Below are 131188 nucleotides of genomic sequence, written 5' to 3' on the forward strand. Positions count from 1 at the left end.
TAGTGCCCCCATTTTTGATTGCACCTCATCAACAGCCTTTTTGATTTCGACTTGGTTAGATTTTATTTCTTTTATTTCTCCAGAAAGGGTTTCTCTAATAACTTCCACGCTTTTTTCAAGCCCAGCTAGTATCTTTAAAGTCATGATTCTGAACTCTAGGTCCGACATCGTACTAATGTCCGTATTGAGTAGGTCCCTGGCAGATGGTACTACCTCTTGTTCTTTTTGCTGAGGTGATATTTTTCGTCTTGTCATTTTGTCCAGAGGAGAATAGATGAATGAAAGAACAAAATGCTAACAGGTTAACAACGTCCCCAGCAAATATACTGTATACATATCAGGAAAGACCTGAAACCAGGGGAAAAGAAAGGGAAAGAAAGAAAAAAGAAAGAGAAAAAAAAAGAAAAAAAGATAAAAACAAAAACAGAACAATACAAAAAAAGCAGAATATGATCAAATATGATCAGGCTGGTGCATAGATCAGTGCCACACACTAGATTTTGGGCGTATTTTGGTCTGTTAGAAAAAAGTGCCTCCTAAAATTTTAAAGGAAGAAAGACATATGTACAAAATAAGGGTCGATACAATGAAGGGATGCAAGATGACTGTAAAGATGAAAATTATAAAAGATTTTATAAAAGGAATTGATAAGTAAGTTGTTTGAAAAAAGAAAGAAGAAGATTTAAAAAAAAAAGAAAAAAGGGAGAGAATGTGATCAGGCAGGAGACTAGAACAAAGCCATACACTAGTGATTTAGGGTATATTTTGATCTGTTAGAAGCAACTGTATCTCAAAATTTTAAAGCGAGAACAACTTATATATATATGCCAAAAATAAGGGTAACTACTATGAAGGGATAAAATATTACTCTAAAAATGAAAAATAAAAAATGTTTTTTTTAAAAAAAGGGATTGATAAGCTGTTGGTTTAAAAAGGGAAAAAGAAAAATTAAAAAAAAACAGTTAAAAAAATTAACTTTGATGAACTAATGAATCATGGTAAAAAAAAAAGCCATGAATTCTATGTGCAGTATTCCCCTAGCGCTGGAGTTCTCCCATTCTCCTTGATCGGTAAACTTGGTCTTCGCTTGCTGGCTGTTCGTACTGATCTTCTGGGGGAGGGGCCTGTTGCCGTGGTTTCCAAATGTCTTTGCCGGAGGCTGAATTGCCCCGCCCTTGTCGGTCCGGGCTAAGCAAGCTGCTCAGGTTTGCTCTCAGGAGCTTTTGTTCCCTGCAAGCTCTCGGTACAGCTTTGGGGGACCAGGGTGAAAATGGTGGCCTCCCAATCTCCACCCGGAGGAGCTGAGAACTCGGGGCCCCGCTCCTCAGTGCGCGCCCCAGAGAAAAGCAGTCAGTCACTCCCGTCTCCCTGGTCTCCTGCCACACTCCGTGCTCACCCGGCCTGTGACCGAGCGTTTGTGTCTCTGGCACCCGACCCCGTGTGGAGTCTCCAAACCCAGCAGATCCTTGCGGTGCATTCCTGCGCGGCTCCTCCCAGGGGAGGAAGGGGAGTCTCCCCGCCTCTGCCGCTTGTTGGGTCCCTGCTGGAGGAGCAGTGGCCCGCCTGGGCCACGGATCACAGTTTATGGCAACCCCGAGCTGAGAGCCTGCGCCTCGGCTCCGTCTCTGCAGCCGGCTTCCCCGCTCCGATACCTGCGAGCTCTGCCGCACTCAGGCACCCCCGCACTTTCTGTGACCCCGAGGGTCCTGAGACCACACTGACCCGGGAAGATTCCACCCCCGCTTAGCCACTGGAGCGAGCGACGTCCCTCAGGGGAGCCGACTTCTAAAAGTTCCGATTTTGTGTTCCGCGGCTCTAGCACTTGCCAGAAGCAGCCGAAGAAGGCCCCCTCCCCCGCCGTCTATCCTCCCGTTTATCACCTCGGATTCACTTCTCTGCACGTCCTACCTTCCAGTAAGTGGTCGCTTCTCTGTTCAGAGAGTTGTTGCTACTCTCCTCTTCGATCTCCTGTTGAGTTCATAGGTGTTCAGAATGGTTTGATCCCTATTCAGCTGAATTCCTGAGACCAGATGAAATCTAGGTCTCCTACTCCTCCGCCATCTTGCTCTGCCCCCCACAAAAATACAGATTCAAAGGGGTACATGCACCCCAATATTTATAGCAGCATTGTCCACAATAGCCAAACTATGGAGAGAATCCCCAGTGTCCGTCGATGGATGAATGGATAAAGAAGATGTGGTATATAGATGCAATGGAATATTATTCAGCCATCAAAAAGAAAGAAATCTTGCCATTTGCAATGACATGGATGCAGCTAGAGTGTATTATACTAAGTCAGTCAGAGAAAGACAAATACCATATGATTTCACTCATATGTGGAATTTAAGACACAAAACAGACAAATATATGAAAAGGGGTTAAAAAAAAGAGAGAGAGAGGGAAACAAACAATAAGAGACTGTTAACGATAGAGAACAAACTGAAGGCTGATGGAGGGATGTGAGTGGGGGATGGGCCAGGTGGGTGGTGGCGATTAAGGAGGGCACTTGTTATGATGAGCACTGGGTGTTATGTGTAAGTGATGAACCACTGAATTGTACTCCTGAAACCAATATATTGCACTGTATTTGAACTAGAATTTAAATAAAAAATTTTTCCAAAAAGAAAATTTCTTGGAGTGGAGGGCTGGCATGTTTCAAGTGAACTGTGTTGTCTTGTGATTCCCTGCAGCATGCACTGAGATGTATATCTTATGAAACTTACAGTGATAGAGAGGAGAAAGGAAGGAAAGGGTCTTTCTTGATTTGCAAAATGCCCTCATGCTGCCCTTGTTATTCCTCTGACATCATTTATGGGCTCCTGTACCTTTTGATATTCCTCAGAGAAACTTACTTTCTCAGGGTCTGTTTCATTTCAAAGAGACCAGCTAATCCACGCCACTGAGTTACCCCTAATTCACAGACACTTTAACTGCAGCTAGGCCTTAATTCAAAGGAATGAGTCTAATGCTGGTATTTTAAGCCAAAATTGCCTCTGGGCTCCCAAGTGCCGTTCTTTGTCAGAGAACCCACCAGACTGCATTCACAGTCTTCAGAGAAAGACACTGTGTTTCATTTTTCTTTGCATTTCCAGCACCCAGAACAATTCTTGTCCTCTAGTGAGTACTCCCTAAATGCTGGTTGAATGAAAGTAGGAAAAAATGGATGAAACCAGCGAAGATCTTTTACGGCAGGTCCCAACTGTTGTTGAACAATATATTATAATACAGGTCAACTGAATGGGTCTAGTAGTAGACCTGTTTGTCTAAATGTTGGCTGTAGGTGAAGTTCTCTTTGCTATCAAGCAGGGGGCATTTTCCTTCTGTTTGAGACACTGTGGGGATGAGTGATTTGCTCTCTCTCTCCGTTTCCATCTCTGTCTCTCTCTGTCTCTGTCACGCACACACGTACACGTGTGCTTGGGCCCTCCAGCTCTCTGCCATCTCCCCCCACAGCCTTTGTGATAAATCAAGAGCTGCATAACTACCTGAGCTTCGCAGCTTTAAAAAGAGAAAGCTGTCTGAAATATGCGCAAATATTGTGGACTCCCTGGGATGAAAGCTTCTCTCCCAGGAGTCGGGAGGAGAGAGCGTGCTGAAAACTGAACCCCTTTGAACATCCCATCCTTTAGGTGAGGCTCCCATTTAAGAGCAGTCCCTGGGGGCTCCGTGCTTGTCATCTTCCCGACACTTTTTTGCACTGGGCTGTTTATTAGTGAGACGGCTAACACAAAGGATGGAGGGAGGCGGACGGGAGCACCGGCTTTGTTCGCAGACTGCATCTTCTGGATGGATGCAGCCCTGCAGTCACATTTCAGATTTGTCTGCAATTTCGGTTTTAATCCCTCCCTTGGCATAAATCTCTCTTAAAGGCAAATTGGTTGTGGTAGAAATCATGGCTTTAAAATCAGTCATACCCAGGTTCAAATTTTTGTTCCGCTACTTACATTGTGATTCGGGGCATATCACTTGGCCCTTTCACATCTGACTTTTCGCATCTGTGAAAGGGGGATGTTAACAGGGATTTTTGCAGAGCTGTATTGGTGGGCAGGGCTAAATGGGACCAGGCCGAGAAGTGGTCAGCTGCCTGTCTAAATGCAATTCCAAAAGAAGAGTGGGGGGGGTGTCTGTCTTTGGGGCCACCAGGGCCAGGAATAGGAACTGTCTTCCTGTTTGAGGGCTTGTTTGCATTGTCTTCTTGTTCCAGTAACTTTAATAAGGCGATGATCCATTTAAGCCAACTCTTCTTAAAGTCCTGCAAAGGGCAGTGAGTCATGCCTGCCATCTGCCCTTTTGCCTGCTGCAGGGGCCTTTGTTGTTCTGTGTTCCTCTGAGGAATGCCTACTTCTCCCACAACAGCTCTTAGCAGCCTCCTGTGAGTGAGGTCCAAGCAGGCTGGCTGTGGCTGGCCCAGAGCTGGGCTGGGACCTGTCATAACTCTGACGGCTTCTGGATTGGCTTTGCTTTCCCCTCCCTGCTCTCTGCACCAGCTTCCGCTCTGCCTCAGACAGTGTGGACACTGGTCAAGACTGGCCTCCTTTGGGGCGACTGCAGTGTCACTGTGACTTGGAGAGAAATGCTTTCTGCCGTCGGTGTCAGTGTCCGGCCTCGAGTATCTGGGACATTCTCTCTCCCATCACCCCCTGACTGTCTGGCTCACTCATCAGGGGGAGAAGAAAGGAAAGAGATCACTCTGACACTAAACAGAAACAGACTTCTTTGCATCCTAAAAATGATCCATGCTGAATCATTAAGTAACTAGCTGAGCAATAATTCTATGCTTTTAAGACAAGACTGCTTTAAAAACTTCCAATCCAGTAGTGGTTGTAAAAGATGCTTACTGAGCATTTATTATGGACCAGGCATTGCCCTAAGCACCTTACAGACATCACCTACTCTGTGCAGTGTGTAGTCTCTGAAATCAGATCTCAGTTTGCATTTTGGCTTCGACTTGGAATTGCCATATGGCCTCGGGTCGTTCATGGTTTCACCCCACTAAGCCCCAGTGTCTCCGTCAGTTTCTTCGAAGGGGATGTCTTTCCTCAGGGTCCTAACCGGGCTGACTCCTTCTCATTGTTTAGGTTTCAGCTCCTCAGAAAAATGTTCTCCTTATCACCCTATGGCCACCGCACTCCCTACCCACCATTGTTTCCACTGTGTTACTGGGCTGGTTTCTCTTCAGCCACAACACAAGGTTGTTAAGAAGACCTTTTATCCTAGGTTTGGCTTCTAGGTGTGGAGCTACATCAGTGAACTGCAGGCACCCCCATGGGACTTGCATTTTATTATTTTATTTTATTTTTTTAGTGAGCTCTATGTCCTACTGGGGCTCAAACCCACGACCCCAGGATCAAGAGTCCCATGCTCCATTGACTGAGCCAGCCAGGCACCCCAGGGCTTGCATTTTAGTAGGTAGAGACAGACAGATAGGCAGGTGGATGATAAATAAACAAATAATACTCTAAATGTTCAAAATTCTTTGTTTACCGCCTATCTCCCTTAATAAAATTATTAGCTCCTTGAGGGCAAGTTCTCATCTCTCTTTATTTCTCCTGAATCTCCAGTGCCTCTCACTGTGTTAAGCACACCATATGCTTCAAAAAATGAAGTAAAAAAGTAAAAGGTAAGATTTTGAAGAGAAGTAGATAATCCATGCTAAAGCTCTTAGCGTTGTGCCTGGAGCATGGTAAACACTTAATAAAGTGTTGGCTGTTTTTCCATTGGATTCCAAAGCTGTTTTTTTTTTAAAGATTTATTTATTTGAGAGAGCGAGAATGAGAGAGAGAGAGTACATGAGAGGGGAGAGGGTCAGAAGGAGAAGCAGGCTCCTCACTGAACAGGGAGCCCGATGCAGGACTCGATCCCGGGACTCCGGGATCATGACCTGAGCTGAAGGCAGTCGCTTAACCAACTGAGCCACCCAAAGCTGTATTTTTAAACACTTTACCACATTGTGTCTATAATAATTATAACAGTAATCACATTGTTATTATAGAATTACACGTAACAAGGTATAACTTACTAAATTCTGCGTATGCCATCACCTGTCTAGATATATTAAAATAGCATCTTATTTAATTATAACCCCACATTAATCCTAAAAGACATTCTTGTCCTTATGTACCAAATTCCTGTAATAAAAAGCAGACTGGGGTAAGCATCAAAGTCAAGTGCAAGCAAAACGCTGTGCGATTTCAGAGGAGGAAGAGACTCGTGTGGCCGGGGAAGCTGGAGGAGGGTTAGCAGCGGAGGAGAAACTTGGAGGGTGGTGGGGCCACAGCAGGGAGGGGGGAGCGCCTGATGGGGCGCCCGAGGCAGAGAGGACAGCCTAAGAAGGAGCGCGAGAAGAGGGTGTGGACCGGCGTGCTGCTCACACACGGCGGGAGGTGTGGCTCGCAAGGGGAGCAACGATAGGGCTGGACATGAAGGAGAAGGGGGCCCTCGAAGGCTAAGGGAAGGAATTTAAGCTTCATTCCATAGGCGGTAGGGATCACTGAAGTTTTTAAGCAGAGGAGTAGAAAGAACCAGAATTAGGAACCTTGGGAAGATTAGTTTGGTTCTAGACTGGATAGCAAAGAGGTGAGGCCAAAACTGGTTAGGAAGGCAGCTTGCGACGGCCAGGTGGTGGGCGGGGGGCCTGGTTTGGGGAGCCGTGAGGGGACTAGAACGAAGGGGGCAAATGTGATGGGCAGCCTTTCCTGGCCCAGCTACAGACAAGAGGGACTGGGAGGGGACACACGTGGCTGTGAGGTCTGAACCTTCCGTGAACGACGCTCTTCGGATGGATCTGGCACACTACTGAGCCTAGACGCCTCCTTTGTTGTTGGTTACTAATTCTCCCTAGCCACACCAGGTGTAAAGGTTTCAGAGAGTCCAGAGAAATGCATATACCTTTTCTGGTAACATTCCTAACACCAAAGGCAGAGTCTTCCTAACCCAGCATCAACAGTATGTCACAGTATAACTGGCGCACTGGCCCCAAATTTTGCCTTTGCTGTTACAGTCTTCCGTTGGCCCTTTCAACCCCACGCCCAGGCCTTCCTACCCTCCTCTGTGCTCATGAGGCTGATCAGGCGCACCGCATGCACCAACTCCCTGGCCTCTGGGTTTTGGTTTGTGGGGAGACGGGCAGGAGACTGGAGCCCGAAGTCCTCTGGCTCCTTCCCCGTGGGGTCCGACCAGGCTGGCTCCCTGGACCAAAGGCATCAGCTCTCGTGAGACAGCCTCCCCACACAGCCAGCCCTCTCTGTCTCTAGGGTTCTGGTAACAGCTCCGTGCGCTTGCCTCTTTGGCCCAGGGATGTGACCTCTGGCCCTGGGGTGCACACTATCCCTCTACACTCACCCACAGCTTTGTAAATGACTCCTTTATGGACCTCCCCTTCGAACTACCCTAATCTGGGTGTGCCCTCTCGTTCTGGTACGCTTCCCATATTCCTTGTTTCTTCACAGCCTCCAAGTTTTCATTTACCCTCCAGGGCCTCACCTTTGAGGCAAATTCTGTTCTCTCGTTCTCACCCCCCACCTCAGAGTTCTGTGCAGGATTTCCCCTCTTGTGGGGCCCCCTTCTGCACACTATTCTCCCCTTATTGTGGGGGTTTTCTCCTAGTGAGCTCTACACAACTCAGCACTAGACGAAGGACGCAGAGTCAGATCTGTCTTCTCTTTTTCTTTCCTGTAAAACAAAATTACTGGCTCTATTAGCTGGTTTTGTGTAGCTAAAACCCTGTTCCAATCATTAATTAATTCTTAAGAGTGGATCGACCTTATGGTCAGTGCATAGTGTTCTCAGTCATTTAGAACAACATTACTGGGGAGGCTCTAACAGACATGGCCTTACCATTTAAACGTAACCATCTCTGTGCTGGTTATTCTCTGCCCCTTCAGATCTGCTTTCTGCTCTTCTCCAGCACTCCAGGACTGTGAAGAAACCAGAGAGGGGCAGGGTCAAGCCCTGGAGAGAGGCCTTTGCTTGCTATGTCTCCAAGGAGAGCTCTTTCAGGATCCTGTATTCAGAGAGGTGTCTGTCCGAGAATTTGGGATTCTGAATTCAGCTTATTCCTGGAGTTCAGACATTATTTTGGGAAAGCACATCAATAGAAATTTTATGTGATTTTTGATGAGCTTGAAGGGATTTTAGAGTGTTAGGATCACAACTATGACTTCTGAATTGGACCAAATCTAGGATGATAGGTTGCACTCCAGCCTTCCAGACTCTGACATTCAAAGGTATGTGTTGTGTCTGTAAAGGTCCCAGTAGATGACATGCCCCAGTTGGAAACGGATGAGAGTTTAACGCAGGAACTGTGCGCAGAGGCATGGGCAGGGTTAAGGGAACAAGAAGGAAGAGTAAAGCGCCCAGATACTAGCAATGTGAGAAACTGATAGCACCCGAGGGCTAAAGGAACAACGTGAAGGAGCTGTTTGCAGAGCCTGGCAAGAGCCACAACTGTGGGCCAAGGGCCACTGACAACCTGGCACAGGAGTACAGGGGACAAATACCCCTGACCTCTCCCTCTTTCTAGATTGTGATCTCATGCTAGTAACTTTCATGCCAAACCTAACTGGAATCCAGCAAGAAGGGGAGCCCTGTACTGGAGTCTCACCCATGGTACCATCCTCCAAGGAATGAAAAGCAAGGGTGACGGCAAGCTTTCATAAAATCACATCTCCATCTCCTTGTATTGGGCTTCTTTTCTTCTCCCCTATTCCCCACCCCATAGTTTGCTTTTGTTTCTCTGCTGTTCGGGGACCTCCTCTCTGCCTACGTCTCACCACCCTCAGCACAATAAAACCTGATCTCCCTCTAATTCCCTGTTAACTCTCATGGGTCTTCCTCGGGTCTTCCCGCTACACTGTGTCATAGGCGAAATATTTGATCACTGTTTTAAGGTGATGACAGTGGTATTGTCTGGAGACATAGCATTTATGGAACAAGGTGAGGCTGACTCATGATCACCCATCTGTGTCTTTTAAGGTGGGTTCAAAGAGCTAAAAGTGACCAGAATGAAGGAGAAATGTTAGACAACATGCCATTTTAATGGAGATCCCAAACATTTAAAAAAACACCCAGAACTCAGCTTTGCCAGGAGAGGTGAGACTTGGCACAGGATAAATTTCCTGGGTCTCATAAAACCTCCACCAACAGAACCATGTCCTGCATTCCGTCTTCCTGGACGTGAGCTGGAATCTCTGACAAGCTAGAGTGGCATGGCGAGCTCACCTCTCCCGTCAGTGCCGAACGCTATTGGGTACAGAAGTGAAGAGTCAAAGCCTAAGAGGACATCGGGCAACAGAAAATGAGGTCAGTTGGCTTAGCATTCAGACCTCACCCTGACGGCTCTCCTGGAGGCTTTGCCCCTCATGATGATCCGCTCCACACCCCTGTGCCTTGATGGGCGGTGGCCAGGTGTGCCCCGAGCCCTGTGCTAAGCTGTGTGGCTTCTTCCCATGTTCTCGGTCTCTCCCAGGTCCGCCTTGCCCCAGCTCAATCCTCCCTCCTTCTCTGCAGCTTCGTCCTGGTCTCTTCCTGCTGGCGTCTCCAGGCCGAAATGATGGCTTCATCGTCCATCTCTTCCTCCTCCTCCCTGTCAGTGCTTCTCCGATACTGGGACCGCCGCCCTGAAGCAAACCTCCCTTCTTCCCGGTTTTCCATCCTCTCTCTTTCTCCCTCCTCCTCGGACCTCATGAAGCTCTGGGTGAACTTCCTCTTGGCTCCAAATTCAGAAAAGTCCGAGTTGGACGACTCTTCCACATCTTCCCAGTCCCTGGGCCTGGCCCAATTCGGCCGCCGCGACTCCGGGGACTCTTCCCCGTCGGAGGGCTCGGGGGTCCGGCGGAAGAAGTAGGGCTCTGGGCTCTCCTCTCGGGAGCTTGAGGTCTCACTGAACGTTGACCTGGAGAATCTGTGCACCGCTCTGCCCTCCCTGGTAGAGGAGGAAGAGACCCGCGAAGTGCTCCTTACAGAGTTGCCATTGGCCTCCTGGTAGGAGGAAGTGTCCTGTTCCTCCGACTGCGATTTGGAGAACCTGTAGCTGGAGGACTTGGACTCGGTCTCCCGGAGCAGGGAAGATCTGGTGTACTTCCCCCTGGCGCTTGCAGACCAATCACTTGGGGGAGGAGGCCTGTCCTCTGTCCCGAGGCCGCTGAGCCACTTGGTAATGCTGCCCTGCATCTCTCTGCCGGCCCTCTGGGAACTGGCGCAGCGATCAGACGCAGCCAGGGAGGAGGACGTGTCCGTTTCGGGCTTCTGGGAATTACCGCGGGAGGAATACCGGAAGCTCCCTATGGCACTGTCGGTGTCCTCATCCCTGTCACCCACGCCATCACCCTCCTCTTCCTTGACCTTCTTCTTCTTGAAAAGGGAGCTCCGCTTGTTGTCGGAGGCCAGCTTCTCCATCTTGTACTCGGACATCTTGTCCCTCAGGTCCATCTGCATCGCCCTCTCCTTCCGGCCGAGCTCCTTCAGGTCAACGCTGTCAGCGAAGAGGCTGTAGAGCGGCTTGCTGGTCCCCCCGCCCGGCGCGGGGCTGCCGCGTCCACTGAGCAGGGGGGCCCGGGCCGCCTCAGTGCTCGCAGCGGGCGGCGAGCGGGACAGCAGGAGCATTTCGTTTCGCTTCTGGGCGAGGGTTTCGCTGACCACGTTGGCGATCCAGTTCTGAATGCTGGCGACGGAGACCGTGTCCCCAGGCCCCACGGGCAGGTCAGGCAGAGCGGTGCCGGCGGTCGGGGCCCAGCACCCCCCTGCGTGGCTTCCAGCCTGAGACCGGCGGGAGCCGTGGCTCTGGGCGCTGAGGACCGAGGCCGCGTCCTCGGCGCTGACCGAGGGGGCTGCCGCCCAGACGGCGGACCGGGGGATGCTCGGGCTGGCGGCCGAGCCGTCTGCCTCCCAGCTTCCCACGGACTGGCTCTCCTCCAGCGTCTGCCTGCTCCTCTCCAGCAGCTCCAGCCTCCGCTGCCTCTTCTTGGCCGAGGCCGAGTCCTCTCCCTTGCCGAGCGCCGCCACCTCCTGCTTGCTGTCGCCGCCCACCTTCTTCTGGTGCCCCAGCTTCCAGGCCCGGTAGGCCGTCAGGTCCACGTCGGAGCCCTTGGGCTCCCTCTCCGCCTCCTCGGCGGCTCGCTCACTGCTGCTGTCCTCTGCCCCCAAGTCTTTCTTGTGAAACCCAAACTGGACTCGCTTGATCTTCCACCTCTCCAGGGCAGTGAGCTTGTCCTGGGTCCTGCTGCAGAAGTTACAGGAAGAGCAGGCCTCCGAAGACACGCTCTCCTCGTCCTCCGCTCGCACGCTGCTCGCCCCCTCCGAGCTTGTGGCCGCCACCTCCGTCGTGCTCCGAGAGCGGTAGCGACGGGAGGCTTCCTTCTCAATCTCCAGCAGCCTCTGGGTCCACATGTCCCACGTGCCGTCCGTGGACATTGAGTCGGAGCGGCCCGTCGCCCCGCCGCCCTGGCCGCTTGTCTCCAGCGGCGGCTGCGGGCCCCGGAGGTCGCGGCCGCTGACGCTCTCCGGGGGCCGGCTCTCGCTCAGCGTGTGCCGCGGGCTTCGCCTCCCGAACCAGCCGGCGTCGCCGGCCTCCCGCTCGGCCTCCGCCCCCTCCCACCTCCGAAGCCCTCCCGCCTGCAGCCGCTCGTTCCGGCTCTGCCACTCCTGGATCCTCCGGTCCACGGCCCGGTCCTCGGGCTCCTCCCTACCCTGGCCAGAGGCTGGCCGCCCGCCATTTCCCCCCGGGGGGCCCTTGCTTGGGGGGAGGCCCTGCCCCCTCCTCCACTCCTCATACAGCTTCTCCTCCTCGTCTTCGTCGATGAGGGTGAGGGACTTGGACGCCTGGCTGGCCTTCCCCCAGGAGGAGCCGCTCAGGAGGCTGGCGGTGTCGCTCTCCTCCTGCACGGTGAGGCCGTGCACTCTGGCCCCGTCGTTGCTCTCCATGTCCCCGCCTTCCTCAGCCTCATCTGTCCTCCCTTCTTGGCTGTAGGCTTCCTCTCTCTCCTCCATCAGCTTCTCGTTGAGCTCCCGGAGCTGCTTCAGGAAGCCGTCGTTGGGATAGATGGCCCGTTTCCTGCGCACAGTCATCAGGGCCTCCAGCACGGCCATGTCGTGGAAGATCATCAGGTAGGCCACCACCAGCACGGCCGACCGGCTGAGGCCCATTTCGCTGCTGACCAGGACCTTCCCTGAAAGAAAGCACAGGACAATAATGTATCCACAGTGGCTGCCTTATAAAAGTTCTTGTTAAAGTGCTGTTAAAAGGTACTGTTTAGATGTGCTGCATTTACTGTATTTGCCTCTGGAGTCCATCTGCGCTCAGGTCCCGTGAGGGACGAGCATCACTGCCCCCAGAGAGGGCGGACAGGTGCCCTGCCCTGCTGCAAGCATCCGCGTTGCCTGAACGCCGGCAGGGGGGAGGAGGGGGGGGGCGGGAAAGGGAGCCAACATGTGTCCCCACTTTTGAAACACTCGAGTGCATTTCTACTTTCTTCCTGCCAAACTGAATATCGGAGGGAGGAGAAATGAAAGAATGGGGGAAAGGGGGACAGAGAAGAAAAGAAGTGAGGCTAAGATGAATGAATCACGGGACTGTCGGTGTGGGAGAACACCACAGGCATGGTCAAAACTTGAGAATTCCCTTTACAACATCCTCGATGTGGATCATCCACCATCCAGGAGAGAGACTGGGTGCTTCCTGTGATGGGGAGCTCAGTATCACGCATGTGTCCCTGCGCGCGCGCGCACGCGCACACACCGCCCCCTTCACTCCATATTTAGATCAATCTACTCTTTTGAAACTTCCTTCACATATTAGAGCAAAGTATAACTCTCTGTAATGAGCATCCCGAGCTCCTCCTCTGACATTCTGACATTCTGGGGTCAATAACGAACATCTGTATGAACCAGGCCTTTTATACAAAAACATGTAAGAAGATCACTATCATGTTCTTCATTGATTTTTTTTCCCTTTTCCTGGCTATTCTGGGTCTCCCAATCATTATTCTGACGTCTTCTCACGTCGCATTCCTTTACTAGCCAAACTTGCAAATCAAACTTTATATTCTTTTTTTTTTTCCTTAGGAGTCTGTGTCAGGATGGAGCAAGTATATTTCAGGTTTGGACTGATCCACACAGAGGCCTCTCGCCACTCTCATTCTGGGCACGGAGCCTTCCCTGATGCCATTTAAGCTTGCAATGTGGATGGATATGTCCTAAAATGAACTCAGGTTATCTTTTATATCAACTGAAACCTGTAAAGGTTTTTCAAAAAACTGCTATTCAGTCATGCGTCACTTTTTTTTTTTTTTTTGGTAGCATTTTTAAAACATAAGGATAAGGTTACAAATTCCTATTAATGTTTTTGGTAAATATAACCTGTTCTTATAGCCTAATAGAAACTTTTACCAAGTCTTGACTCCAGCATTCAATAAATCGGTTATCCCCTGGCCTCATCTTCTGCTTTGAATCCTTCATAAACCTGACAAACAAGCCTTCTATGCCTTCATTCTGATGGCTGTTTACAACACAGCCCAGAACCACAGAGACGTCCTTCCAGGCTGCCATCAATCTATCTGCCAACAGTCTTTGGGGATGTTTGTTAAATCTTTTAAGAGTCCTAGCTAACAATATGGGATGGGCAGGGGGTGACTTTTATCAGTACCTCTTGCATCAGTGAAGACCATGTCTGTCACCCAGAAGGTCGGAGACCAAGGCAAGACTAGAAGGGACCTGAGGCCCAATAATGCTGATAGGCATTGCTGCCAACAGCCAGCAATCACTAGAGGGAGGTAAGCAGGCAGAATAAACCTGCTGCAGGTGCATATACAGATTTACTGTCTCATCTCCTCCCACCTCCAGTTCTGGGCTCAGCTGTCCCTCACCAAGGACCCCCCCCCTTTAACTGGCTGACCAGGCCACCACTTACTACTGTCAACATCAAAGTCTCCCTTCCTTCCCTTGGAGGTGGAGTTACCCGGCCAGCTCACTTCAGGACACGTCAGGCACAACTAGCCAAGCTACCTCGTGAGGACATGGCAGTAAATGCTCCTTAGACTCAATCTGGCAGACACAAGGTTGGGGGTGCCATGCTTTTCCCTGCTGTGTTCCCTGCACCCTGGGATTCCTCTGTGGAGCCTCAGGGGCGGCCTGAGGACAAGGGGGAGGCGGGGGGGGGGTCAGACCCTGGGTGACAGGACTGTCCTCTGTCAGGCACAAGGCCACACTGATACTCTGCAGATCGTGCTCTGCATGACTCTGGGGCGGGGGGCACCTTGCACATCCATGTCAGAGTAGATTTGTAGATTTGTTTGGTTATGATGAAAAATTTCCAGCAGTAAAATGGCTTGAGGAAGGCGGTCTTTTTCTAATTTGCCGTCACCATTTTGATTAGCAGCAAAGCTGATTGTGGGAGGGAGGGTCCCTCTAGATGTGGTCCCTCTGTTCTAAGAGCTTGAAGGGTATGGCTAGCGGAGAGAGCACTGGACTTGAGTAAGAAAGGTCTCTTTCCATTCTCAGTATGCCTCTACACGGCTGGCTTTGGGGTTGTATTCTCCCAATACATGATTCTCATTTTCTGCAGAGCATTCCCTCTTTCCATTTTCGAGAAAAACAAGAAGTACTTGCCTAGAAGCCACCCTCCCCACCTTGCCACCACGGATAGAATTCAGGGTAGACAAAGGACCAGAGTCTGCCAAGCAAATTTTCTCTCTTGGAGATTTGGAAATGGGACTGAGGCAGGGGCTTAACCAGTCTATGTTCAGGCCTGTGGAGGGCCACGCTATTTGAGGTAGAAAGAAAAAGAGAAGATGCAAACCAAGAGTCCAGAGATTGCATGGTCCTTGTTCAGATGATCCTGGAGCCACATTCCCGTCTTTGGACGTTTTCTTGTTTTGTTATAATTAATGCCTTGACATGGTTTCTACTTAGTAGCAACTAAGAGAACCTTGCTTATTACACAGTGGCAAAGTCAGGAAACCTTTCCTGGGTCTCGATTTTCCCAACTGTAAAATGTAAATAACACCCTCCATTGTGGTTATTGTGATTATTACATAACCCACCCCGCCGAGGTGTTAGTTTTGCCTTTCTGCTCCTTAAGAACTGAGTCCACAGCATCCTGGGGGTAGAGGAAATCACAGAAACTAAGGCTTTAGGGATGGTGACAACCCTCTGGCCTGCAGTAGGAACCACCCCAGGGGCAACCCCAGGAAGGAGAAGGTCCTTTCCCTGCCTGGCAGGGGTGCGGGGTGCGGGGAGGGAAGGCAGGCTGAATGCTACCAACCGCCAGCAGCCGGAGGAGAGAAGCAGGTGGGCGGGGCGCGAGGCCCTGCTGGTGATGGGGCTCCACCGGGGTCTCCCCCTTGCCTGCGCCAGGCAGCCCTGCGCACCGCTTCCGGCCACAGGGCAGCCCACCCGGGCCTCGCAGGAGTGTGACCTCCGTTCTCGAAGCCCCGAGGAGACCCTTCCCAGCCCCGGGGGCGCAGCTCGGGTTCGCGCAGCCCGTCGCCCCCGCCGCCTCCCTCCCCGCGCCGGGCAGCTTCTCCCGCCGCGTGGCCCTTGCTGTCGCCGCACTTCTGGGGACAGTCACCGTCCTGCGGGCCGGGTCCGCCCTCCCGGGGCCGCGTCTACACGGGCTCCACCGCGCCGCCTGCGCTGCAGAAGCAGCCCGAGAAATTCCCTCCCCGCGGGCGTTTGCAGACATGCTCAAGTCACGTTGGGTCAGAAGGAATATATTTTTTAAAGCAGAGTTTTTTTTTTTTTCCCGGCATAAAAATGTGTCAAACCATATGTATTGTTTTGTATTCAGTTTTGTTCACTTAATCCGTTATAAACATCCCCTCATAGTAGCAAATATAAGGCTCCATTTTCATTTTTAAGGATAGCCGAGTTTTCTAGACTATGCCCATATCAAAACTGACTTAACCAATCCACACTTCGTGTTTCTAATCATAGTTTACATAATCCCATGAGTAACAGCTTTGTAAGCACATCTTATGCATGTGTATCTCACCTCCTTAGGGTGAGTCACTAGTGGAACTGCCCCCTGAAATGTCAAGTACTTCTTTTCTTTTCTTTATTTATTTCAGAGAGAGAGACAGCAAGAGCAGGAGCACAAGCAGGGGGAGCAGGAGAGGGAGAAGCAGTCTCCCCGCTGAGCAGGGAGCCCGATGCGGGGCTCGATCCTAGGATCCTGGGATCATGACCTGAGCCGAAGGCAGACGCTTAACGACTGAGCCACCCAGGCGCCCCTGTCAAGTACTTCTTAAGGTTCTAAGGGCTGTTGTTTGTTTTAAGCATTGAAAAGGGGAGAAAACTATTTCATATATATACATACATATGTAATATATATACGTACATAAAATTTATAAATTTATAAATTTCATTTTAATAAAAATCTCTATAAAAACATTCTATGTATAGATATATGTACATATATTTATAAATATACATATATACATACACATATATATTTACCAGGTGCTGTGCTAAGTAAGCTTTTATATGCATTTTAAAATTTTAGTCCTCACAGCGAAGTTAGGAGGATCTCATCTCTTTAACTTTGTTGTATTTACAAGGAAACTGAGGTTCTCCTGGAGAAAGAAACAGCCTGAGGTCCCATGGAATAGAAAAAGCAAAGCAAAGCCCGGACTGAAGCCCGAGGTTTCTGACTGGCATCCTGAACTCCCAGCGCCCCCGGGGCATGCCTGGGCTGCCGCCTGTCCCTACTGAGGTGTCCCATCAACTCTGTAGCGGAGTCTCGGGTCATCTTGGGTCAACTTGGACGACAGCCACAGCCTCAGCCCTTCTCCCCTAGCTCCCACTCCCACTCCCCCACCAGAGCAGAGAGAGAGTTTTCTAAAGTGTAGATCAGATCAAGGCACTGTTCAGCTCCCTCACTTTGGCCTAAAATCTCCTGCATGAAGGGGCCCCTGCCACTCTAACCCTTACCCACCGTGCTGACCCGCACTAGGACCTGCATCGGGACCCCTGACCCTGAACAAGCCAAGCTTATTCTAATTTAGGAGTTTGTGCTCTCACTTTCCCTGGCCAGGAATGCTCTTCCTCCGATTTTTCCATGGCTGGTTCCTTCTTGTCACTCAGCTTAAATGTCCTCTTCTTAGAGAGGACCTGTCAACCGCCCTCCCCAAGGAGCTAGCCAGTCACTCCAACACATCATCCTCCTTAGTCTCTGCCTCACTCTTGTCACTATCTGACGTTTTTCTTTGTAATTTTCTCTGCCCTCACTCTAGTGTGACATTTGAAGGTCAAGGGCTTCTTCTGTGTCTTTCACCACAAGCACCTAGAACAGTGCCTGGCATGTGTTAGGCCCTCAGTAATTACTGATAAGATGAATGATCATCCTTTGCTTTCCCCTCCTCTTAGAATGAGACAACAACCTTCTTAAGACAGATAATCCGGAGGTTTTCATGACATCCCCCACGTTGCTTCTCCCCCTGTGAAATTCTAGCAGCCTAGGGCAGGCGGGACCCCCCACCCCCCGCCTCACCTCTATAGGTCAGCAGGGCTTCATCAAGGAATTCAGCAGCCTTCCGGAAATGCTGGGAGATGTCCACCTCGGGAAAGTCATCCACTTCCATACCCAAGTACTGAATCTCCAGGCCAGTGTAGAATTCAGGCCCAGTGTAGACACCAGTGCCATGAGCAGCATTCAGGATGTGAGTAATTCCCAGCCTCTTCAGCCTCCCCTTGTTCACAGCTACACTCCTGGGGGGAGAGAAGCAGAGACAATTTTTGCCAGAGTCCAAGCTAGAAAGGTGCATTACCCCTGAGACTGGGAGGCTGCTTCGGCTGGGTCAGGGAGGCCGGAGCTGGGTGAGTACCTCCTTCTCTGCTCTCTGGTGTCCGGGGCTCACTGCAAATGTGGTTCTAAAAAGGGGCCAGAACAAGTAGGGACAGGGAGCTGGACAGGGAAGGGTAGAATGAAGAGGAGAACAAGACTGATTTGTCAGGAAATCTTTGGTCTAGAGATCTCTGGTTTAAAATGCCTTGCCTTGGGAATGGACCTTCGTTAGGACACAAAAGTAGCAGACAATAATAATAATAAAATTAGGCGTGCTTCACATTGATATTGCCTGCCATATTTTCCAAAGTCCTTTTACATGCATTCTTTAACTTTATCCCTAATCATAAACTCAAGAGGTAGACAGGGCAACTATTTTTATTCCCATTCGAAGATTATAAAAATGAACCTGAGAGGTTTTATGACTTCCCAAGCCTGAAAGAAAAAAAAGACTGAACAAGGACAGGTGTTTTTGGTTTCTAGTTCAGAGCTCTTTTTGCTGCAGCAAAGTAAGAGGAGTTTCATTCAAAGAGGTCCTGAAGACCTTAGGTTACCAAAGACGGAGCAGAAGCTGGGGTATCTGCAGGTGTCTAGGGTCCCTGGTGAGCACGATGGGAATGTTTCTGGGTCTACAGAGCTTAGCTAGAGATCACTTAGGACTTGGTGCCCAGCTCCGAGAACCAGGTTCTGGGCAACTCATTACTCCTGGTGGAGTGGGAGCCCCACCATCCAAAGTGATCTTTCCAACTGCCTGCTGCCATGGGGGCCCCAAATTCCCTGCTTTGCTTCTGCATATATGAGTAATTACATAGGGAGAATATCTCATTAAGTCGCCCATGGAGCAGCAAAAATTAATTTCACAACTTAGCCTATTGGTGCCAATTATACATGGACAAGATCCTGAAAGAATAGGATGTGAGTGAATGGTTTCGTGTTTTGTTTTGAAAACCACTCACAGACTTTTTAAAAATAACATTTTTTTTCTGATTATGAAAACAATAAATGTTTACTCTAGGAAATCTGTACAGTTCAAAAGAAACCTAAAGAAGAAAATAAAAACATCACCTGTAGAACCATCTACTAGAGAATATCGTCACTGTTTTATCAGATTGTGTCTAATTATTGTCTATGCAGAAGTGCATACACACACATCAGTACATTGTTCAATTAGCATTATATTATATATATATATGTACATATAGTTTGTAACCTATTTACCCTCTTATTCTATTGTACAAGTTTTCATTGGTTGGTAATACATATAAAAATCAGTATCATCACTGGCTCCAAATGTCCCATCAGATAACCTCAATTTGCTGGATGGAGCTCTTGGGGACTTTGCTCAAAGTGGGGGGAGTTTCATCTCTCTCAGGCACCGAGAGGGTAGGACAGAGGGTCATGACCTGCCACAGTCAGACTCACTTCTCTGCTATGAAGACATTGGGCCAGACCTCATCCACCTCATTCCAGGGGGTCTCCTGGCGGTCTTGGACCAAGGCCCGCTGTAAATCCAGGACGCAGGGGGTATTGTATAGGCTGGTGTCATCCATCTTCTCCCTAACACGGTTGTACAGGTCCTCCACCAGCAGCTGCTCGGCCGACTCCAGTATGCCTGGACATTCTGCCTCTGCTCTGATCCCCCGTGTCTTGAATTCTAGAGAAGACAAGCAGCACTCCCATTAGAGAGTTAGAATACCACGGCCCTCCCTGTTCCTCAGAACAATTTAAGGCATTTGAGGTCAGATGCTGCTAGGACTCTGGGCATGGGCTGAAATACCAGGAAGGACTTAATGAAGGTCTGGGGGGCCCTGCCTTGGCCTGGATCCTTGAGGTCAGAACCAGCAGCCATATAGGTAGATAGGTGAAGGCACACGGGTTTCCCTTACTCCCTCCTGTATTTTCCTAAAGTTGGCTGATAATTTCTTAGACCAAGGTCCTTAAGTACCTGGCGTATGTCTGATTCACACCTACAGCTCCCACAGTGCTCCACATAAACTGGAAGCATTTATCAAATGAATCAATGGCATTCTTTCAAAACATAATTCACTTTATTAGTTTGACTCCTTTCATGTGGAATGCAGATAACTTGAGACAAGTAAAACTTTCAGAATTTTGCCAGATCACTTTCTCATACACATTTAATTTACTTGTTTATTTCATTTGTTGTCGGCTTCTCCCCACTGGAGTATGAGCACCTCTGAGTCTCAGCCCCTCCACTTTCTGGCAGGCGGCAAAGATTTGCCGTGAACTCCCCTGCTAGTCCCAAAACAGCATTCCGGGCCTTTCTGCCAACAGTTTAGAAAAGCTCAGATTCCAAATGAATTCAAGGGATGCCTGGGTGGCTCAGTCAGTTAAGCATCTGCCTTCCACTCAGGTCATGATCCCAAGGTCCTGGGATCGAGTCCAGCATCGGGCTCCTTGCTCAGCCAGGAGCCTGCTTCTCCCTCTGCCTGTCACTCCCCCTGCTTGGGCTCTCTCTCTGAAAAATAAATAAAATCTTAAAAAACAAAACCAAACCAAATGAATTCAAAATCTATTCACCCATATCTCCAGTGAAACTTTATCTCCTCCTAATATTTCTGTTCCCAATGTTCACATTTGGGGGAAAAGTAAGGTATTTCTTTCTCTGAGAAGGTATACAAGAATAGTGGCTCCTACCACTTAGGAGCCAAAAATACTGAATAGAGAGAAGGGAAAAAGTAAGCAAGGAGTATGGCCTGTGTTGGCCATAACCTTGCACGGGCACCATCTCTTTCCCTGATGGGTGGAAAGCACAGCCACATTTGGCAAATAGACTCGGCCCAGCTCTTCCCAGGACGAACAGGTGTCTGTGAGCCTGGCTTGCTGCTCAAGCTCTGCGGGTCCTGGGAGTTCTGGGTTCTACCCAGGACTGAGCACTCCGGTTTCCTGTTTCCCTACAGCTCTTCTCTCTCTTTCCCCTTTTCTGAACCACCTGATGGGCCCCCATATCCCTGCATCAGATCTCCGCCCTAAATGTTCTCTGATCTCCGTTTCAAAAGCAGAAAGAAGAAAAGCCCTGCAGTCCCAGAGCTCTATTTTGTTTAAAAATAGATGAAGCGTTCCTCTTCTCTCTACCACTCAGTCTTCTCCCCTGGCTCTCCTGGGATCTTACCTAGCAAATGCAAAAGCCCCTCTCCCTCCCTCTCTCCCCTAACTGAGACATCTCTCCTTTACTACATGTAAAAGATAAAATGCTCTGATGCCTCATTAAAATATACAGCACTGTCTTCCTCAGCGATTTATATGGCTGGTTGTTGTCTTGACTTTCCCCTTTCCAGTTTAAAAACAAATGTTCCAGCCCCTCATTTCTACTGGCAGCTCCTGTAGGAGATCTCTGGAGGTCTTGAGGTCTCTGGCCCACCCCTCAGCCTGTTTCAACTCTACCTCCCTCCCTGCATCAATTCCTCCCATTTATTTCTACTACCTAAGGTTTCTTCAGAAGAGAGCCAAGCCTATACATTTCTCCTCTAAGCTCTTTCAGATGTGTGGCATATGCAGACTTTCATAAAAATGAAGAGTTCTTCAACACACGTTTTTATCCCTCTGATCACTAGTGAGGAGAGCAATGTTTTGAAATATCACCTGATCCATCTTCCTTTCTCTGTCATATATTTTTTCTTCCCCCACCACCTGTCAGCCACTAAGACTAAGGAAACTTAGGCTTAATGCCTCAGACAAGGGGAGAGTAGATAAAAATCTAGGGGGGGGGAAAAAAAGGCATTGCTTAGCTTTAGATTTCAATCTACATGTGCAATGTCCTGTAGACATATCCATAGCATTCTATAGGCTTGAAAGTGAAGTTTTCAAAGAGAGGAAATGGCTTTCTCACAGCCCCTAAAGCTGGTTGTTCACTTATCAAGAACCCAAGCATGGAGAGAGGTCCAGAGAGTAAAGCACAGAGCAGGGATGTTGCAGGCTGCAAGGCGAGGGAAGTTCCCAAACACAGAGGAGGAGAAAAGAACGTCCAGAGCTAAGGTGGTGCTGGGATCAATTTAGAGAGATCTAGACTGGGTGAAGCCACTTAGGCCTGGCTTGGAGTGAGGGAAGAGAGACCCCAGGTAGGAAGGGAAAAGAAAATAGAAAAAAATTTGAGAGCTCCTTGAGAAGATGGGGCCTCCGAGGATGCACAAGCACCAGCAATGGAATTTCTGGCTCCTCATAAGGTGGACAGGAGATCTAGGTGTCTTCAGGGACCCTGTGGGAACCCAAACGGCCTGGCGACTGAGAAAGACCTGAGATTACATGGAGAAGGAGCAGCATGTGTGGTTCTCACAGCTAAAGGCCAGGGAAGGGGTCATGGCCACCAGCAGGGGATGCCACATGAAGCCCAAGGCCCAGCAGGTCCCTGTGTCATTAACAGTGCTGCTATATCCAACCCCACCCCACAGGAGTGACAGAGACACCCAGGGCAAAGGGAGGAGAAAAGAAATTTGCCCAAAATTGATTTAAAAAAAAAATCCATCCAATCACAATGAATATCCTTGAATGAAATACATAGTATGTTTTCTGCTCCAACACTTAACAGTGTGCATATTAACCTACCTCCCCATTCTACCTTTCCCTACCTCCTCCTCATACATAATTCAGATTGAAAACCATCTTCAAACACTAGTGGAAATGCAGATCTAAATCTAGATATCCCTTTGAACAGAACTCTCTGGGTGCTTCTGGTCATTTCTTGGGCTTTCAGGTCTGTGTCTCTAGTATAAGCCACCCCAGGATCGCTGAGATTAACTGAAAAACTGAATGGGAGGCCATAGGAGCAGATTGGAACTGCCTCTCCAGTGGTTGACTCAAGAGAATTATTCACACTGGTACATAATAATTTCAACCTCTGTCTCATGAAGGTTGATGATGAGTTGTGTTGGCAGAATTGCCTTCTTTGGATCTTCTCCTCTTAATGTGATGGGCAGCATCTGAGAAGCACGCTGACCTCTTCCGATGGGCCCTTTCCAAGGGTCCCCAGATGAGTTATGGACTCTCCCTGCTCCCCCCCACCTTCCAATGGCATTACCTTCATTGATGATCTGTTTAGCCGCAACAGCTGAAGAGAGGTGTATGGGCTCCATGAAAATGCTTTCTGTTTCTGCATCTGAGACCATCGAGTACCTAAGAGAAGAGAATATCTGTGTGAGAGGACTCTGGGCAGCATCTGAATGGGAGGCATCCTTTTTATACAAGAAACCTGGACCTGATTTTAGGCACAGTGGGCGACGAGAGATAAAGGGAATGCCTTCCTCAGTTTAGGGAACCTGAGAATGCCCAACACTGTGACTCATTTGCCACTTGTTTTCAGATCAGAGTTGACACTTATGGGAACTGATGTTTAATGACATGGTAGGCGAGGCTATGGAGGGAAAAGCATGTCTGTGGTTGGGGAGAACTCACCCTGATGTGATTTCACTTTCTCTATTGGGTTCCCACACTTGGATGTACTGCTGATCATTTTTTCCCTCTTGCCCCTGTTATCAATACTATAGGACGTCCCTAACTATGCTGTTCCTGAGGTTCTGCTGGATTGGTGAGCTGGGTAGGCTGCCACCATGCCCTCCATGCCCCGTATCTTTGCCCTGTTGGAAAGAGAATGGGCTCAGAATGATGGGCTGGCACAGGGACACGTGGAGGTGCTCAAATGCACAGTCCTGATTCTGAACACAAAAAATCAAGGTTCAGCCTGAGCCCAGGATGCAATCAAGTAACTTAGGTAAATTTCAAGGCAATTTTCCAGAAATAATTCAGCAGAGACGTCCAAAGGGATACGAGGGACATGGTGAATCAGGGTAGAAACAAGGGGTAGCACTACAGTATCACGGTGGGTGCCACCTCGCCCCGCCCCACCTAGTGGGTTCATCTCTTTTCCCTGTGTTGGGGTGAGTTTGGGTAGTTTTTTTTGCTTAGTCTTTCCTTTAGGTCTAAAGAAATTAAAGAAAAAGTGAGAGGACTTAATGGATACCATGTTTTTTCCCCATCACAAAAGTTCCCGTACGCTACCCCTTTATGGTCAACCCCTCCCTTAACCTCATCCCCTGCCAATCACTGATCTGTTTTCTGTCCCTACAGTGTGGCTTTTTCCAGAATGTCATACAAATTAAATCATATCACAGTCTTTTGGATCTGGCTTATTTCACTTAGCAAAATGCATCTACAGGTCATCTATTGTATTGCATCAATCAATAATTTGTTGCTGAATAATATTCCATTTTTTAGGCACTTCAGGCTGTTGTTGCCAGTGCTGTCACACTGCTTTGAGTCACAACTGGGTATTCCCGGGGAAAAAAGGATACTCACATTTCTGGTTTGGTTGTACTTTGAATTCTGTCTTCCTCAATCTGCCTGTTACTATTTACTTTTCAGAGTCTTCAAATAGTTGCTGTATCCTTCTGTTCAGGTTTTATAAAGGCAATCCATGGGAGAGTGATAGGTGTGTTTGCCATCTTACCCAGGACGAGAACCTCTGTTTTACTGTCTTTTTGCTTTTAAATGTCTGACGTCCATGTGTTTCCTGATCCTCGTAACTGACTTTTTTTATCTTTATGAAAACCCATAGGATCCTTTGGTTTGCCGTATTTAGAAACTTCCCAGTGATGTTCATTGGTTTATTTTCACCCATTGCATTTGGAATGGATACCATTTTTGAGTGCCTTCTATGAATTTAATCCTGACAAAATTCCACCAGGTATTATTATTCCTGCTTTAAGATAAGGAAACTGGCCCAGGTAAGCTACCGAAATTCCCCAAGGCAGGAAATGAGACAGAACTAGGATGCAAACATAGGGCAATCCTTTCCGAAGTCCAATCTTCTCTCCACCACAATACACCATTTAGATTAGACCGAGGAGGCTAGTCCATTGGTGGATCCCCCAGCCCAACATAGACTTCGACACAGAAAAGTACTTCAAAAATACTTGTTGAAAGCGCGGATGGATGAAGAGATGGATGGATGGACTGGGTTGAGTTGTGCTGAGTCCAGCTAACTGAACGGAGCTAACTTGAGCGAAGATAAGTTTAGTTGAATTGATTAGCAGAACAATTTTCTCATAGTAGAAATACACATGAGCGTCCTCCCTTGGGGGAATGGTGTGCTCAGGGCTAGCAAGGCTATGGAGAAAGAAATATCTTTGCCAAAAGGAAGGAGTAGCCTATGACTCTACCCAGGATGTGGCTAGACTTGCCAATGCAGCATAAGGGACAGCACAATGCAGATTTATTGTTGGTAGTTCCTGAGGGATTTCTAAGATCAGTTGTATTGGATTCCCATTCTAGCACCAAGTACTCCTCTAGTACTCTAAGTACTCAAGAAGATGCATTTTTAAGTAAGTATCACGGTGGGGGTGGAGGTGGATTAAGGGTGAAGTGTGCGGGATATTCATCCTTGCATGCCGGAACTGGAGAGGTCTCATTATTTGGTGAAAGTAGTAAAGAGTGGAACACCTGGTGGGGGTGGGCATGAGCTCTGTAAAGGCACACATTAGGTCATTTTATTTACCCCTATATCGCCAGCCCATGGAGGGTGATCAGGCAGATTGAGATCAGATGGACTGGATGGTGGGTGGACAGATGGGGAGGTGGATGAACAGACAGATGGATGGATAAATGGATGAAATTTGCCAGGTACTGGGCAAGGTGTCCACATACCACCTTGGGGAGCAAACCCAGTGGTCTCCAGGGCCCTGCCATCTCTGGCCTCTTTCTCCTCTCCAGCCTCAGCTTGCACTGGCTCCCCTCTGGCTCACTCCTTTCTAGGATGCTAAACTTCTTTTGGCTTCCCATCCTCACCAAGCTTCCTTCTGCCCTGGGACTTTGCAGAAGCCCGTTTCCCCTGCCTGGATGCTCAGTCTTTCCCACTGCATCTATCTTTCAGATCTCAGTTCAATCATCACTTCTCCCCGATCTCTGCCTCTCATTACCGTATGCCTTTCCTTTATGGTGCTTCTAGCAGATGCAATTTTCCTTTTATTTAGGAAATCATTTGATAAATACCCGTCTCCTGTACTAAACCATACCCTGTATGAGGCAGGGACCATGGCTGGTGCTTTGAAGACTTGAGTTCCCCAGGCGCCTGGGTGGCTCAGTTGTTAAGCATCTGCCTTCGGCTCAGGTCATGATCCCAGGGTCCTGGGATAAAGCCTCGCGTCGGGCTCCCTGCTCCGTGGGAAGCCTGCTTCTCCCTCTCCCTCTCCCCCTACTTGTGTTCCCTCTCTCGCTGTGTCTTTCTCTGTCAAATAAATAAATAAAATCTTAAAAAAAAAAAGACTGTTGTGTTCTCCGCACCGAGTACAATGTACAGAGTAAATGTTTAATAGGGATTTTCTGATTCACTGACTGACTGAACTGGTCCTCAGTATAGTACCATATTTAAGGTGATATAGCAGTTCCAACAATTAGCAACAGGTATTTATCAAGTATTTGCTACTTGCTCATCATTTTACTGGGATACCAGTAGCGAGCCCAGAAGCAAAACCAGGGTCCAAACTCTATTCTGTTCATGCTCACTCTCAGCCCTTGTGAGGCCAAGTTGGATACAATCTCGGAGGCCGGTGTTGGACCCTTAGCAATTTTTTCTTAGGGTAGATTAAAGGTGGCCCCGGATCTGTGATACTCCTCACATTTGCCTTGAAGCTGGCTGGTCTCTGTGACTGCTTTCACCAATGGAATATGGTAAAAGGGACACTGGGGCAGTCTGAGCCTCAGTCTGGCTCTCGTGGCTCTCTCTTTGGGAGCCCTGAGCTGTCCTGTAAGAAGTCCTAACTACCTCCGGGCGCCTGGGTGGCTCAGTCGTTAAGCGACTGTCTTTGGCTCAGGTCATGATCCCAGGGTCCTGGGATCGAGCCCCGCATCGGGCTCCCTGTTCTGCCGGAAACCTGCTTCTCCCTCTCCCACTCCCCCTGCTTGTGTTCCCTCTCTCGCTGTGTCTCTCTCTGTCAAAAAATAAATAAAAATCTTAAAAAAAAAAAAAAGTCCTACTACCTCAAGACCACGAAGCCGAAAAAGCCATCGGTCAACGGTTCCTGCCGAGCTCCCAGCCCATAGCCGGCCGCGTAGATGCGTCTCTTAGACGTGGTTCCTCCCCCTGTCAAACCACTCCAGCTGACACCACACAGACGAGCTGCCCAGTGGACTCCTGTCCAGACTCCTAACCCGCCACAAGGGGAGCAAACTAAAATCACTGCCTTAGGTCATTAGGTTTCCGGGTAAATTTGTTATGCAGCAACAGGTAACAGGCACTAAGGGCTAAGAAGTGAGATTTGAGCAAATGCTAAGGCACTCTTCTCCCTAATAGTGCTACAGAACCTAATAAATATCAGCGAATGACCCAGATTTGCTGCAGTCGGGAAGTAACAACAAAGTAACATCAGTGTGAGAGCAAACCCTACCACCATCAGACCCTGTGGGCACGTGGGCCCAGGTTTCAGGGCAGTCTCCATTTTAAACTAGCAACGTTTCACAAAACTAGAGTCAGAACCTCACATTTTATGTAAATGTGAGCGACATCCTCATAAATAAACTATTTATTAAGGGAGTTTTGTTCTTTTATTTATAAACAATATTACTTATACTATTATTTTTTATTTATACTATTATTAGTAAGATAATCATTTTCTTTATTAAGGGTCAGTATTATGTAAAATGAGGTTGGGCGGGGAGGGGGGAGTTCGAAGCAAAACCCTGATCAGGGAATTAACGGAGAACCCCTGCGGTCCGTGGGGCTGAGAGGGGCTTTCTTCAGGCACAGCCCCTCATGTCTCCCACAGGTCGGTTTTCTGTTTCTCTGCAGGCCTCCGCGGCTCTGCACTTGGAGGAGGCTTTCTCACATTTGTAGTCGGTATTCCAAACAATGGGCACGAACTGAAAAGGGACAGAGGAGGAGCCCTCACCTGGCAGGTGTGTGGAAAGGCTTGGGAGGAACTCACCTGCCCGTGTCACCTGGATCCCCACCTGGAAGGATCGGCGAGCCCATGATCAGACCATTTTCCCTCAACACATTGACTTCAGATGGTGTGGATTTGGTTTCACATGACAAATACAGGGAACGGAGAATCTGTCCTAAATATACCTGAACTCTGAGGCTGTGGGCTTGATAGGGGAGAATTTGAAATCTGAAGATAGAAATGACAGAGAAACATCCTCCCTTCTTGTGCGTGGTCAAGATTGAACTTCAGCTAATGAGTCAGTGAATAGGAGACTCCTGAAGACTCTACCCAGGACACTTTTCAGAAGCCGGTGCTTTTATGATTGAGAAAAGAGGGGTGTGAAGAACAGATTCTCTCCCCAGCCCCATGATGTATCTCTTCTTGGCTGCTGACGCAAGCATGTGAACAACAGTAAACTGAGCTCAGCATTACGGTGTTGAGTCTAGGATGTAAATTATGAATCAACTGCTAAGGGAAAAGGAGATGTAAACCTAACAGTCCTAAATTGTTTTGCCACAGATGCGGTTTACTAAGTCAAGTGTAGCGGTGGGACCCAAAAAGGACCCAGTGGAGAACAAAGTTTAGGCATCCAGAAGCGTTTCCTTTGTTTTCCAGGGAGAAGCAGGCCTGCAGGGAAAGAAAGGAGGAAGGAAGGCAAGGCCTGAACCACTGGCCCTGTTTATATTTGCAAGGTCAGTGAGACAGTGGCCCGAGAGGTTTTGATTTATGACCACGTCTGTGCCTCCACCCACAGACCTGAGACAGAGTGAAATGACACTCACACCCTGATTGGAAAGCAGCAAGGGCTGGTTGTTCAAAGAAACAGGCAGGGAAGGAGAGAATCTAGGATCGATATACACCTCATCACAGGATCACAAAGCAGCAGCTAAAAAGCCTTGAGGGTGATTTGAAAGAGAAACAATAAAGCAGAGTCTGATGGACTTCCTAACCAAGAGCAGGAGACTGGTGCCGTTTTCTTTAAAGCTGTGTTTTTCAAAATTGCAGACTGTGACCCATTAGTGTATCATAAAATCAATTCAATGGGCCCTGCCCAGCATCTGGAAAAGGAAGGGAGGAAGGAAGGAAGGGAGGAAGGAAGGAAGGAAGGAAGGAAGGAAGGAAGGAAGGAGGGAGGGAAGGGAAAGGGATGGGAGGGGAGGGGAAGGGAGGGAGGGAGAAAGAGAAAGAGAAAAAGAGAGTAGACTAGTACCATCCATTTTAAGATGAGTATAATTTTGTGAAACCTATTTTTTTAAATTTATACAGACCTGAATGTATGTTCTGAGTTGAGCTGTAAATGGCATGTCTACCCTAGATTACAGTCACCAAAGTTTGAAATCCACTGCTTTCAACCAATTGCCAGGTTGTCAAGGCACAGAACGGGTCCTTCAACCCAGACCCCCTGCCTGCCGATCACTTCATTTCAAGGAGTCCCTTGGAAATGAAGTGGAGGCAGCGCCCCAGGAGGGGCTGTCTATCTTGATTTGACTTTTGCAAAAAAAGGAACAGATTTCTGAGTTTCTTCTAAGCGTTCATTCACTTCAGAGAAAGTGACCACACAGGCAAAGTTCAGTTTCCAAAGAAGGAGAGAAGTCAGTAAACTAAAGCAAATTGATTTATAGCAAGCTGCTTCTGGCAGGCTTTGTGAAAGCTGGAAAAATCTTCATGGAAAAAGAAATATAAAAGAGAAAGGGTAGCTAGGAGCAGCCATTTCCCAAGGACACTCAGACCTGACACTGCATGACCCAGTCCCGCCTGCCACTGCCAGCCACGGAGACCTCCCTGTAGGAAAGGTTAAGCACAACATAGTTAAGGAGCTTCACTGAAGGTGGAGGGGAAAATGCTATCACGAGACCTGGCCTGAGCAGATAATCAAGGAGCTCTAGAAACTGCAGAGGCTTAATAGTTTCAGATCCAAAAAGCCAAAGCAAGAAATGAATTTTAACTTGGAAAGAGAAAAACATTCTCCAGATCAGAACAGGAGAAGGATAAAGAAGTCTGATCCTTCATTTGGAAAGGAAAAGAAAATTGGTCATAGCTAAGGAGGAAGCGGAGTGGCAGAGGTGGGCTCCAGATCACCTGCAGGAAAGGGCTTGGGGGGCTGTGGTCTCCTGGTAAGGGAGGGGAGGGCCTGCCTTGAGCTTGGTTCATGGCACAAGCACACTGATTTCTCAGACTGTTGCTCATTTGGGTAAGTGGGGAGGTCTGACGGAGATGATAGATACAGGCCCCACCAAGTTGCCCCGCTGGACAGGAGGTTTTAAATTTTAGTGTTAGCTCATGAATTACCTAGGGAAATTTGTCTCGCTGGGAGATGGATGAATCTCTAGCCGAAGGTTTTCTTCCAGAGAGAATGATTCACAGACACGGGTTTGAATTTAAGGCATTTGAGGTCAGTGCCTAAGTCACGCAAAAATGAAGATCTGACACCTCTATCCACTGTCTATTCCCCTTTCTCAGGTTCTTAATTCACCCCAGGATGCCATTTACTGATGAGGTTGGAAATGTTAAGACACCTGTCAGGCCAGCAAGCAGACTTCGTCCCTGAACTAGCTCTGGTTGATTGGCAGTGACTGTCTGCGGCCCGGGACAGACTTGGCAAGGTCCTATCTTGGTTGCACAGGAAAGAGTAGTTATGTCTGCCAGGAGCTGGATCTGGGGCTGTAGTGGGTTGAATGGTGGCACCCCAAAAAGGTGTGTCTCCCAGAACCTGTGAATGCAATTTTATTCGGAAAAAGGAATTTGGCAGATGTAATTACGTAAAGGATCTTGAGATGAGATCATCCTGTGTTAGGATGGGCCCGAAGACCAGTGGCAAATGTCCTTAAGAAGGACACACAGAGAAGAGAGACAAGAAAAGACATGTGAAGATGGAGGCAGAGTGTTGGAGGGACACAGCCCCAGCCAAGAAACTCCTGGAAGCCGCCAGAAGCTGGGAGAGGCAAGGAAGCTCTCCTGACGCCTTCAGAGGGAAGGTGTCCCTGCCAACACCTTGATTTCAGACTTTCAGCCTCTAAAACTGTGAGGGAATATATCTGTGTTGTGTTTAAGCAACTCCGTTTGTGGTCATTTCTTACAGTAGCCTTAGGAAACCGGGACTGACAGTGGCTAGTGGGGTATTTGCTGACTCAGTGTATATTTAATTTTTAAAATGCTCAAGCCTTTAACTAAAGAGATAAAAAGAGAAGGCTGGAATTTCAGGCACAGATTAAGTACAGAGGGAACTGTTCAGGCTGGAGACCAAGAGCAATGGTGATGATCAGTTGCTTAGAATACAACATTTGCTTAGAGCAGAATGAGAGAAACATGGCATTTTAACTAGAGTGGGTGGGTCTCTGGTTAAACAAAAATTTCTTGACATCCTGAGTTACCGTCAGATATCTTTCTCTGGAAGGAAAAGGAAAGAGAGCCACCATTTATCAATACCTAATATGCCTTTATATACATGTCATAACAATGTATGTTCTATATCATAGATCATATGCTATAAACAACATACGTTATATTTACATTATTTAATTTCTACCACTGGGTAAACTGGTGTTCCAATTTCATGATTAAGTAACGTAAGCAAGCTCTCATAGCTCATAAGTGGGAGAGCACACCTGATTTTGATCTTGGCCTCAATTATGCCATTTAAGTTCTTTCCGCAGCAAGACACTGCCTCCTAGAAGAATTTTATTTCCCCTTTGGTAGCTTTCAAAAAAGCACAGCTCTTTGAGGTATAATTGTTATACAAACGGCACATATTTGAAGTGTACAGAGCGGTTAACATTTGACTTACATATACAGCTGGGAAGCCATCACCACAGTCAAGGCTGCGAACCTACCTCTGATCCTCCAAAGTTTCCTCACGCCCCTTTGTAAGCCCCCCTTGACCCTCCCATAGCCCCGGACTCCCCCGGCAACCACGGGTCTGCCTTCTGTCACTGTTATACAAAGTCATTTGCGTCTTCTGGAATTTTATATAAATTGAATCATATGGTATGCACTCTTTTTTTGTCTGCTTTCATTTAGCATAGTTATGTTGAGATTTATCCATGTTGTTGTATGAATCAATAATTTATTCCTTTTTTTCCTGCTGACTAGTATTCCGGCGTATAAATTTACCACAGTGTATTTACCCATTCACTGGTTGATGGACATTTGGGTTGTTTCTAGGCTATTACGAATAAGGTTGCTCTGAACATTCATGTACAAGTCTTTGCATGGACGTAGGCTTTCATTTCTCCTGAGTAAACACCCTGGAGTAGAATGACTAGATCATACAGGTAGGTGTCCGTTTAAGCAGGTGTATGTTTAACTTTTTAAAGAAGTTTATAAAATGGTTGGGCCATTTTACATTTCCACCAGCTATGGGATTCCAGGTACTCCACATTCTCACCAATATTTGGTATGGTCAATCTTTTTTACTTTTAGATGTTCTAATAGGTAGGTAATCGTATCTCATGGTGGTTTTAATTCACATTCCCCTAATGACTAAAGGTTTTGAGGATCTTTTCATGTGCTTATTTGCCATCCACATACCTTCTCTGGTGAACTATCTGTTCAAGTCTTTTGTCCATTTTTAAATTGGGTTGCTCGTTTCTTTTTTATTGGGTTTTGAGAGGTTTTTAAAAATATATTCTGGATACAGTTTCTTTATCAGATATGTGATTTGCAAATTTTTCTTCTGGCCTGTGGGTTGCCTTTCACTTTTTTTTCAAAGATTTTTTTTTATTTATCAGAGAGAGAGAGAGCGTGCGCACACAAGTGAGGGGAGGGGCAGAGGGAGAGGGAGAAGCAGGCTCCGGGCTGAGCAAGGAGCCCCATGCAGGACTCGATTTCACAACTTTGAGATCATGACCTGAGCCAAAGGCAAGCACTTAACTGACGAAGCCACTCAGGTGCCCCTGCCTTTTCATTTTTAAAGATACTATAGGCTCATTCATCTGAGCTGGTTTAGGTCCAGTCTGTAATGCAGTGGGCCTGACTGAATGATAACTCAAAGCCGATGCAGCTCAAACAGTTTATGCTCCAGGTTTTAGGATGATCATTGTAGGAAGGGGCAACCCATCAAGTGTCACTGTGTGTTTGCCTCCCTTGAAAATTTCTGCAAAGGGCTAGCCAGCTGATTTGGGATCAAGTTCAAAAACCAATTGCTAACGAATGTACACAAACCAAGAAGAGCATCAAAACCAACAGGATTCAGCCGGAGTCCCTGAGAACCTGGAGGAAATTAGCTCTGTATGTGGGACTGTGGAAAAGCTCAGCGCATCATGTGGAACTGGGAAATCAGCAGAGTTGGCCTTCCCTGTCTCCTGCCTCTCCTTGCAGTGACCCACTTCTCACCTTCGCAACCAGTGCTCACGGTCTGCCTTCCCCAGCCAATAATCTGAGAAGCTCAATCACACCAATGTGATAAGCACTTAATAGAAATGTGTATTCCCTAGGGCAGCATTAAAAAAAAAAAAAAAATATATATATATATATATATACACCAGACTTCATTTATCCAGCCTACTGTTAACTGGACAGTTCATCATACTGTTTACACATTCTGTACCCTTAATGACTGTTAGCTACTGAAACATTCTAGGTCTTCTCTTCTGGTGCACAAATGTCCTTGTTTCTGTTAAGTATGTGTCGGGAGTGAGCCTGCTGGGTTACAGGACAGGCATGTGTTGAGCTTTAGTAGATACTATGAAAGATATTTCCAAGTGGTTGTACTAATTTATGCTCTTCCCAACTATGAATGGAGTTCCGATTATTTTACATCCTCATTTATAGATGCTACCATCAGTTTTTAATTTTAGATGGTCTGGTGAGTATGTAGTAGTATTGAATTGTGGTTTTAGTTAGAATTTCGATCATATATTTTTGCTTTTATTGATTTCTAGCTTCATTCCCCCAAGGTCAAAGAACATATTTTATATGATTTCAAGCATATCACAAATCTAAAAATTTGTTGACACATGTATAACCAGTATATGATCTATTTTGATAAATGTTCCATGTGCATAAGTGTGTATCCTGCACTTGTTGGGTACACGTTCTATAAATGCCAACTAGGTTAATATTGTTTTGTTCAAACTTCCAATCAGGAGTCAGGCACTTAACTGATTGAGCCACGCAGGCACCCCCTTCCTATATTCTTAATGATTTTTTTTTTTTTTGCCCCATACTATCAGTTGCTGAGGTTGTTTTTTTAAAAAATTTTATGTTTGACTAAGATTGTGGATTTTATTTTTTTCTTTAGTTCTGTCAATTTTTTGCTTTATACATTTTAAAGCCTACATTATTAGATCAGATAAGTTTTATTTATTTATTTTAAAAAGATTTATCATTTTAGAGAGAGCAAGCGAGCATGAGTGGGGGTAGGGGCAGAGGGAGAGGGAGAGAGAGACTCTCAAGCAGACTCCTTGCTGAGCATGAAGCTCAGTGTGGGGTTTGATCTCATGACCTGAACTGAAATCAAGAGTTGGAGGCTTAACTGAGCCACCCAGGCACCCCAGATCATAGAAATTTTAAATGATTACACCTTCCTGGTGAACCACACTTTTGATCATTGTGAAACATCCTTCTTTGTCCTTAAATTCTTCCTTGTCTGATGTCAGTAAATAGCTTTAGTTTGTGATTGTGGCAGTTGGTAGTTTCCAAAGATGGCCGCAATATTTCCCATCCCACTTGCTCTCTTTACAGGGTTACTGCGAAACTCCTGCAGTGCTGGCAGAGCCTATGTTGCCTGCCTTTTGAGCCTCTGTGGTCCTGCACATGACTTCTACGGCTAGATCATGAAAATCAATGCACGTCCATCTTGTTCTCTTTGATGCTAGCCCTTGGAATTTAGCTGCTAGGCTATGGGAAAGCCCAAACTGGCCCACATGGAGAGATCATAGGAAAAGACCATGTTAGGTGCTCTAGCCAACAGCCTGGCTCAAAATGAAGTGTCATATGTGTGAAGAAGCCTCTCTGCTACCAGCCCTCAGCTGGTGAGTCATCCTTAGCCTTAAGTCCTCCCAGAACCTACGTCTTCCCAGCTGAGGCACCAGACATCTTGGAGTAAAGACGAGACACACCACTGTACCTCGTGCAGTTTCCTGATTGTGAACATTAAAAAGTGGTTGTTTTATGCCACTAAGTTTTGAAGGTAGAGCAACTGTAACTGGGACAGAGTAGTCTAAGTTTTCTAGCCTTTGTTAACCTTTGTCTATCTCTATTTTGTTTTTTTTAATTTGAAGTAGGCTCCATGCCCAATGTGGGGCTGGAACTCAGACCCTGAGATCAAGAGTCGCCTGCTCCACTGACTGAGCCAGCCAGGTGCCCCTTGTATATCTCTATTTCTTCAGGTGTGTTTCTTATAAGCAGTATGTAGGCTTTTTAAAAAACTGAGTCTGACAGTATTTGCTTTTAGTTGGAGTATTTCATTTTTATTAGGTTTAAAGTAATCATTTCTACACTTGGGTTTAAATCTACCATCCTACTATTTTCTTATTATTTGTTATGCTTTCTCTATGTTCTTTTTCTCTTCTTTCTTGCCTTCTTTTGGGTTGATTACATTTTGGCTTTGCATTCTCCCCTCATTTGTTCATTAGTTAAACATTCTGTTGTAAAACTTTTAACAATTACACTACAAATGACAACAGGCGTCCTGGACTTCCCACTCTCATTTACAGTTTCAGATACCTTTTGAAGATAACAGTCTTAAGCTTACACAGTGACATATGCAGACAAGGAGGCAAAGAAATAAATCAAGATTGAAAATTATATCTAAGAAAGAACTTGGTGTGTGGTTTCTGATAGATGAGGTTGTCTGGTCTATACCCATCAGAAACCTATTGTGTTTTTAAAGAGATCCTATTTTCAAAGAAACCATGAGCCTTAAAAAGTCTTTGGCTGCTTTCAGCCTTAAACAGCCCTTGGGCCCCCAAATTTCCATAAGCAGGACTTAAGTCTGCCAAAGCTACACAGCCTTCAAGGAAAACACCCTCTCCAAGCTCAGCTTGGATGTGGCTCTGGAGGGTAACAGACAAGGAAAAAGGCCCAGAGGGTGGAGCTAGAGGCCGCGGAGGACAACAGACAAGGAAATGCTCCCTGAGGGCCAAATCAAGGTCAAATCTGGGAGATCTCTCTTCTCAGGCAGCCGTGCTCATTAACTATATGGACGGATGACTGCATACCTCCCACTCCTCCTTTTATCAAATGGGAGCCTGTTTTGTGGACCATAAGGTCAGACCATAAGGTGCTGCACTCTGACCTGGGCAAGAAGATGCACGCCCTCCAGAGAACCTAGCCTTTTTTTTTTTTTTAAAGATTTTATTTATTTATTTGACAGAGAGAGAGAGAGAGAACAAGTAGGCAGAGAGGCAGGCAGAGGGAGAGGGAGAAGCAGGCTCCCTGCTCAGCAGGGAGCCCGATGCGGGACTCGATCCTACGACCCTGGGATCATGACCTGAGCCGAAGACAGCCGCTTAACCCGCTGAGCCACCAGGCACCCCCTAGCCTTTTTTTTTTTTTTCCAAGTTTTTATTTAAATTCCAGTTAGTTAACATGTAGGCAGAGAACCTAGTCTTTGAACTGTATATAGCAGTTGGTAAACTGCTTTTGGGCTTATCTCCTTTGGGAGTTTCATCAGTGGGGAAAAAGGTAGCATGAATATTAGCTGTCTACAGAGGTATACTGTGGCTGAGACGGCTATGTATTAGCAAACCCATTTCCTCTTTCTCATGGACCTCAGGTCCCATCCCCCCTTATAAGAAAGCATGGCTTTGCTAAGTTCTAGCCAACGGAAAACGAGTGGAAGAGAAATGGCCATTTTCAGGCCTGGCCCATTAAAACCTCCTGAGAGATTTCTCATTCTCTTCCCATTTTGTCTTGATGCTGATGAGCCCAGTAATTTTAGCAGCCTGCCTTAAAATGGAAGATCTACAGGATAGAAGGAGCCTCAGTTCCTGAATCACTGCTCAGGTACCTGTTTTGGAATTTATTTGAGTGAGAAAAAAATACCCAATTGCTAAAGCGGCCAACATTACCCTAAGTACTACACAAAGCCGTCCATCACCTATCTCAAGCACACACAAAACTATCTCTGCCTTGTCTGGTACTGTAGAGAGGGGAGGGATACATTTTATTTATTTTTTTTAAAGATTTTATTTATTTATTTGAGAGAGAGAGAATGAGAGAGAGCACGAGAGGGAAGAGGGTCAGAGGGAGAAGCAGACTCCCTGCTGAGCAGGGAGTCCGATGTGGGACCCGATCCCGGGACTCCGGGATCATGACCTGAGCCAAAGGCAGTCGCTTAACCAACTGAGCCACCCAGGCGCCCGGGGAGGGATACATTTTAAAAACGCTATCCTGATAGCTTTTCTTAGTGGGAACATAATGCTGAATTTTAAAGGAAAAGTCCCCAACATCTGGACCAAGTGTCCTGACGCATGAGTGATGACTCTCATTCCAGGTTTTCAAGCTCTGAGAAGCAAAAGCCAGCAAGATCCCAGAACTGAGGGAAACTGACATCAAGCAGAATCAGACAGTTTGAGGTAAAATTACCATGAGATATCTTAGTTGGATCTTTTCTTCCTTTTTTTATAGATAAGGACACAGGCTCAAGAATTAAAGGGATTCTTAACATAAGTTTGGTAACAGAACTAAGATTACAAGTGAGGTCCTCCACTATGATTTATGGCAGAAGAAAATAAATAGGCACACACACCATTCTTCAGCAGGCGAGTAAGCATTTCTCTGATGTCTCACGGTCTTTCTTAAAATTTCATGCAAAATTTCCAATCTACATCATGATATAGCCTCAATAATTTTATGTAAAGAAAAATTTTAAATTATTTGTCATAAAATTAAGAGGACTCTCCAGGAAGACGCACCATGTTGATCTACCCCTGTGCACACTGCCACTTACCTTCAGGTATGCACATAGCCCAGTTTGAAAGACAAGGCTTGATCACAGATGCGAAATTATTTCAGTACTAGGGCCTGGTCTTATGCCCCTTCCTGTCCTGATGCCTTCTCTTACCGTCTTTGGTCTAGCATCCCGGGACATCCTCAGCCTCAGTCATAGTGAGTCAAGCATCACCCTCCAGGTGGGCCTGTCAGATTCCCACTCCTCCTTCGAGGTTCAGGTCCAGCATCATCTCCTCCAGGAAGCCTCCTATGACCCATCCAAGTCCAGCTGTTCTTTCCCTGGCCCACGATGCCCTAGACCCGAGGCATACTAATTCCAGCACTTTACCATGCCACATCAAAATGCGGTCTGTTTGCTTACTTGCCTCTTCCAGAAAGTGTGACACATAAAAAGTACCCAATAATACTTGTTAAATGAGTGAACTTGAGGTGGTAGCTATAGGCTCCCCGGGGCCCACATCTCATCATGCCCCCTCCCACCCACTCGTGTTGTGTGGCTGCATGGGCAGGGAGCATAGCAAGTGCACACTTACTGGCTGGGGGAGGGGCTCCGGAGATACTGGGCCTGCACAGCCCTCACATCGGCTTCATCCTCTTCACTTGGGACTACCTGCTCCTCCTCTGGGTCCCCACTGGTCGCCATGACAGCCTGCCGGTCCCTGTAAGTTTGGTGTGACAAACATGGTTAGGGAATCTGGAGGTTTAGTCGGGGTGGAGGGGGAAGGGGTATATCAGTGATGTCAGGGAGAAGGTCACCACATGCTACTTCTCTGGTGGGGAAAGGACCCATGCGGGGGAAACCCAGTCTGACTTGGCCCAGCTACCGTTAAACCAGGACACCAAGGCACACACACCCAAGCTGTGTAAACTGTCCACCTTGGAGTCACAATATTTAAGAAATGACACCTTGGCTCCTTCCTCAGTTTCCAGCAAGGAAGCAGTGAGGGGAACAGGGTCCTGGGTTTGCATTAATAGAGCTAACGCAGTTGGAAAGCAGTGAATTCCCTAGACCAGAAAGATCTTTCTATCGAAACCCCTGGGTGTGCCCCCTCATGCACGCATGGGCATACATGTACCAGCACATACCCTGCCTGTGCACACGTATACACCTTCGCCTCTACTGGGGGAGGTGCAGCTGGCCTTCCTCAGTGTCTCTAACCAAGACCACAGGAGTCGTTACCTTTGGCTAAGGCACCCTCCCACAGCCCATTACGGAACATGAAATCCCTCAGGGCTGGTCCCACACATGGCTGGGCCCTGACACTCAAGGCAGAGCTGCTGCCCCCTCTGCTTGTAAGTCTTGGGCTCACAGGACAAAATGAAGGGAAAAGCACACTCACCACAGGTTTGCCTGTATCTCCACACCAAAGGGCAGTCACACAAGGGCTGAGGGACCCAGATAAAATGGCCAAAAGTTCCGACCAGTGAGAGGGACCAAACTCTCTCCTCTCTCCAGTGCTTCTTCTCTGAGGGGCAGGACAGCTGTTAACAGGAAATCTTAGCTACCTTCTAAATTTAGCCTCTGGCCCCACAGCCTGGCAGATCTCTAGGAGGAAGGAATGCAGTCTCAGGACCCAGACCTGAAAGCAGGCCCCACTTAACTCTTTCCCTCCTGGCTGATTCTCTGGACACCGGACACTGACATTGAGGAGCAAAGTTAGGAGAAGGTCACACTTCACTGATGGAGAGGCCTGAAGAAAAGGGTTTTCGGGGGCTCTCTCTTCATATCCTCTTGCCTGGGGCTACCTATTCAAAGTCTTTTCAGAAGATGGTCTAACACCAAAAATCTCGAAGAATGAAACAAACTGTATCCAAGCCCCATGTCAGTCTGGAGGGCCCTGGGAAAAAATACCTGATATATAGAATGGGGAGGGGCCTTGGATCAATGTCGGGAAACCACCATGGTGCTACTAAAAGGTATGGTCATGGCTTTTGACCAGGGTTACATTTCTTTGAACAGCAATGACCCTGGAGAGTAAAGTGGGCGGTTGTGCTCACCCTCCATAATGCCTTCCCCACACTTATGCTCATGGTAATGGTCAAGTGGCAAACGTAGATGGTATAAAAATTCCATGAGCTTCAGGGCACATGGGTGGCTCACTTGGTTAAGTATCCAAATCTTGATTTCATCTCAGAGTTGTGAGATTGAGCCCCACATTGGATTCCATGTTAGGCGTGGAGCCTACTTAAGATTCTCTCTCTCCCTCTCCCTCTGCCCCTCCCCCCACCTTGCTCCTTCTCTCTAAAAAAAAAAAAAAATTTCCACAAGGTTCATACACTTCAAATGAGCTCATAACCCACTCTACTCCACTTTGTCACCTCTTATTATCACCGTGTCCAAAGCAAACCAAAAACCCAACAGTTCAGCCCCCTCATCCCACACATTCTATAATTACACCTTCATCCATCAATCCGTCCATCCATTTGTCTAGCCATTCACAAATTACCCACTATGCGTCGGGCACTATCCTTGACCAAAGTTAGTAAGACACATAATTACATGCTCAAAATTGTCCTTCTTCCTAGCTAAGTGGAATAATGCCCTGCACATAGTGTCATCAAAAATTGGCTGAATAAATGAATGAGCTCACAGTTTATTAGGAGGAATGAGACACAGGTCAAAAATAACTCAAGCATAAGGCAGAATGTTGGTTAAGCATCCTAAGAGAGATCCAGAGTGCTGTATGAGTTCAAAGAAGGGAAGAGACCTCCTGGCTGAAGAAGTCAGGAAAAGCTTCATAGAAAAAGTAATAATACTTTAAAAACAAAGTGGATTATAGTAGCAGATGTGATGGGGGGAAGGAATTCCAGAGGGGACTAGCATGAACAAAGTTTGGGGATGTCAGTGGTTAGAACTGAAAAGAAAGCACACAGGTTGTGTGACAGAGACTTGGCAGGGCCGGAGTGGGGGGCTCCTTTGGAAAGAGTCGCCAAGGAACACATCTCTGAGGAGGCACATGGCACCACCATTGACCAATCATCAAACCTCTATCCTGGGCGTCAAAATAGGGGCTCAGTAATTGGCTGCCTAAGAATGACCGCAATTGAGAAAACATGGGGGTTCATTTCAGGCCCACACACTTCAAGGTTCCATAAAGATGAAAGGTGGTTTGAGACAGAGGTGGGATGGGGGTGTGGGGGGAGGGTCAGGGAAGGACTGAAGGGCTGCATCAGTCAGGGTAAAGCTCAAGATGACAGGACACCAGTGCAGAGAACAAAAAGGTGGCAGGGAAGCGGGGGAGGGAAAGATGGAGAGCCAACACACCTAAGAGAGGCAACAGATAAGGAGGGACCACTCAGGAGGAAAACATGGCCTCTGTCTTCTATATACCCTCAGTTACCTGCAGAGCGGGACATCAGGCCACTGAAAGGGTGGACTAGAAATCAGAAAACCACTTACTAGCCGTGTAACCTCCGAGAACTCATTTCACTTCTCTGAGACTCAGATCCCATTTTGTAAAATAGAGATCCATAACACTCATCTCCCCATTTTGTGCTGACTATCCAGTCTAAAGTGGGGCGCCCTCCCCTGCCCCAAGCTCATTTCCTGTACCATGTCCAGGCTTTGTTCCCCCTAGCACCATCACCCTCTAAGTAGGGTGACCAACCATTCCCACTTCGCTTGGGACTAAGAGATTCCAGGGACAAGGAACTTTCTGCTTTAAAACCAGGACAGTTCCGTGGGGGAAAGACAGTCTCTTTAATACATGGTGCTGGGAAAACTGGACAGCTACATGCAAAAGAATGAAACTGGACCAGTTTCTGACACCATACACAAAAATAAACTCAAAATGGATTAAGGACCTAAGTGTGAGACATGAAACCATAAGACTCCTAGAAGAAAACATAGGCAGTAATTTCTTTAACATCAGCCACAGCAACATTTTTCTAGACAGGTCTCCTGAGGCAAGGGAAATAAAAGCAAAAATAAACTATTGGGACTACACCAAAATAAAAAGCTTTTGCACAGCAAAAAACACCATCAAAAAAATGAAAAGGCAACTTACTGATTGGGAGAAAGTATTTGCAAGGGATAAATCCTAAAAGGGGTTAATATCCAAAATATATAAAGAACTTATATAACTCAACACCAAAAAAAAAAAAAATGACCTGATTAAAAAATGCACAGAGGACCTGAATATCATTTTCCCAAAGAAGACATATGGATGGCCAACAGACATGAAAAGACGCTCAACATCACTCATTATCAGGGAAATGCAAATCAAAACCACAATGAGATATCATCTTACACATGCCAGCATGGCTAAAATTAAAAAAAAAAAAGACAACAAATTACAAGTGTTGGCAAAGATGTGGAGAAAAAAGAACCCTCTTGCACTGTTGGTACAGCCACTGTGGAAAACTGTATGGAGGCTCCTGAAAAAATTAAAAATAGAAATACCATATGATTCAGTAATTCCACTACTGAATATACACCCAAAGAAAATGAAAACACTAATCAGAAAAGATACATGCACCCCTATATTTATTGCAGCATTACTTATAGTAGTCTCAGCAAACTGAGACAAGTTGGTCTGGTTTTTTCCAGGATTGTCTTCTTTGTTTACTTGTGTAATCTCTATCTCCCCAACCAAATTATCAACTCTCTGAGCATAGAGACGTCCTGTCTTCTTTACGCATCTGTCTGTAGCATGGGTGGGGTGGGGGTTGTAGGAAAGGGAGGGAAATAGAAGAACAGATCCTACTGTGCGTGGGAGCCTTCCAGCAATTGTGGGCAACACCCTTTTTTTATTGGCTTCGAAAACTTGCCTCTGAGATCATGCCCTTTTTATGACGAGATGGTAATTTCCTGTTACCGAAGCCCACACCTTGGTGAGAAGCGCAGGACTTTGTACACCTGCTAAGTGGAGAAAAGGTGGGGAGGGACAGGTGAAGATGGGGAAGGTTCCTCTTGGGGCCTCTGGTGGAGTAGGCAGAGCACGAGTCTAGGCCCATAGGTGAGCTCACCTGCCAGTCCCACTGAGCAGTTGGTTGCGGGGGGCAGGCTGGACAAAGGTATACAGGAAAAGGGAAACCACGGGGACAGAGGGCTGGGCCAGGCCAGAGGCCACTGTGACTTTAACTAGCCAGCCCAGACCTGCCCATGGCCCCTCCCTGCCAGGCTGGGCTTGGGGCACAGAGGAAGCGAGACCATGGTGGGAAAGATGAAGCCTGTGCTGTGCACGCTCTGGGTCTGGGCCGGTGAGTAAGCCCCTCCCCTGTCCGGCGCCCGGGGGGGGCGGGTGGTGAGACAAGGGGACTCAGTGCTGACTGAGTGCAGACACCCCCCAGGGATGACCGCCAGTAAAACGGCTGCATTCCCTCTGGGCAGAACCACAGGTTCTGCTGTGCAGGCCAGTGCCCCGGCAGCAGAATGGTTTGTATATGCATATCAACCAATAAAATTCCAGCCCATTTCTGGAAGGAATAATTCACAAATTTTCAAGACCATTAATTCTGATCCCAAATCGAATCACAAGATCTGACACCAGATCTGACAATAGGGACAAAGTATTTGAAATCAAGGTTGTCCCGGAAAATCCAGGACGTGTGGCTCTAGATACGTTCACTACCTGGGATTTTAACCACTGCCTTAAAACTAGAGAAAAAGGCGGTGGTAAAAGTGGTAACTTCCCTATCACGTATGGGGAAACCAAGGCAGAAGAGCAACACAACTTAGTATCATTCCCAGAGCAAGAGAAGACACAAACCCTTCAAAAACTAGAAAGGCCCTTTCCAAAGGTCAAAGCTCTTCACCCCTTCTGATACTCTGGTCATTGAAAACCGGGAAGATGGGGAAGCGCCACAAAATAGAAATCAGACAATTTGTTGATATAATGCTTTTAAAAATAGCAAAGTGGTTGCGTGGGGCCCACGGAGTGTTCACGGGTTCAGATGGAGGCTTTGGCAGTAAGGGTACTGGGCACAGGGAAGAAGTAGAGTGGAGAATGGAAGTTGACAGGTTGGGGTTGGGGGAATTTGAGGAGTATCTATAATTCATTGTATTTGGCTATGCTGAGAAATCCCATCGGCCTGCGATTTAGAAACTGTTGCAAGCTTCAGGGATCTGGTAAGAATGGGGAGGAGGTAAAGAGTTTTACTGGGAAATTTAGGAGCCCCAAGGCCTGGGAAGTGGGATCAAGGAGGCTCTGATTCAGAGCTCACTTTTCAGCCCCTACAGCCAGCCCCAGGGCCAGCTGGCCTGCCTGCCCAGCAGACCCCACTCCTCCCAACGCTCAAAACCTGTCCTTTGAGACCTTAGGTGGAGGTGCTGGGGAAGGGCTGGGCCAAGGCTTAGAGGTAGACCTGGGAAAGATCCATCAGCTCAGTCTGGCTCAAGCCCCCCCTCCCCCCCCCCCGACACCCAAATGACTGGCGGCAGAGATGCCCTCCTGCTCAGGCTGGAGGGTCTGGTTGGTTCTTTCCCTCCTCCAAACCTCTTTACTGAGCACGTAGCTGGTGCAGGTGTCAGTCCGGGTACTTCAAGTCCCCAGGGAGGGAGGCTGCAAGGAAATGACCATCCTCCCCGGACAAGGCCAGGGACACTCTGATCCTCTTCTTCAGAGCTGCAAGTCTTGCCAGGGATGTCTCCCCCCACCCGCCACCCCCCCAGTCCACATCCTTGCATTTGCGGTCTGGCTGCAACCAGCGCATTTTGGGCCTGGGAAAAAACTCTATAAAACAAATGCTCCCCCAGCTCAGCTTAGAATGAAAAGTGGCCTTAACTCTGAATTGCCTGCACATTTTCCCTCTTCCTTTGAGAAGGCACGTGACCCTGGGGTGAACTTCTCCAATGGAACCAGTTTTTGGGCCTGTGTTCAGGCTCATGTGTGTTTTCTGCCCCCATCCCCATCCCTCCACCCTCCCAGACTGCCCAGTCCAGATTCACGCGCCCACCACCTTAGCCTCCATACCTTACACTAAGGGGAAGGGGCTGGAGCAGTGGGGCAGGGGGAGATTGGGTTGGTGGCCGGGTCAGTGGCCAGCTCGGGGCATGCAGACAATTTGCCAACTGGAAACACCTGGGGAGAGAATAGCCGTTAGCCATTGCTTTGTGCAAGTGAGCAATGAGGGTGTTCAAAGGTCACACCTAAGAGCAACGGGGTGGTCCTCCCCACAGCATCCCAGGAGAGCACACCAGAGGGAGGAGCAGGGAAATGAGGGAGGGCTTCCTGAAGGAGGTGGAGCTTGAGCTGGGTTCCAGAGGACCTATTGGCCTTTGCCTTTCTTCCTTTCTCCATCTGAACCTGCACAGTAATAACCGAGATTTTGCTGATGTCCTGGGCAGAGCAACACCCAGCTGATGAGCCAGTGGGCCCTAGGACTCAACAGACTTTGGGGAGGCAGAAGATATCACATACGGAAGGGACTCAAATAGAAGGCAGTACATTAGAAAATCTAAAAACAATCCTAAAACCAACTGAAAATCAGCCTGATAATTCTAAACACTGTCAGTGACAGAATACTTCACCCTTCTCGAGCAGGTGTCCCCACCCCCTCCTATCACCTCGCTCTACTGCCTCACAGGCATTGAGAGGGGCAGCCTTCTTCCTGCACTGACTTTAAACCCGGGGCAAATTAGTTAACCTTCAGAAACCTCAGTTTCCCACTCTGTGAAATGGAGAGGGTAATCCATAACGTGCAAAAATGCAGTGTGCCTCCCACAGGGTTGTTATGGATAGTAAATGAGTTTGTAAATGTAAAGATCTTGGAACAGTGCCTGGCACATAATAAGCATTCAATAAACACCGGTTATTATTATTGCTGTTGATATTATTAGTGTGGGCAAGTGTAAGTTACAGAGAATTCGTACACTTTGGTAATCCATAGCCTGAGTGCTGGGATCTGGTAGAAGGGTGCCAAGTCAGAGTCACTGTGGATGAGCCCTGAGTTATCAGCCCTCCCAAAGGCTGCTAGAGAAAACACCCCAACTTGCGCAGAGAACTAAGGCTCTTCCATTCCGGGAATTTTTCCAGCCACTAGACTCCATGAGACTTGATGTGATGGAAGTAGTTGCACAAAGTAGGAACCCACCAGAGGAATAAAAAGTCCATAAGCAACTCTGCCTGGAGTCACCAAAATCTTTGAAAACTTGATAAAAGACACAAACAAAAAAAGCCCCTCCTTCCTGGAACTAGAGGAAACCTTTCTGAAGGTTAAATTAGAAAAACTGAGGAAGGCACTGCTTTACACAGAGAAATAAAGGAATCTATCATCCCCAAATACACAAGATAGGAAAATATATTTTTCTCCCCCATCTAAAGATATTTCAATAAATCCATGGATGCTTGATCCATAGTGTGTGTGTGGGGGGGCCTTTGCTGGGATCTAGGTGTCCAAGTTCCTGAACTGAGGCGTTACCCAGGCGATTCTGATGTGCAGGCTACATTTCGAGTTAGATCTGGAAACTTGAGGGAAAGTAGGTGTAATCAGTCACCTCTGGCGCCCGGGCTGATCCTCCGCTGGTGACTCGATTCAGTTTTGCGCCATCTGGCGGCTTCCCTGAGTTACTGTCCAGCGCCTGATTTGGTGACTCAACTCAGGGACCCAAGTGTATGCGCAGACTGATTCCGTAGGGCAGGGCCCGAGAGTCTGCATTTCTAACAAGCTTCCAAGGGATGATGATGCTGATTTAGGGACTACTGTTTAAGAAACAAGGCTCCAGGGAGGAACTGGTTTGTGGACGCAGGTGTGAGCCTCATCTTGCCTTTGTCCCCCAGGCCCATCCCCAGGCTTCTGGGTAACCCAGCCATACTGCTTACTGTGATGTTGGTCCCTGGGAGGCCTGGAGGAAAGTGTGCCTGGCTCAGCCTGTTCTTGTATTCCTGGCAGCACTTTACCCTGGTAATCCCTCCCTCCTGAAACTTCTATCGGCTGGGTGATACACCCTCTCCTGGTTCTCCTCCTCCTCCTGAAAGCAGCTTCATTCTCCTCTGCCCACTAGGAAATGTTAGAGTTCCCCACACCAAGACCCACTTCTATTTTCACTCTAGATCCACATCCACATCTTTAGGTGACACCGGTTTCCAGTTGACTCACAATTTCCGTCTTCCAACCCAACCTCCCTCCTGAGCTACACACCCACAAACCCAACAGTCCAGCCCACATGACCTCTCAACCTTTTTTTTTAAAAGATTTTATTTATTTGTCAGAGAGAGAGATAGAGGCAGGCAGAGGGAGAAGCAGACCCCGATGAGCAAGGAGCCCAATACAGGGCTTATTCCCAGGACTCTGGGATCACGACCTGAGCTGAAGGTAGATGCTTAACCCACCGAGCCACCCAGGCATCCCATGACCTCTCAAGTTAAATGGCTCAGAAGCACTGCAAACTCACAAGCTGAAAAGCAAACTCATAATCTTTTTCCCCAACCTGGGCTTTTTCAGCGGTCTCTGCAGCATAAACGACTCCCATCCATCCCTCGAATGAAAGCCAGAAACCTAGCAGTCCTCTGTTACAGTGTTTCTACTGGTATGTAATAAACTACCCTGAAACTGAAAATGATAAAATAATTTATTTTGCTCACCAATCTACAATTTGTATGGGGCTTGACGGGGACAGTCCTTGCTCCGTGCAACATCACTTGGGGTGACTTGACTGGGGTTGGAAGACCCACTTCCAAGATGGTGCACTCCCTAGCTGGCAAGTTGGTGCTAACTCTGGGTCCTCTCCTTGTGGGCCTCTCCACAAGGAAGTTTGGGCATCTTCACAGCATGGCAGCTGGATTCTAAGAGCAAAGTTCTAAAGAGAAAGAAAATGGAAGCTGCCAGTACCTTAAGGTCTAGGCCCAGATACTGACCCAGCATCGCTTCCACCATGTTCTACTGGCCAGGGAGTCACAGAACCCAGACTCAAGGAAAGGGACATGAACTTCACCTCTTGATGAGAGGAGTTTCAAAGTATTTGGAGATCATACTTTAGGATCCCCATATCACCCGATACTTCCTTCTTCCTCAGCTACACCTTCAAGTCATCACCGTGCCCTGACAATTTTAGCTCTTACATCGTTTGAATCTGTTCCCTTTTCTCTGTCTCTCTGCTGCCTAGCTGACGTGACTGCCTCCCCTCAGCGGCTTCCATAGCCTCTCACTGGCCTTGCGTGACTGTTTTGCTCCTTCTCTCTGTTCTCCACGCTGGAGCCAGAACGATCTTTTAAAATAAAATTGTGACCACGTCACTCCCCCTACTTAAAGCTCTTCAGTGATTTCCCACTAGCACCAGAATAAAGACTCAAATCATGAGGACGGGTTCTCCTAAGTTATACTTAAGTTCTAGAAACCACTGAAGTGCTCCCCATACCCCAGTATTTCGGCACCCTGACTGATCTCCCAGACTGACTCCTATACGTTGGATAGTTCAAAAATTTTTGTCAGATCACATCTTTTACTCCTTGGTTTGGAAAAATATTATCAGCACCTCTACCTGGAGTATCCACACCTTCCTTGTTTCCTGTCTAATCTTCAAAGGCCATGAATCCCTTTCCCCCACGAAAGCCTTCCCAGGTCACTTGGGGCCCCACTGATTTCTTCCTAATAGGAATTTATAGTCTCAACCACTTCTTTGGCATCTGTTATATTGCCATTTAACCTTTCACCCACTTTGGGGCCTAGTGTTCCTAAACAACCTGGGGGTAAGAACTACTGCTACATAGTTTTCTTTTTCTTCTTCTTTTCTTTCTTTCTCTCTCTTTCTCTTTCTTTCAGGTATCACAGTTACGGAACAAAGGCTCACAATGTATATTTGGCTTTCCACAATCAACTTATAACTTCCTGGTCCTCTTTTCCTCTCCAACTCTTTTTATGAGCTCTCTCAACTCTGAGACTCCCTGTCGTCCGACTTGGGCGTCCATCCTGCCAAGTATCCTCAGATACCTCACTGACTTGTGAGATTCTACACCGCATGCTAAACAAAACAACTAGATCTCTGTCCCTGGTGATACAGGCTCTTCTGCCTGCTTATCTCCTTTATAATATTCCTCTTCTCTACCCTCAAAATCGAAATTACTCTTCTATGTGGACAGCTGCCACAAACAAGGCTTTTTCCCGACCAGCACTTGACCTCTCACTGTTTCCGTCGCCTCTTCGCGCCCATTTCCAGGTTCTCCTTCTCTTTCCTAATATGGCCGCCGCGGAGCGTGGGGAAGGGAGCGTGAGTCCCAGCCCGCAGCGATGCTGCCGCGCTGGGGGCCAGAGGACGACGGGCCCGAGGAGACGGGCGCCTTAGGAGGCGGAAGGGCCGGAGAGGGGGACCTGTGAGGCCGTTGGCCTAGATGCCAGCACCACCCGCCCCCTCCCCTCAGGCCAGAGCCCACCTGCCTGACACAGGAAGTGGGGCCTAATGGCCCAACATCAGGGGCCGGAAGTGAATATTGCTGGGGCCCGGCTGTGGTGTGAGGGCGTCTGTGTCTCCACGGAGCTCTCGGATGGGCAGAAGAAACTTACAAATCATGCTGATATGGCAAATAAATTGGCTACTTGTCCCTTTGATGCTCACCCCCGGGTTCCTTGGGCTGAAACCAGTCATCACATCTCAAGCTGTGATGACAAAAGTTGTATTGGGGGGATGTTGTCAACCAAACCAGGAACCTTGGACAGGAGACTGAGAGCACATGGTAGTGCTTTCCTTGCCATGAAGACTGAGATAAAGATTTGTAGGAACAGACCAACGCCCATTTGTCTGGGCAAGGGCAACTACTGTGGCAACAACAGCCCCACAAACAGCATAGTTATGGAACATAAGAGTGACCTGGCTTCAGGCATGCATGTTCCCAAGTTTCGCTTTATGTTCTGCCTTGGAAAAACAATGGAAATGCACAATAACTGAGTACCTCTCTAGTCTCATGCTAGACCCTAGAAGATGCTTTTTCCTGCTATCAGTGGGTTCTTCACTTTTCTCCTAATGTATTTATAGAAAGATAAACTGCCTTTCAAACTAATAAGTACCCTTTCTCCCCCACCTTGAGTCTTCATTCACTTGATGCAAGAAAGAACCCTCATATTTAGAACTGTTTCAAATAAACCATCAATGCAGATAGCAGGGGACACACACACACACACACACACACACACACACACAACCAAAACCCTCAAATTGTGTCATGGCCAATTAGAGTTGGACCCATCCCACATTTCTGGACCCACAGAATTCTGGAATTCCAGAATTGCATCGCAGAACAGCCTTGTTCTTGCTACAGACTGGCTTCTTTTACTTTCTGGAATGTGCCCCACCTTCTCCATGCCCTGACCTCTGCACAGTGCTTTCTCTCTCTACCCACCTCTTCTCCAATTTTCGCATGGTTCACTCCTGCTCATCTTCCAACGTCAGCTCAATAGGCCCTTTCTTAGGACAACTGCTTCCCATCTGCAAATCTTTTGTTATATCCTGTCATCATCGAATGTGTAACACTTGTGTCCATGGTGGTTTTACATTTTTTTTCTCTGGGATTATTCATTCCAGTTTGACTCAGCCAGAAGAACCGAATGCTATGAGAGCAGGGACTGGGTGTGTCTCTGCTTGTCATTTTCTCCCCAGAGTCCAGCTCCGTCCCTGCAACACAGGTGCCCAGCAGTCATTTGCTTTATGGGTGTTAATGAATGAGAACCTACCCTTTTGAACCTCACTAGGCAGCAAGCTGGTTTGCTTTTAGTGTCTCCTATCCTGCCTTTCTTCCTTTCCCTCTTTCTCTACGCAGTTCCAGCTTCTCTCCAAGCCTCAACTTCCTAATCTCAGATGCTTCTATCAAAAGTTACCCATTCTGAGTCCCTTTCTAGGGTTTGACGGATAAGAGGGACGAATTAGGGAAATGAGTTTGTCCTGCAAGGGAAAGGGAGTCACTCAGGTGTGCCTTCCCTCCCTCCCAGATAGCACTTGGATTTTAGCAGCAGCTTCAGTGGTGATTTCAGTACTGAGACGGTTGGTGGAGGACATGCTTGACTTGGAGGTCGGTAAAGAGAGTTGTCCCTTAAACTACTCCATGCTGGCAGAGCACAGGTTTTGTCCCCGTCTCCTCTCTGCCTGCCGAGCTTGTCTCTGTTCCCAGATCACCCTGTCCCTGGAGCAGCCCTCTCTGCCCGGAGCACCACCTGTCAGGCTCGGAACCTGCCTCTTTCCTCCCCTCTGCCAACCGGTGACCTCTGGGCTGCTTCCTCGTTTTGGCCTTGGTTGAGTCAGGGATGCCCTAAACACCTGGCATGGGCAGAACACAGTGACAGACAGATGCTCCCACTTAGGGACTTATCTCTCGGCACACATGGAAACAGGTTACACTTGCTGTGAGCAAAACTGGTCCTCCACTCTGCCCTGAACCCTCCCCCCACTTCCCTTCTCACCCAGGCTGGAGTCTTGCTCCATCTGGCTTCTCTTCTATTTTCAGTGTCTTCCTTTCTAGGAGCTCCTTCCCTATAATCTACAAACCTGCGTAAGTCTCCCCGTCTTCCAACCCAAAGGAGACTAAAGAAACTTTCTCAAGGCCCTCTCATTTCAGCTTCTTCTATTTATTTATTTATTTATTTATTTATTTATTTATTTGACAGAGAGAGACAGTGAAAGCAGGAACACAAGCAGGGGGGAGTGAGAGAGGGAGAAGCAGGCTTCCCGCTGAGCAGGACTCGATCCCAGGACCCCGGGATCATGACCTGAGCAGAAGGCAGATGCTTAACGACTAAGCCACCCAGGCACCCCTCATTTCAGCTTTTTCATTTCCCTGTGTTAAGTGAGCTCCTTGGCAAAATAGGCTGCCCTTCCTGTTTCTGCTTCCTCAAGTCCAGCTTGATTTATAAAACTGTAACATGGCTTTGTGATTACAAAAGTAACACATGTTTACTACAGAACATTTGGAAAATAAAAATATACAAACAAGAAATCCAAAATTTATCCATGATCCCAGAATCCAGAGGTAACTGTTATTAATACTGTGTTTTGGTATATTTTCTTCTAGAATTTGCTCTCTCTCTGTGATTATGTGGAAATGGGATGCTGTTGTATAGACAGTTGTGCATTCTGCTTTATTTTCTTACATATACAAGTTCAACGTAGTGAAGTGACTCCCTTGGGGGCAATTTCAAGTCCCACCTCCTTGGTAAGCCTTTCTTTTACAAGCCTTCTTCAGGTGGCACAGCCCACCCCCCCAACTTCTCCACTTTACTTCCTTAACCCTTGCCCTTAACACTTAATTAGGCTCCATTAGGCGGCTGACTGACAGTGACCTCTGCCTGCTTCCTGGGCAGGGCCTGTGCCCCAGGCCCCCGAATCCACAAGGTCTTATCAGCACCCAGCTCTCTAGAAACCTTGAGGTAGGAACTGTCAAAGAGTAGACACAAGAGAAACTCAAGACACAGACCCTGCTAGAAGGGGCATACTCTCCGCTGAGAGGAGGAGGCCCCCTTGCCCCAAACCCCAGCGACGTGAGAATTGTGTGCGCGTGCAGAGTGCCACCAGATGCAGCTCCGGAAAGCCTGCGAGCCTGCAAGCTGGGCTGGGATGGTCCCAGCGCTTTCTGGAAGAGGTGGCTCGTGAACATGCCTCTGATCACTTTCCCAGTGCCTTGCTAGAGGGGGCCTAGGACCACGACCTTATGAACAATGCATTGAATTGATTGGAATTTGCAGATTCCTAAACATCCATCCAGAACTGAGTTCCAGCCACGCAGCCCTGCACCGACCCCAGCGGAGGTAGGACGACCCAGCCCGCTTGTGTGAACTGGCCCTCCCCAGCCAGGGGCCCCCTACTTTCTCAGCGAAGAGCCCCGGCCTCGTCCTAGGGCAGGCTGGGACACCTCTGGCCTCCAGCCCTTCCTCCCTAAGAATGTGGTTTCTCTGAGCAAATGGATTTGCCTGAGTGGAGGCATTAACTGCCAGTTTCCCAAGGGTTCCCATAATGTGCTGTGTATGCCGCAAGCATTTCATTATCCTCCTTGGATGTATTACTTTCTGGTTAGCTCTCAAGAGATGGTTTATTATCTTCTTAACAAACCTTCGTTATTTACAACCAATCAGCAAGGCTTGGGGCCGGGCGTCCCCACACCACGCCCTCTTAGGGAGGTTAAATGACCTCTCTCGGGACGCCTGGGTGGCTCAGTCAGTTAAGCGTCTGCCTTCAGCCCAGGTCATGATCCCAGGGTCCTGGGATCAAGCCCCACATCGGGCTCCCTGCTCAGCGGGGAGCCGCTTCTCCCTGTTCTCCCCACTCATGCTCTTTCTCGCTATCTCTGTCTCTTACTCTCTCTCTCAAATAAATAAATAAAATCTTTTAAAAAAATGACCTATGTCGTTTCCTTCTGAGGCATCTTGCTCTGGGGGCTCTCTTGACCCTTTATTTGATTTTTTTTTTTTTTGGACATTTTCTAGCAATCTGTAAGACAGGTTCTCCAACAAGTTTCTCTGGTTGTGAGTCCTCCCCATCTTTTAAGCTTAAATTCTCTGTCACTCACGTATTTGCTGTCAAAGACCACTTACTTGAGCACCTCCTATGTCAGGCACTTTGTTGAGCCCTGGGGATGTGGAGATGAAGAAAACAGAGTCGCAGAGCAGAAAGACGTGACAGTAGAGAGTGCTGGTATGGTTCTGGCTTGCATGCCGGGCTAGATGATGTGCCCGCTAAATATGGTAAGTCATTCAACCCTCACAATATTGTTAGGTAATCTTGTTATCCTCGTTTTAGAGTTGAGAACACTGAGGCACAGAAAAGTTAATTAAGGTGGCCAAGGTCACACAGTTAGAAAAAGTTAAGAATGAGGATGGCAGCCCGGGCAGTTTGGTTCCTGCATTTGGCCACTCTGGTGTAACGTGTAATAAAGTTGCATGAGGCAGAAGTCCTAGGAGGCGAGTACTTGTGAGTACTGATTCTGCCGGGGAGAGTGGACATTTCCTCTGGGACAGTGAATGCGCTCTAAACTTCTTCCTCAGCAAACTACTCTGGTGCTGGGAGATTTTGACTTCTTCCTGGAGGTGAAAAGCACTCACTCTCCCAGTTTGTCTATCCTGAGGGAGGTTAACACAACCCTGAACTATTCGTTTGTAGCCCCTTGCGGGGGAATTAGCTGGGCATCAGGTGGATGTTCTTCATGAACAGGAGAAGGGCTCAGCCTGGAGGAAGAGAGCAGGGGGGTGGCGAGGGTGAGAAAGCATCTTTCTGGAGCACGGGGCACCCACAGCTTTCAGGCTGCAGCAGGATGGCAGAACCTACCCTTTTCTGAACCACTAGAAAGGAGATACCCAGTGTAGACCCACACAAGGAAGGAGGAAGGGAGGTAGGTGGTTGGAAGGTTCTCGAAATGAACTTCTCTGCTCCTACTTGTCTAATCGCAGATTAGGTGTCCCATCTGGTACTTTTGTCACACCCGCTGAGAGGCAAAGATCGCATAGAAGAGAAAAACATGAGGGCCGCAGGATCAAAAAAAATTTTTTTTAAATCATCAAACATATATTTTTAAAAGGCACAAACCTCTCTTGACCCCACAGACTCCTTTAACCCCCACGTCCCTTTGGCAAAGACTGCCCTCTTCTCAACCCACTTGCTCTTGAGCCCATCTTGCCAGGCTCCATCTCCACTCCATGGCATCTGCTCAGGCCAAGGTCCCCTCGTCCCTTCCACGTCACCACATCCAGCGGTCACCCCTCAGTTCCCAGTTCCCCGGCCCAACAGATCGGCAGCTTTGGCGTAGCTGACCCCCTTTGCTTTCACGAAACACTTTTCCTGCTTGGCCACTGGGAACCACTTTTCCTGGGCTCTCTTCCTAGCCCCCTGGCCAGTTCTCCTTCTCCCTCGCTGGTTTCTCCTCATTTTCTCCACCACCAAGCGCTGTAGTGCCCCAGGGCTCCATCCCCAAATACCTTCCCTGTCTTTGTGTGCTTCTCTGTCTTCTTCCCCATCTTCTGGCCTTCAGTGACCTCCTCAGGGAACTGTCTCCTCAACGCCTCTATTGAGTGTCTAATAAGCATCCCAAACTTCACATGTCCACAGACAAACTCCCGATCTTCCCCCTAAAACCTGCCCCTCTGGGTCTTCCTCATCTCCATAAATGACAATTCCATCCTTCCAGTTGTTTCAGCCAAACCCCTTATCCATCCTTGACTTCTCTTTTCCTCTAATATGTCAAATCTAATCTGCAGTCAAATCCCATTGGCTCTACTTTCTATATACATTCCAATTCGGATCACTTCTCCCCACCTCCACTCCCCTGACCTGTGCCCAAGCCACCATTAACCCTCACCCATACAACTGGAAGAGCTTCTTGTTTGCCTGCCCTGCTTCCACTCTGTTCCCCAATCTCCTCCTTCCTTGCACCTCACTTCAGCCAGGATGCGCCTTTAAAAATGTATGTCAAGTATATTACCTGAGCTTAAATCCCCCCAAGGGCTTCCCACCTCCTCCAAAGAAAAATAAGAAGTCCTAAGTATGGGCTATGAGGCCCAATGTGACCTGAGACTTCACCTCTCTGCCTCATCTCTCCTCCTCCCTCCCCTCCAACCACATGGTTTCCTTGCTGTTCCTCACATGGACCACCTTTACTCTGCCTAGAAAGTTCTCATGACAGGTATCTGCATGGCTTTCTGTTTCAACCATCTATTGCTACAAACCAGATCACCCCAAAACTTAGTGTCCTAAAACAATGCCAGTGTATATTTTGCTCATGAATCTTCTCTCTGGGCAGGCTCTGCAAGGACAGCTCAGCCCTGCTTTCCTAGACAGCTGAGCATGCTCATCCACACGCTGGGAATGGATGCTGGCTCTCCCAAGGGACCTCAGCTGGAGCTCTGTCCCAAATACTTGCATGTGGGCTTTCCATGTGGCTGCTTCACTTTCGCACAGAATGTTATTGGGTTCTCAAAGGGAGCATCTCAAGAGGACCAAGCAAATCTTATGGCCTCTTACAAGTTAGCATGAGAAGCCATATGGTGCCCCTCATGCTGTTAGTCCCAGCTTACTCATTTTCAAGAGGAGGGGACACAGATGAAGGAGTCACCATCATGTGGAAAGATGAATATACATGATGGGAGATACTGGTGTGGCCACACTGCTTTTCTCACCTTTTCCTGGTAAACTTATGTAGAATAAACTCACCTGGGAATACCCTCTATCTCTTTACCTTCATTTAATCTTATTTATAAAACTCCTTACCACATTTAAGTGCTCCATAAAAATTTGTTAAATGTAGGACTACATTATCATCACAACAAAAAAAGGCGGTGAGGATTATTTACCAAGAGCTTTCTATGAGACAGAGACTAAAAAAAAAAAAATGTATTTATAAATATTATCTCACTAAGTTCTCCCGACAACTCTGGGAAGTATTGGTGTTCTTATTTTATGGATGAGAAAAGTTCACACAGCTTGTAAGAGGTGGGACTGAGGTGCAAAGCTGGGCTTTTAGCTACCATACAATGCATTTAACTTCTTGGTGATGTTGCAGGATGGGTGTAGGGTGGACCAAGGCACACGACCGTCTTCACTTCAGTCTTGGAGAACAGAGGGTGTGCCATGGCCAAGATCACAGTTGTAGTGTGTCTAGTTGTGGTTGCAGGAGGAAAATGTCACTGGGCATTCCCTCAGAGGTCCTCTGGGCAATTAGTGGCTCTGCCATGTCATTTACTTCTTCCCATTTCCCACTTTCTTTCCAGTCTGGGCAACTGTCAATGCCATCTCTGTGGAAACCCCACAGGATGTTCTTCGGGCTGCCCGGGGAAAGAGCGTTACCCTTCCATGCACCTACCACACATCGGCCTCCGACCGAAATGGAATTATCCAATGGGACAAGCTTCTAAGGAGTCACTCGGTAAGGATCCTTAAAAAGCTGAGGGTATCATGGGAATGAATATTACCTGACCACGACCTCTTAGAGGGCAAGGACCACAAGTCTTTCAATAAATGTTAGAATAAACACCAGCACCCAAGCTGGACTGGGTGGGGAGAGAGTGGTGAGTGTCGGACCCAGCGAGGGGCATATTATGCCACCTTTATTTTGAAAAAGTGACCTTCCCTAAAATATCCTTCTGCTGGTCAGCCTCAAGTTACCTAAATTGTATCATTTGAGACAGTCATTCCCTTTGATTAGCACAGAGCTCTCCTTGAGGTCAGATTTTATTTAATAGTGTTTTGGGGTTTGTTTGTTTTTTTTCTGTCTAGGTTCTTTTGGGGAATATAGAAGACATTGTATTTTATTTTTTATTTTTATTTTGAAATAGGTAACACAGTCCCACGGGTCCAAAATTAAAACATCATCGAAAGCGAACATTGGGAAGTCTCATTCCCGTCCTCGCCCCTCCTGTCTACCCTGATCCTTCTATTCCTACCACCTCCGCCCCTCCCCCCTGCACTCTCCACCTGTAGGCAAGGCCGATTTTCACTGGTTCTGGTTGTTTGGGACCAGCCTCTATTCTGATTGGTTGGTTATGTATTTTGAATATTACTCTCAGCTAAGAACCAATTTAATTTCTTGTGTATCCTTCCATTGACTCTGTGCAAATTCAAGAAAATGTTAGCATGTCTTGTGTGCACGTATGTCTGTTCCTATTTCCCCCTCTTTTTACACAAAAGGTAGCACATTCCAGGCACTGTTCTGCCCCTTGCATTTTTCACTCCACATAGTTCCTGAAGAGCTTTCTCCATCAGTTAATAGAGAGCTCCCTCATTCTTTAAGAGCGTCATAGGAGTCCACTGTGAGGAGACACTGTTACTATTTAGCCAGCCCCATAATGATAGGCACTTTTTTATTCCCAATCTTCCAATTACCAAGAATAACCATTTACATATGTCATTTTGTGTGTGGACAGGTATACTGCTAGAATACACTCCCAGAAAGGGTAAATGCTCTGATAATTTCATAGAGACCACCAAATTGCCTCCATTCTGTGCTCCCCCCAGCAGAACCTGAGTGCTCATTTGTGTGTACGTGTGTGTCTTAAGTAACACATGCATATGACTAAAGATTAAGAAGTAATACTTGAAGTATGTCTACCCCATACCGTGAACTCCCAGTCTCCTGTTCCCCTCACCAAAGGGAACCACTCTTCCGAGTTTTGGGGTGGCCTTCAATACAAGCTGTACACATATACAAACATACATATATGAATATGCATGTTTACATAGACTACACACACACTGTTCTGCACTTGGCTTTTTTCTCTTAATACATGTCATGAAGCTCTTTCCATATGTCAGTACGTTTATTATATAAGCTCTTTTCATATGTCAATACATTCATACCTATCTCATTTTTTACCCTTGATCTTAGCCAACAGCCTAGAGGCAATCTGTCTCTTTTTTTAAATATTTGCACAGTGTTCCATTTTATGAATGGACTATATGTACCAATGATGCATATTTGATTTGTTTCCTGTATTTTGCTGCTACAAATAATGTTGCAGTAAATATCTCTATGTGAATGTCTATGGACATATATAACACACATATATGGCAGAAATGTGTATATAAAGTATATACATGGAGGATAAATTATTAAAAATAGAACTTGAGTCATAGGGTATGTGAATTTAAAATTTTGATAAATAAGATCAGATTGCTCTCATTAGATGTCATGCCAATCTCCACGTTCACCAACAATATGAGGGCACCTACTTCTCCAACATACAGTATTCCCAAACTGTTTGATATTTGCCGTTTTGGTAAGTGAAAAAAGTATCTCATTTTTTAAAATCACATTCGCATTTCTCTAATTATTAGAAATGGAGCATCTATTCATAAGCTTGAGTGAGGTCTACTTTATTTTTATTTATTTTATTTTTGGGGGTGGGAGGAAGAAGAACACATTCAAAATTTATTCTCCAACAGACAGCCAGCATCAGCAGGTAAAACTGCAGGAGTTTCTGCATAGATCATATATTCATGAGGCATTATTTGCTTAACAGTGAGAAAGGCTCTGGTATGTTCTCTGTAACAATATGTACTTCGCAGTGTGAAAAAGTGCGAGTCTTGTGTCCCACTTACAATTCCAGGAGGAAAGGCATGACTTGGCCAAAAAAAAATTTGGATCCTAAAGTCAGATACAATAACACAGAAGAACTTTTGAGAACAGTCTTGATCTACTTTTCCACACTGAAGGAGACTGACTTCTCCACCCAGAAATTAGGGTCTTTCATTCTCCTCCTTTGTTAAACCATTAGAGCAATGTTTCATCCTTTGCTTCATATTACATATACAAAAAGGGGAATAAAAAAAATCACAAAAAATATCTCGCATGGCCCCACCATACATAAATTCAGGTTTAAGAAAGGGTGTCAGGACACTTCAGCTGTCCTAAAATAGGAAAATAGAGACGTCAGCTACAAAGCTAAAAATTAAATGAGGTGGATAAATGAGAGCTTTCACACCCATGACTTGCCTATTCCAACTTCGTAACCTTCACATGATACTCAAGAACAGTTTTCATAATTACTTGGCATAAGCTGCACCAAGGACATTTTTATACAAATTAGTACGTGAACCTAGGGGTGCCTAGTCTGTTGAGTTGGTTTTGGCTCAGGTCATGATCTCAGGGTCATGAGATCGAATGAACCACTAGTCGAGCTCCACACTCACAGGGAATTGGGGGGGAGTCTGCTTAAGATTCTCTCTCTCCCTCTCCCTCTGCCCCCCCACCCCGTGTGCTCTCTCCTCTCTCAAATAAATAAATCTTTTAAAAAAATTAGTATGTGACCCTATAAGAAACATGCCCTTCCATGAGTCTCTTCAAGAATAAAAACCCAGCTCTTCCATTGAGTAGGCACTGGGGAACTAAATTAAGTCACCCGAGGTTCCCTGCTCAGGTGCCTACTCCTCATTTAAAAAAAATGAGACACTTATTTTAAAATACCGGCCACTCTTGGAGCTCTAGCTGAACTGTATTTAAATAAACAGCAACACACATTGACTCCCAAAGGACTAAAATCAGTTGAGGGCATCCTACTTAAGGTTCCAAGGTGGAAGGAATTTTGTAATTCTACAACCTTAGTTGTTGTTGTTGTTGTTGTTGTTTAAGTACAGAAAAAAAGAAAGGATGGGTGTAGGGTTGGGGGTCATACAAAACAGGTCCCTAAACAGATGCCAGATCTTGTTCATGTACCTGCATATGGTCATCAGGGAAGTATATAGCCCATTAGGCTAACAGTTGTCTTTTCCATGGTGTTTCAGTAAGTTCCAGAGTGAGGTCTACTTTTAAAAGGCAAATGTGGGGGCACCTGGGTGGCTCAGTCAGTTAAGCACCGGACTATTTATTTATTATTATTATTTTTTTATGTTATGTTAGTCACCATACAGAACATCATTAGTTTTTTTAATGTTATGTTAATCACCATATATCACATCATTAGTTTTTGATGTAGTGTTCCATGATTCATTGTTTGTGCATAACACCCAGTGCTCCATGCAGAACGTGCCCCCTTGAATACCCATCACCAGGCTAACCCATCCCCCCACACCTCCTCCCCTCTAGAACCCTCAGTTTGTTTTTCAGAGTCCATCGTCTCTCATGGTTCGTCTCCCCCTCTGACTTACTCTCCCTCATTCTTCCCCTCCTGCTATTTTCTTCTTTTTCTTTTTTCTTAATATATGTTGCAATATTTGTTGCAGAAGTACAGATCTGCGACTCAACAGTCTTGCACAATTCACAGCGCTCACCGTAGCACATACCCTCCCCAATGTCTATCACCCAGCCACCCCATCCCTCCCACCCCCCACCACTCCAACAACCCTCAGTTTGTTTCCTGAGATTAAGAATTCCTCATATCAGTGAGGTCATATGATACATGTCTTTCTCCAATTGACTTATTTCACTCAGCATAACACCCTCCAGTTCCATCCACGTCGTTGCAAATGGCAAGATCTCATTCCTTTTGATGGCTGCATAATATTCCATTGTGTATATATACCACCTCTTCTTTATCCATTCATCTGTCGATGGACATCTGGGCTCTTTCCACAGTTTGGCTACTGTGGACATTCCTGCTATAAACATTGGGGTTCACGTACCCCTTCGGATCCCTACATTTGTATCTTTGGGGTAAATACCCAGTAGTGCAATTGCTGGATCGTATGGTAGCTCTATTTTCAACTGTTTGAGGAACCTCCATTCTGTTTTCCAGAGGGGTTGCACCAGCTTGCATTCCCACCAACAGTGTAGGAGGGTTCCCCTTTCTCTACACCCCCGCCAAGATCTGTCGTTTCCTGACTTGTTAATTTTAGCCATTCTGACGGGTGTGAGGTGGTATCTCATTGAGGTTCTGATTTGGATTTCCCTGATGCTGACCGATGTGGAGCACTTTTTCATGTGTCTGTTGGCCATTTGGATGTCTTCTTTGGAAAAATGTCTGTTCATGTCTTCTGCCCATTTCTTGACTGGATCATTTGTTCTTTGGGTGTTGAGTTTGAGAAGTTCTTTATAGATTTTGGATACTAGCCCTTTATCTGATATGTCATTTGCAAATATTTTCTCCCATTCTGTCGGTTGTCTTTTGGTTTTGTGGACTGTTTCTTTTGCTGTGCAAAAGCTTTTTATCTTGATGAAATCCCAATAGTTCATTTTTGCCCTTGTTTCCCTTGCCTTTGGCGATGTTTCTAGGAAGAAGTTGCTGCGGCTGAGGTCGAAGAGGTTGCTACCTGTGTTCTCCTTTAGGATTTTGATGGACTCCTGTCTCACGTTTAGGTCTTTCAACCATTTGGGGTCTGTTTTTGTGTGTGGTGTAAGGAAATGGTCCAGTTTCATTCTTCTGCATGTGGCTGTCCAATTTTCCCAACACGATTCGTTGAAGACACTGTCTTTTTGCCATTGGACATTCTTTCCTGCTTTGTCAAAGATAAGTTGACCATAGAGTTGAGGGTCCATTTCTGGGCTCTCGATTCTGTTCCATTGATCGATGTGTCTGTTTTTGTGCCAGCGCCATACTGTCTTGATGATGACAGCTTTGTAATAGAGCTGGAAGTCCGGAATTGTGATGCCGCCAGCTTTGCTTTTCTTTTTCAAGATTCCTCTGACTATTCGGGGTTTCTTCTGGTTCCATACAAATTTTAGGATTATTTGTTCCATTTCTTTGAAAAAAGTGGATGGTATTTTGATGGGGATTGCCTTGAATGTGTAGATTGCTCTAGGTAGCATTGACATCTTCACAATGTTGCTTCTCCCAATCCATGAGCATGGAACGTTTTTCCATTTCTTTGTGTCTTCTTCAATTTCTTTCATGAGTATTTTATAGTTTTCTGAGTACAGATCCTTTGCCTCTTTGGTTAAATTTATTCCTAGGTATCTTATGGTTTTGGGTGCAATTGTAAATGGGATCGACTCCTTGATTTGTCTCTCTTCTGTCTTGTTGTTGGTGTATAGGAATGCCACTGATTTCTGTGCATTGATTTTATATCCTGCTACTTGACTGAATTCCTGTATGAGTTCTAGCAGTTTTGGGGTGGAGTCTTTTGGGTTTTCCACATACAGTATCATATCATCTGCAAAGAGTGAGAGTTTGACTTCCTCTTTGCCGATTTGGATGCCTTTGATTTCTTTTTGTTGTCTGATTGCTGTGGCTAGGACTTCTAATACTATGTTGAATAGCAGTGGTGAGAGTGGACATCCCTGCCGCGTTCCTGACCTCAGGGGAAAAGCTCTCAGCTTTTCCCCATTGAGAATGATATTCGCTGTAGGTTTTTCATAGATGGCTTTTATGATATTGAGGTATGTGCCCTCTATCCCTATACTCTGAAGAGTTTTGATCAAGAAAGGATGCTGTACTTTGTCAAATGCTTTTTCTGCATCTGTTGAGAGGATCATATGATTCTTGTTCTTTCTTTTGTGAATGCATTGTATCACGTTGATTGATTTGCGGATGTTGAACCAGCCTTGCAGCCCAGGGATAAATCCTACTTGGTCATGGTGAATAATCCTTTTAATGTACTGTTGGATCCTATTGGCTAGTATTTTGGTGAGAATTTTTGCATCCATGTTCATCAAGGATATTGGTCTGTAAGTCTCCTTTTTGATGGGGTCTTTGTCTGGTTTTGGGATCAAGGTAATGCTGGCCTCATAAAATGAGTTTGGAACTTTCCCTTCCATTTCTATTTTTTGGAGGAGTTTCAGGAGAATAGGTATTAATTCTTCTTGAAATGTCTGATAGAATTCCCCTGGGAAGCCATCTGGCCCTGGGCTTTTGTTTCTTGGGAGATTTTTGATGACTGCTTCAATTTCCTTAGTGGCTATATAGGTCTGTTCAGGTTTTCTATTTCTTCCTGGTTCAATTTTGGTAGTTGATACATCTCTAGGGATGCACCCATTTCTTCCAGGTTATCTAATTTGCTGGCATAGATTTGCTCATAATATGTTCTTGTAATTGTTTGTATTTCTTTGGTGTTGGTTGTGATCTCTCCTCTTTCATTCATGATTTTGTTGATTTGGGTCATTTCTCTTTTCTTTTTGATAAGTCTGGCCAGGGGTTTATCAATCTTGTGAATTCTTTCAAAGAACCAGCTCCTAGTTTCGTTGATCTGTTCTACTGTTCTTTTGGTTTCTAGTTCATTGATTTCTGCTCTGATCTTTATGATTTCTCTTCTCCTGCTGGGTTTAGGCTTTAGTTGCTGTTCTTTCTCCAGCTCCTTTAGGTGTAGGGTTAGGTTGTGTATTTGAGGCCTTTCTTGTTTCTTGAGAAAGACTTGGATTGCTATATACTTTCCTCTCAGGACTGCCTTTGCTGTATCCCAAAGATTTTGAAGAGTTGTTTTTTCATTTTCATTGGTTTCCATGAATTTTTTAAATTCTTCTTTAATTTCCTGGTTGACCCATTCATTCTTTAGTAGGATGCTCTTTAGCCTCCATGTATTTGAGTTCTTTCCAACTTTCCTCTTGTGACTGAGTTCTAGTTTCAAAGCATTGTGGTTTGAAAACATGCAGGGAATGATCCCCATCTTTAGGTACCGGTTGAGACCTGATTTGTGACCTAGGATGTGATCAATTCTGGAGAATGTTCCATGGGCACTAGAGAAGAATGTGTATTCCATTGCTTTGGGATGGAATGTTCTGAATGTCTGTGAAGTCCATTTGGTCCAGTGTGTCATTTAAAGTCTTTATTTCCTTGTTGATCTTTTGCTTAGATGATCTGTCCATTTCAGTCAGGGGGGTGTTAAAGTCCCCCACTATTATTGTATTGTTGTCAATGTGTTTCTTTGTTTTTGTTATTAAGTGCCTTATATAATTGGCTGCTCCCATGTTAGGGGCATAGATATTTATAATTGTTAGATCTTCTTGTTGGATAGACCCTTTAAGTAGGATATAGTGTCCTTCTTCATCTCTTATTACAGTCTTTGTTTTAAAATCTAATTTGTCTGATATAAGGGTTGCTACCCCAGCTTTCTTTTGGTGTCCATTAGCATGGTAAATGGTTTTCCACCCCCTCACTTTCAATGTGGGGGTGTCTTTGGGTCTAAAATGAGTCTCTTGCAGACAGCATATCGATGGGTCTTGTTTTTTAATCCAATCTGATAGCCTGTGTCTTTTGATTGCGGCATTGAGCCCATTTACATTCAGGGTAACTATTGAAAGGTATGAATTTAGTGCCATTGTATTGCCTGTAAGGTGACTGTAACTGTATATTGTCTGTGTTCCTTTCTGATCTCTGCTGCTTTTAGGCTCTCTTTTTGCTTAGAGGACCCCTTTCAATATTTCTTGGAGGGCTGGTTTCATGTTTGCAAATTCCTTTAGTTTTTGTTTGTCCTGGAAGTTTTTGATCTCTCCTTCTATTTTCAATGACAGCCTAGCTGGATATAGTATTCTTGGCTGCATATTTTTCTCGTTTAGTGCTCTGAAGATATCTTGCCAGTCCTTTCTGGCCTGCCAGGTCTCTGTGGATAGGTCTGTTGCCAGTCTAATGTTTCTACCATTGTAGGTTACATATCTCTTCTCCCGAGCTGCTTTCAGGATTTTCTCTTTGTCTCTGAGACTCGTAAGTTTTACTATTAGATGTCGGGGTGTTGACCTATTATTATTGATTTTGAGAGGCGTTCTCTGTGCCTCCTGGATTTTGATGCCTGTTTCCTTCCTCACATTAGGGAAGTTCTCTGCTATTATTTGCTCCAATATACCTTCTGCCCCTCTCTCTCTTTCTTCTTCTTCTGGGATCCCAATTATTCTAATGTTGTTTCGTCTTATCGTATCGCTTATCTCTCGAATTCTGCCCTCGTGATCCTGTAGTTGTTTCTCTCTCTTTTTCTCAGCCTCTTTATTTTCCATCATTTGGTCTTCTAGATCGCTGATTCTCTCTTCTGCCTCATTTATCCTAGCAGTTAGTGCCCCCATTTTTTATTGCAGCTCATTAATAACCTTTTTGATTTCGACTTGGTTAGATTTTAGTTCTTAACTTCCACGCTTTTTTCAAGCCCAGCTAGTATCTTAAAGTCATGATTCTGAACTCTAGGTCCGACATCGTACTAATGTCCATATTGAGTACGTCCCTGGCTGACGGTACTACCTCTTGTTCTTTTTGCTGAGGTGATTTTTTTCGTCTTGTCATTTTGTCCAGAGGAGAATAGATGAATGAGAGAACAAAATGCTAACAGGTTAACAACGTCCCCAGCAAATATACTGTATACAAATCAGAAAAGACCTGAAACCAGGGAAAAAGAAAGGGAAAGAAAGAAAAAAGAAAGAGAAAAAAAAAAGAAAAAAGATAAAAACAAAAACAGAACAATACAAAAAAAGCAGAATATGATCAAATATGATCAGGCTGGTGCATAGATCAGTGCCACACACTAGATTTTGGGTGTATTTTGGTCGGTTAGAAAAAAGTGCCTCCTAAAATTTTAAAGGAGAAAGACATATATGTACAAAATAAGGGTCGATACAATGACGGGATGGAAGATGACTGTAAAGATGAAAATTATAAAAGATTTTATAAAAGGAATTGATAAGTAAGTTGTTTGAAAAAAGAAAGAAGAAGATTTAAAAAAAAAAAGAAAAAAGGGAGAGAATGTGATCAGGCAGGAGACTAGAACAAAGCCATACACTAGTGATTTAGGGTATATTTTGACCTGTTAGAAGAAACTGTATCTCAAAATTTTAAAGAGAGAACAACTTATATATATATGCCAAAAATAAGGGTAACTTCTATGAAGGGATAAAATATGACTTTAAAAATGAAAAATAAAAAATGTTTTTATTTTAAAAAGGGATTGATAAGATGTTGGTTGAAAAAGGGAAAAAGAAAAATAAAAAAAACAGTTAAAAAATTAACTTTGATGAACTAATGAATCATGGTAAAAAAAAGCCATGAATTCTATATGCAGTATTCCCCTAGCGCTGGAGTTCTCCCGTTCTCCTTAATCGGTAAACTTGGTCTTGGCTTGCTGGCTGTTCGTGCTGATCTTCTGGGGGAGGGGCCTGTTGCCGTGGTTCCCAAATGTCTTTGGCGGAGGCTGAATTGCCCCGCCCTTGTTGGTCTTGTCTAAGGAAGCTGCTCGGGTTTGCTCTCAGGAGCTTTTGTTCCCTGCAACCTCTCGGGACAGCTTTGGAGGACCAGGGTGAAAATGGTGGCCTCCCAATCTCCACTCGGAGGAGCTGAGAACTCGGGGCCCCGCTCCTCAGTGCGCCCCCAGAGAAAAGCAGTCACTCCCGTGTCCCCGGTCTCCGGCCGCACTCCGTGCTCACCCGGCCTGTGACCGAGCGTTGCTATCTCTGGCACCCGACCCTGTGTGGAGTCTCCAAACCCAGCAGATCCCTGCGGTGCGTTCCCGCGCAGCTCCTCCTGGGGGGAGAAAGGGGAGTCTCCCCGGCTCTGCCACTTGTTGGGTCCCTGCTGGAGGCAAAGTGTCCCAGCTGGGCCGCGGATCACAGTTTATGGCAACCCCGAGCTGAGAGCCCGCGCCTCGGCTCCGTCTCTGCAGCCGGCTTCCCCCGCTTCGATACCTGGGAGCTCTGCCGCACGCAGGCACCCCCGGTCTTTCTGTGACCCCGAGGGTCCTGAGACCACACTGTCCAGCGAGGTTTCCACCCCCCGCTTAGCCACTGGAGCGACGTCCCTCAGCGGACCCGACTTCTAAAAGTTTCGATTTTGTGCTCCGCGGCTCTAGCACTTGCCAGATGCGGCCGACGGAGGCCCCCCCCCCCCGCCGTCTATCCTCCCGAATATCTCCTCGGATTCACTTCTCCGCACGTCCTACCTTCCAGAAAGTGGTCGCTTCTCTGTTCAGAGAGTTGTTGCTACTCTCCTCTTCGATCTCCTGTTGAGTTCGTAGGTGTTCAGAATGGTTTGATCCCTATTCAGCTGAATTCCTGAGACCAGACGAAATCCAGGTCTCCTACCTTCGCCATCTTGCTCCGCCCCCTCCCATCATTAGTTTTGGATGTAGTGTTCCATGATTCATTGTCTGCGCATAACACCCAGTGCTCCATTCAATATGTGCCCTCCTTAATACCCATCACTGGGCTACCCCACCCCCCACCTCCCTCCCCTCTGAAACCCTCAGGTCGTTTCTCAGAGTCCATAGTCTCTCATGGTTCGTCTCCCCCTCTGATTTCCGCCCCCTTATTTTTCCCTTCCTTCGCCTAATGTCCTCCATGCTATTCCTTATGTTCCACATATGAGTGAAACCGTATGGTAATTGTCTTTCTCTGTTTGACTTATTTCACTTAGCATAATCCCTTCCAGTTCCATCCATGTCAATGCAAATGGTGGGTATTCATCCTTTCTGATGGCTGAGTAATATTCCATTGTATGTATGGACCACATATTCTTTATCCATCATCTGTGGAAGGGCATCTCAACTCCTTCCACGGTTTGGCTGTTGTGGACATTGCTGCTATGAATATTGGGGTGCAGGTGCCCCTTCTTTTCACTACATCTGTGTCTTTGGGGTAAATACCACGTAGTGCAGTCCCTGGGTCATAGGGTAGCTCTATTTTTAACTTTTTGAGGAATCTCCATACCATTTTCTAAAGTGGCTTGCATTCCCACCAACTTGCATTCCCACCAACAGTGTAAGAGGTTTCCCCCTTTCTCCACATTCTCTCCAACATTTGTTGTTTCCTGCCTTGTTAATTTTTGCCATTCTAACTGGTGTAAGGTGTTATCTCAGTGTAAGCCCCGGACTCTTGATCTTGGCTCCGGTCTTGATCACAGGGTCTTGAGTTCAGGCCCCGTGTTGGGCTCCATGCTGGGTGTGGACCTACTTAATAACAAAACAAAAAAAAAAAGAAAAAAGAAACAAAAAATGCAAATGTGCCTGCCAGAGGTAAGCATTAGGTCCCTGGAATACCCAGAGTGAAAGCATTTACCTTTTTCCCTGACAGGAAAGAAGGGGTGACCCAGGACACCCAAGGCCTAGAGCAGCAGGACCCAGGGGAAGGAGAGTAAATCCTGCCTGATGCACCCTGTTGTCTATTGCCCTGGGGACCCTGATGGGCCATGGGCACAGGTCTTATCTATTTCCAGAATCTCAGGGTAAAACCTAGAGAGGGAAGCTGCAGCCTTTAGCTTGAAGAAACTGAAGGCTGTCTCTTTCACCATCACATGTATTCAGCCAACCAGATGTAAGGTCTCATGAGGCACTTTTCTGAGTGCTTAATAAACACTAAAGTTCTTCTGTTGACTGATGGATCCCCCACTTCCAAAAGGATTTGAGGCAATCCCCTTGAGAGTAAGCAAGGGTGCGGAGAAGGGATTAAATCTGTATCCTCAAGGAGATTATTGTGACAGGTCCGGGCAAGGGGGCGGGGGTGCGGGATCCAGGGAGGAAGCCTTGGGATAGCTGTGTTTGGGAGAACGGTTGGGGCATCAAGAGCCCCAGGCAGAGCCAGCCCGTCAGAAAAGAGCTGAGCTGGGAAGGATCTGCATTCGTGGGCTGGTCCTCAGCTCAAGACACCTCCTCCTCTCCCGCCCTGATGCTCCTCCCCTTCTCAGCCAAGCTTCCCATGAGTTACCGGCCCCTCCCAGGGCAGTTGCAGTAATGCCCTGCACAAGGGTACCCAGCCCAGGGAGCCTGCACTCCAGTAGCCAGCTCGCGTGCCCTGGCACAGGCTGTGTCGATCCAAAAACTAGGGCACCTTGTCCTAATTTGCCCAAAGGACCTGTGCAGCATCAGACCTGCACTGTGTCTCCACACTCCCTTCTCTACCCAAGCCTGCTCTGCCTTTGGCCTCTACCAACCCACTGATGTCACTGGCAACTTTTGCTGATTCAATGTACTCATTAAGGCTTCCTCTTGTTTCATCTCTCGCTAGCATTTCCCACTATTGACCACTTTCCCATCTCGGAATCTTCCTCCCTTGGCTCTTTGGCAGTCCCATCTTGGGTTTTCTTCTGATCCATCTGAGCTCTCCCCGACCTTTCAGAATGAAGTGCGCTGGGGACTTGGCATGCCGTACTCATTTACCTGGGGTGGCCTCCTCCAGCCCATGGCTCAGTTAATATCTAAGTCACTGACTTCCAAACCTTCATTCCCAGGTGCACTCAGCTGCCCTGTCCACTCCTACTGAGCTCCACCTGGGTGTCCCTTCGACACTTCAGGCACATCACCTATTAAACAGAATGCATCATTTTTTCTTAAAACATTCTCTGTCTAGGTGTTTCTTCTCTTGGAAGTGACATCACTGTATACCCGGGATATTCAGGCCAAAGACCCTCCCCCTTGAGGTCTGCCACTCCCTGACTCCCAGTCCCATCGGTCTACCCTGTTCACCCTCCCCAAATTCACTTCATCCTTCCCATCTGCACTGCCACAGCCTGATCCAAAGACCCATCGTTTTTCATCTGAATTGCTCAACTCATTTCTTAACTGCCTTTGCTTCTCCTTCTAATTCATTTCCCACCCTGTGCTGAGAGTTAACTTCCTAAAATACGTGGCTCTCTAGTGCTTTCAGGAAAAAGTGCAACCGATTCAGTCCCGTATACACAGTGCCTGCAGTCTGGCAACGCAGAATCGCCAGGGTCCGGGCTCTGAAACCAGATGTCTGGTTCAAATCCCTGCCCTGCCATTTGGTTAACCACGTGAACTTGGGAGAGGTACTTAACCTCTTGGTGCCTTGGTTTCCTCATGTGTAAAATGGGTGTAATCATAATACCTCCATCATGGCAGTGTTGTGAGATAATACACACAAAGTGCTTGGAATAGTACCCAGCACAGAGCACACACTCAGTAAAGAGCACCTATGATCCTTATTACTACCTGCCCATGCTCATCTTCCACCTACCCTCACACACTCACCTCCATTCATACTGAACCACTTGGGGTTGACCCAGAGCTTCCCACTCCTAGGTCTTTCTTCAATGTTCTCCCTTTGCTTAAAATGCCAAATACATCTGTCCTCCTGCAATGTGCACCACCCCAACCCCCTAGCCCTTTGCCTGGCCGGTTCTCCTTTGTCCTTCAGGATCCAAGCCACTGTCTTCTGGGAACTCTTCCAGGAAGCCTTCCCAGACTTCCCAGTTTAGATGTAATGCCTCTATTCTGAGGCCCCGTAGCTAATCATAGGGTGTCATAACATTTATCCTTTGAGGGCAGAAATCATGAGTTATTCATCTTTGAATATCACACTCAGTAGCGATGATGTCTAGCACTTAACAGCAAACCTACCGTGTCAGGCAATGCCCGAACTGTTTTGCATATATACTTTAATCCTGACAAAAATTGTATAAAATAGGTGTTATTGTTTTTATCTCCATTTTGTAGAAAAGGAAATGGAGTCACATTTTGCTCAAGGTCATATGACTAGTAAGTGGCAGAGTTGGGATTTGTACTTGGGCAGTTTGGCTAGAAAGTAGTGATCTTAGCCAGTTTCATGTTCTTTTTGGTAAACAATGAGTAGATCAGTGAATAAATAAATTCCAAAGGCAAGAGTCAAGTAAATAAAGTGGGCTTGGGAGCCAATGGCGGCCGCCTAGCACAATGTGTGGCACGTGATAGGTGCTCATTAAACTCTGGTTGTCTGAATGAGTGAGAACAGTTTGAAATCGAATGGGTAAGAGAGATGCCAGAGGTTACCAGAGGTGAAGGTGTGGGGATCCGAGAAAGCCCTTTATCCATCTGTGCTTCTGTGTTAGGAACTGCCTATCTGCCCTGGTCTTTTAGTATTTTCATTAAAAGGACACATACATTATAAGAGGAACCCACAAATGGGCACTACATATTAGAGCTGTTTCTTCTGAGGGGTTGCTGAGTCAGCCCTTTGGGCCTGGGAAATGGTGGATGAGGCTACTCAGCACAGGCTGAAAGCACCATGCCAAGACTTGGGGTAAGGTCAAGTGGTGTTTCTTCTTCCTCCCAGGAAAGGGTGCTCACCTGGCAATTTTCGTTGAAAAGCTACATCTATGGTGAACTTTACAAGAACCGCGTCAACATATCGAGCAATGCTGAGCAATCAGACGCCTCCATCACCATTGACCAGCTGACCATGGATGACAACGGCACGTACGAGTGCTCAGTCTCCCTGATGTCAGACCTGGTGGGAACCTCTAAGTCACGCATCCGGCTCTTGGTCCTCGGTGAGTGTCTCTGTCTCCTTCCTGGGGTGGCAGGGAGGTGGGGCAGGGAGGCGTGCTCAGAGAAGAAGCGCCCTTGTGGGAAGGTAAAGTCAGAGGCAGCCAGACCTGACCAGGAGCTCAGACTCCTCCCCTCATCCCATCTGCCTGGGCAGGGGGCGGCTCTTCCCTTTTTAACCGAAGACTATTCTGAGTGGCCCACCAATGGCACACAGTTCCAGGGCAGTGGAGGAGGCTGGTTTGGAGTGGCCCTGGGGTCAGCCTGGGAAATTCTGCCCATGCTCTATCCAGCGCTCTTCCCCATAACACAGCTCCCTTCCTTTTCATCGCAAACTTATTAGGGAGAAGAAAAAGGGAAATCCTAGATCCTAAATAAGCACTCTCACCGGGCCTTCCTTTGGTGCTGAGAGCCAGATTGTGAACTTCCCCGTCATAAATCCAGCTAATCAGTAGAAACCCTTCACACCAGCATCTCTCCACCCCTGGGCCCCAACCACACACCGAAGATCAGGCTCTACTACCTTTGAAATATGTCCCAAGATGACATTCTTTTCATACAGATAACTTATTGTTGGAGCTTATAGTTTTGGAAGATTCGGAACAATCACCTACTTTAGTATCTTCATTTTGTAGAAGAGGCCCAGAGAAAGTAGGCACCTGACTCAGAGTCAGTTACTGGATGCATTTTAATGAATGGCTCCTCTAGGTCCAATATAAGGAATGGCCTCCACCCCGGAAGGTAGCAATGCTTTAAACCAAAATGATGGATCATTTTTCCTTTATTTTTTCCATTTATACTCCTTAGTGCGATTTTTTTAAATTGCGGGAAGTGGCTGCCTGGCTTTTTGAAGCATTGTGTCAATCAAACAATGTAGCCCCGAAGAGAGAATAATTAACCATCTCCTTCCATCTTACCACCAGCCTGGTAGCCAATGGCAATATTCCTCCATACTTTTCTCCACGTCCTTTTCAACTACGCAAGTGTGCATGCACACACACACTTTTTCTTTCTTTCCTTTCCTTTGGAAAAAAAAAAGAGAGATCATATTATAAAGATCACTTGACAATATTTTTTTGGGTAATGTTTCATGCATATTTCTCCAGATCAATACCTATATATCTACCTGTTAGCAGCATACATTCCATCACGTGGATGTACTATGATTTATTCAAGTGTTCCATCCTGATGGATATCCTCAGGCTGTTTCCAGTTTTGTGTGTGAACAATACTGATACATATAGATATTCTTCCACTCTGTTGTTTTTATTTCTATTGGATAGATTCTTAAAAGTAGGATTTCTGGGTCAAAGACAATGCCTTCATTAAATATTAATCCATACCGACAAACTACGTTCCTCAAAGCAACTTACATTGCTATGGCATTTTATGAGCACGCCTGTTTTCCCATATCTTTACCAGTACTGAATGTTATCAATCTTTTTAATTTTTGTAAATTTTGTTAATTTGTTAGGTGAGAAAAAATTCAGTGCAGTCTAAATCAAAATGTTAATCTAGCCACTAATGAGCTTTACTACCCCCCTTTGGGCGCAACCCCCTTCATGACATGAATCAGCCCGCACCCCCACCCTGCCATTGCAGCCTGCTCCAGCCGGCTTCTCTTGCTTCTCTTGGCAACAGGCAGGCACCACAGTCCTCAGGGGGATCCCCAGGGACCCAGAAGCATCTATAGAGCCCTTCCATCCTCACGCTGCAGGATCAGCACTTGAAGAACTTACAGGTTTCTGTCACTCAGTGAGCCTCAGCCAGAGAATGAGAGATGTCAGCTCCCAACAGTAGGGAACCCCAGTCTCCATGTTGGATTCTTTTGGTGCCTCCCTGGCTTGACCCGAGATGGGGGAAATACCTCCTTCCCTTCCCCCAAGAGAAGGAGAGGAAATGCTCATGGGTCCTTATTCCTAAGCGTCCTCTTCAAAGAGATCTCCTTCCTGCTGAACCTCCAGGCTTCTCTTGCTTGGGTGGGAGGAGGGTCACTGATAACCTAAGGATTCGCTCTTGGAAAGGCTGCTGGGATGTTTCTCATGCTTCTCCTTAATATTGAGGACACTTACTCCCCTGGAGGTTGTAGTGGAAATTCTGAGGCACAGGAGAAATCCCGATCTGTATCATGCTGATGTTTTCTATCACGTGTTTGAGGTCCCTTGTCATGTACCACCACCTCTGGGAGTATAAAAATGAACTTAATGTTCTTTTTTTATGTCTTTAAGCCTTACTTTTTACACTTAGACCTTTATTTTACCTGGAATTTATTTTTGTAAATAGGATGCTAGGAGTCTAACTTTGTTTTCTTCCACGTGGATAGCCAATTGCATCAGCATCATTCACTGTACCAAAGAAACACTGCTCATCCCACTGGGATGCTAGCTTTGTCACACAGGAAGTTCTTACACAGAATGGCTGCTTTCTTACTCCTTTTCTTGTTCACTTTTCTTTTGATTATTCCTATGCTGATATTACATGGTTTTGATTACAGTATGTTTATACTCAGTGTTGATATATATATATAGAGAGACATATCTATCTCTCTATCTAGTTTTGTTTTGTTTTTGTTTTTTTAGTTAGAGCTATCAGTGTTTGAATAGTTGGCTTTTAATACCTGGCACTGTGTAATATCTTCTGTTACTAAACTTTTCCAAAAAAAATTCTGTCAATTTTTACACATTTATTCTTCCATGTTAATTTTTTAAATCACTTTGCTTAGTTAAAAATAGAAGTTGATTGGAATTACGGTCAACTTACAAATTAATTTGCAAAGGAATGACATATTAAAAAGATTAAGTCCTCTCATCTAGGAAGAAGTATTTCAGATTTAATGACCTTCAATAACGAGGGATCTCTAACAGAATTCCAGGCCTCCCGTGGACAGATGCAGAGCCCTTTTTTTTTGGTTTGTAGAAGGAAGGCACAGGACCTCTTTCACAACCCTGCACCCATCCATGTAGCCAAATTTCCCGTTTCTCTGTGTCCTCCTGCTCTGAAAACAGAGGGGTTTTATCTTAAATAGAGAGAAAAACTACCATCAACTTGCAATGACCTTGGTCTGTGGGAAAGTTGCCACAAATTCATGGTCATAATAGTTCCCATTTACTGAGGACCAGGTATGCGCCAGGCATCTAAGAGCTTTACATTTATGGTCTCTTTTAATCTCTGCAATCCATCTGTGGAAGTGGGTATTAACACGTTTAATAGAACACTGAGGCTCGAGACACCTGTAGAAAGTGTACAAGCTTCTGTCAAAACAGGATGGCCCAAATGCAAAGCCCTGCACTGCTCCGCCATGTAAGCCTGCCACCCCCGGCCAGTAATTGATCCAGTTGAGGATGATTCCCAAATTCTTCTAGGTTTACTTACCTTTTCAAAGTACACTCTCTGTCAGTTGATAGCAGACATAAGCTTGCCAGTGATGTTTTAGCTGGCCCCGGCAGTAACTTGAGCTCTGCCCTTCCTGGATCCATGCCAACAGAAGGTTGGCGGGGCAGAGCCGAGCCAGTTCTGGATATGCCATTTGCCCTCATTTGTCCACAGAGCACCTGCATCTTGGACACATCACTCATTGATAACTGAGGTTCTGTACCTGCTCTTCCACGTGGGAGGTCTTTGCTTAGGGTCCTGGAGATGGAAGCCCCATTGCCCCATGAGTGCATGCCTCATTGTCTCTGGGTTTTCACGGCGGGGGCTCTTGATGGTCTTAGACCTTTAGGAACGAACATTCACAGCTCCTCTCACCTCATGGACGAGGCTGTCGCCATCACACATTATCATCTTCTAGCATTTTTATAGCCGTGTTTTAGTTGCTCCCAATCTAGCTGGGGTGCCTGATGTGTTTGTCTACCCAGGACCCTTAGAGCAGGGGGCCTGCTCTCTGGAGGGCCCCTCAGGTCGAGATCTGTAGCGCACAGAAGGCTGTTAGTTGTTGAAATGGAGCTCTGCTCTTCCCTCCTGCCGCTATAGCAACCTTGGTCCAAACCCAGACAAACAAATAACTGTGTTTGCCTTGCCCTCCTAAAAATACTAATTAGGAAAAAAAAAGAGAGAGAGAGAGAGAGAGAAACTAAAAAAGAAAAACATTCACTCGTATCACTAGGTTTTATATTTGTCCACGTTGACTTCCGGCTCCTGTGCACATGCTTATTCATGTCCATAACTGAGTTTGTAGCCAAATGGGTTGGTACTTTGCTCTTTTCATTTCTCACCAGGTAGCGCTTTCCGCTGTCTTAGCACCTAAGTCCTTTAGGCTCCCTGCCACTTGGTTGAGTGGATAGAGTCCCCTGTCCCTGGCTGAACCTTCAGCCTGTTCCAATCAAAGCCATTATGAATAATGTTGTAACAAATTGTTTTGTGTACATAGCTCTTAATTTTTATTTGCGTTAGCTCCTTGGACAGATATTATAGGCCAAGAAAATGCACATTTTTATTTAGTTTCTATTCTGTAGGTCTTCCTCCAAACCCATGGCCCTGGTCGACCCCTAGCTGCATTCCTCACTTCTCCGGATCTGGTCCTTTTCTGGCTGATTCCGTCTCCTTCTGGCTTCCTTAAGTAGCTCCCACTTTCCTTTGGCAACAAGCTGGTTGGGGGAAAGGCAGCAAGACCCCACTTACGTGTGAATGTCCGATTCCTCCTTCCCTCCCATGGCCAGCTTCATTTTAAGACAGGAACTAGCTAACTAGGAGGGCAAAGACACAAGTTGAATCAGAGATTACGGAACTCAGTGTTTTGCTTTACAACGAGAGAGAGAGAGAGAGAGAGAGAGAGGAAAAGAAAGAGAGAGAAATCATTTTGTACTCTCTGTTCAGAAATCCAGTAAAAATCTTTAAAAGAAAGTTTTGTTTCCAAAAGGCTTTTGCTACTGGGCTATTTTTAGGTAGAAGGGCTTTAATTATACGGGGCCGCCCACACGGGGCTGGGCGACCTCACAGTAAACTGAGGGAGCGGAGAGCTTTCGGACGGGGGCGGAGCACGCAGGGCGGGTCACCAGGGGGAAGCCACCTGGCCCTGCTCCCCCCTCCCCCCCGCACGCGGCGCTCCGGGAGGGTTGGGGCGGGGGCGGGCCCAGTTGGCTCCCCGGCCTCTGGCGCCGCCTGGCGTCTGCAGCGGGAGGCGCAGGCTTTGGAGCGGCGCGGTGCCCAGTCCCGAAGGCTCCAGGTACAGCCGCCTTCAGTCTGGGGGGTAGGAAGAGGCCACCCAGAACCCTAGATCTCCGGGAGCCCCGCAGGCCTCACCGCCCCGCAGGAGGGGCTGTTTGAACTAGAGCTGATTCGAGGTCCTCGCTGGTTGTGATGGTGGGGGGCTGGGGAAGGAATCCTTAGAGAAGATCGGGACAGAGTTGGGGGGGTGTGCCTAGCGTGAGCCGGGGTGGGAGGACAGCCTGGGGGCTGAGGGTAAGGGCCCCAGGTGTGTGTGTGTGTGTTGGGGGGGTACGGACAAAAACCTGACACACTCCTTCGTAAGGCTGGTCTCTTGTTAGCTCTACTGCTGCCTCCAGAGTGCATGACGGCTTTGCCTTAGTAATTTCTCCTGGCAAAGCAAGGCTCCGGATATGTCCAGCTTGCTTTTTTATGTTTCTCTAGATGCTAGATGCTCCTTTGCCTTGGTCTGTTCTCTCTCCTTTTTGTCTCGGATCCCAGAGAAGGCTGGTCACAGAAAGGCTTGACAATGGTCATGCACACCAAGTATGAGGCTGGCTCCATGTGACACTTCTTTGGGGGTGTCATAGTTGCGGCGGGCTCTCTAACTGGGAAAGTTGTAGCCCCCTGGTCAAGGCATACCTGGGAAGCAGGCTGAGTGCTTTTCATGCGTGGAGAGGGCTGTTCCTGTACCTCTGGAGAGTTCAGGAGGCAAACTTGGCTCATCAACCCTGACCTAGAGCCAGTCTCTGGGGAAGCAGTGTTCAGCTTTGCTTGTACCCGTTTGCCGGGCCCGCGGGGCAGACGGCTGCTTGTCAGAGTGGTCCGAAGGCAGCAGTCTCTTCCTGCCCAGGCTGCTTCAGTCCCTGGGGCCTGGACCAGGATATAAAAAGGTGGCTTGTGAACCAAGCTTGGTCCTCTTAGGTTTAGGGACTGTGCAGCAGGGGCTGGTGTGTGTGTGTGGGGGGGGGCTGTTATTTTCTCCACGCTTGTCCCACACCTGGTGGCCCTCAGGAGAGAAGGAGCTGTGGGGCACACACACCCAAGAACCCCTTGCCTGTCTCAGAGAAAAACCAGAAGTGGCGGCCGGGTGCATCCTGGGTAGCTTCCCCCAGCCACTCCAGGGCGGCGGGGGGGGGGGCACTGTGCCACTCTGCATGCTCAGTGACCATGCATCCATGCAGTCTGAATGGTACAATGGGTAGCGCTACTGACCAGGGCAAGCAGACCATCCAGGGGTCTGAAGAAAGAGGTGGAGGGGACAGGCCTGCCACAGGGGATTCAGTAATAGCCCTCTGCACTGTATGTTCTCCCCACTCCCAGCCCCAAGGGCACTACCTGAAGTCTCAAGCATACTTGATGCTCCTTCCTGCCTCAGGGCCTTTGCACGCTGTTCCCTCTGTGTGGAGGGCCCTCACCTCTCTCTGACCACCACCACGTCCACTATTGGCCTTGTTTACTCTCACTCTTCCTCCAGGTCACAGCCCAGGCTGTGGGGGTCAGTGTGCCTTCCCCGCCCCCACAGCTTTGCCTCCTGCCCGGTCATGGTCCAGTTACTTGTCTTTTGGACTCCTTGAACACAGGAACTCACTCACTATGTCATCCCAGTGCCTAGCGGTCTCAGACATACAGGAAGTGCCCAACAAGGTTTGTAGGATGAGCCATCCTATGGCAATGCCAAGCAAATGGCACCAGCTTAAGATCTTCGGGAATTGTGGGAGATCACGTCAGGATTGTGAGGGGAGGGGCCGGTTGGTTTCTGTAACCTCCTTTCTGTAGGCTTCCCTTTCCTTGTCTCTTCCTTTCTGCCCCCACCCCCACCCCTTCGGACCTCGTTCTCACCCAGCATGCAACTCTGCTACCACCTGGGGTCTCTCCAATCACCCAGCCACTCCAAGTAGTTGCATTTTCTCAGCAAAACCCAGGACAAGGGCAGTGCTTAACACAAAGGGAACCTTCCTAAGAAGTCTGAGTTGAAGGGCTTCAGAGAGAGGGGCCCTTCCCTAACCCAGGGGCAGGCAGACATGGCCAAATCCAGCCTGGGCCTCTGTACATGGCCTGCAAGCCAAGAATGGTTTTTACATTTATAAAGGGTTATTGAAACCATAGAAACAGTGACAGAGACTATAACGTGGCCCACAACATCTAAAATATTACCTTTGACCCTTTACAGAAATTCCGTTGTCCCCTCATCTTGCAGATGGGAACACTGGGGGACTGCAAGGTTTCCTTAAAATGGCACAGATGAGCCAACATCAGAAGGAGCTCTCCTGGGCTGGTGGAGAGATCACTGGATGTGGAGTCAGAAGACCTGGGTTCCAGTCCCACCCAGTCTCCTCTCTGGGCCTCAGTATCCCCACCATTTCTAATGGTGGGGACTCTAATCTTACATTCAGGATGCTTCCTGATGTAGGTGCGCGCTGCCTCTCTGTGATGGTGACAGGGCCACTGAGGAGATATTTTGCGGTGGATTGACCTTGCAGGACTATTTCTCACCAGTTGGCTATGAATTTCTCTGCCTGAGAACAAACAGAGCAGTATGAGTGTGTGTCTGAGGTGGGAGGTGGCTGTCACCACGCCCCACCTGATGCGTGCCTTCACTCTGGTCCTTCCCCTGTGTAGTGCCGCCCTCCAAACCAGACTGCGGCGTCCAGGGAGAGACCGTGATTGGGAATGACATCCAGCTGACCTGCCAATCGAAGGAGGGCTCTCCGGCCCCTCAGTACAGTTGGAAGAGCTATGATGCCCTGAACCAGGAGCGGCCAACACCAGCAGGTAACAGGGTCAGTGGGGAGGACAGGCCCCCACCCCCAAATGCAAGCCCCCACCCCAAAATGCTAGGGCCGCCAGGGGAGATCCTGGCCTGACCAGTCAGGTCTCCCTGAAGGGCTGCCCTTTTCCTCCCCCGCCCTCCTCCCCGCTGCAGCATCTCTGAGTCTTCTCATGATAATCCCCATCTCACAGGTTGTTGTGGAAAATAAAAGTGAGTCACATAAAGCACTCCGTGGAAGCGCATAATAAATCTTCATCTGTTATCTTTGTTCCGCACAACTCAGTTCCTTGAATAAGCACGTCTGGATAGCCACTCCGTGCAAAAGCCCAAGTGGGGTTTTCATTTTGACTGTGATCATGTCCTAAAGTATACATTCAAGGCCTCAAGCCTAGCTCTGTGGTTCCACTCAAGGGCGGGAATTCCCATCGGCATGCCCCATCCAGGCTCGTCCAGCTCAGGCTCCACGGAAGCCCTCCTTCCCAAACCTGCCCTCTGTTTGTGGCCACAGCCCCTGCACGACCAGGTGTGCCGTAAGGGTCCCTCAGTCTCAGGGAAGGAGACGTTAGGTTCAGTGGCGGTGGCCTGGAAACCTGCTTTGTACTGGGCAGCTTGCTCTTTGACCTTTGGTCAGGAAACAAACTGAAAAACAAAACAAAACAACCCTATATAAATATCTTATTGTCATTACGTTGGTGCCCACTGGTGGAGGGGGGATACCTCAGTGGCATCTTTGGGCCCCAGTAGCCCCTGGCACAGCCAGCGCTCCTGGAGATCAGAACAGACAAGGTCTGAAAGCTGCTGGCTGGCCTAACTTCCAGGCGGCCTCTCTGCTCGGTGTGGGTGAGGAGGAAGTGGGCAGCCACGAGGGAAGCAGAGGGTGGAGACGCACTGGTGAATGGACAGGCTGGGCTCTGGTCAAACAAGGATGATCTTTGTCGGTCTGTCCTTCACTCACCTGTGGGCCAAACGAGAACTTCTTAAAAGTAATAAATAAACCCCACTCACTCCAATGTAAATTAGAAAGGATATTGTGGATTTCAACAAGTTTCCAGTTTTGTTGACAAATTTCTGGCTGGCGAATTGCTATCGAGTGTGTCTGGAATTTCTGGAAACCACCTGGCAGCTCTCCTCTGGGTTTGACGGCCCTGCCTGTGCACGACCCGGTGACTCCAGCAATGGTCATCAAGGTCTGCCGTGGACAATGGCTGGTCGGCCCTTCCAGCAAAGGCTGGATAGGGAGAGCCAAGGCCGAAGATTACATGGTGAGCGCCATGCTAGTTTTATAACCGGGCTGTTGTAAACCAGGGGGTGCATAAGGGCATGAAAGGCTTCTCCAAGGAGGGGGCCCCTGAGGGAGCAAGATAGCAGGTGGCTAAGAGCCTAGTGTGGGCTTGAACCCTGGCCTTGCCACTTGTTAGCTGCGTGACCATGGCAATAGCCTCTCTGTGCCTTAGTTTCTACATCTGTAAAATGGGCATAACACTAGTACTTACTTCACAGAGTTCCTGTGAAGATTAAATAAAAGAACATGTAAAGCATGGAGACCATGCCTGGTAGGTAGATGGAACTCCTTAACGCTAGGTGTTATTAACTATGTGGTACGTGAGCTAGATCCTTAAGGATGAGCAGGGTAGGCATGGCAAATATCCCGGAAATCGCGAGTATTCTGTGCAGCCGAGGTAGGGAGCATGCGTTGCAGGGAGGAGGGGGTACCGCTTTATGAAAAGCAGCGATGGGGGACGACAAAGAACCTGTGCATGGGGCCAGAGAGGCTGGCCTTTGCCCTGCAACCCCAGGCACCTTCTGAGGGGCATCACAGATGACTGCCCTGCTCATGCTCTCCAGCCTCCATCAGGAAAGACTTCCAATTATTGGAAGCCAAACCTTCGTCTTTCAGTGATTCGAAAGGGGAGAAACCTGAGGACATGAAAGAAGGTCAAAGGGAGACTCACGTGCTTACTTTGTAAAAGCTTCATCCTGCTTCAAGTTAGGTTTGCTCAGAGACAGAGTCCAGATCCGGGAGTGCCAGCCAAGAGTGTGGTTAATGGTAAAAGCAAGGCAAGCTTGCATCTGGTGTTGGATGGAATGGGGTGGGGTTCGTTCTCAGAGCCTTCGGACTCCACCTGCCTCACGGAGCACCAGAGTCAGAACAAACGCAGTTCTGATTTTTTTAAAACATTTCAGTCCACAGTGGACAATTTGAGAGTAGGGTTCCTCCACCCTTCTCTATCTGAAGGCAGTAGAGATTGCTTCCTTTCATTTAGTAATCAATGGAAACAAGCCAGCAGCGAAAAGAACAGGGACTCTGGAATTAGTAAATAAGAATTTCAGTCCTGATGTTTCTACCTTGTAGCTGTAAGTCACTCACAGCCTCTCTGACCCTTAGAATCCTCATCTGAAAACCCTGGGATGAAAACCCAGAAGGCTGGGAAGAGGAAAGAGGAGATCCCATGTGTGATAGTTCTGAATATCCTTTGTAAGGCAGCTGAACTTCAGGCACTAAAAGAGGAGGAATTTGGATATCAAGGAAGGAGGGAGGGGTAATTCTGGGGGCTAGAGCACTTTAGAGGAGGAGGTTCTTGAAGGGTCAAAGGGTATGTGCCCTGCAGCTAAGGAGGATCTTGAACATCCTGAGTAAAAGGTGGCAGCCATAGGGTCAGGGTTGTGGGGGTGGAGAGCGGCCGGGGACAGGAAAGTTAAATCTTGCCAATTTGACATCAGTGCCTCTGGGAGACGGGGGTTTCTCTCTGCGGAAATCTCCCCAGCTGGAGCCCAGGGAAATGGGAGGCTGACGGTCCTGTGCGTTCCTCTTCTTGACCACAAGGTGTCGCCACTGCAGCGAAATCAGCGTTAGCCGGATTTCAGAAACTGTATTAGGTTCTTTCCAAGAGGAAAAGGGGCTTGGGAGCCCCAGCTCAGAGTCAGAGCAGATCTTGTGGCACTGCATATGCACTGGTTAATTCCAGACCAGCTTCTAACGTCCACCGTTTCCTTTGGGGAACAAGGCCCGGAGTCCAAAGCTGGGCTCTGATAACCGGAAAGGTCCTGGAGGCAGTCTGAAGCTTCTGTCGTGATCGGTCTGCAATGTGCTGTGTACACCTTACACATAGGCTGAATCTCTACTTTTTTTTTTTAAGATTTTATTTATTTATTTGAGAGAGAGAGAGAGAGAGAGAGCAGGGGAGGGTCAGAAGGAGAGGGAGAGAGAGAATCCCAAGCAGACTCCGTGCTGAATGTGGAGCCTGATACACGGCTCAGTCTCACAACCTTGAGAACATGACCTGAGCCGAAATCAAGAGTTGGACGCTCAACCGACTGAGTCACCCAGGTGCCCCAAGATGCCTCTTAAAAATAAAAAAAAAATCCAATTAGTTTAGAAAATAAGACCATTAGGGAGGAGGAGTTAAGATGTCAGAGGAGTAGGGGGACCCTAAGTTTGTCTCATCCCTCAAATACAACTAGATAGTTATGAAATCATTCTGAATACCTAAGAAATCAATTGGAGTTTCTGAGAAAACAAATACTGCAAGTCTACAAGTAGAAAAGAGACCGCCACTTGGAAGTTAGGAGGTGCAGAGACCTGAATCCAGTGTGATATAGCTGAGTATATGGCAGCAGGGAGGGAGCCTGCTTAAGGAGGCTACTACAAAGCATTATAAGCTGCGGAGTGCAAAATCGGAACTTTTAGAAGTCCACTGCGGTGGGGGACGTGCCTGGTTTAAAGGTGCTCAGGTGGCAAAGTGGGGCAGAATCCCAGAACACCATGATCTGAGGATACAGACACAGTGATTCCATTAGGCACCTGCACCCCAATGCTTATAGCAACAAGTCTGCAATAGCCAAACTGTGGAAAGAGCTCAGATGTCCACTGACAGATGAATGGATAAAGAAGATGTGGTGTATATACATACAAGGGAATATTACTCAGCCATCAAAAAAAAAAAAAAGAAATCTTGCCACTTGCAATGATGTGGATGGAACTGGAGAGTATTATGTTAAGCAAAATAAGTCAAGAGAGAGACAATTATCATATGATTTCACTCATATGTGGAATTTAAGAAGCAAAACAGATGAACATAGGCAAAGGGAAGGGAAAATAAGAGAAAAACAGAGAGGAAGGCAAATCATAAGAGATGCTGAACTCTAGGAAGCAAACCGAGGAGAGGTGGGGGGGGAATGGGGTAACTGGGTGATGGGCACTGGGGAGGCCACAGGAGGTAATGAGCAGAGGGTGTTATATGCAACTGATGAATCACTAAATTCTACCCCTGAGACTAATAATACACTGTATGTTAACTCACTTTAATTTTTAAAAATTTTAAAAGGAAAGAAGACCATTATTACTATAACCTCCATTTAGGGACACCCAGTGCTCATTAGCAAATTAGAAGCTCTAAGAGTTCTGTTGTTAAAAAATGTATTTAACCCTCTCTCAATGATGTCGAAATTTGCTTTGGTCATGGACTGCTTTTTTAGTACTGTATGTTAATGTCACATGTAAGCAATATTCCAGAAAACATTCGGAGGCATGAAATTCTAGGGTAGAAGCATATAGAGAATGAGCATCCAGAAGATACAGCTGGGGGTTTCAAGGGAAGAATCTGAAGAAAGTACATAGAAAAAGATTGGAAGAAAATAACCCAAATCATCAGCTGTTATTTCTAGCTGGTGAAATTATGGATGATTTTATTTTATTCTCTGTTCTTTATAGCGGCTTTCCCTGACCCTTCAGATGAGATTAAACTCCCTTGCTATAAACTCAAATAGCATTTCCATTTCTAACTCTAATCATCCTGTGATCATCCTGGTTTCTTGTCTGCCAACCCTCAGGCCAGGACAGAGACTGTCTTCACCTTCTTTAGGGTTATGGTGATCAAGCCTCTAAAGGTTTTCTGGACTGGATTGATTTAAATAATAGCTTCATATCATGTACAAATTCTTATAATGAACCTGCATTGTTTGTGTAATACATATTTTTTAAAGAAAATTGTCAACTGCTCCAGAGAGTTCTAGACCTAAAACGGGATTTTTGTTACGCTTTATCATTTCTTAATTTTGTGGCATTCGGCGAGTACCTTAACTTCTCAAAGACTCCAGTTACCTCTGTGACATTGGAGATTGAATATTTGTCCCACTTCCCATACAAGATGGCTGACAAAATCACAAGAGATCACATTTGAGGAAGTATACAGAGTAGCACATCCAGATAAGGGAAATCCGCACCAGATACAATCTGGCAAGAGATTGGAGGTGGAACAAGGGGGGCGCCGCACAGCAGGGGAACTGGCAAGAGATAAAGCTGAGGTGAGTGCAGGACCAGATCTGTAACACTGTGATGGCATTAAGAAGCTTGGACTTGTTATTTTTTTTTTACGTTTTTATTTTAATTGCAGTTAGTTAACACACAGTATAATATTAATTTCAGGTGTACAATATAGGGATTCAACACTTTCACACATCACCTGGTGCTCATCACAAGTGTACTCCCTAATCCCCATCACCTGTTTAAGCCTCCCCCACGGTAACCATCAGTTTGTTCTCTAGAGTTAAGCATCTTTTTCTTGATTTATCTCTCTTTTTTTCCCTTTGCTCATTTGTTTTATTTCTTAAATTCCACATATATGGACAACAGTATGGAGTTTCCTCAAAAAGTGAAAAATAGAACTACACTATGATCCAGTAATCCTACTACTGGGTATTTACTCAAAGAATACAAAAACACAAATTCAAAGGGATACATGCACCCCTATGTTTATAGCAGCATTATTTACAATAGTCAAGTTATGGAAGCCGCCCAAGTGTCTATCCACTGATGAATGGATGAAGAAGTGTTATGTGTATGCAATATAATATTATTCAGCCATAAAAAAAGAATGAAATCTTGCCATTTGCAACAACATGGAGCTGGAAGGTATAATACTAAGCTAAATAAGTCAGTCAGAGAAAGCCTGGACTTGTTGGAGATTAGGAGCCGTACAGTGACTGGGTGCCACTTGCCAGGTCAGACATCTCCTCTGGATGAAATGCAACCACCTGGTGGCAGCAGGATCTTACGAGGCTAACTCTGCCGCAGATTAGAGGAAAAGGTCTCTAACTCTCCACTCAAGATAGCAGTTATGACAAAGCATCTTTGAGGACAGGGCATATAAAGATGTCTAAGCATAAAGCTCTCCCTTTCAAGGTGAAGAGATTCATAGGATCACAGATTTAGCAGGAAGGTTTCTCATGAGGACTATTGGACCATTCTTGATTTCTCAAGGACTTCTTCCATGAGTCCAAGCTCAAGGACTCAGTTTCAGAAGATCATAAAAGTGGTTATAACCATATCTTCTAATTAGAAAGCATTTTCATGTAATACATATGTATTTTATGTTTCCCGAGCACTTACTACACATCAGGTGCTCTGATGTGGGCTTGCCTTGATCAGTACCTCACTTTATGCTATTAGCGTGCCTCCCACGGACTCTTGTTATTTATAAATAGAGAAGCTAAGGTTCAGTGAAGCTAAGTTCCCGGGCCAACGTCACAGAATTAATCAGGGGCAGAACCAGGGGGCCTGGCTGAATTCCAAGTACTTCAGAACTGGGCATCCTGCCTGCAGCTGTCTTGGGAGGCCTAGAGGTGGATACTCTGTCTCTCTCCCTGTTTCAGAGGAGGCTCGGACAAGTTCAGCCGCAGTGCTCGTGTCTGCCTAGGAATTCAGGCTTCCAGACGCCTAGGTGTTTCCACTGACCTGTGGTGCCTGGGCCCCTCACCCTCACTGTTCTTCCTTCCCAGCCACAGGCCAGACCTTGTCTCTGAAGAACATCTCCACAGATATATCGGGTTATTACATCTGCACCTCCAGCAATGAGGTGGGGACCGAGTCCTGTAACATCACTGTGGCTGTCAGACCTCGTAAGAGTGGGTTGGGGGGTGAGGGGGGGAGGGGAGTGGACCAAGGCTGAAAGATCACTGGCTTGGGGTCCAGAGAGGCAGCTGAGAGAGACGTTGTGGAGGTGAATTCGGGAGCCTCTTTGGCAGGGTAGCTGGGGTGACCTCAACCAGATGCTCCCGGCCTAGAGGTCAGTCCAGTTCCCTTGGTTCTTTGGAAGTAGAGCCTCAGACTGACTTCTGGAGACCTGCTCAGCCCTGCCTGCCCTTAGGGCCACTCAGTGGGCCTGAGGGAAGTGTCCAGAGTCAGCTGCCATGGAGCCTGGACCTTATTTTTGGGGGTGGGTCACCTCCAAGCAGCTCAAGGATGAGCTAGAGTAGGAGTTGGCATGGCTGACAGCTGAGGACTTGGCAGGAACCTGGGTTGCCCAGGGAGTGGGCGCAGATCTACTGGCCTGTGCATCTTCGCATCCGCCTCCATCCTGAAGAGTGGTCTCTAGACCTACCTGGTCACCTTTCTGCAAGGCCATGCCCTTTGTGGCGTGTTACTAGAAGCCGACAGTCCTCCCTGGGCTGGGAGGGAGGCTGGGCCTGCCCAGAGGCTTCCCTCACCCTGGCTCACCAGCCCCAGATGCCTGGGCTCAGGTCAGAACTCGGGAGGTGCCGCTGCCCTGCTCTGTCTCTTGCAGCCTCCATGAACGTGGCCTTGTACGCGGGCATTGCCGGCGGCCTGACTGCGGCCATCATCATCCTTGGCATTGTCTTCTTCTGTTGCTGCTGCCGCCGGCAGAAGGACGGAGCTGAGGACACGGCGCCGTGAGTGTTTGCGGGCAGCCTGTTGGCAAGGGTCTGAGCAGAGGGTGAGGACGTGTCACAGCGCCTCATGGCCTTTGCCACTCACACCACCACCGGGGACAGCTGCCCCCAAGTGGCCTTGCTGTCCTGATGCCTGACTGCAAGGCCCGTAGTTCCCCAGGCTTCCGGTGGCCTGTCCGGGGGCAAGCACGGGTGGGCCCCCCTCCAGGGGCTGGTTCCTCCTGGTCTGGCGGAGCTGGCCCGTTCCTATAACGCTCTGAGCTCATGAGCAGAGCAAGTCTGTGCCACCTGCCTGTCCACTCCGAGCCAGCCCCCCAGCCCGGGGTCCCTTTGCATCTGGGCGGGGAGGGGCGGCAGGTCCGATGGCTGATCTTCCCGTAAGAAGCACTGGGCCCAGCTCTCCCAGCCTGAGTGAGGGCAAACCCTTCCCCTCTGTCCTCACTGCTCTCAGGAATCGGGCGGCCTACCAGAAGGCTCCAAAGCAGGTGAAAGAGCTTCAGACAGAGCAGGACGAGGAGGATGACTACGGGCAAGAAGACCAGAAGAGCACTGGGCGGGAGTCCCCCCGCCACGCTGACCAGTGACCAGAGCATGCTGCAGGCTGAGGTGGGGGGGAGATGGGTGCTCATTCCTCTGCCGCCCGACTCCCCTCTCCTTGCCCCATTTTTCTGGCCCTTCATTCCAGTCATTGATGGGATGCTTCTTCCCTGTGTCATCTGCTAGAGGACTTGGCTAAGGGGACCTCACTGGTGACTGACCCTGCCAAGTGCCCTCACCCACAAAGTGGCCCCTTCCTACTGCCATGCCTAGCTCACAGCCCGGCCCCCAGCCTGGAGCCGGCCGCAGCCTCATCTTCCTGTGTAGCTGGCGCGGGGCTCCCCGAGGCCCAGGGCGGAGCCTGGGTGCCCCTGGTTGTGAGCCATCCGAAATGTGTGCTCCCTGCTCGCACAACACCTGGGGGAGCTTCTGGGGGAGGGGTTGAAGTCAGTACATATTTGTTGAATAAATGAGTCTTGGAAGGGCTCCCTGTTATTTATCCAACCTAAATGAAAACTCCTGCTTCAGGACCCACTTTGGCCTCAAGCTCCCTTTCCAGCTCATCGCCTGCCACTTTCTTGTATAGTCCAGAAACTCTCCGCAAGGGCTGCCTTCAGCAACCCTGCACACTTCCTCAGGGGCCCCTCACTTTCTCTCCTTGGCTGGGATGCTGTTTCCAACGCCACCTGTCCCAAGAGGGCTGCCTCAAAATCCCAGTGATTCCTGTAACTGGACCCTGATCTCCCCGACACATGGGAACAATCTTGTCACCTTGTCTCACCCTCGTCACAACACGGCAGTTGTCTGAGCATTAGCGTATCCCTAGGCTAATGTCTGAGCTCCTTGGGCCAGAGCCCGGCCTTCACTCCCCACCCCCGCCGCCGCCCCACCGCTGCCACATCCTAGGAGCCCTCCCAGCAGGTGCCCCCTCCAGCTGAATCTGGGTACCTATCTTGATAGGTTGAGTCTCTCTGAGATGTTTGTAGACTCACAACTCCTCTCCCCCAAGCCCCTTGGCTAGTTTAGTGAAGGAAGTGTGTGCTGATGTAAGTGAACACACACGTGTGCACAAGCAGGAGCTTGTTTCAGCTGGTCCCACATGCTCACTTCATGATGACCCTTCTCGAGAATACCTGGCATGACCCCCCCTGCTTCCTGACACCTAACCCTGGCCCTGCTCCCCCACTGGCCTGGAATGTCGCCCACTGTCAGATCACAAACACTGTCCCAGCTTCGGGCTCATGGCCTGGTGGCTAGTCTCACCGAAGTGCAGTTACATTATTGTCTTTTCTGGATGGTCAGCAAACCAGTTCTAGAAATCTATCATCCATTTGTGATTAAAAAAAAATACACACACACACACACACATATATATTTTGTTACATTCTTCACTTCATTCAAAACGTGATCAGTAATGATAAATTTGTTAGTGGAAATTCTTACTTTTTTTTTAATGTGGGTTTGTTCACACTGAGGGAAAGCTCGCATCTCGTGGGTTTGTGTCTACTTACTGCACACCTCTCTGCGTCCTAGGAGGGGTGAGGCAGGGTGACGGGAGCAGAAGGTCGGATCTGTGGGTCGCATTGCCTGTGGCTGCAGTAGGGTCAAGCCATGTCTCTAGTGGTTGCTGGGGACAAGACAGAACCCGCCCTGGTAGCAGAGGAATATTCCAGGCGAAGTGCCGGACAGACCACAGTGGGTCTGGCAGTCGGTCCACAGGCTTCAGGGAAGGGGGTGGAGATGCTCATACCGGTTATACCCAAAATGGGGCCCTCCTGCGAGACGAGGAGGCAATCCAGCTGTCAACAGAACAGGTGGCTCTCCCTCCCCAAACCTGTGTGATGCACAGTTGGTTCTCACCTGTGACATTATCACTCCTGCCACCCATTCAAAGTCCTCTCACCCATGTTCCTTCCCATGGCACCTTGTGCCCCCTCCTGTCCCCCCATCCATCACATGGTACTGTCCCCCCCCATGGGCTGTTTTCTGCCTCGGCCTCTAAGATTTGTGAGGGCAGGAACTGAATCTCGTTCACGGCCTGGCCCATGTTGGCACTGGATACATGTCTGCTGAATAAATAATGTTTGGTGCCAACATTTCTTGCCCAAGGGCATCTCTTGGGCCTCTACATACCTTGCCGTGCAAGGCTCTACAAGCACGTTCTTGACAAAGCTGTGGCAGGGGAGGTGGCCACCTTCCCCGGTTGGGGCTGGCTCGTCTCTCTGTCCTGGAAAGGCTCTAAGGTTCACATGTCTTAGCTCCAGGCTCGTGTAAAAAAATGAGAGAAATCAGGACCCATTGCGTTAATTCAATAACCTTAAATCAGGGCCTACTGCCTTAATTTAATGACAAATCGTTTGTGAACACCTGCTATGTGCCAAGTATCGTGCTGGCTGCAGGGTATATAATGGTCACCAAGACACCATTACTCGGGAGAAGCTAAAGTCTAACTGGGGTTCTCTTACGTGAGTCTCAAATCACGTTATCAGCTGCTAAGGCTACAGTCTCCTGCTGAACTTATTTCAGCCCAGAAACAGTGGGAACGAGACAGTTGCAGGTTCTCTTAGAGTCAAAGTTAGCTATCCCAGTGTTCGTAGGCTGCCGGGCATTCCCTTCCCAATGCATGGTTTGCAGCTGACAGTTCAAAGACTTACGGCACTTGAGAAGAGAGACAAAGGCACCATTGTTTGAGGACAGACTGTGTGCTAGACACTTGTTAGGCGTTTGAAACAGTTTTTCATACAATCCTTACTGACAGTTTCAAATATTAAGGCACATGGCAAGATGAGGCATGCATATTATCACCTAAGGAAGGACTCTGGCTGCCCGGAGAGGTCCCTTCAAAGTTGTATGAACTTGGTAAATCAGCCACTCTTCAGGGGCGTGGTCTTAAGTTGCTTTTGTGCAGCACTGGCTTCCAAAGGCAGAGTGACAATAACCAACCTCACAGAGCCTGATGTACAATACTAATAGTGAACACTCAGATAGCACTTGTTCTGGACCAGCCACCATTCCAAACACTTTCCATATAACTCTCATAATCCTCACAGTAATGCTGAGAGTTAGGTGCTATTATTATTCCCATTTTACAGTCAAGGAAGCTGAGGCACAGTGAGTTTGAGCAAGCTGAATAAACACAGAATGTCACTTTGTGATTTGTAGCTATTAAGCAGACCAGACTGTCTACCTACCCCAGGCATTCTCACCCCGTGAGCTCCGTGCCCTCAGTTGCTTATTGAACATGGAATCAGGACAAGGGAACAGCCTCTCTATAGCAGTGTGTATCATCAGGCATCGTGTCATCTGGAGGGGGACTGTGAAGCATTCACCAGCCTTGCCCCATCCCTGCAGGTTCTGGCTCAGGGCCCTGAGCATCTGCAGGGGCAAGGCCCAGTCCCTACTGGAAAGTGCTGTCCTGTGGGAAGGACCTCCTCGGGGACACTTGCTATTGGCTCTTGAGTTTGCTCACGGAGATTGGCTGTCTTCTGGCTGATTTCCAGAAAGGACTTTCTACCCTCTCCATTACAGAGAAGGAAGCTGAGGCTCAGGGAGATAGCATCATTAGAGTTAACATAGCTGGTAGGTTTCAGAATAAGGATCAGACTCAGTTCTGTCTGATTCTGAAGACCATGCTCTTTCCACTTGAGCACATGTCCTCCTGACCCCATGCATAGGTACAGCATGACTGAATGGGGAAAAGACAGGGATGGAGAAAGAGTCACAGGGTTCTTGTTTGTTTTAAATTGGTATATGGGAATTGTTACCTATTAAAATACAGGCATTTCAGATATAACACTAGATGTGCATTTCCAAAACCTGCTGCATTCTACAAAATCACATGCTAAAGGGGGGCGGAGCAAGATGGCGGAGGAGTAGGAGACCTGGACTTGTCTGGTCTCAGGAATTCAGCTGAATAGGGATCAAACCATTCTGAACACCTACGAACTCAACAGGAGATCGAAGAGGAGAGTAGCAACAACTCTCTGAACAGAGAAGCGACCACTTACTGGAAGGTAGGACGTGCGGAGAAGTGAATCCGAGGCGATATTCCGGACGATAGACCGCGGGGGAGGGGGCCTCCGTCGGCCGCTTCTGGCAAGTGATAGAGCCGCGGAGCACAAAATCGGAACTTTTAGAAGTCGGTTCCGCTGAGGGACGTCGCTTCAGTGGCTAAGCGGGGGGTGGAACCCTCGCAGGACAGTGTGGTCTCTGGACCCTCGGGGTCACAGAAAGACCGGGGGGTGCCTGAGTGCAGCAGAGCTCCCAGGTATCGGAGCGGGGAAGCCGGCTGCAGAGACGGAGCCGAGGCGCGGGCTCTCAGCTCGGGGTTGCCATAAACTGTGATCCGCGGCCCAGTCGGGCCACTGTGCCTCCAGCAGGGACCCAACAAGCGGCAGAGCCAGGGAGACTCCCCTTCCTCCCCCGGGAGGAGCAGCGCAGGAGCGCACCGCAGGGATCTGCTGGGTTTGGAGACTCCACACGGGGTCGGGTGCCAGAGACAGAAATGCTCGGTCACAGGCCGGGTGAGCGCGGAGTGCGGCCGGAGACCAGGGAGACGGGAGTGACTGCTTTTCTCTGGGGGCGCACTGAGGAGCGGGTCCCGAGAGTGGGAGGCCACCATTTTCACCCTGGTCCTCCAAAGCTGTACCGAGAGTTTGCAGGGAACAAAAGCTCCTGAGAGCAAACCCGAGCAGCTTGCTTAGCCCGGACCGACAAGGGCGGGGCAATCCCGCCTCCGGCAAAGACATTTGGGAACCACGGCAACAGGCCCCTCCCCCAGAAGATCAGTAGAACAGCCAGCAAGCCAAGACCAAGTTTACCGATCAAGGAGAATGGGAGATCTCCAGCGCTAGGGGAATAGTGCACATAGAATTCATGGCTTTTTTTTACTATGAATCATCAGTTTTTCAAAGTTAATTTTTTTAACTTTTTTTTTAATTTTTCTCTTTCCCTTTTTCAAACAACATCTTATCAATCCCTTTTTTAAAAAAACATTTTTTTATCTTTCATTTTTAGAGTCGTATTTTATCCCTTCATAGTAGTTACCCTTATTTTTGGCATATATATATAAGTTGTTCTCTCTTTAAAATTTTAAGGTACATTTTCTTCTAACAGATCAAAATATACCCTAAATCACTAGTGTATGGCTTTGTTCTAGTCTCCTGCCTGACCACATTCTCTCCCTTTTTTTCTTTTTTCTTTTTTCAAACAACTTCTTATCTTATCAATTCCTTTTATAAAATCTTTTATAATTTTTATCTTTACAGTCATCTTCCATCCCTTCATTGTATCAACCCTTATTTTGTACATATATGTCTTTCTTCCTTTAAAATTTTAGGAGGCACTTTTTTCTAACAGACCAAAATACGCCCAAAATCTAGTGGGTGGCACTGATCTATGCAGTAGCCTGATCATATTTGATCATATCCTGTTTTTTTTTGTATTGTTCTGTTTTTGTTTTTATCTTTTTCTTTTTGTGTTTTTTTTTTCCTCTTTCTTTTTTCTTTCTCTCCCTTTCTTTTCCCCTGGTTTCAGGTCTTTTCTGATTTGTATAGAGTATATTTCCTGGGGAACGTTGTTAACCTGTTAGCATTTTGTTCTCTCATTCATCTATTCTCCTCTGGACAAAATGACAAGACGAAAAAAATCACCTCAGCAAAAAGAACAAGAGGTAGTACCGTCAGCCAGGGACGTACTCAATATGGACATTAGTACGATGTCAGACCTAGAGTTCAGAATCATGACTTTAAGATACTAGCTGGGCTTGAAAAAAGCGTGGAAGTTAAGAACTAAAATCTAACCAAGTCGAAATCAAAAAGGTTATTAATGAGCTGCAATAAAAAATGGGGGCACTAACTGCTAGGATAAATGAGGCAGAAGAGAGATTCAGCGATATAGAAGACCAAATGATGGAAAATAAAGAGGCTGAGAAAAAGAGAGAGAAACAACTACAGGATCACGAGGGCAGAATTCGAGAGATAAGCGATACGATAAGACGAAACAACATTAGAATAATTGGGATCCCAGAAGAAGAAGAAAGAGAGAGAGGGGCAGAAGGTATATTGGAGCAAATAATAGCAGAGAACTTCCCTAATGTGAGGAAGGAAACAGGCATCAAAATCCAGGAGGCACAGAGAACGCCTCTCAAAATCAATAATAATAGGTCAACACCCCGACATCTAATAGTAAAACTTACGAGTCTCAGAGACAAAGAGAAAATCCTGAAAGCAGCTCGGGAGAAGAGATGTGTAACCTATAATGGTAGAAACATTACATTGGCAACAGACCTATCCACAGAGACCTGGCAGGCCAGAAAGGACTGGCATGATATCTTCAGAGCACTAAACGAGAAAAATATGCAGCCAAGAATACTATATCCAGCTAGGCTGTCATTGAAAATAGAAGGAGAGATCAAAAGCTTCCAGGACAAACAAAAACTAAAGGAATTTGCAAACACGAAACCAGCCCTCCAAGAAATATTGAAAGGGGTCCTCAAGCAAAAAGAGAGCCTAAAAGCAGCAGAGATCAGAAAGGAACACAGACAATATACAGTTACAGTCACCTTACAGGCAATACAATGGCACTAAATTCATACCTTTCAATAGTTACCCTGAATGTAAATGGGCTCAATGCCCCAATCAAAAGACACAGGCTATCAGATTGGATTCAAAAACAAGACCCATCAATATGCTGTCTGCAAGAGACTCATTTTAGACCCAAAGACACCCCAAGATTGAAAGTGAGGGGATGGAAAACACTTTACCATGCTAATGTGGACACCAAAAGAAAGCTGGGGTGGCAATCCTTATATCAGACAAATTAGATTTCAAAACAAAGACTGTAATAAGAGATGAGGAAGGACACTATATCCTACTTAAAGGGTCTATCCAACAAGAAGATCTAACAATTGTAAATATCTATGCCCCTAACATGGGAGCAGCCAATTATATAAGGCAATTAATAACAAAAGCGAAGAAACACATTGACAACAATACAATAATACTGGGGGACTTTAACACCCCCCGACTGAAATGGACAGATCATCTAAGCAAAAGATCAACAAGGAAATAAAGACTTTAAATGACACACTGGACCAAATGGACTTCACAGACATATTCAGAACATTCCATCCCAAAGCAACGGAATACACATTCTTCTCTAGTGCCCATGGAATATTCTCCAGAATTGATCACATCCTAGGTCACAAATCAGGTCTCAACTGGTAGCAAAAGACTGGGATCATTCCCTGCGTATTTTCAGACCACAATGCTTTGAAACTAGAACTCAATCACAAGAGGAAAGTCAGAAAGAACTCAAAGACATGGAGGCTAAAGAGCATCCTACTAAAGAATGAATGGGTCAACCAGGAAATTAAAGAAGAATTTAAAAAATTCATGGAAACCAATGAAAATGAAATCACAACTGTTCAAAATCTTTGGGATACAGCAAAGGCAGTCCTGAGAGGAAAGTATATAGCGATCCAAGCCTTTCTCAAGAAACAAGAAAGGCCTCAAATACACAACCTAACCCTACACCCAAAGGAGCTGGAGAAAGAACAGCAACGAGAGCCTAAACCCAGCAGGAGAAGAGAAATCATAAAGATCAGAGCAGAAATCAATGAACTAGAAACCAAAAGAACAGTAGAACAGATCAACGAAACTAGGAGCTGGTTCTTTGAAAGAATTCACAAGATTGATAAACCCCTGGCCAGACTTATCAAAAAGAAAAGAGAAATGACCCAAATCAACAAAATCATGAATGAAAGAGGAGAGATCACAACCAACACCAAAGAAATACAAACAATTACAAGAACATATTATGAGCAACTCTATGCCAGCAAATTAGATAACCTGGAAGAAATGGGTGCATTCCTAGAGATGTATCAACTACCAAAATTGAACCAGGAAGAAATAGAAAACCTGAACAGACCTATAGCCACTAAGGAAATTGAAGCAGTCATCAAAAATCTCCCAAGAAACAAAAGCCCGGGGCCAGATGGCTTCCCAGGGGAATTCTATCGACATTTAAAGAAGAATTAATACCTATTCTCCTGAAACTGTTCCAAAAAATAGAAATGGAAGGAAAACTTCCAAACTCATTTTATGAGGCCAGCATTACCTTGATCCCAAAACCAGACAAAGACCCCATCAAAAAGGAGAATTACCGACCAATATCCTTGATGAACATGGATGCAAAAATTCTCACCAAAATACTAGCCAATAGGATCCAACAGTACATTAAAAGGATTATTCACCATGACCAAGTGGGATTCATCCCTGGGCTGCAAGGTTGGTTCAACATCCACAAATCAATCAACGTGATACAATACATTCACAAAAGAAAGAACAAGAATCATATGATCCTCTCTCAATAGATCCAGAAAAGGCATTTGACAAAGTACAGCATCCTTTCTTGATCAAAACTCTTCAGAGTATAGGGATAGAGGGTACCTACCTCAATATCATAAAAGCCATCTATGAAAAACCTACAGCAAATATCATTCTCAATGGGGAAAAGCTGAGAGCTTTTCCCCTGAGGTCAGGAACGCGGCAGGGATGTCCACTATCACCACTGCTCTTCAACATAATATTAGAAGTCCTAGCCATAGCAATTGGACAACAAAAAGAAATCAAAGACATCTAAATCAGCAAAGAAGTCAAACTCTCACTCTTTGCAGATGATATGATACTGTATGTGGAAAACCCAAAGGACTCCACCCCAAAACTGCTAGAACTCATACAGGAATTCAGTCAAGTAGCAGGATATAAAATCAATGCACAGAAATCAGTGGCATTCCTATACACCAACAACAAGACAGAAGAGAGACAAATCAAGGAGTCGATCCCATTTACAATTGCACCCAAAACCATAAGATACCTAGGAATAAATTTAACCAAAGAGGCAAAGGATCTGTACTCAGAAAACTATAAAATACTCATGAAAGAAATTGAAGAAGACACAAAGAAATGGAAAAACGTTCCATGCTCATGGATTGGGAGAAGCAACATTGTGAAGATGTCAATGCTACCTAGAGCAATCTACACATTCAAGGCAATCCCCATCAAAATACCATCCACTTTTTTCAAAGAAATGGAACAAATAATCCTAAAATTTGTATGGAACCAGAAGAGACCCCGAATAGTCAGAGGAGTCTTGAAAAAGAAAAGCAAAGCTGGTGGCATCACAATTCCGGACTTCCAGCTCTATTACAAAGCTGTCATCATCAAGACAGTATGGTACTGGCACAAAAACAGACACATCGATCAATGGAACAGAATCGAGAGCCCAGAAATGGACCCTCAACTCTATGGTCAACTCATCTTTGACAAAGCAGGAAAGAATGTCCAATGGCAAAAAGACAGTCTCTTCAACAAATGGTGTTGGGAAAATTGGACAGCCACATGCAGAAGAATGAAACTGGACCATTTCCTTACACCACACACAAAAATAGACTCCCAATGGTTGAAAGACCTAAACGTGAGACAGGAGTCCATCAAAATCCTAAAGGAGAACACAGGTAGCAACCTCTTCGACCTCAGCCGCAGCAACTTCTTCCTAGAAACATCGCCAAAGGCAAGGGAAGCCAGGGCAAAAATGAACTATTGGGATTTCATCAAGCAAAAGCTTTTGCACAGCAAAAGAAACAGTCCACAAAACCAAAAGACAACCGACAGAATGGGAGAAAATATATGCAAATGACATATCAGATAAAGGGCTAGTATCCAAAATGTATAAAGAACTTATCAAATTCAACACCCAAAGAACAAATAATCCAATCAAGAAATGGGCAGAAGACATGAACAGACATTTTTCCAAAGAAGACATCGAAATGGCCAACAGACACATGAAAAAGTGCTCCACATCGCTCGGCATCAGGGAAATCCAAATCAAAACCTCAGTGAGATACCACCTCACACCAGTCAGAATGGCTAAAATTAACAAGTCAGGAAACCACAGATGTTGGCGGGGATGCGGAGAAAGGGGAACCCTCCTACACTGTTGGTGGGAATGCAAGCTGGTGCAACCCCTCTGGAAAACAGTATGGAGGTTCCTCAAACAGTTGAAAATAGAGCTACCATACAATCCAGCAATTGCACAACTGGGTATTTACCCCAAAGATACAAATGTAGGGATCCGAAGGGGTACGTGCACCCCAATGTTTATAGCAGCAATGTCCACAATAGCCAAACTGTGGAAAGTGCCAAGATGTCCATCAACAGATGAATGGATAAAGAAGAAGTGGTATATATACACAATGGAATATTATGCAGCCATCAAAAGGAATGAGATCTTGCCATTTGCAACGACATGGATGGAACTGGAGGGTATTATGCTGAGTGAAATAAGTCAATCAGAGAAAGACATGTATCATATGACCTCACTGATATGAGGAATTCTTAATCTCAGGAAACAAAATGAGTGTTGCTGGAGTGGTGGGGGGTGGGAGGGATGGGGTGGCTCGGTGATAGACAGTGGGTAGGGAATGTGCTATGGTGAGCACTGTGAATTGTGCAAGACTGTTGAATCACAGATCTGTATTTCTGAAGCAAATAATGCAACATATGTTAAGAAAAAAGAAAAAGAAGAAGATAGCAGGAGGGGAAGAATGAAGGGGAGTAAGTCAGAGGGGGAGACGAACCATGAGAGACGATGGACCCTGAAAAACAAACTGAGGGTTCTATAGGGGAGGAGGGTGGGGGGATGGGTTAGCCTGGTGATGCACATTCTGCGTGGAGCACTGGGTGTTATGCACAAACAATGAATCATGGAACACTACATCAAAAACTAATGATGTAATGTATGGTGATTAACATAACAATAAAAAATAAAAAAATCACATGCTAAAAATAAGAGGACTTACAAGAAAATTAAGATTAGAGGCAGACCACAGAAAACCAGTGGAACTTTGTAACTGGATCCTTTTAAAACAACAATCCTGGTAAAAATACGGTGGTATTAAATCTATGCTGTTAACAGCAAATATCAGTCATCAACCTTTGACCCTCAAGACCTTTTGGCTTTCATTTCTATAGCGACTGACCTACCAAAATTAAAAAATGATCTAAGAAATTCATCTTTTTTTTTAAGATTTTATTTATTTATTTGACAGAGAGAGACACAGCGAGAGAGGGAGCACAAGCAGGGGGAGTGGGAGAGGGAGAAGCAGGCTTCCCGCAGAGCAGGGAGCCCGATGCGGGGCTCGATCCCAGGACCCTGGGATCATGACCTGAGCCAAAGGCAGATGCTTAACGACTGAGCCACCCAAGAGTCCCCGAGAAATTCATCTGGCTATAGAGTTGGGGGGGGTCTCCCTTTAAAAATTTTGGCTTTTATCAAGTGCATTGATTTTTAGCTATGCGCTTATCTTTGTACTTGAATTCTCTTGTTAGTGTGTGGATATATGCTGCCTTTGCCAGTTGTGGGAGAGGGCCAGGATATGCTGCAAAGTGGGTTTACCATTAGCTCGTGTTTTTTAAAAAACAATCTTTCCTTTTTTTTTTTTTAAGATTTATTTATTTATTTGAGAGAGAGAGTGCAGGGGGTGGGGCAGGAGGGAGAGGGAGACAATCTTCAAACAGACCTCCTGCCAAGCATGGAGCTGGACACGGGGCTGGATCGGGACCCTGAGATCATGACCTGGGCCAAAATCAAGAGCTGGATACTCAACAGACTGAGCCACCCAGGCGCCCCCTTCCTCTTTTTTTTTTTTTTTTTTTTAATGCAAGATGTCTTTTAGTATTAGTCAACTTAAGCCAAGTTATGTCCTGGTAATGATGTAAAGTTTCAGTGGCTTACAACAACAAAGGGTTATTTCTTGCTCATATTACCTGCTATCTCAGGTTAGCTCAGCCCTTCTGCACATCTTCCTCATACTGGGATGCAGGCTGAAGATTAACCCAGCTCTTGGGACAGTGCGTCTCACAGCAGAGGGAAAAGAAAAAATGAAAGACTTTGAGGAGACTCATAAAGCTTCTGCTTGGCAAGGGCTGCCACCCCTTCTGCTCCTATTTTGTGGCACAGAGCAAGTCACATGTCATTGGGACATGGGCCCACTGTCCTTCTCAGGGAGAAACAGTGAATATATTGAATCATTAAGCCTCCACTGTCTTCTCCTCTATACTCATATTATCCCCATACGGTTTACCATAAAACAAAGTGGATCGATTCTTGAAATCACTTAACTTGAAGCCACTTCTTAGATGAAAGGAAGGCACTTGTGCAGTATCTTTAGCTTTTTTTTAAGGCCATCATGTATTGCTCAGGCTTTGTCTTTCATTGTGGGAAAGCTTGCTCCTCATGGCTGGGAAGGCCATCACCTTCCCAACGCCCAAAAAGACAAGGGAAGGGGGTGAACCCTTCCAGAACCCAGTGAGAGCTAGAGACATGGAGAAGGGGTTTCCAGTAGGAGGTGGAGTCATGGAGAGATGCCAATGCCAAAAAGCAGCACCAATGGAAGGAGTGGGCAGGGGAGGAAGCACCGCTCTCCCACCCCACCCGCCTCCCACTGGCAGAACCCAAGGAGAAACCAGATGGCAAGACATCAGGTCATGCCTTCTGTGGGGATCAGCCTCCTGGAGTAAAAGTCGAGGAAGAAAAGGAAAGAGAAGGGGGTGGGGAGTGCAAATGGAGAATAACCAACACATCTGCCTTCACCTATAACCAATTATGAGTATTCTACTTTTACCAAGTACTAAATCTCTTCATCCCCATCCTCTGCACTCCCTGCACCTTCTTAAGGGGTGAAGAGACATTCATTCTACTTCTAAAAGAGTTAAAGCTCATTCCGAGATGACCCAGTCTAAGTTCCAAATAAGGAATTTTAGAAACACTCATAGCCTATTTTGAGGGCTGAAAGAACAAGGACCTTTCAATGTCTTTCCAGTTCCAGAAAATGGGGGACTGATTCTTCAGGTGGCTGCTCCTGTGACAGCATCATAGTTGACTGGGAGAGGCTGCAGGAGGGGTGCATATGGAGACGCCAAACATACACAGGAAGGTGGTGTGATTCTATGGTATCCCTCCACTGGATTTCTTTCTCCTTCCACTATTTTTCTTGAAATAATCTCAAACCTACAAAAAATGTTTAAGCACAACACAAAAGACTTTTTTCCTGAACCATTGGAGAATGCCAACACAATGCCCCATCACCCTAAATATGTATTACATATGTATCATATTTAATGTGCATTTCCTCCCTATAAGGATATTTTCCCATGTAGCTGCAATACAACCATCGATATCAGGAAATCAGCATCAATACCCTCAGACCCCATTAAGTTTTCCCAATTTTCCCAGTAATATCCATTAGAGCAAGAGAATCTAGTTCAGAATTACTCATTGCATCTAGTTAGATGTAATATCTCTGTCTGTCCGTATTTTGTAGAAAGTCTCCCAATTTGGGTTTGTCTGATATTTCTTCATGATTAACCTCATGTGTTTTTGAGAAGAGCATCACAGAAATGAAGCTGTGTTCTTCTCATTGCATCCTATGGGATGGCACAGGATTTTAATTTTCCTATTACTGATAATGTTAACTTTGATCATTGGATTAAAGTGGTGTCGGCAAGTTTTCTCCACTCTAAAGTTACTTGTTTTCCCGTTGCAATAAGTAACTTCTTTTTTTTTTGAGAGGGTCTTAGAGACTATGTAAACATACCATTTCTCATCAGAGTTTTAACTTACTCATCAATTGATTAAATCTCTATGAGCTCTTGTGTTTCTATTTTATCTCCTGGGTTATAATCCTTTGCTGTCATTACTTATTTTGATGCTCAAATAGTCCCAGATTTTGGCCTTGGGAGCTCCTTTCTAGCTGACTTCTTTGACCTTCGACAATCCTATCATTCTTTTTACACTTCATCACTTTCTGACATAATGTATTGCAGATTCCTTTTGTACTTTCTCTTTCTCAGCCCCGAAATCAGTTGTTTCCCCAAGGAGAACTTGTCTGTTTTAGTGAAAAATGGTGTTCAGAAATGAAAATCTGAGAATTAGGTGTGTTTGTTGTTATTGTTTGCAAGGCCCTCTCAGCAGTGTAAAGATTTAGTGAATGAATTATGTATATATCATATATAAAAAGTTATATGTAATATATAATCATATAATTTTAATAATATATAACTTTCAATAATATGTATAATTGTTATATAATTTTTCTACGTACACATTATCCTTTACTTTCCCTCTATATTTACTTCTATATTAATAATCTCTATATATTGAAGATCATTAGTTCACACCAATGCCTCCTATTCCTATCCAACAGGCCACAGGGTTCAAGTTTTCTCCCCTTCCATATTTGTAGCTTCCTCCTCCAACAGTGGGAACCCATGGGGCAGGGATCTTTCTGCTTTCAGATATGCAAGAAGTTTGGAGACAATTTCCCACAGTAAATTTGTCCCTGATCTCCTCTATCAGCAAACCTTCCCTCCTCAGGAAAAAAAAAAAAAAAGGAATGAAAAAAATTGTGAGAAAACACTCCACTTGGCTTTCAGCAGTAGTCCCGAAGTCACTTGCCATTTTTATGGTATGAAGACTTCACCCAGAGCTTCAGAGGAACAATAAGATCAGTGAGAAGAAAAAGGGAGGGGACGAAAGTGATGTTGATATTGGGTTAGTCTACGGAGCCAACAAAGTGAATGCTTACTTTCTAGACATCTTTTGGTGATTCTGACTCTGAACAGTATGGCATGGCCTGAAGCTCCTAATCCCAGACAGAAAAACTGTCCTCTCTGAGCTTGCTAGGGAATTTACAGCAGGGAAAACAGCCCCACATTGGTTCCTCTTTCCTTCATGAAGTTAGTACCCATCCAGATTGTTACCCTTATTCTCTCCAAAAGGCATTCCCCATTATGACCAGAAGCGCTATAGAGTGAGGTACAAGGACAGGTATTACACAAATGTCTTGGCAAAGAGACTGATGTGTTGAGGTAACTGAAAGCCAGCAGCAATGGTGTCTTAGCTATAGAATAGAGAGGTGACCAACTGTTACTGAGGTCTGAGTGGCTTTGATCACCCAATGCTAAGGGAAATGACCCAAGGGCAAAATGCCTGACCCACTGAGCTTATTTCCTCTCTACTTCCTTTGTTGGAAGTCAGAAAAATTGAAGGTAAAGTGTTGTAAGGTGAAATTAAAGATAAAAAGTTGTGAGAAGGTGATAGATATCTACTCAATAAAGTCACACAGAGACCAACTAAATTCACCTACTGTAATAACCTGCTTGTCTCCCCCTGGAACTTCTGTTATTTGAATGACAACACATCCACTTCTAGCATCCAGATCTCCTAACACTTTTTAGATTTTCCATCATTCATTTTTCCCTGATACCTTCTGGGAATGTTCTTTAATCCAATCTTCTAGCTCTAATTTTGGGATTGGGCTGGCTTCCTATAGCTTCCCCAAAAGCAGAGCCTGAGATCAAGGTGCTTGTCTTATGAGCTGATATCAGGAAGCTGAAGTGACGCAGTAAGTAGGACGGGATAGGGAAAATGTCAGTAAAATCTGTGTAATTGAGCTGGCTCCTGCTGTGGGCAACTGGGGCTCAATCACACTGGAGACCCTCATAGAAACTGTATGAAACATGCCTCAGAATTTTCCCACTGAAGGGATGACCAGCTGGGGCAGTTATCTACTAACTTCCATCTCCTACAGATTCTGCTTGTTAAGGGTTGCTTCTGGGGTGTCAACTTTCCCCTACTTCCTAGCTGCTCCTGCATAGGTTGTGTGATGTCCTCCTGATGCAAAAAAGGAAAGAGATCGTAGCATGCATTCAAGTGGGTGTAGAAGCATCAGGTACAGACCTGTCCATCATAGCAGCACTGAACTCAGGTGACCAAGAGGATGAGGTGAGGGACCGCAAGTATTTGCCCAACCCTAGGGGCTGGGGTGGAGAGTCTACAAGGTTGCTGCTCTTCAAGGAGACCCTGACCACAGGGAAACTTTTTTTTTTTTAATTTTAATTCCAGTGTAGTTAATATACTATATTAGTTTTAGGTGTACAACGTAATGATTCAGCAATTCCATAAGTTATTCAGTGCACATCATGACAAGGGTACCCTTAATCCCCTTCACCTAGTTCACCCATCTCTCCCTCCTCCTCTCTAGTAACCTTCAGGTTGTTCCCCATAGTTAAGAGTCTGCTTTTTTGTTGCTGTTGTTGTTGCTGTTGTTTTGGTTTGGCTCTCCCCCCACACTTGTTTATTTTGCTTCTTAAATTCCATATATGAATGAAATCATATGGTATTTGTCTTTCTCTGACTGGCTTACTTCGCTTAGCATTATTACTCTCTAGATCCATCCATTTCATTGCAAATGGCAAGATTTCATCCTTTTTTTATGACTGAATAATATTCCATAGTGTATATATGTCACATCTTCTCTTTTTTTCCTTTAATTCTAGTGTAGTTAACACAGAGTGTTATATTAGTTTCAGGTGTACAATAGAGTGATTCAGAAGTTCCATATATTACTCAGTGCTCATCAAGATAATACTCTTAATCCCTTCCATCTATTTCACCCATCCCCCCCTCCCCCCCGCCAGAACCGTCAGTTTGTTCTCTATAGTTAAGAGTCTGTTTTTGGTTTGTTTCTGTTTTTTCCCCTTTGTTCACTGTTTTGTTTCTTAAATTTCACATAAGAGTAAAATCACATGGTATTTGTCTTTCTCTGACTGACTTATTTCACTTAGCATTATACCCTCTAGGTCCATCCATGTTGTTGCAAATGACAAGATTTCATTCTCTTTCATGGCTGAATAATATTCCATTATTCTTTATCCATTCATTTGTCCATGGACTCTTGGGCTGCCTCCATAGTTTGGCTATTGTAAACAATGCTGCAATAAACATAGGGGAGCAAAAATCCCTTCAGATTAGTGTTTTTGTATTTTTGGGGTAAATACCCAGTAGTGCAATTACTGGATCATAGGGTAGTTCTATTTTTAATATTTTGAGGTACCTCCATACTGTGGAGGTTCCTGTGGAGGTTGGCTGCATCAGGTTGCATTCCCACCAACAGTGCATGAAGTTTCCTTTTCTCTACATCCTTGTCAATACTTGTTTCTTTTTTTTTAATTTAAATTCAATTAGCCAACATATAGTACATCATTGTTATATGCAACTGGTGAATTACTGAACTCACCACGTGTTTCCTGAGCTTTTGATTTTAGCCATTCTGACAGGTGTGAGGTGATATCTCATTGTGGTTTTGATTTGCATTTCCCTGATGACTAGTGATGTTGAGCATCTTTTCATGTGTCTTTTGGCCATCTGTATGTCTTCTGACCATTTTTTGGATTATTTGTTCTTTGGATGTTGAGTTGTATCAGTTCTTTATATATTTTGGATACTAACCCTTTATCAGATATGTCATTTGCAAGTATCTTCTCCCATTCAGGTAGGTTGCCTTTTGGTTTTGTTGGTTGTTTCCTTTGCTGTGCAGAAGCTTTTCATTTTGATGTAGTTCCAAGAGTTTATTTTTGCTTTTGTTTCCCTTGCCTCAGAAGACATATCTAGAAAGATGTTGTTAACAGCTGATGTCAGAGAAATTACTGCCTGTGCTCTCTTCTAGGGTTTTTATGGTTTCGGGTCTTACATTTAGGTCCTTAATCCATTTTGAGTTTATTTTTGTGCGTGGTGCAAGAAAGTGGTCCGGTTTCAATCTTTAGCATGTAACTGTCCAGTCTTCCCAACACCATTTGTAGAAGAGAATTTTTCCCAGGGAGCCTCTTTATACTTCAGCCTCAGGTATCACCCCTCTTGAGGCCACACCAGCCTCAAGAGTGTGGAGAGAAGAAGGTCCAGCCAGGGTCCCTCTCTTGTTATTTGCTCTGGTGTGGCACCTTGATGCTTGCAGCTGATTCCTGTCATGTTCCACTGCAGCAGCCTCTCTTCTCCTTATCAGTAGTGATTTGCCCAGGGCAATGTGGTGAAGAGAAGACAGCATAAAATGAAAGTCTTTCCCCCCACTGGAGGGTCCTGCTAGACCACTCTTTCTCTTAAACCAACTTGTGGTCTGTTCTGAAGGTTCCACGCCTTTAGCATTTCTCCATTGTGTCCTTCTCTCCATTCTCCTGGCAATTTTGGCATTGTTCCATGGCATAGAGATCTGGGCCTCATTGGTGGACACAGCCCTCATGTGGAGTGAACCTGGGGTTGTTTTCTTTCCCTTGGTAGCCCCTCAGGCCATCTCCATGCAGAAACAGGTTAAGTGGCCTCTGCTAGGTAAGTGTCTAGATTAGGCATTTCAACCTTCATAAAAGGATGTCACTTTTACCCCCACCTTCAATGTCTGGCTTTTAAGCAAATGTGTCTGCACTTAACTGCCAAGAAAGACTATCTCTACACCAGAAACATCAAGCAATTATAACTTAGGACTCACTACCAGTCAATAAATTTAAAAATCTCTACTGAGGGGCACCTGGGTGGCTCAGTCGGTTAAGTGTTTGCCTTCAGCTCAGGTCATGATCCCAGGGTCCTGGGATCGAGTCCTGCATTGGGCTCCATGCTCCGCGGGGAGCCTCCTTTTCCCTCTGCTTGTGCTCTCTCTCTCTGTCAAATAAATAAATAAAATCTTTAAAAAAATATAAAAATCTCTACTAAAAAAAATAAAACGTACAGAATATTTTAGAGTATATAATAGTTTTTACCCTTGACTCAAGCCAAACCATCAGATCTGCATAGTTGGTTTGCATCATCTTAATTTCTTCTGGAATTCTTTTACACTAACTGCGTTATACGTATTCTTTTACATAGCTATGTTATTCCACTGGACACTATTGTAGAAGATTGTTAGAAACAACATTAGGTCTCTCATTTTTGTATTTACCCTTAGGATGCTGTTGAGGACACTGATCATTACATTGCAAACTTCTTATTGATGAGAACACACTAGAGAATTTCTCTTGGTTCTGCTTACTCGAAAGGTTTTTGCTACCACAACAAATTTGCTATAGACATATTGTTTTAACTTAATATATGGATTGTGAACTTGTGTTTCCCTCTTTGCAATGGTTAATAGGAGGCTTAAAGTCAAACTTATGGTGCGGGTCAAGCAATTGTATAGAACTTTTCTAAATAGATTTGTGAACTTTTTCCATTACCTTACCTTTGTTTTTTTTGCCCTCATTTTTGTCTTCACATTGCTTTTGCTTTTATTTATTTTCATCTTTTATGTATTTTGGAATCCACCTTAAGTAAGTTATTTTTAAAATAAGATGGGTTTGATTAGCAATAAGAATAATAAAAACAGCTATGGGGTTTGAGGTCTAAGTGCCTGGAGCTCTAAAGAGAGTTTTGGCTGGTTCAGCATTTCAAGGATCACCGGCATCCAGGAGGGGGTAAAGTCATGGACATGGAGGAGATGCCTGGCATGAGGCTGAGTGGTGAGAAAGAAGCCAAGAGGGAGTCCTGAGGACATCGCTAATGACACATGGAGGAAGAAAATTCAGCAAAGGAGATGAAAGTGAAGCCTGCAGCAAGGCTGGGGGAAAGCCCAAGAGAGGATAGTCCACACAGCAGAAGAACATAGGTTCTTCTCTTTTAAAATATCTTAAACAAACCCATCATATTTCTATTTCACCTTTTTCTCCTAAGATTAACATGGAGCATTTCACTTTTTAAAGATATTTTTATTTATTTATTTGAGAAAGAGAGAGAGGGAGAGAGAGAGAGACCATGAGCAGGGGGAAGGGCAGAGGCAGAGGGAGAAGCAGACTCCCTGCTGAGCAAGGAGCCTGATGCAGGGCTCGATCCCGGACCCTGAGACCATGACCCGAGCTTAAGGCAGATGCTTAGCAGGCTGAGCCACCCTGGCATGTTGAAGGTATTAAATGAGCATAGCTTGCCCAGCATGACAATCTTCTATGATTTTTTCTTTCTTTTTTTAAAAAATATTTTATTTATTTATTAGAGAGGGAGAGAGAGTGCGCGCCCATGTGTGCTTAACCGGGGAGATGGGCAGAGGAAGAGGGAGAGGAAGAGAGAATCTCAAGCAGAATCCCACTGAACGTGGAGCCTAAGGCAGGCTCGATCTCATGACCCTGAGATCATGACCTGAGCCAAAACCAAGAGTCGGATGCTTAACAGGCTGAGCCACCCAGGTGTCCCTTCTATGATTTTTTTTCTTAATTGAAATAAGGCTACCTATGGAGAGACAAACCTTTTTATTTCCACCTTGAGTTCACTCCCCATGTTCCCAGTGGCCTTGACAGATGCCTATCAGCCGGGTCGACTGCCAGGTCAAGAAGCCTTCCAATACGTCCAGGCTGAGAGCGTGCCCAGACTGCAGGTGGATCTCCCAGGGAGCAGAAGAGCAGGGCTCAGGAAGCAGTTGTGGTAGAAAGTGACATCAGCATCACAGAGAGGCGGAAGTGGTTTTCTGTAGAGACCCCTGGACTCATAATTTAGGCTGCTGTCATTTCCTACACCACTTGGCAATCAAAACCGGAGATGCTTTTGAGCTTTCTTGTGTGCTGCCAGGTGAAAAGATGGGCTCGCTGTGTCAATGGGTAATTATTTCATATCGCTCTAAACAGAGTACAGACTGCAGTTGCCTTGGAGTAGGAGCGTTCAGAGGTGGATTCAAAGGGTCTCATCTCACCCAGCACCCAGGAAGAGACTTCAAATAACCTGCTGAAACATTAATTGAGCAACTTCCTAGAAAGATCAGTCTCAGTGACTCGCAACTAGTCAGTCTTCCTATCTAAATATTTTGTGGTATATATACACATGCTTGAGGTTGTTGGGGTGGGAACTATGTAGCAGAAGTTCACGAATGGGGGCGCCTGGGTGGCACAGTTGGTTGAGTGCCCGACTCTTGGTTTTGTCTGGGGTCATGATCTCGGGGTTGTAGGATCCAGCCCCGCATGAGGCTCCACACTTGGCAGGGAGTCTGCTTGGGTTTCTTTCTCTCTCTCCCTCTGCCCCTCCCCTCCCCCCTGCTCTCTCTCTCTCTCTCTCTCAAATAAATAAATAAATCTTTTTTAAAGAAAGTATTGAACTTTATAAAGTATATTCAAAGACATGACCCATTTTGATCCACACAGTCACACTGTCAGTCAGCCAGATAGCCACACCATCTCAGAAGAAACTGAGGCTCAGAAGAATTAAAGTGACTTGTCAAGGATTCAGGCAGCTGTTTGGTGACAGAGCTGGGGCCCAAAGAGAAGTCTAACTATTAAGTCCTGAGCTTGATTATAGAACTATTTTTCTCAGAGAGAGATCCAGAACCCTTGAACAATATATTAGTTGCTTAAGTACCATTCTACATGCCATGAGCCTTAGTCCTTCCCTTCAGGGACAATCTATATGGTTTATCAGCTCAGAGTAGACTTCCTCCTCTCCCAGCATGTTGCTTTTATCATCTTGTTCCCACTTTTCTCTAACTGGGTGTTATTATCTCCCTTATGAAATTAAAAACATCTTGCAGTCCCTTTGAACCCATTCCATGACTCAGGAGAGCTCTGTGGCTTGGCACGTAGGGTGGAGACAGGGAAGAGTCAGGCAGAAACAATACCACCACCAAAAAGTGCGCAAGACCCCATTAATTGGAGTTATTCTCTAGATCAGATGGGGACAAACAGATGGGGTTGCACTTGCGTTATTTTTGCTCCCTTAACTTCTCTACGATGTTGATGCCATGGAAATAACGCAGGAAGACCTGAAAACCAGGGCCTTTGGCTGTGTGACTTAGCAGTAATAAGATCTGTGGGGCTTTTCCTTCATTGATAAAAGAAGCCAGTGAGACAAAATGAGGTGACTAACAGTCATCTCTATGGCAAAAACTTTACCACTGTTTTTGACTCGCTAGTAGGGATGACCCCAAATTTCTGGATATCACAGATGGAAACATGGAGAAAATCATATGAACCAAGAATATATTCTTTTAGGGACAATCTTTCAGCCTGAATCAGAATAATGTCATTTCCTTCTTCATTAGCTCCCTTAGGTAGGAGAATAAGCTCATTGTGCTTAGAATAGCGTTTGGATATAGCATGTGCTCAATAAATATCAGTTAAATTAATGAAATTAATGTAAATACCCAAGAAATCTAAGATTTTTAATCTCATAATTCAGAACCCTAATCGATATTTTAAAATATCTGTACCTACCACCCTTCAACTGCAGTTTTACCAGGACCTAAGCTTTCTTTAGTGTATCCTATTCTTGCTAAAATCTGAGGCTGTGTTAGCAGAAAGATAATAATCTGAAACATAAGGAAAAGCCTGAAGAATCCATTATCAGAGATATGGACAGACAGTGCAGAGAAAGAGAGTGAAAATTAGCCTTAACCATGCAAAAATATGTTCAACATCACTCACTATAAGATAAACGTAAATTAAAACTACACTGAGAAATATTTCCAACCTGTAAGATCTGCAAGAATCCAAAATTTGGACCATACACTCTGTTGGTGGGTCTGTGGAGAAACAAACACCTGTATACATTGCTGGTAGGCATGCAAAATGGCCCAATAGTCCTGACGGAGGAGATATTGGCAATATTTAGCAACATTATACATATATGTACCACGTGGTCCAATAATTACACTGAAAATTGATATTTTAGGAATCTAGATTCAAGACACTATACTGAAAACACACTAACAAAAATATGACTAGGTGTATGCCCAAAGTACTATTAGTGAACTATCTGTAATAATAAGACTAGCAATAAGGCACCTGGGTGGCTCAGTCGTTAAGCATCTGCCTTCGGCTCAGGTCATGATCCCAGAGTCCTGGGATCGAGCCCCACATCGGGCTCCCTGCTCCACGGGAAGCCTGTTCTCCCTCTCCCACTCCCCCTGCTTGTGTTCCCCTCTCTCACTGTGTCTCTCCCTGTCAGATAAATAAAATCTTTAAAAAAAAAAGACTAGCAATAATCTGAATCAATAGGAAAACAGTTAAATAAAAAGTGCTTCAGCTGCACGATGAAATATAATACAGTGTAAAAAGGAATGAGGAGTATTTCTACATTCTACAATGCAGCAATCTCTAGGGTATATTGTTAAGTAGAAAAGGCATAGTGAAGAAGAACATGTATAGTGTGCTACCATTTCCTTTAGAAAGGGAAGATTTGCATATATCTGTATGTTGATATAGATACATACATATACACATGTATGGATTTGCTCATGTGATAAAAATCACTAAAAGAATAGTACTAAATTTCAAAATGGTTATATAGAGGGATAGAGGGAGGAACTTCCTTAAATACTATGAAGATTTGTCTTTAGAAACAAACATTTCACAAAGTTATGAAACAGAATTAAATAAAAACCCCTGTAAAGCAAAAATAAAATACAAGTGATAATATCTGCATTTCCAGTTAATAGCATAATTGCACAGAGATGAACTATTTTGAGTGACTTTAAAATAGTAATTTGACCATATATTCCCACTGGGATCAACCCGAAGGACAAAAATAACAGCAAAAACAAAAACAAAACCTTAAACTGTCCTCAATAATTATAGTGTTGCTGGTAGATTTAGTGCTGCTATTTTGAGTTTGTTGTATTGAAAGAGTAAAGAAAAGTGAATATTTGTTATCATTAAGAACCAACTATTTCTGGTGTGGTTGAAAGGAGATACAGGATTAGGGAGTTAAGTAAAGTTACGCCTGGGGACCTGCACTTTGTTTGTAATATAGTATAAAATCATGATGTATTTGATCTTAAAAATACATATTCCCTAGTTGTATCTACTGAAAAGGCTCAAACACAGTTTCTGACTGTATTCAGGGGTCCCCAAGACCAACCTCAGGTTCACTGATTCTCTAAAAAATTTTACAGAACTCAGCAAAGCTGTTACACTCACAGTTACAGTTTATTCCATGAAAGATTGCAGAGTGAAATCAGCAATGGAAAAAGGCACATAGGGCAGAGACCAGGAGAGACCAGAAATAAGCTTGCAGTTGTCCCTTCCCTTGCAGTGCAATCATATAAACAGCACTTAATTTTCCTTGCAATGATGTGTAGCAACATGCACAAAATATTGCCAACCACAGAATCTTACTCAGGTCTTGTTAAGATTTCTATTAGGGCTTCAGTCATGTAGGCACAACCCTCCTGAGGTCAGCTGACACTGTATGGCCCAAGGACCCTCTCCTCCCCCCCCCCGCCCCCATAAATCACATTGTTAGCATAGACTACCTTGTATGGCCCAAGGTCCTAGATAAACACTCTTATCAGGTGGGATCTTTCAAGGGCTTAGAGGTTATCTCCCAGGAGTTGGTCACGGGCCAAACCTTTCTTTGAAATGTGCAGGGTTTAGATAATCCAGGCCTGCTGAGTTAATTCTCTACTGCACACATGACCCAGTACCAGTGAGGCACCACTAGTACTCAGATCGTGGTTTTTAAATACTACTTCTCACAAAAGAAAACAGGGCTCTTTGGATAAATTGCTTAATTCAGGTCTAGGGCAGGAAATAATGTACAAGGCAAGCCTAGAACATATTGTCATACCAGAGTAAGGAAGTTATCAGACCATTGGAATTGTGTCAGTAGGATTCAGAAGTCAATCTTTCATTGGCCAAACAGGATGACTTGAGCAACAATAAAGATAATTACTACAGTAGATTAAAACACATAAAAATACGTGTATCTATTATTCATAATGGTATTAAAATAACCACAACTCATTGGTCACCTTTGGAAGATGCTAGGAGCAATACAAATCGTTAATTTGAAGGTAGGTAAATGAAACATTTTCTCTCTCTTTTCTAAATGATCAGGGAAACCAGAGAGTTGATATGGGGTGAATATGGAAGGGCTTCTCTTTGTGGAAGTATTTCAACTAAAAAGAAGGGGGGAGGAATGTCACTATTTTTCAAACACTACTAAACTACGGGATTTGGGCAATGATCATCACCCCTAAAAAAAGAGAGAGAGAGAAAACAAGAGACTGTTCCTTCTATTAGAAGTACAAATACTGCCAGTAAAGCAGGTTTGAGAAAAACAGAAGAACCAAAATGTGACCAAGCATCTACCAGTTCACAAGTGACACAGGAGACAAAGGAATATGTTAAAGGACACTCAGGAATACAGCCATGCAGCCAACAAAATCCAGACTATGGGAAAATGCAGTACTATTATGAGAAATTAGTAATATGGAGTTGGCTTTTTCAACCAAAAATTTGCAGAATATAAAGGAAAAACCTATAGAATAAAAGAGGCATATCAACAAATCAGAATATACTGATATCTAACAAATTAGAATATCCTTATTTGTAGCCTAATTCAAACTACAAAAGTGAAAAACAAAACAAAAACATTTATAACACAAAATGTGAACACTGATTATATGATGATATTAAGAAATTGATTTTTAGTGTTCTTTTTAAAGGACTCCTTATCTTTCAGAGATACCCAATGGAATCTTTACAAATTAAAATGATATGATGTTTGGGATTTGCTTCAAACTAATCTGTTGGGAGGTACAGGGAATGGGTGGGAATATAGTGCATGAGTGTTCCTTTTTCTCCACATCCTCGCCAATCTGTTGTTTCTTGTTTGTTGATTTTAGCCGTTCTAATAGGTGTGAGGTGATATCTCGTTGTGATTTTGATTTGCATTTCCCTAATGATGAATGATGTTGAGCATCTTTTCATGTGTCTGTTGGACATCTGTATGTCTTCTCTGGAGAAATGTCTGCTCATGTCTTCTGACCATGTCAATCAGATTATTTGTTTTTGGGGGTGTTGAGTTGTAACAGTTCTTTATATATTTTGGATACTAACCCTTTATTGCATATGTCATTTGCAAATATCTTCTCCCATTCAGCAGGTTGCCTTGTAGTTTTGTTGGTTGTTTCCTTTGCTGTGCAGAAGCTTTTTATTTTGATAAAGTCCCAATAGTTTATTTTTGCCTTTGTTTCCCTTGCCCCAGGAGACCTAGCTAGAAAAAAAGTTGCTAAGGCTGATGTCAAAGAGGTTACTGCCTATGTTCTTTTCTAGGATTTTTATTGTTTCAGGTCTGACATTTAGGTCTTTAAACCATTTTGAATTTATTTTTGTGTATGGTTGCTGAGGGTTTTCATCATGAATGGATGTTGTACTTTGTCAAATGCTTTTTCTGTGTCTATTGAAATGATCATATGGTTCTTATCTTTTCTCTCACTGATATGTTGTATCATGTTGATTGATTTGTGAATATCGAACCACACTTGCAACCCAGGAATAAATCCCACTTGGTCTTGATAAATAATTTTTTAAATGTATTGTAGGAATTCAGTTTGTTAGTTTTTTGTTGAGGATTTTTGCATCTATATTTATGTTCTGCACAAAAGATTCACAATAGTTATGTTTTGGGTCCAAAAAGGAAAGAAAACTTTATTATTACTATTCTAGAATCCTAATAGAAACAGAAGAGGAAAGGAATGTACATATAGATGAAGGTAATAGTAGGCCATAAATGAGAATAAGGCAAAGTTACATCAAACCTGGTACTTACAACATCCAACCTCATCAGCTGGGGAAACACTGTGGGAACAACCAGGCTGGGGTCCCGACTGAGAGGCCTGGGCAGAGCATCCTCCCCTCAGGTGAGCCTTCCAGCTGACCATCCCTGTAAGGGCCATATTTATAGGGCAAGTAACAGAGCTTGAAATTAAACATTTGTTCCCCTGCGTGCAGTTTGGAGCGAGCTGCATTTTCATGTTATCATGTTTCTATATTTTCAAGGAGCCTGGGCTGTGTGTGTCTGCCTCCTTTCCCTAATTCCATTCCTGGGGACCAGCCCAGCGTGGAGCAAGAGCGGACGTGAGACAAGATTTGTGGCTCTTGGTGTCCAGAACAGAAGGGCCAGTTCTGACCTGGAGGCCAGACAATATATTTTAAACAATTAGGCTCCTAAGGTTATTCACATAGCATGAGTCTCACAAACAACATTCCTTAGCCTGTCTGTGTATATGCAGGTCTAGATACCTGGTCAGTTTGCTGGACAAATCATAAAAATACTTATCTATACAGAAGAGTTATCATGCATATTGGCCTATAGTTCTCTTTTTTTGTGATGTCTTTACCTGGTTTTGGTATAGGATAATGCTGGCCTCATAGAATGCATTTGGAAGTTTTCCTTTTCTATTTTTTGGAAAATAGTTTGAGAAGAATAGGTGTTAACTCTTCTTAAATGTTTGGTAGTACTCACCTGTGAAGCCATCTAGTCCTGGATTTTTGTTTGTTGGGAGGTTTTTTTTTATTATTATCATTACTGATATAATTTCTTTGCTTGTTATTGGTCTGTTCCAATTTTCTATTTCTTCCTGGTTCAGCTTTGGTAGTTTGTGTGTTTCTGGGAATTTATCCATTTGAGAAGATGGCATTTGAGCGAACATGTAAAGAAAGGAAGGGAAGAGCTGCATGGATATCTATGGGAAGAGCATTCCAGGCAGACGGACCTAGCATACAGGCCCTATGGCAGGAGTGTGCCTGGAGTGCTAATGGAAGAGCAAGAGAATAGTGTGGTTGCTGCAGAGCGAGGGAAGGAAGGGGTGGGAAGCAAAGTCGAAGAGGTAGTGCAGGGTCTTGGTAGCTACAGAAAGGACTCTGTTACGTGAATTGAAATGGAAATCACCATTAAAGGTTGACTGGTCTCTTTTTAAGTAGTTTATTGAAGTATGTATTAATATCTTAGGACTGCCATACAAATTACTACAAACTGGATGGCTTAAACCAATAGAAATTTTATTCTCTCAACATTCTGGAGTCTAGAAGTCCCAAATCAGGATGTCAGTAGGGTTTATTCTTCCTGGAGGCTGAGCCCTGAGGAACTATAAAATTTGGAGGAAGGGAGGTAATACAGCTAAGACTGATGAACAATTAGTAAGACAGGAATGAACCAAGAGAATGTGGTGTCCTAGAAACCAAGTGAAGAACCTGTTTCAACTATGTCTAAGAAATGTTGCTGGTAGGTTAATTAAGAGGAGGACTGAGACTGAGCATTCAACTTAGCAATATGAAAGTCACTGGTGACCTTGATAAGAATAATCACAGCTGAATGACAGAGGCAGATGCCTTATTGAGTTCAGGAGACAATGGGAGGAGAGGAAAGGAAGAAAAGACAATTCTTTTGAGAAGCTTTGCTCTAAGAGAGCGGATAATGGAGCAATATTGAGAAGTACAAGGATTACTTGTTTTTATTTATTTATTTTTAAATTTTATTTATTTTTTTAGAGAGAGAGAGAGTGGGGTTGGGGGAGAGGGAGAGAGAATCCCAAGCAGGCTCCACGCTGGATGCGGGGATTGATCCCATGACTCTGAGATCATGATCTGAGCCGAAATCAAGAGTCAGATGCTTAACTGACTGAGCCACCCAGGTGCCCCAATTGTTTTTTATTTTTAACGGAAGAAATAATAACAAGTTTATAGAGTAATGGGAATTATCAAATAGAGAAGCATGAAGAGAGAAAAAAGAATTGCGGTGCAATGCTCTGAGGGAGAGGGATGAGATTTAGATAGAAGGAGTGGTGTGACCTTAAGGAGAAATGTGAGCAAATAATCCCTTCTAACAGGCTGGGGTGGCTAGGACACAGACAGAGGACAGAGGCCAGTGGCTGGGTATATGTCATGGTGGGAGCTTGTATAAGTTCTCTTCTGAATGTTGCTTCTTTCTCAGTAAAGTGCAAAGCTAGGAGCGAGGATGGAATAGGAGGTGTTGGAGTTTTGAGGAAAGAAGAGAAGGTATGAAAGAGCCATCCAGAAGAGCGGAAGAGTGAGGGACTAGTGTAATACAGTAGCATTAAGGGTGCCCTTGAGGTGATGATCATAAATTTATAGTGAAATGGGGCAGCCTGGTAATGTGTCTTTCTCCAGTTATTATCAGATGTGCAGATGTTGACAAAGAGTAGTCAGAATTGGGTTTAGCAAGGAGTAGATTGTACCAAACAAAGGAAAAGATCAGCAAAGGAGATGAGAATGTATGCAAGGGAGTGACACTTGATTGTGGATTTTAACATGGTAAAAAGCTAAATGAAGACTGTGTGGGGTAAGAGATGGGGGAAATGGTGATTGAATCAATAGATTGTAGGTTCCACATGCAACAGAAGAATTGTTGAACTTGGGGTGCCAGAAGATATGAGCTAAAAAACTGAGGTGGTGAGTAGAGCATAGAATTTGAAATGAATGTATTCTGGGGTTGTGTTACTGGTAATTATAAGGACCAGGATATGAGTAGGAGACTGGGTAATTGAAGTGGGATGCAGGACAAGTTCACTGAGGAGAGGATGTCAAAGAACTGAGACATCAGGATTTGAAAAGATCATCTCCATGGAGACTGAAATCACCAAGAACCACAGCAGAAGTAGCACCGGAGAGTGTGACAGGGAGTCTGGAGTTGAAATCATCAAAGAATGAGTGTGAGTGTGCTGGCAGAGTAGGTGACAACAGCAAGGAGGGGTAGGTGGCAATCTATCCGCAGGACACTTCAACCTGGAAGTTCTTAGGGAGAGGTGAAGGAAAAGGAGGAGCCTGGGGGCACCCCTCCCACCTCCAGGCCCAGGGGTATGAGGAAGGTGGGAAAGAGCCAACCTGCAGCTGAGAGAACAGAGAAACATGAAGAAGAAGGGAATGTTCTGACAAGAGGTGGTATATAATGGCGGATGCACCCACAACCCCCCTTGAGCTACAGAGGTCCCAGTAGAAGGGTTTTATGAGATGGGGAGAGCTGGGAGATGGGACCAGAAAAGAAATGTGCACAGCTGTATAGGGATCCCCGTGTGGGGAAAGAGGATGACCTAAGAGTCTGGTGTTTGGGAGCATGGGGTGGGGGTGGATGATGTAAACAGAAATAGATGGCCCAATGAGATTGGTCTCAATAGTCTCAAGACAGGAGGTGGTGAAGCTGCTCACAGCTGCTGGGTGTGAGGGAGTGGTAGGGTCTTGGGCCATGGTAACATTCCTGTCAACCAGAGATGAGGAGGCGGGACAGAGGACATCTGATCAGAGCACTGAGACATCCCCAGAGGCTGGGGATGGGGGGAATGGTGACAACAAGGTTGTCTTACCTAGAACTTGCTTGGTGCCAGGAATATTCTAAGTATGTTATATCTTTTAATCCTCACAACAGCCCTAAAAGGTAGGTGTTACTATCACCACTTTTAGATGAGAAGCAGAGAGGTTAAGTAATTTGCCCAAGGCCATACAGTGAGTAAGTGGTCAAGCCCAAATTTGAATGGAGACTGTCTGCCTCAAGGGCCATGCTCTTGACCACTAACTCTACCAAGATTTGACATTCACTGGGTACCATCTGTGTGCCCACTTCTCCGTGAACTCTCTAAGAGTAGGTACTGCTGTTCATCTTTTCTCTCCTGCACTGGCATGATGCCAGGTATTTAGAAGCTGTTTAATAAATGTTTGAATAGTAAATAAATGGGTGCATGAATGGAATGAATAAATAGATAAATGAAATAAGCAAACTTGACCTTGTGGTAGGGTAGGGATTGGGTTAAAAGTGAATAAAATCTTTCCTTTGGCATACCATATAATTACATATATACAACCAGATACTTGTTGTAAAGCTGTAAGTAAAACAGGGCAATGAGTACATGAATAGAACAGAAAGTCAGGAATTAGACCTAAATATACATAGGAATGTATTAAATGAAAAAATCAGCATTTTGAAATTATTGTGGAAACATGGATTTAAAAAATGATCTCGGGAAACTGGTAACCATCTAGAAAAAAATGCAATCTGAATCCATGTCACATTCTGACAATTTAGATGGATCAAAATTTAGGATATAATTAGATAGATCAAAAATTAAAATATAAAAAAATGAAATTCTAGAGGTCTGAGAAGCAAGTACATGTAAAAATATACTTAAAAGATTTGGGTGCCTGGGTGGCTCAGTTGGTTAAGCGACTGCCTTCAGCTCAGGTCATGATCCTGGAGTCCTAGGATCGAGTCCCGCTTCGGACTCCCCACTCGGCGGGGAGTCTGCTTCTCCCTCTGACCCTCCCCCCTCTCATGCTCTCTCTGTCTCATTCTTTCTCTCTCAAATAAATAAATCTTTTTTTAAAAGATTTTTTTAAAAAGATTTATTTATATATTTTATATAGAGAGAGACAGCATGAGTGGGAGGGGCAGAGGGAGAGGGAGAATCTCAGGTAGACTCCATGCTCACTGTGGAGCCCGACACAGGGCTCAATCTCATGACCCTGAGATTATGACCTGAGCCAAAACCAAGAGTCGGATGCTTAACCCAACTGTACCACTCAGGTGCCCCAGCAAGGATATATTTGTAGCTCAACATGTGGAAGGCATTTATTAATGCAATATAAAGCCCCAAAACATAAAAGATTGATAAATGTGATCAACATAAAAATAAAAATTTCAGCATGGCAAAAGCCACAATTAATCAAGATAATAGATGCACAAAAAGATGGGCTAAAATATTTGCAACTCATTCCATAAAGGGCTTCTAAAAATTAAGATTAAAAATAATTCAAAAGCATAGTGGACAAAGAACAGGAATGCTTAGTTAATAAAAAGGGAAATATACAACTGCTCTTAAGCATATAAAATATCCTCAGCCTCATAATGAGAGAAATGGGATTTAAATTATACTGCATTACCATGTTTACCTGTCACACTGGCAAAAAAGCCACTTTTTTTTTTAAGAATTTAGTATTTTTTTTAAAGATTTTATTTATTTATTTGACACAGAGAGAGACAGTGAGAGAGGGAACATAACCAGGGGGAGTGGGAGAGGGAGAAGCAGGCTTCCTGATGAGCAGGGAGCCTGATGTGGGGCTCGAACCCAGGACCCTGGGACCATGACCTGAGCCGAAGGCAGACGCTTAACAACCGAGCCACCCAGGTGCCCCAAAAGCCACGTTTGATAACATGCTGTGTGGTGAGAGTATGGGGAAACGGGCACACTTACGTACTCCCACATGTGTAAAACTACAAATGTACAAGGATATTCATTGCAGCTTTGTAACCGTAAAAGATAAGAAGCCATTAATGAACAGGGATATGCCACACCCATACAATGGTGTGTTGCTACATGCACATGTAAATACAAACACCTGTTATAAAGCAGGAGGAAACTCTATAGAATGATGTGGAATGAGCTCCAAGATACATCAAGTAGAAAGAAATATGGTGCAGAACAGTATGCTACCGTTTCTATTATCTTTTTTCTGAGAGAGAGGATAAGGAATATATGAATGTATACATGTTTGGTATGGTTTGGTAGGTGTAAAATATGGAGGAAGGATACCCAAGAAACTGGGAATCTTGGTTGCCACTGGGAAAAATATTGAGTACATGGGGAGCAGTGGTGTCCTGCATAGAGATTACCGCATACCCTCTGTATCTTTTGTATTTGTATATAAAGTACCTATTCCGAATAATTGTAGTGATATTAAAAGGAATGTCTTTTTGTCCTCGAGTTGGGGAGACAAAATATACATAATACACTGCTTTACTACAAGATGAAAAATGTTAGGTGTCCTGAGAGAGGCAGAGATGAAATTATGTTCTGTTGGCTAGAAAGAGCTGGGAGAAATTTAGCAGGAGTGTGCTTGTATTTTATTTAAATATACCCAAAAGGAACTGGATTGAGTGTGCTTATTTCTTTTTTTTCTTTAAATTTTTATTGTTATGTTAATCACCATTGAGTATGCTTCTTTCTAAGTTTAGGTTATGTTCAGCAGCACTTTGGCCCCCAACAAGTTTTTTTCTGGTTAAAAGCAGGTGCCTGAAAACTTGAAGAATTCCACAAGTACATGGATAGCATGTGGTAAAAGCCAAGGACCTGATATTACTAAAGGTTTTTTAAATGCTCATCACCCTCCTTTGTGACCTGTTCTGGCGGTAAAATAATTGTGCTTAACTCCATTGTGTGCCAGTGGGAGACAGAAGATGTATGTTATTTTTAGCAAATTCTAGTAAAAATGGTAGATGCTCTTTGGACTCTGCTGGCAGATTTGCCTCTCAGCTCCTGGGAAGCCAAATTTATTTAAATTGCCATCCTGGTCTGTCATCTCAAATGGAGAAATGGACTTTTTAGGTTCCTCAAACTGAGAGGTGGTGGGTGAATAAATTCCCAAGGTGGCACCCAACTGGGGCTGATAGAAAGTTTCCGGTTTGTTTTTCTTAACACCAAGGAAAGACACAAAGTCTCAGCTCCACAGCTGATGCAGACACTTAATTTACTGATGTATCACATAGAGCACTTCTGCCTTTATCTTCTTTTCCTTTCCTTTTCTTTAAAAAGATTTTATTTATTTGAGAGAGCGAGCACAAGCTGGGAGAGCGGCAGGCAGAGAGAGAGGGGAGAAGCAGACTCCCCAGCGAGCAGGGAGCCCCAGGACCAGGTGAGGCTCCATCCCAGGACCCTCGGATCACGACCTGAGGGACCCTGGGATCACGATGAGCTGAAGGCAGACGCTTAACCGACCGACCGAACCACCCAGGCGCCCCATGCCTTTTTCTTCTAAAGTAGAAGTTTCAGGTGACTCATTAACTCTAGTCTTCTCCATATCAACTAGCTGAAACTGTCTTAAAGATTAAAATATTGTAACTTGAGAGAAAGAAACTCGATCTCACTATTGCGGGAGTCACCAAAAATCCTCTATTAAAATTTGCTTTGTATTGTCCCTTTAAATGTAATATTTGACACATGTATTTCTCTGCTTTCTCACTTTAATTCTCCAGAGGCAACCACTATCCTGACTACATCATGCTTATAATTTCCAGCCTGTGGATTGTCTTTTCACAATCTCCGTAGTTTGTTCTTGCTTTAATGAACACAAGTTCTTTAATGTAGTCACATGTATCAATTTTTTTATAGTGAACTCTTTCTGTATTATGTGTTCAAAAAATCTTTATGACCTCAAAATCATATATGTCTTCTAAAATTTAAAATTTCTTTTCATATTTAAATCCTTAGACCAAGGGGAATTTTTTTTTAAGATTTTATTTATTTATTTGACAGAGAGAGAGACACAGTGAGAGAGGGAACACAAGCAGGGGGAGTGGGAGAGGGAGAAGCAGGCTTCCCGCGAAGCAGGGAGCCCGATGCGGGGCTCGATCCCAGGACCCTGGGATCATGACCTGAGCCGAAGGCAGACGCTTAACGACTGAGCCACCCAGGTGCCCCGGGAATTACTTTTTTGAATAAAGTAGGGAAGGGGTCTAATTTCAGTTGTTTTCCCTTTATGCATTTATCAGTTTTTTCTAAATAGAGACAATTGTCTAAGTGGACAATTTTCTAAATAGTCCCATTGGTCTGAAATGTCACTCCTGTCATACATCAGTTCCATAAATGCATGGGTCTTCTGACTCAGTTCCATTCGTTGTCGATCCTTACTGCAGTATCTCACAATCTTAATTATCATAATAATCTCTACAATAAATTGAAGATCTGGCAGAGCAAGTCCCATCTTCCTTACCACCTTATTCTTCTACAGGAGTGTCCTAACTTTTTCCTCTATTCTTCCCAGAATTGGCTTACTAAGTCCCACAAAAACAAGGTTGGGATTTTAACTGAAATTGCATTCAATCTATAGATGAGTCCAGGGAGAATTGAAATCTTTATGTTTTTTATAGCTAGAAAACTGATCTATAGAGAGATAACCTATCTATAGAAAGACTCAATATTAAAGAAATCTCTGTGTAGGACTTTATTAATGTTTTCCACTAAAGTTGTATAATTTTCTACATATGGGCCTTATACAGTCTTGTTTTGTCAGATTTATTCCTTAGGTACCTCACAGTTTTTTTTGCTATTATAAAAGCTGTCTTTTCTTTTTAAAAATATTTTTCCAAACTATTTGTTGCTGATGTATAGAAATGCATTTGATTTTTTATATTGATCTTTTAGCCAGCCAAACTTACTATATCTGCCCATTATCTGTAGATCTTTTGAGCTTTTATGTAGACAACTGTATTTGTGAATAATGACAATTTATTTCTTTCCAAATCTTTTATTTTCCTTCTTATATTGTATGTGATAGGAACTCCAGTACAATGTTGAATAGAAGCAAAACAGAGTATTTTGTCTTATTCCTGGTTTTAAAGGAGATGCTTTTAAAATTTCTCCATTAACAATATTTAGTGTAGAATTTTTGTAGATGATTTTCATCAGTCTAAGGAGATTCCAATCCTGTTTCTAGTTTGCTTGGAATTTTTATCATGAATAGGTGTTGAATTTAGTCAAATGCTTTTTTCTCCGTCCATTCTAATAATAACATGCTTTTCTCCCTTGAGTCTATTAATGTAGTAATTGACATTTATAGATTTTCTAATGCTAAATCACTTTTGCTCTCCTGATTAAACCCAGATTGGATACAGACTATTTTTTTATTTTTATTTTATTATTTATTTATTTATTTATTTATTTGACAGAGAAAGCGAGAGAGAGTCAGACAGAGAGAACACAAGCAGGGGGAGGGGCAGAGGGAGAGGAAAAAGCAGGCTCCCTGATGAGCAGGGATAACACTGTGGGGATCTGGGATCATGACCTAAGCCAAAGGCAGATGCTTAATGACTGAGCCACCCAGGTGTCCCCAGACTATTTTTTTAAAATATTGAACAGATCTATTCCTTGAAAATTAAGAATTCCCAGTTAAACCATGTGGCCCTGACATTTTATTTTTTTTAATTTAAAAAAATTTTTAATTTAAATCCAATTAATTAACATATAGTATATTATTAGTTTGAGATAGAGTTTAGTGATTCATCTGTTGCACATAACACCCAGTGCTTATTACATCAAGTACCCTCCTTAATGGCAATCATCCAGTTACCACATCCTCCCACCCACCGTCCCTCCAGCAACCCTCAGTTTATTTCCTATGGTTAAGAGTCTCTTACGGTTTTGTCTTCCTGATTTCTTCTTATTTTATTTTTCCCTCCCTTCCCCTATGATCATGTTTTGTTTCAAAATTCCACAGATGAGTAAAATCATATGATATTTGTCTTTCTTTTTGCTTAGCATAATACCTTCTACTTCCATCCATGTCGCTACAGATGGTAGGATTTCATTTTTTGATGGCTAATATTCCATTGTATATATATACACCACATCTTCTTTATCCATTCATCTGTCGATGGACATCTGGGCTCATTTCATAGTTTGGCTATTATGGACATTGCTGCTATAAACATTGGGGTGTAGGTGTCCCCTGTGATCACTACGTTTGTATCCTTTGGGTAAATACCTAGTAGTGCAGTTGCTGGATCATAGGGTAGCTCTATTTTCAACTTCCTGAGGAACCTCCATACTGTTTTCCAGAGGGGTTGCACCAGCTTGCATTCCCACCAACAGTGTAGGAGGGTTCCCCTTTCTCCACATTCCTGCCAACATCTGTCATTTCCTGACTTGTTAATTTTAGCCATTCTGACTGGTGTGAGGTGGTATCTCATTGAGGTTTTGATTTGTATGTCCCTGATGCCGAGTGATGTTGAGCATTTTTTAATGTCTGTTGGCCATTTGTGTGTCTTCTTTGGAGAAATATCTGTTCATGTTTTCTGCCCAGTTCTTAATTGGATTATTTGTTCTTTGGGTGTTGAGTTTGATGAGTTCTTTATAGATTTTGGATACTAACCCTTTACCTGATAAGACATTTGCAAATACCTTCTCCCATTCTGTAGGTTGTCTTTTAGTTTTGTCAACTGTTTCCTTTGCTGTGCAAAAGCTTTTTATCTTGATGAAGTCCCAATAGTTCATTTCTGCTTTTGTTTCCCTTGCCCCATCTAGCAAGAAGTTGCTGTGGCCGAGGTCAAAGAGGTTGTTGCCTGTGTTCCCATTTAGGATTTTGATGGATTCCTGTCTTGCATTTAGGTCTTTCATCCATTTTGAATGTGTTTGTATGGTGTAAGAGAATGGTTTAGTTTCATTTTTCTACATGTGGCTGTCCAATTTTTCCAACACCATTTGTTGAAGAGACAGTCTTTTCCTTTGTCAAAGATTAGTTGACTATAGCACTGAGGGTCAATTTCTGGGTTCTCTCTTCTGTTCCATTGATCTATGTGTCTGTTTTTGTGCCAGCACCGTACTGTCTTGAGGGTCACAGCTTTGTAATACAGCTTGAAGTCCAGAATTGTGATGCCTCTAGATTTGTTTTCTTTTGTTGTTTTCTTTTTCAACATTCCTTTGGCTATTCAGGGTCTTTACTGGTTCCATACAAATTTTAGGATTATTTGTTCCAGTTCTGTGAAAAATGTTGATGGTATTTTGATAGGGATTGCATCGAATGTGTATATTGCTTTGGATAGCATAGACATTTTAAAAATATCTGTTCTTCCAATCCATGAGCATGGAATGTTTTTCCATTTCTTTGTGTCTTCCTCAATTTCTTTCACAAGTCTTCTATAGTTTTCAGAGTATAGATCCTTTACCTCTTTGGTTAGGTTTATTCCTAGGTATCTTATGGTTTTTGGTGCAAAGGTAAATAGGATTGATTCCTTGATTTCTCTTTCTGCTGCTGCATTGTTAGTGTATAGAAATGCAACTGACTTCTGTGCATTGATTTTATATCCTGCGACTTTGCTGAATTCCTGTATCCATTCTAGCAATTTTTGGGTGGAATCGTTTGCATTTTCTACATAGAGTATCATGTCATCTGTGAAGAGTGAAAGTTTAACTTCTTCTTCACAGAATTAGATGCCGCCTTTTATTACTTTTTGTTGTCTGATTGCTGAAGCTAGGACTTCCAGTACTATGAACAATAGTGGTGAGAGTGGACATCCCTGTCATGTTCCTGACCTTGGGGGAAGAGCTCTCAGTTTTTCTCCCATCGAGGATGATGTTAGCTGTGGGTTTTTCACATATGGCTTTTATGATATTGAGGTATGTTCCCTTTATCTCTACACTGTGGAGATATTTAATCAAGAAAGGATGCTGTATTTTGTCAAATGCTTTTTCTGCATCATTGAGAGGATCATATAGTTTTTATCCTTTCTTTTATTAATGTGGTATATCATGATTGATTCGTGGATGTTGAACCACCCCTCCAGCCCAGGAATACATCCCACTTGGTCATGGTGAATAATCTTTTTAATGCACTGTTGGATCCAATTAGCTAGTATCTTGGTGAGAATTTTTGCATCCATGTTCATCAGGGATATTGGTTTCTAATTCTCCTTTTTGGTGGGATCTTTGGTTTTGGGATCAAGGTAATGCTGGTCTCATAAAATGAATTTGGAAGTTTTCCTTCACTGTCTATTTTTTGGAACAGCTGCAGAAGAACAGGTATTAGTTCTTTAAATTTTTTATAGAATTTTGCTGGGAGGCCATCTGGTCCTGGGCTCTTGTTTTTTGGGAGATTTTTGATTACTGATTCAATTTCTTTGCTGGTTGTGGCTCTGTTAAGGTTTTCTATTTCTTTCTGTTTCAGTTTTGGTAGTTTATATTTCTAGGAATGTATCCATTTCTTCCAGATTGCCTAATTTGTTGGCATAGAGTTGCTCATAATATCCTTTATAATTGTTTGTATTTCTTTGGTGTTGGTTGTGATCACACCTCTTTCATTTATGATTTTATTTGGGTCCTTTCTCTTTTCTTTTTGATAAGTCTGGCTAGGGGTTTATTAATTCATTCAAAAACCAGTTCCTAGTTTTGTTGATCTGTTCTACTGTTCTTTTGAATTCTATTTCATTGATTTCTTCTCTAATTTTTATTGTTTCTCTTCGCCTCCTGGATTTAGGCTTTATTTGCTGTTCTTTTTCCAGCTCCTTTAGGTGTAAGGTTAGGTTGTGTATTTGAGACTTTTCTAATTTTTTGAGAAAGTCTTATATTGGTAGGTACTTCCCTCTTAGGACCACCTTTGCTGTATCCCCAAGGTTTTGAATGGTTTGTTTTCATTTTCATTTGTTTCCATGAATTTTTAAAATTCTTCTTTAATTTCCTAGTTGACCCTTTCATTCTTTAGTAGGATGCTCTTTAACCTCCATGTATTTGTGTTCCTTCCAAATTTCCTCCTGTGATTGAATTCAACTTTTAAAGCATTGTGGTCTGAAAATTACAGGGAAGAATCCCAGTCTTTTGGTACTGGTTGAGACCTGATTTGATACACAGTATGTGATCTATTCTGGAGAATGTTCCATGTGCATTCAAGAAGAATGTGTATTCTGTTGCTTTAGGATGGAATGCTCTGTATATATCTGTGAAGTCCCTCTGGTCCAGTGTGTCATTCAAAGCCCTTGTTTTCTTGTTGATCTTCTGCTTGATCTGCCCATTGCTGTGAGTGGGGTGTTGAAGTCCCCTACTATTATTGTATTTTTATCAATGTGTTTAATTTTCTTATTAATTGGTTTACATAATTGGCTGCTCTCTCATTAGGAGCATAATTATTTATAATTGTTAGATCTTCTTGTTGGATAGACCCTCCAAGTATGATATAGTGTCTCTCTTCAACCCTTACTACAGTCTTTGGTTTAACATCTAATTTGTCTGATATGAGGATTGCTACCTCAGCTTTCTTTTGATGTCCATTAGCCTGATAAATTGTTCTCCACCCCCTCACTTTCAATCAGGAGGTGTCTTTAGGTTCAAAATGAGTCTCTTTTAGATAACATATGAATGGGTCTTGTTTTTTTTATCCAATCTGATACCCTGTGTCTTTTGATTGGAACATTTAGCCCATTTACATTCAGAATAATTATTGACAGATATGAATTTAGTGCCATTGTATTCCCTGTAAAGTCCCTGTTTCTGTAGATTGTCTCTGTTTCTTTCTGGTTTATGTTACTTTGGGACTCTCTCTTCGCTTAAAGGACTCGTTTAACATTTCTTGCAGGGCTGGTTTGGTAATCACAAATTCTTTTAGTTTCTGTGTGTCCTGGAAGCTCTTTATCTCTCTTTCCATTCTGAATGACAGCCTTGCTGGATAAAGTATTCTTGGCTGCATGTTTTTCTCATTTAATATCTTGAATATATCATGCCAGTCCTTTCTGGCCTGCCAGGTCTTTATGGATAGGTCTGCTGTCAGTCTAATGTTTCTACCATTGTAGGTTAAGGAGCTCTTGCCTCGAGGTGCCTTCAGGATTTTCTCTTTATCTCTGAAATCTGCAAGCTTCACTAATATATGTTGGCATGTTGATCTATTTTTATTGATTTTGAGGGGAGTTTTCTCTACCCTTCGACTTGAATACCTGTTTCCTTCCCCAGCCTAGGGAAGTTCTTAGTTATGATTTGCTTAAATATATCTTCTGTCCCTCTCTCTTTCTTCTTCCTCTGGGACCCCAATAATTCTAATATTGTTTCACTTCATGGTATCACTGATTTCTTGAAGCTTCCCCTCAAGGTCCATTAGTTGTTTTTCTCTCTTTTCCTCAGCTTCCTTCCTTTCCATTGTCTTGTCTTCTATGCCACTCTCTCTTCTTCCTCATTTACTCTCGCTGTTGAGCATCCATTTTAGACTGAATCTCAGTTAAAGTATTTTTAATTTTAGCATGATTAGATTTTATTTCTGCACTAAGAGATTCTCTAGTGTCTCTTATGCTTTTTTCAAGCCCAGCTAGTAACTTCATAATCATTATCCTGAATTCCAGCTCTGACATTTTACTTCTATCCATATCATTAGATCTATGGCAGAGAGTATTACCTATGGTTCTTTGTTGTGAATTTCTCTTTCTAGCCATTTTTCACAGTGAAGAATGGATGAATGAGAGAACAAAATAAAAAATATCTACCACAACCCAAATGAAATACACACTAGACAAATCCGAAGAGTTCAGAAACCAAAAAAGAAAAAAAAAAAAAAAAACGGGGGGGGAAAAGAGAATATAATCTCCCAGGTGGACAAAACAGGTTGATCCACTTGGTCCTGGGTGTATTTTGGTCTGTTTGTTAGAAGACACTAAATCCCAAAATTGTAAAGAAAGCAAAAACATATATATACAATAAAATTGAATAAAGGAAGCCAAAAATGAAGACTCTATCTATAAAATGCAAATGTAAAAATGAAAGTTAAAAAAACCCTTAAAAACAAAGTTGATAAAATAAAAAACCAGTTGAAAAGAAAAAAAAGGAAAATTTTAAACTGAAAGATGAAAAACTCATGAGAAAAAAACTTCAAATTCTATATACTATTTTCCCCTAGCACTGGAGTTTTGCAGTTTTGTGTGCTTGGTAAACTTGGTATTCCCCTGATGTTCCAGGTGGTCTTCTCGGGGAGGGACCTGCTGTGCTGATTCTCAGGTGTCTTTGCCTGGGTGTAGTTGAACCGCCCCTTGCCAGGGAGCCTGGCTCAGTGTAAGCTGCCTTGGTTTCTTCTATGTGGCTTTTTTTCCCTGAAGGCTCTCCGCACCGCTTTAGAGTATGAAAATAAAAATGGCCATGCTCCAATCTCCAGCCCTGGACCTGAAGGATCGTGGCCCCCTCTCTTCAGTAAACCATCAGGGAAAAGCAATCTTTACTTTTGTGTGCACCAAACTCCGCAAACTCCTTCGATGCACACCCGCGCCTATCCTCTCGGGGTGCGGGGAGGAAGATCTCCATAGTCCACCGCTTGCAGGGCCCCCGAACGGAGAGCAGTCACCACCCCTCCCGGGTTTAAGGTGCAGGACCCCCGCACAGATAGTGGTCGACTGGTTGTGATGCTATTCGTGGTTTATGGAAAATTGGGCTGAAAGCCCATTCCCAGGCTCGCTGACCATAGCTAGTTTCCCTGCTCTGATGCTTGGGATCTCTGCTGGTTTAGGCACCTCCATTCTTTCTGTGACCCGAGGAGATCCTGAGACCACACTGTCCCACCTATGATTCTGCCCTTCTTTGCCTCCTGAGCACCTTCCAGGCAGGGATGTTTCTCACTGGAGCAGACTTCTAACTAAAATTTCCAATTCTGCACTCCAGGGCTGTATCACTTTCTAGTAGCAGGCTTAGGAATGCTCCCTTCTCCTGTCATTTATCTTCCAGTACATCCCCTCTGATTCACTTCTCCATGCCTCCTACCTTGCAAAAAGTGGTCATTTTTCTATTTGTAGAATTCCAGCAATTCTTTTCTTATATCTCAGGTTGAATTCATAGGTGTTCAGAATGATTTGATAGTTACCTAGCTACATTCAAAGGACCAGATGAAACAAGGTTCCCTACGCTTCCCCATCTTGCCTCCTAGCCTAGAACTATATTGTTAATTGAATAGTGGAGAAAGAACAGGACTTGTCAATTCCTTGAAATTTGAAACGTATTTTGCAGTTTGGTCCTTTACTATTTTTTGAAAAAAAGTCCACATGTGTTTGATTATAGTCAACAAACTATCAATTCGAGTTTGTTAATAATATTTCTAATTAGTCTATATTTACTGATTTCTAGTATTCTTATCAATAAAAGACTTGTATTTAGGGATGCCTGGGTGGCTCAGTCGGTTAAGCGTCTGCCTTCGGCTCAGTTCATGATCCCAGGGTCCTGGGATCGAGTCCCGCATAGGGCTCCCTGCTCCGTGTGGAGCCTGCTTCTCCCTCTGCCTCTCTCTCTGTCTCTCATGAATGAATAAATAAAATCTTTTAAAAAAAATTTAAAAAAATTAAAGACTTGTATTTAAATCTTTCAATGTGATAATATGTCTGTTTCTCCTTATGCTCTATTGCCTTTTACTTTGCAGTTTTTAAAACTATTATATTAGGTGCATAAAAGGAAAAATCAATGAACTAATAAAAAAAAAAACCTAAGTGAATGATTTTTACCCTAAACGTTTTTTTTTTTTTTGTTTGATGTTAATAGGACAGATTTCAGGCAAGTTTTTGTCTGGAAATATGTATTTTTTATCCTTTTTTCATTTTTTCCCTGTCAAATTTGCTTCCAGTATATTTGTAAACCGCATATAACTGGGTTTTAAAAAATCCAATCTGGGGCACCTGATTGGTTGTTAGGTATCTGTCTTTGGGTCAGGTCATGATCCCAGGGTCCTGGGATTGAGCCCTGCATGGGGCTCTCTGCTCTGTGGGGAGCCTGCTTCTCCCTCTCCCACTCTCCCTGCTTGTGTTCCCTCTCTTGCTGTGTCTCTCTCAGTCAAATAAATAAATAAAATCCTAAAAAAATAAATAAAAAACCCAATCTGCAAACTTTTGACTGGCTAGTTCATTTATATTTATTATAGTTATTAATATACTGCACTGAATTGTGCCATTTTACTTTGTACTTTCTAGTTTTCCTGTTCCTCAGCTCTGTCTTTTCTTTTTTTTAGAGGGAAATTTATAGCATTCAATGCATATGTTAGAAAAAAAGAAAGATCTAAAGCCAATAATCTAAATTTTCACCTTAGGTAACTAGAAAAAGAAGAGTTAAATCCAAAATCAGCAGAAGAAAACAAATAAAAGTAGAGCAGAAATCAATGAAACTGGAAACAATAAAGACAATCAACAGACCAAAAGCTAGTCCTTTGAAAACATCAATAAAATTGATAAGCCTTTAGTCAGACCAAAATAAAAAGAGAGAAGACACAAATTACTTATATCAGAAATGAAAGAGGGGACATCGCTACAGATCCCATTAAAAGGATAACATTAAAAGAATAATAAATGAATTTATGAACAACCCTACACACACAAATTTGATAACTTAGATGAAATGGACTAATTCCTTGAAAGACACAATCTGCCAAAACTCACACAGGAAGAAATAGACAATCTGAAATAGCCTGTATCTATTTTAAAAAAGTGAAACATAATAACCTTTTAAAAGAGAAAGCACCAGACCCAGAATTGATTTACTGGAGAATTTTAACAAACACTTAAGACACTGTACCAATTCTCTACAATATTGTCCAGAAAACAGAGTTAGAGGGAATGCTTCTTAACTCATTCTTTACAGCCAGTATTAGCCTAATACCAAAACCAGATATAGACATTATAGGAAAACTACAAAGCAGTATTTCTCACGGACATAGATGCAAAAATATTAGCAAATATTAGCAAATAAAATATTAGCAAATAAAATCCAGTATTGTCTAAAAAGAATTATGCACCAGGACCAAGTTGGATTTATCTCAGGTTTGCAAGGCTGGTTCAACATTCGAAAATAAATTAATGTCATCTATCACACAACAGGTTAATGAAGAAAA

The 131188-nt window shown here is 45.1% G+C and overlaps 2 protein-coding genes across 2 annotated transcripts; one reads left to right on the forward strand and one right to left on the reverse strand.

The window, feature by feature from the left end:
• Positions 1-9033: 9033 nt before the first annotated feature.
• STYXL2 (serine/threonine/tyrosine interacting like 2) lies at positions 9034-39007 on the reverse strand. The gene is made up of 6 exons (XM_028111915.1): positions 38943-39007; positions 38136-38261; positions 22812-22906; positions 19199-19430; positions 17483-17700; positions 9034-12164 (listed from the first exon to the last, which is right to left on the reverse strand). The coding sequence occupies exons 2-6, from the start codon at positions 38243-38245 to the stop codon at positions 9484-9486; spliced, it is 3336 nt and encodes a 1111-aa protein (XP_027967716.1). The 5' UTR covers positions 38246-38261; positions 38943-39007; the 3' UTR covers positions 9034-9483.
• A 3718-nt stretch (positions 39008-42725) lies between these two features.
• On the forward strand, positions 42726-87662 carry GPA33 (glycoprotein A33). Its single transcript, XM_028111924.1, has 7 exons — positions 42726-42804; positions 56218-56372; positions 70827-71043; positions 78806-78958; positions 85734-85853; positions 86519-86645; positions 87097-87662. Exons 1-7 carry the CDS (start codon positions 42756-42758, stop codon positions 87227-87229), a joined length of 954 nt encoding a protein of 317 aa, XP_027967725.1. The 5' UTR covers positions 42726-42755; the 3' UTR covers positions 87230-87662.
• Positions 87663-131188: the final 43526 nt, after the last annotated feature.

This window comes from Eumetopias jubatus, unplaced genomic scaffold, assembly GCF_037043125.1.
Source record: "Eumetopias jubatus isolate StellerSeaLion01/CBP00866 unplaced genomic scaffold, mEumJub1_p1.0 scaffold_12, whole genome shotgun sequence".
NCBI classification, from domain to species: domain Eukaryota; kingdom Metazoa; phylum Chordata; class Mammalia; order Carnivora; family Otariidae; genus Eumetopias; species Eumetopias jubatus.

Excerpts from the sequence above, each read along its gene's own strand:
- STYXL2 (XM_028111915.1), bottom strand. The coding sequence starts at position 38,245 with ATGGCGACCAGTGGGGACCCAGAGGAGGAGCAGGTAGTCCCAAGTGAA. Across the intron at positions 22,907-38,135 it reads CGGAGCCCCTCCCCCAGCCA|GTACTCGATGGTCTCAGATG; the intron begins GTAAGTGTGCAC and ends CTCTTCTCTTAG. Across the intron at positions 17,701-19,198 it reads AATGTCTTCATAGCAGAGAA|GAGTGTAGCTGTGAACAAGG; the intron begins GTGAGTCTGACT and ends CTCTCCCCCCAG.
- GPA33 (XM_028111924.1), top strand. The coding sequence starts at position 42,756 with ATGGTGGGAAAGATGAAGCCTGTGCTGTGCACGCTCTGGGTCTGGGCC. Across the intron at positions 56,373-70,826 it reads AGCTTCTAAGGAGTCACTCG|GAAAGGGTGCTCACCTGGCA; the intron begins GTAAGGATCCTT and ends TCTTCCTCCCAG. Across the intron at positions 86,646-87,096 it reads GGAGCTGAGGACACGGCGCC|GAATCGGGCGGCCTACCAGA; the intron begins GTGAGTGTTTGC and ends CACTGCTCTCAG.